We start from the raw sequence: 109,949 nt of genomic DNA, 5'->3' as shown, positions 1-109,949 counted from the left end.
GAAGGGGGTTGCGTAAAAGTACCAAACCTGCATTAAGACATCCTTCTGTCTGAAACTTCAAAACAACCAAAATGACTCATAGCCAATTTCTAACTGGATTTTGATTTGGGGCCATTGAGACGTGAGAGCTGCGAGTTTGGCGTCTACAGGTGTCAGGCGCTCCACATGCACATGCACATCTCTGTATGCATGGGAAACATCTCTCTCATAATTGTCATTGGGAAGCGTTTCAACGAGAGAGAGAGAAAGGTTCCCAATACATGAGAGAGAGAGAGTTAAGTCGGTAGGTAATAACCATAGAACTTGGAATGATCCCAAAGAGATCACATCACCCCACAGTACATCCCCGCCGTTTGGGAACATCTCCCGATCCCAATACACAGGCGGGGATGTGCTGTGGGGCGGCCCCTTGTGGGTGGAGATGTGAACTCCCAATTAAATGCCGATCCATAATCACAAGGGTGATGTCAGGATGGCCCCAGGTTGGGATCTGCTCCCAACAGCCATTGTAATTGTACATTGGGAAGATTTTGCCATGAAGGCTATAATGGCTTCACGATGTTCCCATGTATGGCTGCAATGGCTGTTGGGACCAGATTCGGACTCCATGTCATAGTACATGCAAATCTATGTTCGGTAGTTCTCCCTTAGCTCCTTTAGGCTGCGGTTGGAATCAATATAAAACCTCATTGGTGTAAAAGTATATCGATGATGTTTTACATATAACTGTAAAAAAAGTGATCATTAACTTCGAAAAGCATGGAGTTTTCATAGATTTTATCGATGTAGTATTTAAATTGGTAATCAATTCAAAACTTTACTTTTGATGGGTTTTACATTGATTTCTGATGTTAAACTTCACTCCATCCAAACGCAACCTTGGTGCGTATTTGGTGAGAGGAATTGTTTTATAGAAATCACTTTCTCACGAATCAGTGTTTTTAGGTTTTTGAATAAACATTAATTGCTTCCAAAAATATGACTGGTAGAAATAGGTGATGGGATTTCTTGCACCCAAATCCAATAGCACGTTGGGAGTATCTTCCCATATGTTTTACATTCATGTACAAAAGATATTCTTATTATATGTTTGGCATCGACAGATACAGCACCGTTTCTCATGTGTGGGTTGGAAGTACCGTTTTCTGAGAAAACGGTGTCTTTTTTTTTGTTTGGAATTGTTGCTCTCAGGTAGGACGTTTCCTGGTGTAATAGCAACGTTTTCTATTTGGTACCAATGCTCTAGGAAACGTTTTCAGCACTGGTACCCATTATCCAGTGCCACATCACTGCCACCTTATATTCTTGTTGGCAGCAACGAGTTGCAGCTCCAGAAAATACTAAATTCGACGTTGCTCCAAACCATGCTTTCCTGATTTCTAAGGTGTAGCTTGGAGTACTGTTTTTTATGAAAAAAACGTTTCAAACAAATGCCCATTTCCTGAAGCTACAGAAACAATGCCAAATCAGACGCTTAATGTGCGCTGGATGCAGTACCTAAAGTTTTTTTTTTTTTTTTCAAGAGGTCCAGTCTCAATAATATTATTGGTTTGCGCATGGACATGTTGCTGCCATATATCTCTTTTTTGTTTTTTTAATAGCTTGTTACTACCATTATCACAACTCCCTAGATTAAGCTTTGGGCACCACGCTATCACCCCAAATCATGGAAAGGAGAATTGACTAATTCTTCTCTGCTGATTTTTTTTATTGGTCTTACTAATGGGAATGTGATTTAGGGAATCAAATGAAGTAGAAAATTTAAAAACTACAATTAACAAATGGGTTCCTCCAATCAAGCATCCCCTTGCCGGCAGGATGTAGCTGTCTATGGATGATATTGGGCCCCCAACTCATTCACAAGAAATATGGGACCCATAAGTACAGAACTAACGTGATATATGGTTTGTCGTTTCTGTCCCAGATGGTGCAGACGCGAATGTTCCAAACATGGGCATCTTGTATGGGCCCAATCCAAATATTGCAATGGATGTCACCAAAAAGGGTTTAATTTGACAGTATAGACTCTACACAGCAACTTTTATTGGTGGTGGTTTGTTTTCAAGTTGTTGAGTTTTCACCTTCAGCTTTCTTTTCGCTTTGCAATGAAGAGATTCTGCCTTCATGGTCTGAAGAAAAACATCTTGATTTAGTTCTCAGATGACGGTTCCGTTTATTTTGGTCAAATTCGGTGTTTTTAGTCAAGCTGCAATCATGAGAGAGATAGAGAGAGAGATGATTATATATTTGCATCCAGTGGAGAAATCCACTAACAATTACAATGATAAAGAAAGGCTGAAAGAAATTTAAAGGTCATATTTTGACTTGGAACGATTTTGGGACTCCTGCTAAATGAAGCAAGATAATTAATAAGTAAAAGAGGAATGTTGTCTCACGTTGAATTTCTTATTGAAAGAATCATACACGGTCTACCTTTTGGTTGGTTCCACTCCCACCAATAGATTTATTGTGGAGCACGAATTTTCATTAGAAGGGAAGCCATATTTTGGATATAGTTGGGTTTCTGTTTGTGACATCAACTTATGACTCTCACCGCAAATTCTTTCTTTCTTGTTATTCCACTACGGCCGCAGCTTCAACAAATAGCAGTCCAAGAGGGAGAAAGTGAGTTGGTTGGAGGTAGGACCCGGTTGAGATTTGAGATTTGATTCACATCTCCACTTGCTCATCCATAAAACTGTCAGTCGTGTGGAGGGTCAACTAGGTTTTTTATTTTTATCAAAATGGTAGATTATTAGATGTTGTGGTTGGTCTTGCAGGGTTACATTGGTAGATCCAAACTTGACCATGATTGAAAAAAGAAAGACAAACTGCTTCAAATGGGTGATGGCTCAGGAGAGAGAGATTACACGAATAATCCTGTAGATGACAATAATTGAAGGCTAAGAAAGATGAGTAATAAACCAGGGAATCTTTACCTCTTAACAGATCAGGTCCAGTTTACATATGGTGGGATTCACTGCTCTGAGCCATCAGTTGATTTTCCAAATTCGTCAATGGAGACCCAATCTGCAAATTACAATAGAGGCTTGTTTAGATGGGTTTTGGTAAAATCGTAGATACAAGTTATCCATCTAAATCTAACAGGTGATAATAGGGTGTCCAACCTAGTGGACAAAAAGTTCAGTACTTAGTAATGGAATTGTGGTTCTTAAATCATCTTTAATGGGCATCCAATGCAAAAGTCAATTAAGGTGTGGACCTCAACATCATCCTGTCATTGTCTCCATCAGGCTGCATCAATTTCACATAGATTGTAAGGAGATCAGTTTTAGATTTGATCCTCAAATTTGATTATGAAACCTCTACATCTAATTATCATTGTCAGGTTTTGGATGGGATTCGGATTTAACCCACAACTATCTTATTACGTTTAAAATGACTTACATTATATATATATATATATAATATTAAATTTATATAATTATACAGAATATTTATATATAATTACATTACATATATATGATAAATAACAAAATATAATCGGACTTGAATTTTAATAAGATTGGATGAGGTTAAATCTTCATCCAATCCAATATAATTTATTAATCGAATGCAAGTTAATCTCATCCCTGTCATCCCTATCAATCAATCTAGTTATAGGCATTTGGACTCCTGCATTATTCACCATTACAAAGCTAATTTGGGGTGTGTTTATTTATTTATTTGGTCATATAAGTGGCAGACAAATGGTTAGAATTTTATTTTTTAAAACATAATTTTTTATGTTTGAGTCTTTTATAGTCAGATTTTGTGGATACAATTGATTTAATTATTCCCCTTTTTTATTGCATTTCGATTGCAGTACTTTAATTTAATCTAACCATTAAAATATTAAAAATTAAATTAATAATTAAAGAATTTTGAAAAAATTATTGACCCACTAACTGTATTTTAATATTATTTAACTTATTTTATTTTATTTTAATTCTCCTTAGGATACGAGTTCGTTTGAACTATGCTTAGCCTATCTTTCAATTTTCGAGGTGATCCGAAGACCCATGATATGGTCCCCAAACGGATAGACTGATCACTGGTGGGGCACGTGATTGGTTGCTTCATCCTGCGGTCCTGCCACCACTAACTTGTTTAATGAATTAATTAATTAACATAGCATCTCCATTTTTCTATTTATTTTTAATTCATTATTTTAATTATTTATTCACGTTGTATATTATTACTGTAATTTGTGAAGCCATATTATAATTATTAAATAATAATCACATTACGATGTTATTTTTTCCTTTTCATATTGCTTTTTTCTTAATTGCTTTGTACGCCGGATTTATTGCTTGTCAGTTGTCACAGAGACAGTTCTTATGATGTAAAAACCTATCAGAAATAATAGTTTAATAATATTAATAAGTAATAACTAACTTATGATCCGATACAGGAGACACGTGGCAAGAAAATGCACAGGCTGGATCACCTATGCGTTGACGTACTGTACCAGAAAAAGCGACAACATCGTCGTTTCTTTGCATTACTACTACTGCTGCTTCGTCGTCGGTTTCTCTATTCTCTCTCTTCCTCTCTTCTGGTCTCTTTTGCTAGGGCTTTGAGGGAAGAGAAAGAGAATAGCAGTAGAAGGGGGAGAGAGAGTGAAACAGGATGAGAAAAAGGTAGGAAAAGAAAAGGAGAGAGGGCATTGGAACTCTGGTCCATCTGGTTTGATCTGGGGAAAGATGTTTTGAATTAGGGTTCAGGAGAGGGGAAATGGGGTTATGCCATTCGACACCTTCCCCAAGACCCAATCCTTACTCCATCAGAGAAGAAGAACCAGTGCAGGAAAATCCTAGGCCTTCTGAAAATGCTGTTAATGGTGAAAATGAGGATCACAATCAACAGCAACAGCAGCAGAACGCGGAAGCGGAAGTAGGAAAAAAATCTCCTTTTTTCCCCTTTTACAGCCCAAGCCCTGCTCATTATTTTTTCTCAAAGAAATCTCCGGCGCCGAGTTCTAATTCTACGCCTAAGAGGTTCTTTAAGAAGCCTTTCCCACCACCGTCTCCCGCCAAGCACATTCGGGCTGTGTTGGCGCGACGGCACGGATCGGTGAAGCCGAATGAAGCCGCTATACCGGAGGGAAATGAATCGGAGGGTATTGCTGGGCTCGATAAGAGCTTTGGATTCTCGAAACATTTCGCCAGTAAGTATGAGCTTGGAGATGAGGTTGGGCGAGGGCATTTTGGCTACACATGCGCTGCCAGATTTAAGAAAGGAGAACTTAAAGGCCAACAGGTTGCTGTCAAAGTTATCCCGAAAGCCAAGGTCCGGCATCTCTACCTCTCTGCATGTTGTCAAAGTTTCCCCATTTTGTTATGAATTAAGGATTGGTAAATTAAAGTTGAGTAGCATATTTGAATTTGGTTTATTGGAGTCGCGTCATGGGTGAATTTGATTTTTTTTTTTTTTTGACATCTTAGATATAGATTTATAGGCACAAACTGTTGTCGTTTAATTTTATTGACTGGTCTATTATCTGTTGTTTTCTGTCTAGGATGCATGTTCGTATGGTGAAACTAAAAATTTTTATGCGTTCTTGTTATTTGGTGTTAAAAAAATTATTTTTGTTTGGTATGAAGATGCGGTTTTTATGCAATATGATTTTCTTTTTCTTTTATTTTTTGGGGGGTTTGCCGTGAACTTCTACTGATATTTACAGCACCTTGAAATGGAAAAATGATTACAGCCAAATAGTTCGAATGCAATGGTAAAATAGCTCTCTCTAGCTTCAATTAGATCAACGTAGGTAGGTGGCTAACCAGCAAGGTGGAGTTTCAGAAAAAAGCAAAAAGCAATTGATGGATGTGGCTGGTCAAACAGGCAGAGCCTATTTATTATTATTTTTTTGATCAATAACTGTATGATTTTATTAATTATAAAGTTTAAAGGAGTGTACATACTACATGGTATAGAACTACAACAGTGCAAAGTAAGTCAGTGTGAGCCTATTTAATTTGGACAGGAGATTTTAGTGATTGGAAGAAAAAAATCTCAGGAGCTGATATAAAATTTCAGAAGACCTTTTATTTGTTAATAAAATTTTATCTATTTGCTGATTAATGTAGAGACAAGATGAAATATACCTATCTCTTGTGATTCGCCCAAGTGGTTCTTGATGCTTGAAGCTCCATGCTTCTCTATAACATCTTTTGAAATATTACGTGGAGAATATGCTGGAAGTTTCAATGATGTTGTATACTTGAGTTTCACACAATATTTGATAAAGAAAAGTTATATGCACATGAATGATATATACATCTTATTCATTTTCTCCACAGCATTTTATGGATGTGGAACCTTTGGAGGTTGGACAAAAGAGCAGTGAGAGCTTTCTTTGGATCCATCTATTTGGAGTTTGTCTAAAATAATAAAATATAAGAAGGTTTGAAGAAGAGACATTGGAGGATGCCAGACAAGAACTGCCTTACAAGGATTGGAACTCAGGTGGGTTGAATTGAGCAGGACCCTTAGAATTGAAGAGGCAACCTGTTTGAATCACCTTGAGGTGCTTTAGTTGACCCAGGAATACATGATATAGCTGTACATCATTTAGCTCAGGATGTGTCTGGCTGCTCAAAGCCTGAATGCAAACTTCTGCCCTTCGAGTATTGTTTTGATTTTCAGTTTTTTGCACATAAGTCAACTTGAATTTAGATTGTCAGCTGAGTTTGCTTTGTTGATCCTAAGCTGAGTTGCATCCCTGTTTCTTTTGATCAGAAGCACAAAATTTATTAGCAGAAAGGAGTGAAGCATACAAAGATAACTCCCTTCTCTGAGGATGAGTGGAACAAAAGGAGGTCAACAAAGATAGAATGATGCAAACATTTTTCGAATGGTTCTCCTATGGTATATTCATAAAAAAACTTTGAATGAGTTTGCTAAGATGTGCTGGGACCTACTAGAAGGCAATGTTCAACAAAAAAGAGAAAATACTAGATTAACCTGGTGTAAGACTATAGACATCGCTATGACATGTTGCGAATCCCAAACCTGTGCATGCAAATTCCATGAGTTTCAAGGGGCTTATGAAGCCCACAAAACCCTGGTGCTTTATGCATGACAAGCGCAATGATTTGGCGAGATTGTGTGAGAGGCAGGGGAAACTGCATAGGCCAGTGCCTGGTCCCCTCACCCACGTTCTTGTCTGTAACTGCCCATGCTGAGCTAGCATAACTAGGGGTGTTCAAATTCAGTTGATAAACCAATAACCGAACCAAAACAAATCGAATAAGCAAGTCCGGTTCGGTTAATTCGGATATCGGTTTGGTTCGGTTTTTGTTTTTTAAAAAAATCAGTTTTCGGTTTCAGTTTGGTTTGGTTGAGATTTTCAACCAAGTCGAACCGAAAACCGAGTTAGTGTTTATTTAATGAAGTATATTAAATATTAAGTGTGATCTATTTAATACTTTATGTTAATTAATTATTATATTTCCCAATGACCAATTTGGCAATTTCCCATTGGGCTTTAATTGTTTGCGAATAACTTTTAATTAATAATTGTTGATTAAAACCTAGACTAATCATTAATTGTTTTTGAAAAATGCCCAATTCGCCAATTCCCCATTGGCATAGGGCTTTGGGCATATCTTTTAATTAATAATAGCTAATTAATTAAAACCATTGGGCTTTGGGGCATTCTAACTTTTAATTAATAATAATAGTAAATTAATTAAAACCATTGGGTTTTGGGGCCATTTTAACTTTTAATTAATAACACTTAGTAATTATAAATTATTTATTAGTTGTTTATCAATGTTTGTCATTTATGTGGAATTAGGGTCCAACCGAACTAAACCGAACCAAATTCGGTTAGGGTTGGTTCGGTTCTAAACTCTAGTTTGGTTGGAAAAAATGGGCAAACCGAATAGTCAGTTAGGTCCTTGGTTCTAATTGAACCAAACCGACCAATTGTACACCCCTAGGCATAACTAGGGAACTTTCCCAGAATGAATATTCTAGAATTTTGTTTGAGGTTGTCCATGTGCTGCACAACCACTTTTCCCTATAAATAGGGAACCCAACTTCCTTTTCAGGGACTTCTGAGATGTAGACTTCTCATATTCTTACCCAGATCTTTTCTCTACGTGGTTTCTCCACCGACTTAATCCTGAAGCACCCAAGGTAGACAACTTTGTCTGACCTTCAGAAATCCACAGTCTGTCATTGCACTATCCTCTTACACTTGGTCAGGCTCAAACCTAGTTGACTGGTCCAACCTAATTTTTAGCCTTTCATTTTTGCATGCATTAAGTTGGTTAGTAGAAAATTTAATGCAACAAAACTAGCTTGGGTTCTAGTTGAGGCTTTGGGCAACAAAGGTAACTTGATCTAAAATATGTGAAACAGCATGGTAAGAGATCAACCTAGCGGCAGGAGTCTTGCTCTGAGTGATGATGGTTGCAAGTGTATAAATTAAAAAAATTCTGAAAAGTAGAAAAATAATTATAACATAATATTGAAATTAATAATAATTTAATATTTTTACATAATATTGTGAATAACTAATTTCACTTATATCAAGTAATAATTCGAGAAAATAACTTTCAAAAAAATTAATATTTATTAATAATAATTTTAAACTCTTAATCGGTGTTTATTATATAATTATATATACTAGAATTAATATTTATTGTATTTCAGTATTTATTTATTGTTTTTGTGATAAATGTATTTTCAATGATTATGTATATATTTATTTTGTTTCGTTATTTAACAGAAAGCTTTCAATAATTATTGGAGATTAAACTACTATTATTGAAAATTTTAAATTTAATTTATTGTACTTATTGTATTTATTGTATTTTTGTTATAACTTATTGATTAATATTTATTAGAGATTAAACTATTATTTGAGATTATAATATTTATTGACTAAGTTAATATATTTTTAGTACTTATTGTATTTTTTCATTACCAATATATTTTCAATAATTGTGTAATTTTGCTATCAATTTTCAATAATTATTGGAGATTAAACTATTGTTATTTATCAGAGATGAGACTATTAATTTAGCTGAAATTACGAGTGTTCATGAGTTGGTTTGGTTCGATCGTAGGCTATTTGGCCAACCAAATTGACCCGGTCAGCTTGGGGAGTTGGTCAGCTGAAATTGACTGACCTTTTGTGAAAACTGACCCACTCAAGTTGTATCGGTTTGGGTTGATTTTTGGTTTGGTTAGTTGTTTCAAAAGATTTAAACTTAAAAATTAAATTTAGTTTTAAAAATTACAGTGCAATTATTAAAAAATAAATTTAAAAATTAGATTTATGATATAAAACATTTTAGACTAAGAAATACGGTAAATTTCCCACTTTTCCATATTAAAAATTATATTTAAAATATAAAATATTAATATATATCAATGGTCAAGTCGTTCGATTTTGGTTGGTTTACAAATGGCCAAAGTGAAACTGATCCAACTTGGTTGAATTGAGAAATTTTTGAACCAAAGCCAACCTAAAATACTAGAAAACCGACCAACTCGGGTCGAGTTGATCGGGTTGGTCAGTTTCACCGGTTTGATGAATAAACCTAACTGAAATTAATTGTTGTTATTTTTGTGTTATAAAAAAATTATTAAAAGTAGTATATAAAATATGAATAGTTATTAATTATTTAAAAAGTTGAAAATATAAAACAATTGAATTGTTCTGCATAAGTGAGATGGGTCTGCCTTGGATATTTACTATGTCAACAATAACTTGATTGGACAATCATAACCATCAATTTTATAAAAGTCACATGTGAGATTGAATTGCAAGTTGCAATAACCAGACTTGGAAGCTGAACTGTTTTTTTCCTTTTGGTTGCGGCCTTGCGGGTCACCGATTTGGCCATCTTGGTCAAACAGGTCAGATCGTGACACATCAGCATATAATATATATTTGTATTATATCATTTAGATAATGTATAATTACGTTCTACATGTAATATATGTATATATCTGTATTATTTTATGTCTAGTTTATTTTATTTTAATTTTTAATATATATATATAGTAAAAATTGAGATTTGAGGCCACAAAAGTTTTTTTTTTTTTGGAAAAAAAGTAGTGGGGCAAGGCACCTATGGCTCCTTGGGAATGTGTAGATCATGAAAAGTTACCCAAAATTGATATAATATAACCCCAATTGGACAAATGAGTGCAAAGTTATGGCCTTCAGAAGTTTAAACACATTTTAGTGCTTAACTTGTGACCTAGTGACCGGGTCAAATGGGTCAACAGTTCAACTGCCCAGGTCGAATGGTTTTTTACCAAGTCGGTGGTTTTTTGCCAAATCGCTGATAAAAAAAGCTTTTTTTTTTTGTTGAATCCTTGGTTTTAGGAAAACCAGACCCAGAATTGTGATTGGGTGACAGTTCAAACGGTTTGACCATCCGGGTCAATTGCTGGGTTGAAAACACTGATCCCCTTTAGCATCACTTGTGAAGGAATGCTGTGTCCAGCCACTTCAATGTGCACCGATACATTTGGTAGAATATTGTGATTGTATACCGAGCATGCACCTTAACACTTTCTTATTACATTTGAACAGAACCCATTGCCCTAATTCCCATCAAACATTACCAATTGATCAGCACAACCCATAAGAAATCTTAATTTAATAAATGAAGTTAAATCTCAAAAACAGAAAAAAAAAAGAAAATTTAATTTATGAATTGATAAATAAATCACCTCTTGAGTAGTGTAAAGCAAGAAGTAGATGCACTGGTAGAAGAAAGTACCTGCGGAAACTGAATTAAAATGGGCTATCTAGGTTCTGGAAACTTCATGGGTGAACTTGAACTTGTGAAGACACTGAAGAGCATTTACCTTGGTGAGAAGAATAGCTCCAATGATGCTAATATGGGATTTGATCTTTGGCCCTCCAAACTCTAATCTCAAACTGCAGATGACGTTCTTTGACCTGTCTCTCATTCTTTTAGTGGCAGTGACACCAACTGAATAACAATAGTTGTTGGAGGAAGAAGACATGACATGCTGGTCCTTGAGGGCTGGAAGAATAAAGAAACTTAATCAGTTCCCTAAGGCTGTGTTTGGTTTGAAAGAAAAGGTAGGGAAACCTATACAAACCTTGTATAGTTTATACTTTATAGGCTTCCCTACCTTGTATACAAACCTTGGAGAATTTGATATTAGAAGGTAATGATAAAAAGAAATAGTTTTGTTAGATGAGGAAATTGAACTGAGAAATAAGAAAAACGAGTTGGGAGGGAGGATTTATAGGAGTATCAGTCAGCTGTAAGGAGTTTGAGAGGAAGAAATTTTAGGAGACAATAGAAAGGAGGAATATGTGTTAGAGTAGGTAAGATTGTTTTAGGAGGGAGGGAGAAAATGTAAGATGTTTTTTTTTATCAGCAGAAAAGTAAGATGGTTGAAACTTGAAAGTGAGAATCACAGCTTTACAGGAGAGAAAAAAAGCAGATGAGGCACACCTCTTTTTTTCAACAAATGCAGAAGTAGGAGAAATTTTAGTGGCAGTTACACTAACTGAATAACTGTCCCAAAATGCACATAGAGAATGAATGTAAAGGTTCATTTTTAGATGCTAACAGGAAAAAATAAAGAGAAAAGAAAAGTATTGGTTGTTAGACCTGAACTGGTGATTCAGGTAAATTCCAAGAGAAGCAGTATGGCTGATGCTTTTTCCACAGAAGGGGTAACAAGGGAAAACATAATGTGGGGTGTACCAGGGCCAGTAAAAATATTGTAAAAACATAAGAATCTTGGAACTAAAGGGCTGTAACTGGTATATACATAAACACATATGTATATGTGTGTGTATTATGTATTATTTATGTATAAGAATGACAGCTGTATTTGTATTTTTTTTACGATAAATTTTCCTTCCCTTACTTGATCCTCTCCCTTGCCATTGCCGAAGGAGGTCAACAATATGTTCCAGGGCAGCCCACCTGTAACCAATCAAATTAAGGAAGTGGTGCCTAAGCCTTCTGGTTTCCAGGCAATGAAGGAGATACTCAGCCATCTAGCTGTAACCAGTATGTGGCTGGGTAATTTCTCTCCTATGTTTCCACTTTCAAGGAATGAGTAGAATTCTCCCACTTAAAGAATACAAATTAATGTTGCTTATCAAAAAAAAAAAAAAAACTGGTGATTGATCTAAAGTTACTTGTGCAAAGTGCAAACTCATACAAGGTATTTTCTATATTTTTTAATCAGTCAATTTTCCTTCAGATTTTTCACCTCCCTTCTTTTTTATTTTGTTTTATGAATGCTGACAAAAATGATGTCTATGCTATGCATTATATATCTTGTGTTCTTTGAATCTTATTTGATGAGGTTGATTTGTTCCTTGTTGGCAGATGACTACGGCTATTGCCATTGAGGATGTTAGAAGGGAGGTGAAAATCTTGAGAGCTTTGACAGGACATAACAATTTAGTGCAGTTCTATGATGCATATGAGGATCATGATAACGTCTATATAGTAATGGAGTAAGCTTGAACACATAATTGCTTTTTGAAATTACAATTCATGAGAAAGAGTGGTATGGTGGCTCTTTTCCAGCGAAAGTTAGGGGGTTGACAATATACTTTATTTTCTTTTTGTTTTTGGATATCTTGTATAAAATGATAAGATCAAACTTCCACTTTTCTCTTTTTCCTGATAACAAATGGCAGCTATTGTACATGCTTTCTCTTTGTTGCTACTTAGTTATTTGTTCCAAGATATTTTTTCTTTTATTTTATTTTTTAAATTAGCAGTCTCTATTCTTGTCTTGTATTTCCACATGTATCTGACTGTATTTTACTTGTTTGAATAACACTACATTGTAATTACCTAACATCAATGTTATCAGGCTCATACTGGACAGAAAAACTGAATGCTCATTTGACCATGATTTTACCGGTTAATCAGCCAGTAAGCTCATTCTGACTGGTAAAATCAATACCCAGGATTCAGGAAGGTTACTAGGTCACTGGTTCAACTGTCTGGTGCATTCTGAGTTTGATGACACTGTCTAACATAGTCATCAAAGGTGTCACCTAGGTACCCATCCAGGCAATAAGGTGACCCCACCTTGATGAGAAAATTTACAATGGAGGTGCCTTGTTATAACATTGTTACCATGACTGTGCCTTATTAGTATGCATTTTGATAGTTGATACTTTTATGATATACCATATATTACTTATGTTTTGTTCTAGGTTTTTCTCTTGAAGCATAAAGGATCCATGGTTTGTGAGGAGAGAGAAGAAAAGAAAGAAAAGAAGAGAAAGATGAAAAAGAAAAGCACATCATTTTTTTCTTTTTTTTTGCAATTAATCTCTTTAAATGGACTAAGCATTTTTTTTTCTTTTACTACTACTCTCTTGGTTAAACCTTTTATTAGTAAAAACTGTAGCCTTTAGTTGCCAATAGTTTTTTTAGATGCAATACTTTATTAAGTACTTATTTTAGAGTAAAAATATTGAAGCAATATTGCTTCAAGGTGTAAGATATGCCAAACAATTGGGGTTACACCAAATTGAGATAGAGGGAGACTCTAAATTGTTGATTGAGTGGCTGTAATCTAGTAAGTTGGGAGCCTGGATTTATAGACAGCCCATAAGGGAAATCCTCAACATAACAAGGGAGATCGGTGCATGCTTCAAATGGACAAGGAGATCAGCTAATGGTTTAGCTGACACGTTGGCTAAACAAGGGATTGTGAGGGAGAGAATGTTCTGGGCAGTTTTGTAAGAAAGATTACTGGGGGCTCAACACCTACTTAGGGGTTGACAGATGTACTTAAATCTGGAAAGTTATTCTTAAGTTATATTAATGAAGTTACCATTTCCAATAAAAAAAAAGTGTAGAGAGACTGGGCCAAATGGGCCCTAGTATCTATTCTTGTAGTGTGTTATTTATTTGTTTGTTAATGGGCCTGTTATTTCTTTTTGTAAGCATACTTTAAGTTTCTGCTTACCTGTCTGCCCACTTAAGGGCATATTTGTAATTAGCCTAATGAATGAAGATTAACAAAAGGATTAGAGAGAGGAGAGAGGAGATAATCGAACTCTTCTTCTTCTTCCTCTTCTTTTCTCCATCTTCCTTTGTACCGCTGTCATCTACTTTTCTTCTTCTTTTCTCTCTAATTTTAACCAAGTTTATATCAGTTTTAGAAGACTGATTCACATCTTGGTATCAGAGCAGGTTTCTTTCTTCCTTATTTCTTTTTTTCTCTATTCCCATACACCCTTCGATTAGGAGAGTGTATGGAGAGATAGGTTCTCTATAGTTCAGAGGATCTTTTGCCTAGCTGGTAAAGGGTTTGGAGAGTTGAAGTCTGGCCGAAAACTGCCAAGAAGAGATACTGTATTTTTTTTTTCTGCCCAAAACCCTAGCCGATTAGAGAGTTTCGAAGTTACAGGTAAAGGAGAAGTTTTGGGTGTGGCGCTCAGTGCTTGGGAGGTGTCTTTTGACTTCTAAAAGAGGGTGGTTCAGTTCTGGAAGAGATTGGGAAGCTTTGGTAGGAGCAGCAGTATCTTCTCTCTTTCTCCCAAACAGCCGGGTGCAGTGAAACCCTAGTTTTCAAGCATCCGGGTACTGTTTTGACTTCAAGTAAGTTTATAAAGACCAAAATTCTAGTTTTTTAATTTCTGTTTGATTAATGGAGCAATACGGAAGAAGAAAAGAAGGGAAGAGAGAAAAGAAAAATTCAAACCACTCTCCCTAGCCCCTTTTCATCACTTTTATTAATAATTCTAAGTCTGAGTACAATTACTTGGATGCCCTTAATGGGGCGGCCAACACTAAATAAATAATTAAAGAGAATAAAAGAAGGCCCATAAGGCCCATAACTAAGAAACATAACTTTTAAACACTACTTAAAGGAAATAAAGAACACTAGGGCCCATTCGGCCCATTCTCACTACACTCCCCCTCAAGCTGAGCATAGATGTCAATTATGCCCAGCTTGCTTACATGATGTTGAAGCTTTGCCTTTGGGACTCCCTTAGTTAGAAAATCTGCTAGTTGCTCTTCTGATGCAATGAAAGGTAGGCACACCTCTCCTAAAGCCACTCTCTCCCATATAAAGTATCTGTCTACCTCAATGTGCTTAGTTCTTCATGCTGAATTGGGTTGTGAGCAATGTTAATAGTAGCTTGGTTATCACAATACAATATCAGTGGCCCGTCACATGAAACACCCATCTCGTTAAGGAGAGGTTTAAGCCATAACAACTCAGAAACACCATGGGCCATAGCTCTACACTCTGCCTCAGCTAAAGATCTAGCAACCACTGACTGCTTTTTTCTTCTCCAAGAAACAATATTTCCGACTACCATAGCACAATATCCTGATGTGGATCTCCTGTCATCCACATTTCCTGCCCAAGCAGCATCTGTATATACTTCTACCTTCATGTGTCCATGTTTAACAAATAATATACCCTTCCCGAGGGTTTTCTTAAGGTAGCATAACACCCATTCTGCAACAACCATATGTGTCTCTAGGAGCATGCATGAATTGGCTGATGACACTCACAACATATGAAATGTTTGGACGAGTAATACATAGATAAAGAAGTTTCCCCAGTAATCTTTGAAACACTCTCCTGTTAGCTAAAAGTTCCCCATCATTAGTTGAGAGTTTATGATTCACATCAATAGGGGTAGAGGCAGGTTTAGCACCAAGTTTTCCAATCTCAGTAAGAAAGTCTAGCACATACTTCTGTTGAGAAAAAAAGATACATTCCTTGGACCTAACAACCTCAATGCCTAGAAAATATAGCAACTCCCCTAAATCTTTAATTTCAAATTCAGAACTAAGAAACTTCTTGAGAGCACTAACTTCTTCTGTATCACTGCCAGTAACCACAATATCATCTACATAAACTATAAGGAATGTCATCAGAGTGCCTTTTCTCTTAACAAAGAGGCTATGATCCGATTGAATCTGAGTGTAGCCGAACTGAACAAGAGCAACCCTAAACCTGTCAAACCAAGCATGTGGAGATTATTTTAGGCCATAAAGTGATTTCTTCAATCTACACACCTTAACCTGCATTTCCATGCCATATATACCAAGAGGAAGGGACATATATACCTCTTTAGTGAGATCACCATTCAGGAACGCATTCTTAATATCAAATTGATACAAAGGACAACCATAGTTCATAGTTAAGGATAAAAGAACTCTCACCAAAGTCATCTTAGCAACTGGAGAAAAAAGTCTTAATGTAATATATCCCATATACCCCACATTCTTAATATCAAATTGATACAAAGGCCAACCATATGCCTCTCGATTGACCCATCTACACGATACTTGATATTGAAAACCCACTTGCACCCAGTAGGTTCCTTCCCAGCTGGCAAGTCAACAATATCCCAGGTATTGTTTTTATGAAGGGCTTCTATTTCAGTACTCATAGCATCTCTCCAATCTGGTGTGGCTAAGGCTTTTTAAACAAACTTTAGGATGGATTGAGAGGAAATGGAGGCTAGAAAGGCATAATAGGATGGGGACAACAAATTGTAGGAAAGGTGTTTGGAAATACAATGAGTTGTACATTTCCTCTTACATTTTCTCAAAGCAATGGGTAGGTCAAGGTCTAGAAACAAGGGTGCTGGTGGAGAAAGTGATGGACATGTCCTCTCTTCAATAATCGAGAGCGCCTGAGTCTCAATTGGAGGTGTGGGATCAACCTATGTTTGCCTTAGCCTTTGCTGCGGGTACCACCTCTGGAGAATGGGATGAATGGAAACAACTGGAGGACTAGCAGGAGGAGGGGGAGGAGTAGGAGTGGAAGACCTCAAAGGAGAGGATCCTTCCACGAGAATGGGGGTAATTGTGGAGGGCTCGACACAAGACTCAACTGGAGTTCGCAAAGGAAGGGATGAAGAAAACAACTCGAGAGATCTCTCCCCCTCAGAAGGATGGCTATAAAAAGGAATTGACTCTAGAAAGGTGACATCCATGGAAACAAACCGGGTGCCACTAATGAGATCAAAACAACAGTACCCTTTCTATGTGGAGGCATAACCAAAATACACTTCTGAGCCTCGGAGTCAAACTTGTGTCTTTTGGAACTAGGAATGTGGACATAACAAGTGCAACCAAAGACCCTCAAAGGAATAGAGAAAATCTCAACATCAAGAAAGAGGACTTCAAAGGGAGATTTTAACCCCAAGACTCTAGAAGGAATGCCGTTAATAAGGTAGGTAGTTGTTAAAAACTGCATCACCCCAAAACTTCATAGGAACATGGGTAGCAAAAAGAATGCTCCTTGCAACTTCCACAATGTGTCTGTTTTTCCTTTCTACTACTCCATTTTGTTGTGAAGTGCGGACACAAGAACTTTGATGATAACCCCAAACTTCTCAAAATAGGAGGTAACGTCTTTCTCAAAATATTCCTTAGCATTGTCTAACTGGAATATTTTGATGTGGGTATTAAACTGAGTGAATATGTGTTCATGGAATTGTTGCACAAGTTTAGACACTTCAGCCCGAGAGCACATAAGGTAAATCTGAGTATATTGTGAAAAATCATCAATAAACAGGATGAAATATTATTACCCACCCATACATGGTAAATGGTAAGGCCCCCACACATTAGAGTGAACAATATTAAAAGGAATAGTTGATCTTTTATTACTTGAAGGATAAGTACTCTTACAATGCTTTGAACTCACAAGACTCACACTGAAGACTCGATAGACTAATTCCTTTAAATAACTTTGGAAACAACTGACTCAATGAAGAAAAGGACAAATTACCCAAACGACTATGACATAACATAATACGACTAGTGGACTCTGAAACAAATGTAGTTATCTTATGTTGTACTTGGTTCTGCTCAGGCATGTCTAACAGATAGATCCCATTCGCTTCATGGCCACTCCCAATCACCTTCTGAGTTCCATGTCTTGAAAGGCACAATATGAAAATAAAAATGTCATACTGCAATTCAGGGATTTAGTCAAGTTACTAACTAAAAGAAAATTGGTATTAAGTTTAGGTACATGAAGAACAAATGATAAGGTCAGGGCATTAGAGGTCTTAATGTCTTCCTTTCCTATGATAGGGGCTAGGGAGCCATCAACAAGGGATATCTTATCCCAGCCAGAAAGAAGTTGGTAAGAGGTGAATAACTATGAGGTCATATGGTCAAAACCACTAGAATCAATTATCCAAAGGGTTTTATGAGTACCTAAGACAGAAGCATGATGTGCAGTGGCACGAATACCTAAGTGAGCATATGTAGAGGAAGGAACAGTCTTTGAAGGAGATATAGCAGTGGACTCCAAGTGATTGATGATTCGGCCATACTTATCATATTTGGCCCTATTGGCTGCAAGTTGTTCTCCCACTAACTTCTCTCCACCTTGTCCTTGTTTGCCTTGTGAAGAGGTGGCTACATTTGCATTTCCACCTTTTCCAATTTCAACCCTTTTCCCATCATTTTCTTTCTTGAATCTGGTGGAAACGAGCTCTGGATGCAGCTTCCAACATGTGTCTTTAGTGTGTTTAGGCTTCTTGTAGTATTCACAGATAACATCTTTCTTCCCAGTGCTAACCTTCGGCTTTATCCCCGCATTAGCATAGTGATTAACCTGCGGCTGAATAGACTGAACCTGTCTTCTGCTCTCCTCACTGCTCACCATAGCATATGCTTGAGACAAAGTCACCTCATCCTTTGCTAAAACATTCTGCCTCACAATATCATACTCCGAGTTGAGTCCGGTGAGAAACTCAAAGACCCGATTTCTCTCTACCAACCTCCTATGTGTTTCTGCATCCTTTGTGCAACCCAAAACAATAGTCTCCATTAGACCAATCTCTTGCCAAAGAGATTTCAGCATAGAGAAGTAGACTGCTAAGGGCTTCTCCCCTTGTCTAAGATTATTCACATCATGCTTCAATTTGTAGTCCTGAGCAACATTAAGCTTTTGGGAATAGGTCTCTGTGACACTATCCCACACTTCTTTTGCAATTTCCATCCATAGGTAATGCTGACTAATGTATAGTTGCATAGAATTCACTAACCAACCCACTACTGTGTAGTTTTCCTGCATCCACCTTTCATAGGTAGGACCATCCTCCTCCGGTTTCTTCTTGCTCCCGGTAATATAACCCCATTTTCCTCAACTACACACTTGTATCTTAATAGATTAAGACCAAGCTAGATAATTGATCCCATCTAGCTTCATAGTAGTCACAACCCCAAAAAGATTCTCCACTGACCCCCCATGTCCAAACCCGAAATATGTGGATTTTTGGTCTCTCCTCCAGTTTGCTCCATTGAGTAAACGGATGTAAACGAAAATCAAATTTTGGCTTTACTAGGCTATATTTATTGTTCTAAACAAAGAACAACCTCTTAACTCCCCAAAATTAGGGTTTCACAGGGTCCTGTGGGATGGTGAGAAAGGGAGAAACTTCAACCACCCCTTCCAGAGGTTCTAGAATTCAATCCAACCAAAACCACCCCTAATAGAAATCAAAAGGCTTACCTCTGATCCCCAAGCGCCTGGTTCAAACTGTCTCTACGACCTGTAACAAGGTTTCTCCAGTTATCTAGGGTTTTTGGGAAAATCTCCAAGAACTAGACTTGGGCTTCAATTAAGGATGAAAAATCTCCACAAAACTCTCCGAAAACCTTCCTAACTGGGTTGCATAAGTAGCTGATTGATCAACCTATCAGTTCTCCATACACACTATGTTTGGGCAAAGAAAGGAGAAAAAAAGTCGAAAGTGAGAACCCGCTCTGATACCAAGTTGAAAATTATATCTACAGTAATTCAGATAATGCAAGAAAAGAAGAAAAGAGAAAAAGAGAGAAGAAAAGAAGTTTCAGCAATAGGTTGTGGAAGAAGAAAAGAAGGGAAGAGAGAAAAGAAGTATTCGAACCACTCTCTCTAGCCCCTTTCATCACTTTTATTAATAATTCTAAGTCTGAGTACAATTACTTGGATGCCCTTAATAGGGCGACCAGCACTAAAGAAATAATTAAAGAAAATAAAAGAAGGCCCATAAGGCCCATAACTAAGAAACATAACTTTTAAACACTACTTAAAGGAAGTTAAGAACACTAGGGCCCATTCGGCCCATTCTCACTACAGAAATTTATTGTTATTAAGGTGCACTTTTATTTTTAAATTTGTGTTTTCTGTTTGGTATATAAAACTGTGGATTAACCTAGAATATATGCTTTTTTTGTTTGTCAAATTCCATATCCCAGGTGCATAGGCAACTAGGCACTCCACTGTCACCTCAAATTGCGTATATGCCTTGACAACTATGTCACTAGGCATGTGATTGTACATGCATAGTTCATTAAAAGTTGCTTCTAAATTTTCTTCTGTTCTGTATAACCTTTTTTTAGCTTTTTAGTGATGCACGGAAAGTTCCCTCCATGGTCTTTGTACTTCATGTTTGGTAATTCACTTTCCTACTTGTTAGAGAAAAAGAATCAGATTAAACGTAGTGGTCATAATATCATATGACTTTATTCACACATATAGGCATGGTTTGTTATTAGGGAGAAAAGGCATGTGAACGGTATTTTCTTTAATTAATATTAATACCTTTCAAAAGTGTGTATAAACATATATACAAAAACAGGCTATTACCTCATATTGATCCCAGCTATCTGGGGTCTTGGGAAGGTTGGACTGGATAAAGACCTAACCTTTGGCATTTTTTCCACTAAGTGGATGCTCTCAGACTTAAACCCACATTTTCACTCTTGCCAGCCTGAAATTTTACCACCACACTAAGCAATGGCCTCTTATTAGCATATAAAGAAGTATTAGATAAATACAAGGTCTGCGGTATATGGAGGGCAATCCCAGCTGAACAGGGAGGGGCTCTCCTGTACATTATATACAATAGATACAAAAACTACAACAACAGATGCCATATTTATCAAAAGACTACAAAAGGTGTCATGTTGGCATGGCAGTTTCTCAATACAAATCCTTGGGTACTTTGTGGACTAATAAATTATTTATTCATATTTCAGGTTATGTGAAGGAGGAGAGCTTTTAGATAGAATACTTTCAAGGTATTTCTATTTGTTGATTGCTAAACTGAAATCATAGTATGTTCCTAGAAGATTTCCTTGTGGATTTAGAGAACAGTTATCCATAAATTGCTGGGAGTTGATAACTTTCACCCTTTTCTTTTAGGGGTGGAAAGTACACAGAAGAGGATGCAAAAGCTGTCATGGTACAGATATTAAATGTTGTTGCTTTTTTCCATCTCCAGGGTGTGGTCCACCGGGACCTTAAACCAGAGGTATTTCATATTCCCATGTTTGCTTTTCCAAGTTAGCATTAGACTCCTCTTGTAATAAATTCTGAGAATTCCCTAAAGGTTACAGAGGATTTGGTTGGTGAAGAGGGGTTTGCAGTTCCAGGGTTACCATCTGGACCAATAACCTTAGTGATCTTCATGATCATACTTTTACCCATTTTTTTCGGTTTCTTCCTTTTCTTTTTTTTTTATGGGTTTTCTATCTGAATTTTCAACTGGCAGGACAATCACCTTGTATATTTGTTGCTTATATGGCTATGATTTTGTTTGACCAAAGATAAGTTAGATTTATTATTTGACAGCCATTGTTGTGTATCGCTGGTTAAATAACTTGTATTATGCAATGAAGAGTTTAGTGTTCTAATGCAATTTTAGTTAATACTCACTAATTTCACATCCTTTTCAGGAAAAATAACTAATAAGTGGTTTGAGATTTTTGGGGGTCCTTGGGGAAAGCATGTAATACTCCTCTTCTTTTCTTGTCTTTTTTTTTTTTTAATTTTTTTGACAATTGAAGGTTGATATCATACTGAAATAAAGGGGCAGATCCCGTATACAAACCACTGTATGGGAGAAAATTTGCAAGCCTTGTGGACAAAAGCATTTAATTTAATCCCTTTACCCCTAAATTTACTCCTTGTGGAGGAATGCCACCATAATATCTGATTAATAATGAAAAAGTAGCTCAGATCTCCTGAAAGCAGAAACCGTGCAAACACTGAGAGCACAACATCCAGCTGCACATTGGGAATATCTCCTGTACATGTATGTTAAATTCATGGGAGATGTTCCCAATGTGCGGCTGGATGCCATCCTCTCAGAGTGTTGCCCAGGTTTTTTTTTTTTTTTTTTTTTTTCTTTCAGGGAATCTCATCTCAATAAATTGGTGGATCTGGAGGTCAGCCAATACTTTGGCCAATAGCTTAGCTAGAAGATGTGTGATGGTCCGAGCTGCATTGAAGCCTCGGGATAACTCTTTGTTTTTGTGTTTTGTCTCCTTATAAGTAAAGTTGTTGGTTCTTGTTTTTCTTTCTTTGGGCAGTTTCAGGTTTATATTTTTCTGTTTTCACTTTTAGTAAGGTTTACACTATTGATAAAAAAGGGTTTACACTTGCTGATCAAAAGGAAAAATGGTAAGTTTTGGAGGTGGTGGGATAAGTCGATAACATAAACACCTAAAGTGCAAGTGAAGCAACCCCAGCATTCTTGATTTTCCATGAAATAGTTGTCAAGGCATCACCTAAGCAACCTTGGCTGGGTGGTTGCTGCCTGGGCAACAAAAACCACAAGGTGTCTGCCTTATTGTAATATTATCTCTATGGTTACACTTTATTACTATTTGTGTTGATACATCCTATAATATATTATGCATATCACTTATATTTTGTTTAAGGGTTTTGCAATTAAAATATGAAAAATCCAAGGTTTTTTAAGAGAAAAATAAAGAAGAGAAGGATAAGGAGCTTTTTTAAATACTCTCTCTCTCTCTCTCTCTCTCTCTCGTATTAAATAGAAAGGGCTTTGTCTCTTGTTCTTTTTTTCCCTTTTTCATTAGTCACTTTCTCTTTAAAATTTTTTATTGATGTACAAAGTATAATTGTAACCTTTTTTAGTTGCCAATAATTTTTAACATGCAACTTCTCTATTAAATACATATTATGATATAGTTTTGTGTTTCAAATATTGATATTAATTGATTTAAAATGCTATCGTCTTTTAGATATGATGATTTGATATGTTTTGAGAAGCAAATTAATATTATTAATAATGAACGTTGATATTTTCTTCAACCTGCATGCATTCTAATTGAAATTTAAATTTAGGGAAATAACTTAGATTTTAGTTTTTTTTTTTCTTTATAAAGTTCTATTGCCTAGGTGACGCTTGGATGCCTACCTAAGCGACTAAGCACTCCTCTGACTTGTAGAATTGCCTAGGTGCCTTGACAGCCATGAAACCGAGTTTGATCATTTAAAGGGACCATTACCCAATGATGGTCCTGGCTATCCAGGGTCTTGGGAGGGGTAGACTGGATATAAACCTAACCTTTGGCATTTTTATACAAAGCGACTCTCAATTGGAATTTATTTACAGTTTTTTTTTTTTGTGGCCCCTATTAGATTACAATTTTTTTCTGTTTATTTTATTGCATCTTACCATGCTTTTTTGTTGGATCAGAATTTCCTCTTCACTTCCAAGGATGAAAATGCGCAATTGAAGGCCATAGACTTCGGCTTATCAGATTTTTCCAAACCAGGTTTTTACTGACTGCAGAGGCCTATCTCCTAATTGGTTTATTAGTTTCTGTGTTCATGAAGGAATTCTAATGTTTCAGGTATTTTGCAGATGAAAGGTTAAATGACATTGTAGGAAGTGCATACTATGTGGCACCTGAAGTTCTGCATAGATCTTACAGTACAGAGGCGGATGTTTGGAGCATTGGTGTGATAGCCTATATTCTTTTGTGTGGCAGTCGTCCATTTTGGGCCAGAACTGAATCTGGGATCTTTCGAGCAGTCCTGAAAGCTGACCCAAGCTTTGATGAATCTCCTTGGCCTACTCTATCTCCTGAGGCAAAGGATTTTGTCAAACGCCTATTGAATAAGGACCCACGCAAAAGAATGACTGCTGCTCAGGCTCTATGTGAGTGTTCCCATCTTCCATAGAATTAAAAGAAGAATACGTTTTCCGGTGCTATTTTCTTAAATCACTGTCCATCACCTTTGATTTTCAGGCCATCCTTGGATTAGAAATTATAATGATGTAAAAGTTCCCCTCGACATTCTGATATTCAGACTCATGAAGGCCTATATGCGCTCATCATCTTTGCGTAAGGCTGCTTTGAGGGTGTGTATCCATTGATATTGAGGAATATTGAAAATTTTATTTCCTATATGCATGTCTCAAATATGACATTGTGGTTTGTATTTTCTTTTTTTTTTTAATGCCTACAGTCCTTTCTATTTAGTGGATTGTCTGGATTTGTATTACCAGGTTAATGTCTTGTAATTTCTATCCATCTCACCTTTTTCTGGTTGATATTCTTTTTTTCCTTAACCTTATTAGACTGCCCCTTTTTGTTGAAATGTTTTATTATTCAATTATTAATTAGAAAATTCAAAACTGGCATTTTGATGATGGCATAGAGTTACAAAATAAGATATTTGAAGAGTACATATCCATATCAATCACAGTAAGTGGAGAATATTTTGGTTGTCCAAAATGTTTCACCTGAATTACATAAGATTGCCAACTGCTAGAACTGATACTGTCCAAAACAGTAAATTGTTCTATGTTGATTGAATCAGCATGGGGAAATATGATTTGTTTGTTGCAACTGAAAATTTTTATCTAAGTCAGTCATCTAAGCTTGGAATTTTATGATTTTTTAGGATCAATGTTAAGTGTAGAGAGACTGGGCCAAATGGGTCCTAGCCCATTATTGTCTTATTATTAGTTCTTCCTAGATGTTTTGTTTGTTAATGGGCCTGTTAATCCTTTTTTATGTTTTTTAAGTAAGTTGATGAGCTGGCCACCCATGTAAGGGCAGACTTGTAATTTGTTCAGTTTTAGGAAGATTAATAAAAAGATAAGAGAGGTAGAAGACATGGCTATCTAATCAGGAAAAATCATGCTCAGATTTATCAATGATCATATTTTAATAATCATTTCTATATTCATTTCTAGAGGGAAATCATATCTACTGTCTTCTCTCATGTATGTTTTGTTGGTTTCTTGTACCCCTGAGGGCGCCTCTTCCTCTATTTTAATCTAACTACTACTTGTCAAAAGAAAAGGTTCTAATAAACTTATTCTTTTATCCTATTTGATCTCTATGACAGGCACTATCAAAAACACTGACTGTGGATGAGCTCTTTTATCTTAAGGAGCAGTTTGCACTATTGCAACCAAACAAGAATAACAGCATAAACTTAGAGAACATTAAGACAGTAAGTCTTTCATTTTTTTTAAAGATTCCTACTTAATAGTTATGAATGATGTTTCAACCATTTCTTTTGGCAGGCCTTGATGAAAAATGCAACAGATGCAATGAAGGAGTCTCGTATCCATGATTTTCTTGGATCGGTAATACTTAACTATTTATACAATTTTGTAGGATAATTTTATTTGGCATCATAGCTTTGATGGTTTCCCTTTCTCAAGTTCTAGCACTACTTGTTCTCTTTTACAGCTACTTGCACTTCAATACAGAAGGATGGATTTTGAAGAATTTTGTGCAGCAGCATTAAGTGTGTATCAGCTTGAGGCACTCGATCAGTGGGAGCAACATGCTCGTTGTGCCTATGAACTTTTTGAGAAGGATGGTAACAGGGCAATTGTCATTGAGGAACTTGCTTCGGTATGTGGTTTAATTTTCTCAAGTGGTTAAGCAAACTAAATATGTTATGAAATTATGACTAGTAATGCTAACCTAACTCAGTGTTGCTAAATGATGCATATAAGACAAAGCTGACTTGGTAGGCACACTAGAAGACAAGGTTGAGTTATTTATTCATGTTTTCCATCTTGTCATTTCTGTCTTCTAGTTTACCTTTTAATAGCAATTAGCAAAGTTGGCTATTGCAATCTAGGCCATATGTTTTTTATGCCACAAATGGGATGTTGCAGTATTTTACCTATAATGCAAATTAAATTATCACTTGATAAAAAAGAATGAACATTATTAGAACTTGTATCAACAGATTGATTAAGGGCTGAGAAATTCAGTTACCCATATTCCCAGGTCAGCTTGGGAATATGCAGAAGACAATCAACCAAATAGTATGGCTTAGGCTTCGTGTTTTTTTTTTCTTTTCCTAGGCTAAACCTTACACAGGACTTATCAGCATGAGAAGAAGACTTTAGCCATCTGAATTTCGTATTTTTACTAACAGGTTCCAATTTTAGAAGAAATTTATCAGCACACTATAGATAAATAACAATCCTTGCAATGACTTTAGCCATCTGATTTTAATGCATTTCGTTGGATGATGGAGGAAAGTTTCTTTTAAAGTTAAAGAGAAGCTCTTTGGATAATGTCCACATAAGATGGTTAAGATCATCTAGTGGTTCTACTTTTTGGGAGAGTCAATTTCTTAAGCCATATGTGTTAACTGTGAACTTTTATTAATTGAGAAAAACAATATTATGTATAATATCCCTTGCATCCCATGATACAGGATGGAAATCTCCACGTAACCCTTTTAGTTGCATACATTACATTTTGAGGCCCAGAATAGATGATCCCTATTAACCACTTGTTTAGCTAAATTATCAGCTAAACCATTTGCTTTTCTTTTTACCCAATGAAAAGTTATTTCTCATTTCCTTGATAGACAATTTATTTATTTATTTTTGATAGTTCTTGATAGACAACTTATTTCCTTTATAGATTGTCCATGGGTCCATTTTGCTTGACTGTTTTGTTCATCCAGCACATTCACAATTTCTGAATCCCCTTTTATTCCCGTCTTTTTAATGTTAAAAGACTTGGCAATTCCCAAACCTTGTAAGACTGCCGATTACTCCACCCATGGGAACTCTTCACAACCAATTGGCCCAGAATACAATGCTAAATAGCACCTTTGCTATCTCAGTACTCCCCCTATTCCAAAGATCCTAGATTTCCAAAGGAACTTCCATCAAAGTTTTGTTTTATTTCACCATTGTTTGGTAGTGATTCAACCACAACTCCCCATCCTCCAAATATGTCATCCTTCAAAAAATGGGGCAAACACATCCGTGGTCTTAATCCAATGCACAACTTCAGAATTAAACTTTTTATTATCTTCTCCTTGGTTCAACTTTCCTTCCATTGTTCTTGTGCATCTCCACATTATCCTCCTCTTTCTAGGCAATAAAGGAAACCTGAATTGAAGAGACCAGCTACATCTTGAGGAGCTGTCCGCTTGCAACCAAGAAGAGAAGAAAGCCACTCTCAAATACAAATAAACAAATAAATAAGAGATTAGTAAATAGTAAGTGGTCTCTTCATTTGCACAACAAAGAAAACATATGTGTGGAGATAAAACCAATTTGGTCTCCTTTTTTGGAGGGTGTCAAGGTATTGATTTTCTCAAGAGTAACCTCCTAGCAAAAAAGCCCTTATTTTAGGTGGCAAGAGCATTCCACGCTTATTTGGAAAAGAGAAGACAAAGGTAGGGGGATGTAAAAGGTTATGGAAGAAAGAGGCACAAGTGACTTGATGGAGATAAAATGATCAGACAGAATTCCACATCCCTTGGACCTCTACCTCTCCTGAATCCAAGATCCCAACCCCAAAAGACAAGCTCACATTAAACTTGGAAATAGTGTCTTACTTATGGGTGAGCAAATGGGTAGGTCCTACCCGGAACCAAATGGAACCGGTCTTGAACCGGCCCTACCCAATCTGTTACAGGGTAGGGTCTGGTTCCAAATTCTTGGAACCAACCTCCACCCAGGCCGTTTCCAGGGTCTAAGGGTTTACCCTACCCAAACCGATCCAATGAACGAGCCTTGGTTGGCCTTGGTAGAACTGACCTTGTTGGAACCTGCCTTGGAACCAAACTTTCCTTGAAATAAACCCCAGAATACTTTTGGGGATGTGAAGATTTGAACCCAAGCATTCATGGTTACAAAGGCCATGGTCTCACTTGACAATTGAGTTACTTAAATTATTTGATCATTTGTTTTCATTTTAATTTTTGAATGTGTACAATAATTAGTGTAAAAGGTAATATTTACAAAATTTAATTTATAAATTTTTAACCATATAATGATAATCTACACATTATGTTATCCAATTTAATCAATAAAGATAATATAAGTTTTAAACTATATATCATATTTGTTCTTTTTTTTTTTGATAAATGGGAGTAGTTTTATTAATTCAAAAAATAGTAGTACATTCAGCCTAGGAAGAGGCACGAGGTGTTACCTCCCCCTAGGACTGAGTCATAAACACTAAACAAACACAAGCCTGAAACACAGTTACAAAGTGGCCCAAAACAGATCTCCCCTTGACACCCCTTTCTTGGCCAAAGAATCAGCCATTGCATTTGCTGATCTGCTGACCCACTAAAACCTGACTGACATATTCCTTGGCCAAAGAATCAGACATATTCCTAGGGAGGAGGCATGAGGTGTTACCTCCCCCTAGGACTGAGTCATAAACACTAAACAAACACAAGCCTGAAACACAGTTACAAAGTGGCCCAAAACAGATCTCCCCTTGACACCCCTTGCTTGGCCAAAGAATCAGCCATTGCATTTGCTGATCTGCTGACCCACTGAAACCTGACTGACATATTCCTTGTCAGCCATTTAACTTTCTTTAACAGATCCCTGTAGCCCCAAGAAGCTGTCTCTGGACTTGTCAACCAGCCCACTACTACCTTGGAATCCCCTTCTACTATCAAATTATTCACTCCAAGTTGACTGGCCATCTGTATACCTTGTACAGCTGCTAGTATCTCTGCCCTTACAGAATCACCAACACCCACTGGTCCTGAAAATAAAGACAACATGTTGCTACCTTTGTCTCTCAGAATCCCTCCTATTCCAGATGGCCCTGGGTTACCTTGGCAGTTACCATCAAAATTCAGTTTTACCACTCCATCCGGTGAGGATTCCCATTCAGCTTGTGATTTGTTCTTTGTGGAGACTGTAGAAGCTACTGCTGCCTAGTTTCTCCTTAAGTCATCAAAGGAGTAATCTGCCAACAAGTGTGAAGATTTTAGCTACAAGACTTCCTTGTCATTATGCATTCCTTAATTTCAGCAAGACTTCTTTCCTTTTCTTGAAATATTCTAGCATTTCTCTCCTCCCATAAAGTCCACAAGGTAACGGCTCTGATACATTTCCACATTAGCTTCCCTCTTTTTGTCAATCTCCCAAAGGCAGCCAGAATGAACAGCAGCTTTACTTCGGAGGGCAAGTTCCACCTGCACCCAAATAGTGCAACAACCCAGTTCCAAATATTGGTAGCAAAAGAGCACGATATCAGTAAATGATTACAGTCCTCACCCTTCACTTTACACATGAAGCACCAATTTGGGGACAAACACAAGTAAGGTTTCTTCTTTTGCAAGTTTTTCACCGTATTGATCTTACCCAAGTAGGCTACCCAATAGAACACAGCTATTTTAGGAGGAATTGGCCTTGACAAGACCTCTTTAACAGGGAACACCTGAGAGGAGGGATTGGAGTAGAGGGCTTTAAAGAAAGAAGCACTAGTGAAGGAACCAACCGAGGATAGAGACCAAACCCTTTTGTCCAGGTTAGGGGGGTCCAGGCACACTGAATCTAGAAGCAACAAGAGCTCTAAAACACAAAGAAGTTCTTCATCCCCTAACCCTCTTCAAAACCCAAAATTCCAGTTTAAATCCAAAGGGCAAACCGGGGGGGAAAGAAACCATGAAATTGGTTTCCTTTTAAAGAGGGAGATGGAATAGAGAGAAGGAAAGTGGTCTTTTAGGGGGTTGAGTGCTCACCCAAATATCTTCTCAAAAAAGAATGTAGTTTCTAGAACAAGCATCATACTTACAAATCTGAGGAACTTTGGGAGAATGCCATAAAAAACCTTCCAAGGTGTTGTGAGCGAAGCCCTTCGGGGTACCTCCGCGTCCCAACCTGATTCAAAACAACCATGGATACTCTTCACTACTTCATGCCACAACCTCTCCCTCTCCAAGGGCCACCTCCAAAGCCACTTACCTAAAATAGCTTCATTCTTACTCACCACATTCCCTAAGCCTAGGCCCCTTTCATTTTTGCTTCTACTCACCACCTCCCACCTAATCAAGTGATCTTTTTTCTCTTCCCCAGGTTCCCATAAGAAGTCCCTCATCAGTTTTTCCAACCTCTTTGCCTCCCTTTTAGGAATTCTAAAGATTGACAGGAAGTATAAAGGCAAGTTGGCTAGAGTTGCTTTAATCAAAGTAACTCTACCCCCTATGGAAATATAGTTTCTCTTCCAAGTTGTCAATCTTTTTTCGAACTTTTCCACCACCGGGTTCCAGAACCTATTTTCCTTTGGATTTGCACCTAAGGGAAGTCCTAGGTATGATAGAGGCCACTGAGACCAAGTGCAATCTAACAAGGCTGCTATAAACTCCATCTCCTCTCTACTCAAATTTATTCCCACAACACCACTTTTCTCAAAATTTATCTTCAAATTTGAGGCCCTCTCAAAGTGAATTATCAAATCCTTCAGATCACAACCTTCACAAAAGATTATTATGTCGTCTGCAAATTGAAGATGGGTTACTGAAACTCTATCTCTACCTATTCTCCACCCTCTTAAGGATCCGGCCCTATCCGTTTATGAGAGAAGTCTACTAAAAGCATCAACAACTAAAGTGAATAGGAAAGGTGACATGGGGTCACCTTGTCTCAGACCCCTGCTAGTTGGGAAGAAACCGTTAACTACCCCATTGACTAGGATGGAGTAATGGCAAGAGGAAAGGCAACTGTTTATCCATTTGCACCATCTATCCCTAAACCCACACTTCCTTAGCACGAGTAATAAGAATCCCCAATCCTCTAGGTCGTAAGCCTTTTCAAGATCTAGTTTACAAACATAACCTTTACGACCCGATCTCCTCATCTCCTCCACACATTCATTTGCTATTAGGATCTGATCTATGTCTCCCGTGAACAAAAGATCCTTGGGCTTGGTTGATAAGACAAGGAAGCACCTTTTTAATCCTCAAAGATAAGACCTTAGCCACAATCTTGTATACACTAGTCACCAAACTAATAGGTTGAAAGTCCTTTGGATGCTTGGCCTCTTTCTTCTTGGGAATTAAGGCTAAAAAAGTAGCGTTAACTCCACGACTAATCACTGAATTATCCTCGAATTCCTTGAAGACCTCCATCAAGTCTTCCTTGATTATGTCCCAACAATCTTGAAAGAAAGCCATTGTGAAACTGTCTGGCCCTGGTGCTTTAGATCTGTTCATGGAGAAGACAGCTTTTCTTATTTCTTCCTCAAAATTCTTTTCTGGCCAGCTTCTACTCTCTTCTGGAAGCCTTTGCCAAGTCACACCTTCCAATTCCACACTAGGACCTAGGGGCTTTTTTTTTAAGATAATGATAATGAAAATTTTATTAAATAAAGAACTAAGTATTCATCATACAGTTCCCCACAAAGAGGCGCGAGGTGCAGCCTCCAAACTACACCATAAAGCTTACAATTGAGCCCAAAAGAGCTGATTCCTATGTACTCCTTGTCTAGCTAGAAGGTGTGCCAGCCCATTTGCCGATCTTCTTTCCCATTGAACTGTGACTGAAATATTTGAAGTCAGCCACTTAAATCTTCTCAAAGCCACCCTGTACGGCCAGGCTGCCGTCTCTGGTTCTTTTAGCCATCCAATAACCAATTTGGAATCACCTTCAATCATTAAATGCTCCACTGCCAACTCTCTTGCATATTCTGCTCCTTGTAACACAGCTTGGAGTTCTGCATTTACAGAGTCTCCCCACCCTATAGGTATAGGACCAGAAAATAGAGCTACAATCTGACCCTCGTCATTTCTGAAGACTTTCCCTATTCCAGATGGCCCCAGGTTGCCCAAACTACTGCCATCAAAATTTAGTTTAATGACGCCTGCATCAGGAGGCTTCCAATCCACCACCGGCATGCTTCTAATTGCAGAACTTTTAGCTAGTTGTTCCCAATTTCTCCTTATGTCATCGAAAGTGTAGGTGGAAAACAGATCCAAGGATTTTACCCAACTTATGGCCCTACATAAGATACTTTCTAACACACATGTTTGATCCCTCTCCTTGTCATTAAAGATTCTAGCATTTCGTTCCTCCCACACAGTCCACACCAAAGCAGCTCTAACACACCTCCACAAAACTCTTCCTCTTCTCTTTGGCCACCTGAAAGTCGTAGGATCAAAAAGATTGCAAATTTGCACCGGTTCTGTCCACCTACTATAACAAAAGGGCAAGTGATTAGTATATGGTAGCAACTTTCCTCGTTAGCTTTGCATAGGGTGCACTAGTTAGGAGAGATACAAAGACTAGGTCTTCTTTTTTGCAAAACATCCAAAGTGTTGATTTTCTTGAGGGAGACTTCCCAACAAAGGGCTCCAACTTTAGGAGGGACAGGTTTGGACCAAACTTCCTTGTTATGAAAAGGTTGAGGCAATGGAGAGGAGCACAAGGAAGCAAAGAAGGAGGCACAAGAAAAGGAACCTGAAGGTAATGGCTTCCAAATACGGGAGTCTACAGAAGGAGGGCCCAAGCAAACGAAATCAATAGTTTTGAGGAGCAAAGCAGCCTGGTCAAGCCCAGAATCTCTCAAACCTCTTCTAAAACCCAGATTCCAGTTTATGCCAGAAGAAAAGGATGATGATACAAACCTTTGAATTGGCTCGTTTTTAAAACACAAGATGGAATACAAGGAGGGAAAGAGGTCCTTGAGGGCACGGTCACCAATCCAAACATCCTCCCAAAACAAAACCCTATCTCCAATACTAACATCATACCTGATCAGGTTCAGGAAAACGGGAAGAATACTATGAATAGCTTTCCATGGGGATTTCAGTGTAGCACGCCGAGATACACCAGCATCCCATCCATTGTCTGCAACACCATGCACACTCCTTACCACTTTATGCCAAAGTCTCTCCCTTTCTAGAGGCCACCTCCATAGCCATTTACCTAATAATGCTGTATTTTTCTTCCTTAGATTGCCTAATCCCAATCCCCCTGCTCCTTCCTCCTACACACTATTTCCCACCTAACCACATGATCCTTCCTCCCTTCCCCTGACTCTCACAAGAAATCCCTCGTGACTTTCTCTACCTTCAAAATCACCTTTTGTGGCATTCTAAAGACAGATAGAAGGTAAGTTGGCAAGTTCGCAAGAGTAGCTCTAATTAAAGTGATCCGACTTCCAAGGGAAATGTAGTTTCTCTTCCAAACTGCCAGCTTCTTTGTGCATTTTTCTACGATCGAATTCCAAAATCTTCCTTCTCTTTGATTATCTCCTAGAGGCATACCCAAGTACTTCAAGGGCCAGCTAGATGTAAGGCAACCTAAGGACTGCTACCTCACTCAATTCCTCCATCTCCAAATTTACCCCCACTACACAACTCTTTTCAAAATCGACCTTCATCTTCGGCACGCATTCAAACAACTTTATTACTCCTTTCAAGTTTCTAGCCTTTGAGGGATCTCCAGACTCACAAAAAATGATTGTGTCATCCGCAAATTTCAAGTGTGACACCACAATACCCTCTCTTCCTACCCTCCATCCTCTAAACATATCCAACCCATCAGCTCTCGAAATGAGCCTAATAAATACATCGGCTACCAAGGTGAAAAGGAAAGGAGAAAGAGGATCCCCTTGTCTCAACCCTCTAGAGGCTGGAAAGAAGTCTCTAGCCACTCCATTAACTAAAACTGAAAAATGGCAAGTTTTTAAACAAGCCTCAATCCAGCCACTCCATTTCTCTCCAAACCCAAAATTCCTTAGGGCTTCCAATAGAAAAAACCAATCGACCATGTCATACGCTTTCTCCAAGTCCAGTTTACATACAAAACCTCTCTTCCCCCTTCTCTTGAAGTCCTCCACACATTCATTTGCTATCAAGATTTGATCTATGATCTGTCTACCTTGAATAAAGGCCCCTTGTGATTGGCTTATTAAAGTTGGCATGGCTGATTTTAACCTCAACGACAACACTTTGGCCAAAATTTTATAAATGCTAGTCACTAGACTGATGGGTCTAAAGTCTTTCAGTTGAACAGCCTCTCCCTTTTTATGGATTTGAAATGGTCAACAAAACAATTGGCTATCCTCTCTTGGGAATCAAGGACTAGTCCATCCACTTCCAGTTTGGAAACTAGGTTTTTCCTTCTCCTTCCATTGGCTAGTTCATGAAAAAATTTAGTGTTCCCATCTCCTTCCTTGAGCTACCTGCATCTAGACTTCTGTCTCCAAGAAATTTCTTCTCTCAAAATGACTTCATCTAACTCTCTTTTCAGTTTCCATCTCCGATCTCTATCTTGAGAGTTTATGACTCTTTGGGATTCCTTTGCATCTAATTCCTCTACTTGGGTCATCAAAGAGGATTTTAATTCTTATATTCTTCCAAAATGCTCCCTATTCCAATCCTTCACATGTGCTCTCAAACTTTTTAGTTTTTTAAGAAATCTTACTCCTTTTCACTTCACCCCCCTTAGGTCTTCTCTCCACCATTCCTCAACCTTCTTTACGAAATCCGGGTGAGTTAACCACATGTTTTCAAACCTAAAGGGTCGGGGTCCTTGCCTAGACGACTCCTGTCCTAGGCCAATGGGGCAATGGTCAGATGTGACTCTAGGTAGAGCTCTTGTTATCAAGTCCTCTCACTTGTTTTCCCAGCTTTCATTGAAAAGGAACTTGGAGCAGGTTGGTGTCTCTTGAAAGTTGGACCAAGTATAGAGGGCTTGCAACAATGGGAGTTCCTTCAGCTCACAATTATTAATGAAATCATTGAATCTCCATATGTTGGTTGTAATGACCTGTTGGGGGTTATTTGATTCATTCGTAAAACGAATTACATTGAAATCCCCCCCCCCCCAAGCACCACGGGCCATCCCAAAAAGTGGCAATGCCTCCCGAAGCCCCCCAAGAAGGTGCTGAAACCCAACTTATTCCTCTAGATTTCCATATGCTTCTTGCCCATCTTCTATCAATATCAGCTAATTTGGTCTCTTGTAGCATCACTATATCCGGCCTCTCTTCTAAGGAGGTCCTTAATTAGCCTTCTTTTCCTAGCACTCCCCAGGCCCCTCACATTCCAACTAATGATTTTCATGGAGATAAGAGAACTGACTTCCCCTTCTGAGGTCAGGCCCCTACTTGGAGGCTTTCCTTCTCTCCCCTCTTTCGCTAATTCTAAATCTCCTTCTATATCTTAGATCAACCTTTCCACCTCTGATCTTTTCTTCTTCCTTCGGTTGTTTATTGTTCCAGATCTACTTAAGACTGCTTTTGTTATGTTCTGCCCTTCTGCAATTCCTTGATTTTCCTCCAAAGATTCATCTTTTTGCCTATACTCCTCAAGGAAAGCACAAATCTGTCCCCAAATCCTCTCTAATTCCTCCCTCTGCATCTTTCCCAAGATTGATTCATCCCCAACTTTTTTGCTGCTTTGAACCCCTATTTTTACTAAAACTTCTTGAGCCTCATATTTTCCTACCACTTCCTCTTTTTTCTTGTACTCCTCCAAATACATACAGATCTGATCCCAGATCTTCTCTAATTCCTCTACCTGGGATTTCCTCTTCCTCACCTCTTCCGCTTGTTCTTTGCCCCCCCCCTGTCCCCACTTAAAAGCTTTCCATCCATGGCTGCTGCTTCAAGTTGAGCTGCATAGGTACCTGTTCCAGGCACAAAATCCACATCAGTATCAAAAAACGAATTGACAAGATTACCTGAAAGGTTGTGGGAAGGGGGCAATGACTCCGGAGAGACGACACATGGGAGTAAGGTCACGGTTAATCCTTCCAGAATAGGTGATTGTGGGTTCCCATTGTGTTCAATCAATTTTGTTTTAGTCCTTGCATCAGAATCTGTCTTTAGGTGTTGTCCCCTGATTGATGACTCTGTGATCGGTGACCGAGATGCGTTCTGTTCCTCTAGTCCTCTATCAATGCCATACTGCTCTAGTGAACTGGGAGCATATTTAGGAGCCGGTATCCCCTGCCTCTCCTCTATAATAGCTGCGGTAAACTCCATTTCCTTGGGTAGTTGAGAGTGCTTCTTCTGGGCTGAGTCTGTAATTTCAAAGCCATCATTTTCCAAAAATAACAGCTCCGTGTGTAAGCTCTCATCAGCACTGAGTGATTTGGTTTTTTTAAGTTCCACACTTCCGATACTTGAGGAACCTTCCAAATCTGATCCTGAACTGCTTTCTTCCTCTGTCGCACAATCTTCAAAAGGGTCTGTAACATCCTGATTTACCGTCTCTGGAATGAAAGAACACCCTGACTCCACTGTCGTCGGGTGCTTCTTGAACCTCAGGATGCGCCGTTCTAGGGAGCTGACTGTTTTCTTAGAGCTTGGGGCCCATGCCCAGTTCTGATTTGCCGCTCCACTGTGGCTGGGTTTCTTTCCTGCAAGTGGTGGCTGCTTCTTGCTCAATGGGGACGATAATAGACCAACTTTTTTGTCTATTATCAACCCTTTTCCTTTAGTCACGTGCCCACTTAAAGGGGCACATGACTTCTTAAAGCTTGGGTCCACCTGTTTTAAAACAACCGGCCAGTCAAAGTAAAAGGCCCTTTAATTTCAGATGGGCCAGGGCCCAAACCCCCAACTTCTTTACCAGTCACGTGCCCACTTAAAGAGGCACATGACTTCTTAAAACTTGGGTCCACCTGTTTTAAAACAACCGGCCCAGTCAGAAGAAGAGGCTCTTTATTTTCAGATGGGCTAGGGCCCTAATCCCCAATCTCTTTAGCAGTCATGTGTCTACTTGAAATTTCATGTGACTGGTCTTGGTTCACTGGACCAGAATAAACCAGCTCACAAGACCGGTTTGAAACCTGAGCCCTTGCCGACCTATGCTCAGTTTCTTTTGAAATTTGAACTTCTGTCTCATATCTGATTCCGTTTGTCTGAACATAGGATCTGCCATCCCTCTGCCCACCCTGCCATGCTGACTTTCCCCAAGTCTTTATGTTTTCCTCTTTTTCCTTTTCTTCTTGATTTCCTCAGATGACTTAGCCCCTTTTGTAGTTATTGTACTGCCTTGCAACCCACGTAGCCAGGCCTGTTCTGTCCCTTCATCTTCCTCCCTTCGTCCCTCCCTCCGTAGCTGGGCTTCAACGGAGGTAACAAGCCAGACAGGGCTACACCATCTAAAACAACCTCTAACTTCCTTGAGATATCACTGGATTTAACTCCGCCTAGCTTCAATGCGACTGAATGAAGATCCAGATCAAAGACACCATCTAGTCTTGCACCACAGATTATAGCAATGGACTGTAATACCTCCTTCCAGAGATTGAAAGGTAACCCAAGCAGTCTGACTAATACATTTTCCTCAATCTCAAAACTTTTAGTATTTGAGAGAGGACACCATGTCGAGACTGTGGCAGCACCAACTTCTGATTGAATATTTAAAGTTGAAATCTCTACTTCAACTTCACCCAGATCTATCAGAGCTTTACAAGATTCATAAGGTGTAATTACCATCGGTTTTGACAGGTTTAATTCTCTGAGTATCGACTGCGCAATACCCCTCCAATCCTTTGGTGGCCTTGAAGTTTCCACCATAAATTTCTTCTCCCAGTCCTCCTTTCCTGCTGTTGCTACCAGTTTACAATTTCTTTTTCCTTTTTCTACAATCATCCATTTCCTCTCAATAGATTCTTCTTCTCTCTTTTGTTTACCCACTTTCTCTTCCTTTGCCACCACCACTACTTGTTCTGATTTCAGCTGTTGAGTAAAATCACTCAGTACCTCTGCCACTGCCTTCCATCCAATTCCCCTTCTACCTTCTGGGAAGCAAACTAACTGCTTCTTTCTTCCTCCAAAGAATTCTTGCAGAGTTATATAGTGTCCTTTTGCATTCTTTTTACATTCCAGCTCATATCTTTTTCTTCCATCTAAGTTGAACTCCATAAAGCTCACTTGTTTACCTTTAGAACTTGCTTCTGAAAAAAACTTCTTCATCCATTCGATCACTTCCAAACCTTCCAACAGTATTGTAGCTTTCTTTGCCTCCCTAATCTTCAAGCTCTGCAAGCTTCTGATTTTCAACTCTTCAAGGATGAGGTCTTTTGCTTCAATCTTCATTGCTTTCCTCCATCTTGTAAGGAAAGCCCAAAGACGTTTTATGGATTACTTTCTAAGGGAAGCCCAAAGACGTTTTATCTGGCAAACTAGCATCCCAACCATTGTCCATCATCTCATGATTGCTATATATTATTTTGTACCAAACCTGTCTGACTCCAAAGGCATTTCTGCATAGTTATTTGCCAATTAGAGCTGTAATTTTTAAGCACCAGGTTCCCGAAACCCAGGCACTCTTGATTCCTATTTTGTACCAACTATTCTTTGTATGTTTCTCTGTTGATTTATTGGTAAAATCCCTTCAATCATATTACTAATTAAAAAACCAACGTAGTTCAGGTTCCATTATTTGCCGAGTTATGAAAAGTTTCACAATATGTGAGTTCAGTCTTGAGCTTAGAATGGAGGTATCAAGTGTTGGAGTTCTGGTTCAAGTAGACCCTAGGAAATATAAGCATGTCAGATATGTCATTTGGAAATTATTGATTCTCTTTTATTGAGGGGAGGGAGTGATCAATGATCACGATATGTGGGTTAAGCCATGAGCTTGGAATCACGATTTCAAATGGAGTTCCAATTCAAGGAGGTGTAGGAAATCTAAGCATGCCAGAAAAGTCATTTAAAAAGTGTTGGTTCTGTTTTTTGGAGGGGGGTTAAAATGGGAAAGCAGAAATGCATTGCATCATAAAAAACAGCAAAAACCTTGACAATATCCACTTGTACTTTCTTTGCTTCTCAATGACATAATAACATGAATTTAAATATTCCTTTTTAAGGAACTGTAGATTTGCATAGCTTAAGAAAAAAATCTTTTATATTGATCAGAAAAAAAAGGGGGAAATTCTTTGTGTCTCCTTTAGTGGTATAAGTTAGATGATGCACTTTAGCATTACTTGGTAGAATTCCTTAACAAAAATGCACATATTACAGAACTTCTGTACACTACCAAGTGATATATACTAATTGTGTATCTTAATAAATGCAGAAAATATCTATAGCTATTCAGGTCCATTTAGTAAGTTTTCTTCCCCAAATGCTCCAGGAATTTCTTTGTGGCAGCTTAATACTCTTTAAAGGTCCTGTAGTTTTACTTGTGACTTCTGTGGCTCTTTATAACAACAGTCTATGGAAAGAAACCTGGATCCTAGGGTAGTTGATTGCCTGCCAACACTGGGAAATTCCTTATTTGGTTGGCAGGAATTGTATAGACGACAGGTCTCTTCCTTTCAATTGAAACATGGTATTTAGAAACAGTGTATCTAAAACTGAAAAAAGTAAGACCTTGAAACAGTATATTTAAAACTAAATTTGTATTCTTTTCTTTTCTTCTTTTTTTTTTTTTTTTGGGGGGGGGGGGGGTGGGGTTGTTATGCTTTGTTTTTTGGATAGTTGGTTTACCATATGTTTAGTTTACTAGGTTTTACCAAACACATCTTGACTGACCTACTCTGGAAACGTATTTGTTAACAGGAACTTGGGCTTAGCCCTTCTGTCCCTGTCCATGCCGTTCTTCATGATTGGATAAGGCATACTGATGGGAAGCTGAGTTTCCTTGGGTTTGTCAAATTGTTGCATGGTGTGTCCAGCCGGACTCTTGCAAAAGCTCAATAACCGAATAAAGAAAACCTTGAGTATGGATACTCCAGGAGGTACCAAGTCTCCTATGTATTGGCATAGAAACCAGGGAAGTCGTGTTACTAGTTGCTTTTGCAGGCCTTGGTTGAACAGGTTTGTTGTACTGGAGCTGGTTTAACGCTGCAGTCCACTTGACATAGCATCAGGCGTGTGGGCGGAGCTCGTACCCACCTGGATTTATCGGTGGAAAATGAGGGAGATGGAGCTATCCAAAATATGCAGTTGTCAATCTCCTTCCGTTTCAGAGCCACAAAAGCTGTCTGTCATTGTTGCTCTCTGTAAAGTCTTGGTACGGTGATTTGGACGAGAATGTTTTTAACTGTTTATTGTTGCTATATGTTGTGGCCTATCGGAGTACCTTGACATGACTGCGATGGCATTGTATTGTTAATTGTGTTCTCTTTTCACTATTCGACAGACCTGCCTGAAATTGTTCATTGCTTTCAAGTGAAATGAAGAATCCTTCTCTCCCCCCCCCCTCTCTCTCTCTTTCTCTCTCGCTAATTTTTATCATTAGCTGAAGACTATTTGTTTGAGTTAAAAAGATTTCTCCCATTCATTACAAAATCGAATCATTTTTTAACAGTCAAAAAGCAATGATTGTATTCTTTGAAAAGCAATCCATTTATTTAAGTGAGGTCTGCCATATTTGTGGTTTAGTTTGAAAATATTTTCAACCAGTTGTCTCAAATAAACTAGGTATTCATAGTAGTCTAATTACCTGATGCTAAAAAAACTAGCCATCCTGAATCCTGATTTCTGAAGGACAATTTCGGCTTAATATTAAAATGATCATTATGCTCTATCTTTATTTACCCATCAGGCATGGTTTGTTTGCAGTGCAATTTCATTTGCACTGGTGGAAGGAAAAGTATGGGAATGCAAATTTGAGTGCAAATTTTGATTTATTTTAGTTTCGGCGTTTTACCTTATTTTGTTTGTTCTCAGTGTAGATGAAGTCAAGGTCCTTTCCCTACTTTTTTTCCTTCAAACCAAACATAGCCTAAGTGTTTGACTATTTTGAAATCTTTTTTAGTACTTGATGTGACATTTACGTTATTAAGTTATATAATAAAGAGTATGATTGGGGCTTTGATTGTCTAGTCCACCTTAGAATTCATAGTTGGATTGTACGGTTAAGGTAAGCAGGAGATGTTTACAAGGGGAGCTGGGAAAAAATACATTTGGAAAATTATTTTGGGGTTGTTGCCGATAAGGGCAACTTTTGGTCGCTAATATCAATAAAAACAAATTTTGTAATATAATCTCTAGAATAGGTTTCCTTTTTGAAAAAAATATCAAATGAGGGCAAAAATACTGTTCCCCTCCTTCCTCCTTTGAACCACAAACAACTATAGAAAACCTTTCCCACCTACAATCTCCCCCACCTCTCTTCTTCTTCTTCTTTGCAGAGGGATCTCACTGTTCTGCTCTGAGTCTGAAACAACTCAGATGTAAAGAAGAAGAAGAAGGAGAGAGAGAGAGAGAGAGAAAGAGAGAGGGTATTAGCGGTTTCTACTTACCCTCTCGCTCGACATCTCTTTGAAAACTCAACCTTCGAATCCTGAGTTGAAGCTGAAAAGTATTTGCTCGTAGCATGTCTACACTCCCCATCAAAATCTCGAACTTAGTTATCATGCTTTCAAGCACGGAATTGACATTCCCCTCCTCCCCATTCACTGCCCTCCCTCCCCGCCTCAGAAGTTCAGACAGGGGTGGCGCCACCACGCTCTCCTATAGCTTCACTAGTTCCTCCTCTAGTTGCCGCTCGGAATTGACATTCCTGTAGCCTCAACATCCCTCCCCACCTCAAAAGTTCAGACAAGGGTGGTGCCACCATGCTCTCCTGTAGCCTCGACAGTTCCTCCTCCAGTTGCCACTCCTTTGCACTTGTCTCAGCCCTCAACCTTTCCATCCTCTCCTCTCTCTGCACTTGGTCTTGTGACAGGTCCCCAATGGAATTGGCAACAAGCTAGAACACCGGTCCGAGTTTAAATTCGCCAATCCAGAACAAGCCCGCTCTAAGGAACTGAACCAAGGGGGCAACAACACGAGGAACACATCCCCATGATCCGCTCTAGATTTCTCCTCCCAAGTACCGTTGGTATTGTGTCAGGACCTGCACGATGAGATCTGTAAGGTCCTGCTCGCATGAATCGTTTGAAGGAAGAAGAAGGTGAGTAGGATTTTTGCCCTGATTTGATATTTTTTTAAAAAAAGGTAACCTATTTTGGAGATTATATTAAAAATATTATTTTTATTGATATTAGGGGTCAAAAGGTGCCCTTATCAGCAAGAACCCCAATTATTTTCTCATGGAGTAGATGGTAAAAAGGCCATGATTGATTTTAACTATCTATACGCTAATTTACATTTCAAGAGTATCGAAATAAAGAAAAATCTAAAGCAAAAGGGGACCAAATTTTGTATTTTTATTTGCATTCTCTACATCTCTCTCTCTCTCTCTCTAGTAGAATGATGTCATGTCATGGTTGAGCTTTCTCCATTACCCCAATAGAGAACTCTTAACCCCTCTCATTTTAGCCTTCGCTCCCTCGTGAAGCCTCCTCATCACTTCTTTCTCCCTCTCTCGTAATGACACCTTATCATGCCTGGCCCACCCCTCTTTCCTCTATATTTATCCCTTTAGATATCCTTCCTAAAATCTCTCTCTACCAAAATCTTATCTAATCTAGCCAAGTGGCATCACTATCCCCCACTTTCTCCTAAATTATCTATAATTCCTATTTATCCTCTCCCCCACTTTTCATCTATACCTATTAAAAGAAAGTTTGAATTAAAAAGTTTAAGAATTATTTAAATATTATAGTAAAATTATGTAATAACTTTAAAATATTTATTAAAAACACAAAAAAATTATCATAGATTTAATAATATACATATCATTAATAATTTTATACTTTTATGAAACCCTTAATGAAATTATGTACTAACAATAATTTTAAAAATTATTCAAATAATAAAAATTTAAAATTAAAAAAAAATGTTACTTAAAATTTTCAATAACTAATTACTATAAACAACAAAATATTAAAAATAGCTAAATATTATATAACAAAATATTTAATATTATGTAATAACTATAAAATAAATAATTTAAATAATATATTTTTTAAATATTTTACATTTTATTTAAATAATTAAATAACTAAATATTGTAAATAAAAAAATATTTAACATAACTAAATTTTAAATAATTAAAATAACGAAATTATGTAATAAACTTAAAATTTTATTAAAAGTAGAAAATCGTTAAAATAGATTTCATAATATTTGAATTAATAATAATTTTATATTTTACAAAATTAATAACGAAATTATGTAATAATAGTACAACTTATAATTTTATGGATTATGAAATTCAATAAATAAGTAATATTGAAATAACTAAATAATGATACTATTTAAATAGATAAATAATATTGTAAGTAACTAATTCTCAATATTTTAAATATTAAAAAATAATAACTAAATCATATTTTAAATATTATTTAAAAACAAATAAAATATATTAAATAAAGAAATTATGTAGTAACCTTAAAATTTTTATCAAAAGCACAAAAATAATTATAATGGATTTAATAATAAGAATATAAAATATAAATAATTTAAAACTTTTTAAATATTATTGAAATAATGAAAAATAGATTAAATAATTTAGAAGTATTGAAGCTTTCAAATAATAAAAATAGGTAATAACTTTCAAAAATGTTTTAATAGATATTAAAAAATATAATAATTGTAATTATTAATGTACTAATAATACAAACATTATTTCACTTATATCAATTAATTATTGTAGAAAATAACTTTTAAAAATTTGATATTTATTAGGGGTTTTTGTCGTTTAGTCCACCCTTAGAAATCTTAGCTCAATCGTACAAGTGGAATGAATACAAACAGTATTTCACTTATATCAATTAATTATTATAGAAAATAACTTTCAAAAAATTGATATTTTCTCACTTATATGAGAATTTTCTCACTTTTCCATATTAAAATTTACATATATATGGTCGGGTCAGTTTGGTTTTTGTCGATTTACAAATGGCCAAACCGAAATTGACCCGACCTGGTTAGGTTGGGAAATTGCTGAACTAGAACAGAAATACTAGAAAACCAACCAACTTAAAAGTGTATATATAATATAACTAATTATTAATTATTTAAAAGGTTGAAATATAAAACAATTGTCTATTCTTATGTGCTTTTATTGTTTAGCTTTCGCTTAACAATGTCTAAGCATCATATGGGTCCCTGCTAGGTGCAACTTGAGTGGGTTGGGTCGGGTTAAGGATTAATCCAATCATAAGTCTCAAACATCAAGCTCAAGCTTGGTCCAACTTAGGCCCAACTCAACCTTAATTAAGCATTTTAGGCTTAGGAACGACAATTTCTACCCTACCCAATGGGTTATATTGGACCAAGTTTGAGCTTGATGTTTGAGACTTAGGATTGGATTAATCCTTAAGTATCCCACTAGGGATGCAAGTTGGGCAAGTTGAGCCGAGTTTATGGTCAACCTAGGCCTGGGCCTAAAATTTGGGCTTAAGGCCCGAGCCTGAGGTCAAACCCGATTTTTCCAATCTGAGCCTAGCCCGCCCTGTAATTTGATGCACTCGGGTTGGTCAATGAACCCACTCTAAAATTATACATATATAAATGCATTTATGCAAATATATATACATATATTTATGTATGTATGTAAATATATATGCAAAATATTTATACAAATATGTATGTATATATATGTAAATATGTACGCAATATTTACATATATACACATATATGTATAAATGTATATAATTGGGCTGGGTTCGGGCTACCTAAGGACTAGGCCCGAGCCCGACCCAAAACATAAAAAAAACCCGGCTTCTTGGGCCCGAGCCCAACACGAGGACCAAAAATCCAAGCCCAACCCGTGTAAAATTCCAGGTTGGGCCAGTTCGGGCTCGGGTTGGGCCCACCCAAGTTGCACCCCTAGTATCCACCCCTACCCACCTCAACGACATGGGGTTTTTTTGTTTGAAGAATGGGTTTTGGGATTCTACAACTCATACATTACAGGTAGGGTACAGTATTAGGCTAAACATAACCCCCATTAACCTGCATATTATTGGAAAGCATATAAACTTTATGTATTAGGTATTGAATTTAATAATATTTTGAAATAGATGTAAAGGATAATTGATAGTTTATATGTTCTTTTTACACCTTAATCAAATAATTGGAAATTTTGTTGTTTATTTATATTATTTTACTTATTTATTGCTTTTATGTAACAAGAAATAATAGGAAATTAGATGCGAGTTTTAAACCTAACCCACCTTACTCTAATTCCTATTTATCTCCTAAATTATCTCTAATTCCTATTTTCCTCCCATTTTTCATCTATGTCTACTTAAAGAAAGTTTGAATTAAAATTTGTAATAATTATTTAAAAATTATAACAAAGTTACGTAATAACTTTAAAATATTTATTCAAAACAAAAAATAATTATAATAGATTCAATAATGTTTAGATTATCAACAATATAAATTATAATTTTATGAATTAAAAATTATGTAATAACAATATAAATTATAATTTTATGGATTAAAAATTTTAGTAACAAAACCATTTAAATTTAATTTAAATAATAAAAATAAAATATTATTTAAATATTTCAATAACAAAATATTTAATATTATGTAATAACTAAATAGTATTTTAAAAAATTCAATAACAAAATTATTTAAGTTTCTTTTTAAATAATAAAACTTAAAAAATTAAAATAATTTTAAAATATTTCAATAACTAAATATTTTAAATAAAAACATTAAAATAGCTAAATAATTATATAACAAAATATTTAATATTATGTAATAGCATTCAAATAAATAAAATTTAAATAATGAAAATTTTAAATATTTTATTGTATTCATTTTGTAATTATTTTTTTTGTACTTTTATTATTTATTTATTATATTTTTGTTATAATTTTATTTTTAATAATTGTGTATTTTAGCTATAAATTATCAATAATTATTGGAGATTAAAGTATTGTTATTTATTAGAGATTTAACTATTAATTTAGTTGAAAATATGAATGTTCACGGGTCAATTTGGTTGTAGATTGTTTGGTGAACCAAATTGATTTGGTTGGGTTAGGGAGTTAGTCACTCGAAACCAACCAACCATTAGTGAAAACTGGCCAATTTGGGCCAGCTTTTGGCTTGGTTGGTTGGTTTAAAAGATTTAAACTTAAAAATATAAATATAAAAAATTACAACGGTACTATTGAAAATATAAATTTACAATATAAAATATTTTAGACTAAAAAATATGGGAATTTTCCACTTTCTTGTATTAGAAAAAAATTATATTTAAAATATAAAATATTAATATATATATATATATATCTATGGTCAGGTTAATTCGATTTTGGTTAGTTTACAAATGGCCAAACCAAAATTGATAAACAACCCTAACTAAAATTAATTATTATTGTTATTTTTATATTACAAAAATATTAAAATTACTATATAAGTATAAATAATTATTAGTGCTTAATCACCTAGGCATTGACTTGACAGCTATGGGGGCTAGAAGGGCTTAGGTTAGACCAAAAAGGATATGGGTCCAAGTAGTAAGAAATGATTTAAGTTCTCATAATTTCATAGATATGGCATTAAACAGAATGGAATGGCGGAACAAGATTCATATAGTGTGTAGCGGACCCCATATGGTTGGTTGTTTCTATTATTCACACGGGTTTCCATTAGTAGTATATACATATAATATAAGGTAAATTTTTTAAAATACCCTTATGGATTAGCTAATTAATTAAGTATACGCTTACCAAAAATTGACTGTTGCTATCACCAGCGTCCACTAAAAAACACAAAAATATTATTTTATCCTTTATTTTTCTTCAAATTTTCAAAATAAAATAGGTAAAAAAGTAAAGAAACTCTGGTTAATCAAAACCCTAACCTTTCAAACCCAACGATTTCTGTCTCGTCTCCGCCTCCGCCTCCATCTCCCTTTCCCTTCCCTACAAATCTCATTCATTCCTCCCATTCTATCTATCACTCTTTCTCAAACCATAAAGTGGGATATAAGTTCTCTCTGCACTTGCCGGAGCAACCGTTCAAAAGAAATCGATGGACAAGTCCGTCAGCTCTACACAGTCTGCTAAACCCGCTTGCTCTCTTTGGTCATTTAGCTGAGAGTTGATACGGGCCACGGATTTTGTCAAGAGCAACTGCAGGACATCTTTCCAACATTTCATGACTTCCCTATGGGCGGCATTTAATGGCTTCCCTGTACCAGCGGCAACACCGCTTTCCACCATTTCATTCCCACCTCTTGTTCTTCTTCTTCCACTGAAGTCGAAGATAACCCAGAAAGGTGAACCCACTAGAGTATCGATGAAATTGAAGACAGCCTAGTAAGGTAAACCCGCGAGAGCACCAACAGGCCACCGCCTGATCAACAATGGAGGACGAGTACCGGTACTACCATCTCCTTCTTCGTTGCTGTCCAGGTCCGATTACCCACCACTGTCATTAATTCTAACTTCCGAAGCTTATTATCCCTCTCCCATGTCTGCCAGAGCACCGACTGACCACCGCCTAAGCAACAATGGAGGATGCCGAGACTTTCTATCTGAAACGAAGCACTCTTTGGTTTTACAACAATGGAGGTAGAAACGGACGAGACGAGAGGAAGAGGGGAGTTAATCGCACAAAAAAAAATGAAAGCTTCTCTGTACAGACGAGACGAGAGGGAGAGAGGGAGTGGGGGAGCAGTTGAAGGAAAGTGATAGCAAGGCAGCCAGGCAGGGGAAACAATCGCCATGTGGGAGTTTTCAAACTCAAACAGCAGCGTCGGTGCCGTGCTGGCTTGAGAAATGGTAATGCTTCGCAGCCAGGCAGGGGAAACAGTCGCCATGCGGGAGTTTTCAAACTCAAACAGCAATGTCGGTGCCGTGCTGGTTTGAGAAATGGTAGGGTGCTTCGTTTTTCAGGTGACTGTGCACAGTCGAATAAGCACTCTCGTCTCGTCCATGGAGCAGTCGACTGACCCTTATTCACCTGATTTGAGCAGCCGTACGAATTCAGATGTGCACAGTCGCAGTCTTCGAACTCAAACAGCGGTGCCGGTGGCGGAGACTCCCCTTCTCCCCCTCGAGTTGATACTAGTGAGTGGCTCAACCTATGAGGGTACTTTAAGGCAGACTTGAAGGCTTACATGATGGGAATTTTGATTTGGCATTTTTTAACATAAAGGGTATTTTAGGATTTTTCAAAGTTACAGCAGTCACGTAATGGCACATTTGAAGATATTAGGATGGAAAATTAACGGCGAAGGAAGATTTAGACAATTATAAAAACGGTAGGGATAACGACAGTTAATTTTTAACTAAACCATAAGGGCAATTTAAGAAATTTATGTTATAATATATGTGTATCATGCCGTGCCAATACGGCCCCTTTCTTTGTGCCATGTCGTGCTGGTCCGTGGGGGTTAAAACCCCAACTCGGTAGGCACAGGGTTCGGACCGGACCGGTGGATTGACAAAATAAAAACGAGGTAAATAATTCTAGAAAATTAGGAGAGAGAGGTGTGCGTGCTCGATCAGTTTTTGCTATCAGAAATGACTTGGGGGAAGAGGAATCGCAGCTTCACCTCATTATCCTCGTCATCATCTTCGTCGTCTGAAGTGGAGGAAGAAGAAGAAGATGAAGAAGAAGATAATGATGATGATGGTGATGGTGATGATCATTATCATGACGACGACGACGACGACGATTATGAAGAAGATACGGGGGGGACGTCTTCCAGGTATTAGTTTTTAATTTTCTCTAATTTAGTTGTTTTAAATGGAACGATGAATTTTGTGCATGATCACCCTTTACTGTGTTAATATGAGTATCTTCATGTGGAGGTCAGTGACGATGTCAGCGATTGGAATGAAGATGAGGAAGCGGATCGCGGCTCCGACGATGATGTTTCGGAGACGGTAAAACCTCTCGACGACGAAGCACGTTGCAACAGAGTCATCAATATTCTCAAAGGTTAGGTTCTTTTAGCTTTTTTGTTCTCTTGAATTCGAAATGCTACCAAGTTTTTCCAATAATCCGCCGAACTTCGCTCTTCTAGTCTTCTTAGAATGTTTGATTCTATAATTCGAATTTTGGATTATTTATATTCTTTTAACCCTCTTTCCCCTTTCGGAAAATTAAAGCAATAGTATATTCTTTCTTCGCGAATCTAATTCACTTGTTAAGTATCTGTTAAATGATATTACTGTTCTTAGAATTTGAAAGAAGGAATCGGCATACTGTAGTGGGAAGTTGGAGATGGTTTTTGGAACTTGGAAGACCGAAGAAGAAATGTCGTAATGTTCAGTGCTTTATTCTGTTGTGATTCTCACCAGAAGCACATGGTTGTTAGGTTTTTTCTGAGTCTTGCATTCAAAGGCATTATCATTGATTATACAATTTGCTTTGATTATATCTCATTTAAGGTATATTTTGACAAGTGGAAAGAGTTGGGTGGCAGATAAGGTAGCACAGATAGCAGACATTGCATAGAATCTTTTTTCCCCCTCTTTTCTAGTTCCCAGTGGGAAAGTAGGAACTGGTTGTTCAGTAGGTTAATGGGTAAATATCAGGTTTGGACCCAGAGCTTCAATATCAGCCCTCACAATTGTCACCAAACTAAAACAGTTAAGCAAATATAACAGCTAATATGTATGTATGTGTGTGCGTGTGTGTGTGTGTGTGTGTATATATGTATACATAATTGGCATTATAGTACCAAGAACTATGCAAAACATCCCTTGCCCTAGTGAGTGCCCTTTCCAAACTTGCATATGCTCTGAATGAGTGTGGTCAGACTTGGACCAGACTGGATGGTTGAACAGGTAACCCAGTGACCTTTCTCTGTCCTGGTTATTTGATGGTTTTTCCATTGTCAGAACAAGCCAACCAGCCAATTAACCAGTAAAACCATGACTCAGTGATCTTTCCAGTTTTCTGCTTGGTCCAAGTCTGACAACATTGCTCAGACCCTGTCAAAACTCATTTTGGATGCAGCTTTTCCGGCTAGTACCAAGAGAAGCATGACTAGAGTGTAAGCAGTACCTAAAACTTGAGGCCCAAGGTGCACCGTAAACAAAGTGAGGTCCCTGTCAAAACTCATTTTGGATGCAGCTTTTCCGGCTAGTACCAAGAGAAGCATGACTAGAGTGTAAGCAGTACCTAAAACTTGAGGCCCAAGGTGCACCGTAAACAAAGTGAGGTGTCACTTTTGAAAAATAAAAAAAAAGGAAAGAAAGAAACATAATGCACTAGGATTGCAAATCTAAATTCTGAAAGAACAAAATATTTCAGAATCCTATTAGCTCAATTGGTTAGAGTATCATGTTATTAATGTGAAATTTATAATTTTGTATGTTCAAGTCCTACATAGACTATTTAAACTCTGAGCGTCATAGCTACACTCTACAATATAGTATTTTATGTATTCAACATCAAATACAAGGTCAATTCATCAAATTATAGCAACAAAATAGGCAAGGCATACCCAGAAAAATGAGCATCACCTGTGAGTGTGAGGATACAAAGGCAGCCCAGTGCACGAGGCTCCCACCGATGTTGGATCTGGGGAGGGATAGATGTACACAACCTTACCCCTGCACATCCAGAGAGGCTGTTTCCAAGATTTGGTCCCTGGCCACCAGGTTGCAAGGTGTATCCTTGCCTGTGAGGATACACCTTTTTAAAAACACTGGCTGAACTTATCTTTTTAAAATAATTAATTAATGATGTTACCTAAAAAAATATTAATCATTATCATTTAGAATGAAAATTGATTTTTTTTTTAATTTCCATGAACTTTTATTCATCTCTTCTTTATGATTTGTTGACTTGGCCACATTTTCTTTGTTGGCTACCATACTAAGATTCTGTCTTCTTTACTCTCTAAGATTTGATCCCCAGAATTTGACTTTTTTCTATTCTTTATTTCAAATATTGTAATGCAACAGTGAGATTTGATAATATGCCTAATGTTCTGTAGGAGGGGATGATCTACATGCACTAAAATTAGAAGAATGCAAAGCATATTTGCGGAAGCATGGCCTTAGGTTAACAGGGACCAAAGCAGTTTGTGTACAAAGAATTCGTGAACATTGGAGGTAGTTGTTTTATGCAGAAAAATATGCTTTCAACATGTATATTCATATTTTCTAGGACTGTGATCAGAAACTGTGCATCATTGCTGCTTTAGGATGAATGACCTCTTTTTCATTTTTTATTTTCCCTCTTTGATTTCTCTTTGTTTCTATAATTCTTCCATTGAAAGTTGATAGTTTCTCATAACAACATTTTCATAAGAGGATTACTTGGGTCAGGATGGGGGAATATCTTGGGCAGAAATTTTGCTTAATTGTATAACTGTACTTTTGTGATTTTTCATATTTTTTTTGGATATTTAGAAAAGCTTTTAGAGAGCTCTTGGTTGGTAATGTTCATCAGCTCAGGCCTGTATTTGACGTAAAAGAGAATGCAAGAAGGCTACAGAGTCTAGTCTACCTGACTGAACAGGAAGGAGATGAGAGCAGAAAACACTACTTAAATGTCTAGCTGACAAGATAGTAGGAACTGGTACAAAGAGGAACAAGGTCTCTATTTACAACAGCATAAAGAGGAACACGGTCTCTATTCACAAAGTTTAGGAAGAAAGATTAAAGATCCATGGTGCAGTAGTCTGCCTGCCAATGGTGTATACACCATATGGTTCAAAAACTGAAACTCATTGCCAACTATCAACTCATAGAAGAAAGAAGTATTTTGCTTGGTGGATCCACCACATATCTCATACCCATGCACATGTTGTATTTTTTTTATCAATAACAAAACTTAAATTTATCAAAAAGAATAACTAATTACAAAGAAGGGGAGATAATCTATCTTAACTCCCCCAACAGAGGCTACATTCCCCAAAAAGAAAAGAACCAGAATTACAACTGAGCCCAGAATATAGATTCCCTAATCACCCCTTGCTTGGCTAACCCATCAGCAAATGAGTTAGCAGATCTCTTCACTCAGCTGTACTTTATTTCCATATCCTTAGCCAGCCACTTGAAGTTTTTCTTTTCATTGCTGTAGCTCCATAACCCAGCCTTGTCTTCTTTCAACCACCCTACTACCACCACCGAATCTCCTTCAATTACAAGCCTCCTAATGTTCATTTCCTTTACCCTTTGGACACCTTCCAAGACTGCAAAGATCTCAGCCCTGAGCGAGTCACCTACCCCAATTGGGCCTGAGAACATGGCTGAGACAGTCCCATTCTCATCCCTGAACACTCCCCCAATGCCAGATTGTCCAGGGTTCCCTCTTACTACTGCCATCAAAGTTCCACTTTATAAAACCAGTGGGGAGAGGGATCCAAGACAAACTTAGACCCTTTTTGACCTGGGAAAAGCTAGCAATCTCTTTCCACTTTCTCAGCAGATCATCCACAATAAAGTCTGAATAAACCCAAAGATTTTAACCACTATACCACCCTTATGTGGATCAGTTCTTTTACATTTTCAATGCTCCTCTCTTTTTCTGAGAAGATTCTTGAGTTCCTTTCTTCCCACATTGACTAGCACACAACAGCCCTTAGGCATCTCCACATAATCCTACCCTTTGTGTGTGTGGGGGGGGGGAGGGTCCACCTACACCCAAAAGGGAAAATGCCCATTCCCAAATAGTTTTAGCAAGATGGCAAGAAACTAATAGGTGATAACTAGTCTCCCCATTAGCTTTGCAAAGAGTATATCTATGAGAGGATAAATAGGTCTTGGGTCTCTGTCTTTGAAGCAGATCACTACTGTTGATTCTTTCTAGGAAAGTTTCCCAACAAAAATCCCAACCCTAGGAGGAATTGGCTTACATCAAATCTCTTTAACAAGGAAAGATAAACCTATGAGGCCGGTTGGTCGAGTTAAGATTTTAAAGAAAGAGACACAAGAGAATGAGCTCGAGGGGGAGGGGTCCAAATTCTAGTGTCTTTCTTTATGGGGTCCAAGAACACATTTTCAAGAATACCTAGGAGAGTCAAGGTGCTGTCCAAATCTGAATCTCTAACAGCCCTTCTCAAACCCAACCCCAAAGCTTGAAGATGAAGGGACAATAAAAGAGATGAGCTCATTTTTCAGGTCAAAGAGAGCATACAAGGATGGAAATTGGTCCTTCAACGGGGAATCCTCCGCCCAAGTTTGTTCGCAGAATTTTACGAGGTAACCTGAGTTTAAGTCATACCTGATCAAAGGGGAGAAAGCTAGTAACAAGTCATGGATGGCTTTCCAAGGTGAAGCACTTGTAGTTCTTGTTAGAATTCCAAGATCCCATCCGTTGTCCTCAAGCCCGTGAATGCTAGCCACTATTTTAGCCCACAACTTCTCCTTCACTAAAGAGAACCTCCAACCCTCCTAACTTCTTACTTCTAATCACCACCTCCCAACCCACTCGATGGTCTCTCTTCTCCTCTCTTGGCTCCCACAACAAGTCTTTCATCAGTTTTTCCAATCTATTAGACACCTTTGTTGGAATCTTGAACACTGACAAGAAATAGATGGGTAAATTGGATAAGGTAGCCCTAATTAGTGTGACCCTCCCCCCAAGAGAAAAATAGTTCTTCTTCTAAGAGGCAAATCTCCTCACAAATCTTTCCACCATCTGATTCCAAAAACTTCCTTTTTTCGGGGTTATCTCCCAGGGGTAATCCTAGATAATTCAGGGGCCAACTTGAATCTACACATCCTAATAACTCTAGACATTCCTTAACCTCCCTTTCCTCCATATTCACTCCCACTATACAACTTTTTTCAAAATTCACCTTAAGGTTGGACATCTGTTCAAAGAGTTGTATCACCATTTTCAAGTTTCTGATCCATCTCAAGTTACCTCCTTCACAGAAAAGTATTGTCACCTGCAAATTGTAATTGGATAAGTGGAATCTCCTCCTTTCCTAATCCCCACCCTTTTAATAAATCCCTCGAATATGCTCTGTGAATCAACCTTCCTAGTACATCTGCAATCAAGGTAAACAAGAAAGGAGAGATTGGATCTCCTTGTCTTATTCCCCTTGTTGGGAAAAAATCTACCACTGTCCCATTTACCAACACAGAGTAATGACAACTCCTGACACATCCCATGATCCATTTACACCATCTTTCCCAAAACCCAAAGTTAACCTTCACTTCCTTTAGAAAGAACCAATTAACCAAGTCATAAGCCTTTTCTAAATCCAGTTTGCACACTACTCCCTTCTTCTTGACCTTTTTGAAATTCTCTATACTCTCATTTGCAATTAATATTTGATCAGCTATCTATCTCCCTTTCACAAAAGCTCCTTGGTTTGGTGCAGTAATAGTGGGTGGGACTTCCTTTATCCTTAGAGACAACACCTTTGCAATTATCTTGTACAAACTGTTTACCAAGCTGATTGGTCTGAAGTCTTTTGGATGAGAGGCATCTTTCTTCCTTGGGACCAAAGTAATAAAGGTGGAGTTCAACCTAGGATTAATTACTCCCCTCTTATGAAATTCATCAAACACCAGTATTAGATCCCTCTCCAAGATTTCTCGGCAACCTTAGTAAAAAACCATTGTGAATCCATCCAGGCCTGGAGCTTTTGTTATGTCCATGGAAAACACAACCTCCTTTATTTCCTCCAATTCGAACTTCCTTTCCATCCTTTGTCTGTTTTCTGCCCCTAGATTTGGCTAGTTCAACCCTTCTAACCACACCCTCCCACTTAAAGGCCTTCTAAATATGGACTTAAAGTGATCTATAATGGCCCTTGCTATCTCATCCGGGTGGGGTAAAATTGACCCCTCAACTTCCAATCTTGAAATAGAATTCTTTCTTCTCCTTCCATTTTCCATAGTATGAAAGAAGCTAGTGTTTCTATCTCTCTCATGCAACCATTTGCATCAAGATTTTTGCCTCCAACTGACTTCCTCCTTGTGCAAGCAATCCTCCAATTGCCTTCTCAATCTCCCTCTTTGATCCTTGGCTCCCTCTTCAAAATCTCCCCTTTCCTCTTTCAAGTCCAATTCCTCAATATGATCCATCAATATTCGCTCTCTTTCTTCTAGTCTACCAAACTCCAATAGGTTCCACTCCCTAATCTTTACTTCCAAAAATTGGAGCTTTTTGTGAAATCTCATGCCTTCCCATTCCATTGAAGGATTACACTAGTTCCACCATTCTTTGACTTTCTTAGTAAACCTCGGGTGGAGTAGCCACATTTTTCAAATCTAAATGGAGAAGGTCCAATGCTCCTCCGTTCTTCCCTACAAATCACTATGGGCTAATGATCTGAAGTGAGCCTAGGAAGCGCCCTGGAAGTTAAACTCCCCTAGTGTTCTTTCCAATCTGTTGAGAATAGGAAGCTATCCAATTTGGAACAGAATGGATTTGATCAGAGATTGGACCAATTGAAGGTCTTGTGAGCTAATGGGATCTCTTTAAGCTCAAAAGCATCCACAAAGAAGTTGAATTTCCTCATATTTGTTGTCACTCTCTGATTAGGGTTGTTAGTTTCCCGTGAACCTAACCACATTAAAATCCCCACCCACACACCAAGGCCTTCCCATAATCCCCTAACATCACCCAGTTTCTCCCACATTTCCTTTCATTCCCTATAGTCATTTGGTCCATATACATTCATTAACACCCATTCAAATCCACTCTCTGCTTGCTTGAATTTCATAGATACAGAGTACTTGCCAATTAATTCCTTCATCCCCACAAGCACATCCCTCTTCCACAGTGTCACAATCTCTCTTGAGGATCCCCAAGATGGAGCAGCCACCCAATTGATCCCTCAAGCTCTCCATACACTTTTTGCCCATCTGCTATCAAAATCCATTCTTTTGGACTCCTGAATTCACACTACATCTGGGTTATACCTCTTAATCACCTCTTTTTTCGTTGCTCTTGAAAACCTGCGCAAGAATATTGCAATATACCTAGCCATCAATCTCCCCTTTCCTCTTTCAAGGCACCGATTTTCAAGGGCAAGAATATTGCAATATACCCGGCCCTTTTGTTTCAGGTACCTAGGAAAGAGGATTCATGTAGCTGACCTATAGTTGGGATAAGGTTTGGATGATGGTGATGATGATGACCCAACCATTTTGTTCTAGCAGTCTCCGTTTCAAGTACCTGAGATGAAGTAATTGCCCTACAGAACCAATTAAATTCAGGCTTAGTCACTTGAAGCCAGTAGATTCTGATTAACATATCTCAGTGACTTATAAAGCCTATGCAGCTAGCCTGAATCTAATGAGGCCATATTGGTATAGAGTATGATTTGAGGCATGGTAAAGTTGGGAATCCTAACTTGGCTTTTCTACTTCTTATCTTTATAGAATACAAGTTAGATCATATAAAAAAGTGCTAAGCCACAAGTAAAAGTGAAAAATAAGCTTTTCCTGTCGTGCATTCATATTTTACTAAGCAGAAAAAAATAAATAAATATGAATTTTTATGAACAAACTAAAATAAGAATTTTTTGGCAAACTTATCTCATATCAATGTCATTAAGAACAGAATTATTGTTAGGAGAAACAGGTGGAGGCTACATGCTAGATGGAGAAAAGGTTCGTGGAGGCAGGAAGATGGAGAAGAAATCTGAAGGTTGAAGCTAAGGTTTTCCTGTTTGAGGAAGAGAAGGGTAGAGGAAAGCTGAGTCTGAAGATAAGGGAAGCAAGGAGGGCTATGGTTCTGTTGTCTGGAACAAAAGTAGTGGAATGGTTGCAGAAGTTTGTGGAAGGGGCTAGTTTGAAAGGTAAGCAAAATAACAGTCAAGAGCTTGCAGTTGATGAAGGTAAGAAATATACTATTGAGAGCAGAAAGAAAGTGGAAGGGTGATACATAGCTCTGGCTGAGTTCTTCGGTGGAGGAAAGAAACAGCTGGTTTGTTTCCCAGCAGGAAAACAAAACCAGGGGTGGAGGGATGTGAGTAAGGTGCTTCAGGAATTTTTGCTCCATGGAGTAACAAGAACAAAGGAGAGTTCAGGAAAAGAAGATGGGGTGGTTGAGAGAGATACCTTAACTGGAAGCATGGAGCAGGGATCTGTAATCTTATCAAAAGCCAATGGTCAATGCAGGGTTTTGGATTACTTGAAGGAAGAGTGGGAGAACAAATTTATAGTAGAGGCAGGGACGAAGAATGTTGAATGGAGGAGAGTTGCAGATTATTTAATATTGAACCTGAAACTGAAGCATGAGTTTATTGTGACTCCCTTTGAAGCTGAAACCTGAAACTGAACCTGAAACAGGAAGCTTGAATACAGAGGTTCTGTTCTTAGAAGAAGAGGGGACTGTTGCAGACTATTCCAAGGAAGAAAGAAGTACAGGAGGCGCTGCAAATGCTGGACAGCTCCGTCTATCTCAAACTGAGGAAGTCAACGTAATCTCTCAGGGCTCTCGGGATTTAAATGGAAAAACTCAACCCTCTCTATTGAACTTGGATAAGGATGAACCAGAAAGGGGAGTACTGGAGTTGGGTCTTCAAGGGAGTAAGTTAGATGTTGCTGTTAACTTTACCATGAACACTTTACAAAAGTTCCCTTGTAAGGAAATGACACCAGACTCGGTCGTCTTTGGCAAACAGTCCAGTCCTAGCTTCTCGAATGCTCTCCCTAACCAATCAGGTATGGTTGTCAGTTTATTTGTGGATACGAACCAGTGTGATATGCCTGAAACAGATGTACCAGCATCCCATCCAGAATGTACGAAAAAAGTATGCTTAGAGGTGGAAGAAGGGAGAGTTGGGGAAGGCAATCTTGAAGAAAAGAGTAAAGAATTAGATGAAGCTTGAAGACTGATTTGCACAGAGTTTGAGTTACTCAAACAAAATGAAGAATATATGGATGGGTTCAATGAAGTGATCATGGGTAGGGGAAAGGAAGGGGATGACCCTGTTAGAGGAGAACTTCAGACCTCATTAGTGGAGGTTTTTGGTGAGGGGGATCAGGCTGATGCAAGGGCTGAAAGGAGTGAACAGGTGGAAACATTCAATAAGAGGAGGGAGGAAAAAAAGAAAAAAGAAAAGAAAAAAAGGTCAGAGGTGGAAAGATTAATTTGTGACATAGAAGGGAACTTAGAGTTTAGTGGTAGAGGAGATAGGAGAAAGGGATTGAAGTAAGGAGTTGTGGTTTAAGGTTGAGGGTGTTCTATTGGTTTGTGCCTATGAGGATAGTTAGCTGGAATGTTAGGGGTTTAGGGAGTGCAAAGAAAAAGAGGGTGATTAAGGACTTACTTAAAAGGGAAAGGCCTGACATTGTTATGTTGCAAGAAACAAAGTTGTCAGAGCTGGATAGAAGATGGGTGAGGAGTGTGTGGAGGTCTAGAGGAGTAGGATGGATTTCAGCCCCATCTTGGGGAGCCTCAGGGGGTATTGTCACATTTTGGAAAGATGATGTAGTAGAGGTAGTGGAGGAGTTAATAGGAAGATTCTCAGTTTCCATCAAATTTTTAAGAATGTAGAGGATGACTTCACTTGGGTGTTAACTAATGTCTACGGTCCCAATAATTATAGAGAAAGGAATGACATGTGGGAGGAACTGTATGCAATTCAAGGTTTATGGGAAGGTCCATGGTGTTTGGGAGGGGGTTTTAATGTGATAAGATTTTTTGAAGAAACTAATAACTCCCAACAAACCATCACAACTAGCATGAGAAAGTTTAATAGCTTTATTGCTGATTGTGAGTTAAAGGAGATCCCACTAGTGCAAGCTCGATTTACTTGGTCTAACTTACAGGAAGTGCCCTTGTGGTTGAAGTTGGATAGATTTATCTTTAACGTTGACTGGGAGAACTATTGGGGAAACTCGGTGTCTAGAGCTTTGCCTAGGGTGACCTTGGATCATTGTCCTATAAGAATAGGTGTGGAAGATTTTATCAGTGGACCTAGACCCTTTAGGTTTGAAAACATGTGGCTAACCCACCCGGATTTTGTGAATAAAGTAAAATTTTGGTGGAATGAGGAATTGAGGGGGACAAAATGGAAAGGGGTAAGATTTCACAAGAAACTACAAAGGATAAGAGCCAAAATAAAAGTTTGGAATAAGGAGCATTTTGGAAGACTTGAGGAGCAAAAAGTGAATCTAATCTTTAGGATAAGAATGGAGGAGGGGGAGAGAGTTCTGAGGGGACAATTGAAGAAGGACCTAGAAGAGGTCCTACTGAGGGAAGAAATAAGCTGGAGGCAGAAATCGAGGCATAGATGGATTAAGGTGATGGGAATACTAAGTTTTTTCATGATGTAGCAAATGGGAGGAGGAGAAAAAATTTTGTGGAATTCACTAACCAGGATGATATTGCTAGGAAGTTTGTGGAACATTTCAAATTGATTTACAAAAGACCCTTGGAAGAGAGGAAGGAAATCGAAGGGATTTATTGGTTAAGGTTGGAGGAAGATCAAGTTAGGTGGTTGGAAAGAAACTTTGAGGAAGAAGAGATTAGGAAGGCAGTGTTTTTGATGGATAGGTCCAAAGCTCCAGGACCAGATGGTTTTACAATGGCTTTTTACCAGGATTGTTGGGAGGTGATAAAAGATGATCTTTGTGAGGTTTTTAATGAGTTCGCAGAGAAGCATATAGTCAGTCGAGGCATTAATTCCACATTCTTGGCCCTAGTTCCAGAGAAAGCTTATGCTCTCCATCCTAAAGATTTTAAGCCAATTAGTTTGGTGAGTCGTATTTATAAGATCCTGGCCAAGGTCTTGTCTTTAAGGATTAAAGAAATCCTCCCCTCCATTATTAGTCAGGCTCAAGGGGCTTTCATCCAAGGGCATCAGATAATTGATCAGATTTTGATTGCTAGTGTGGAAGAGATGAAGAGGTCCAAGCAGAGAGGCTTTGTTTGTAAGCTTGATATGGAGAAAGCCTATGATTTGGTGGACTGGCAGTTCCTACTAGAGGTTTTGAGGAAGTGTGGGTTTGGGGAAAGATGGTGTAGTTGGATGACTGGTTGTGTTAGCTCTTGTTACTATTCCATCCTAGTAAATGGGGTGGTGAGGGATTTTTTTCCAGCTAGTAGGGGAATCAGACAAGGGGACCCACTTTCACCCTTCCTCTTTACCTTGGTAGCTGATGTGTTTAGTTGAATTATCACTAGGGCTGATAGGGAAAATGTGATAAGGGGTTGGAGAGTAGGCATAAATCGAATTCCAGTCACTCACCTTCAGTTTGCAGATGACTTGATGATCTTCTGTGAGGGAGGTTTCGGTGAGAAGGTTGAAAATTTGAAAGAATTGATTACAGATTTTGAAGGAGTCTCTAATTTGAAAATCAATCTAGGGAAAAGCTGCATAGCCGGAGTAAATTTAGTTTTTGAGGAGGTTGAGGCGATTACAGGCTATCTTGAGTGCTCCATTTCCTCCTGGCCTTTGTCTTACTTAGGGCTTCCGTTGGGAGCAAACCCTAGGGAGAGTAGGTTATGGACCCCAATCTTGGAGAAGTTAGAAAAGAGACTAGTTGTTTGGAAGAAAAGTTATATCTCTTTGGGTGGGAGGATCACTTTGATAAAAGCTACCCTCATGAATCTACCTACCTATTATCTCTCTGTCTTTAGGATACCGTCTAGGGAAGCAAAGAAGTTGGAAAAATTGATGAGAGATTTTCTGTGGGAATTGGGAGAAGGTAAAAAAGACCATTTAATTAAGTGGGGGATTGTGAGTAGAAGCAAAGAGGAGGGAGGATTAGGGCTCGGGAATGTGAGTAGAAGCAAAGAGGAGGGAGGATTAGGGCTCGGGAATGTGCTTAAAAAGAACTCAGCTCTGTTAGGGAAGTGGTTGTGGAGATGGCCTTCGGAGTGGGATAGACTCTGGCACAAAGTAGTGAAGAGTACTCATGGATGTTCAGAGAGTGGTTGGGATGCTGGTGCATCAAGGAGGGCTAACCTAGCTGAAAGCTAAATTACTGTAGCCGAAGTAGCAGAAAAGAGAAGAAGAAGAAGAAGAAGAGATGCTGGAATGTCGAACTGAACTGCTCAGTTGACAGTACTATTATTTATATTATGATGTAGTACAATGATACAGGAAGTTACTAGAATGCCCCTGATTAGTGATGGGACACCCAGACAACTTAAAACATTAAACAGGATTAGGCCCATTAACATAGGCCAGTACAAGACAACTTAAACTTAAGTATAGGCTAATAAGAACTCTTATCAGCCGAATACTCATACATACAAAGACTTCAATCCAACACTCCCCCTCAAGCTAAGCATGGATATCAATCATGTTTAGCTTGCCAAGCATGTCCCTAAACTTTGCTGTTGCCAGCCCTTTAGTCAGTACATTTGCAATTTGCATCTCAGATGGAGTATAAGGCACACAGAGTTCACCCGAGACAATTCTTTCTCTAACAAAGTGTTGATCAATCTCAATATGTTTTGTCCTGTCATGCTGCACGGGATTGTTGGCAATGTTGATGGCAGCTTTATTGTCACAATACAGCCTGAGAGGACCTTCAGCCTTAATGCCAAGTTCATTAAGAAGAGTTCTGAGCCATAAGAGTTCAGCAACCCCGTGGGCCATAGCTCGATACTCTGCTTCTGCACTTGATCTAGCCACTACATTCTGCTTCTTACTGCGCCATGTGACCAGGTTTCCTCCCACAAATGTACAGTAACCCGAGGTTGACTTCCTGTCTCCAACAGACCCAACCCAATCTGCATCAGTGTAGGCTTCAATTTCAATTCTATTGTTTTTCCTGAAGAGAATTCCCTTCCCTGGGCAAGTCTTCAAGTACCTGAGAATCCTTTCAACTACTTTCATTTGAGGGATCTTTGGAGAGTGCATAAATTGACTAACATGCACAACATAAGCAACATCTGGCCGAGTGAGGGATAAGTATATCAGCTTCCCTACCAATTTTTGGTATCTCTCTCTATCACAGTAGACCTCCCCTATTGATTCCTGCAGGCCATGATTCTGTTCCATTGGAGTATCTGCTGGCCTGCACCCCATCATGCCTGTTTCCTCTAGGAGGTCAAGAACATACTTCCGCTGACATATGTAGATTCCCTCTCTTGACCTGGCAACTTCAATCCCAAGAAAATATCTCAAATGACCCAAGTCTTTGATCTCAAATTCAGAAGCTAGAAACTCCTTCAGTCCTTTTATCTCTTCCAAGTCATTCCCGGTAATTACCATATCATCCACATAAACAATGAGTGCAGTAAGTTTGTGTTATGGTCACACCATCCGGCAAGGCACCGCGGCGCAGTCATAGGCAGCAGCCCGCACAACAGTGGGCACCGCCTGGCAGCACTGTAGCATGCACTGCCGATAGCGCGCAGCACGCATCGCCAGGCAGCAGCGCACACCGCACGGTAGCACGCACCATGCACACGCCCGGCACCGCACGGCAGCAGCACCATGGCGCGCAGCACGCACCGCCAGGCAGCAGTGCGCACCGCACGCACTGCACGCCAGCACGCACCGCGCACACACACGGCACCGCACGGCAGCGGCACCATGGCGCAGCACGCACCGCCAGGCAGCAGCACGGTAGCAGCACCATGAGGCGCGTGCACGGCAGCGGCACCCTGAGGTGTGCGCACGCACTGTGCGGCAGCAGCACTACGCGCACGCACCCGGCAGCAGTAGTAGAGCGGGGCCCACACGACAGCTCATGGGGGTGGGCCCACCCTTATCTGAATATGCCAACTCGCCACCAGCTTACCTTATCCCTTATCCCTTATCTTTATCTAATCTTATCCTTATCTTATCTTAAGTAAGAGTGAGTTACCATTAGGAGTAGGTAATTAGGAGTTTGAGTTCAAGTTGGAGTTTGAGTTTAATTAGGAATTTCCTTCTGTAATCTCCTATTTAAGGAGCTACGAATTGAAATAAAACATTATTCAGTTTTCCAGCCAAGAAAAGAATGAGGAGAGTTTGGGTGGTCTCTTGGACAAATCACCCACTAGATAGGCAAAATAGGGTCTGTGCGTAAGACCAAAGGCAAGGGAAGATCAGGGGTTCCTGCCGTGGAACGACCCGTGACGCGATCCTACGCTCGGGCCCATAACATCTTGGTATCAGAGCCAAACGTCATGGGCGATATGGAGAAGTTGTCTTCCAAGGTCCACAAACTGGAACACCAACTTGCAAAAACCAGCATGGAGGTTCGTGAAGTCAGGGAAGACGTCCGGGAGATGCGACGCCTGCTGGAAGCATTCCTCTCCAATAAAGAAATGAGTCCGGAGGGAATCGCCAACACAAACAGACGCCGTCCGGACTGGGCAGAGGCATGCAGCGAACAATAGATCGCTGCCCCTACAGCCGTAGTTAATTCCAAGGATCAGCGCACGGAGGATGAAACTGTAAAGTCTCCTCTTTTGGCCAGGGACGATGACACAAACATTATAGTAGAACCTGCTGAATGCGCTCCTTTGACGAAGGCAGGTGGGCTTGGCAATGTTGCTGGGGCTTTACCGAAGGCCTTGGCTCAGCGTGGACATAAAGTTATGGTTGCGGCACCACCGTATGGTAACTATATAGAAATCCAAGAAACAGGAGTGCGCAAGAGATGCAAGGTGGAGGGGCAGGATATAGAGGTAATTTTTTTCCAAGCTTACATTGATGACATAGATTTTGTGTTCATGGACAGCCCTATGTTTTGTAATATTGAGGAAAAAATATATGGGGAAGGCCGAGAGGATATTTTAAAACGCATGGTCCTCTTCGGTAAGGCCACTCTTGAGGTCCTCTACTGTAAGCATACCCGGTACAGCATTCTTATGATCCACAACAGAGCACAACGGGGTCATGGTCCAGTACGTGATTTCTGTTATGTGGACCTTCCACAAAACTACTTCAAACTATATGACCCAGGAGGTAGGGAACACTTCAATGTCCTTGCGGCTGGCCTGAGTGCAGCAGAGCGTGTAGTCACTGTAAGCCATGGCTATGCCTGGGAGCGGGAAACAAAAGAAGGTGGCTGGGATCGGCACCAAATAATCCAGCGTGACGCACGGAGAGACGGGACAGTCCCTGTTGTTCAAACTGTTGCTGGACTGAGAAATTGTGTGCAGTCGTTGGATCCATTCGCAGAATCCCAAACCATGTATCCAGAACACGAGCTTGAGGACAAGCTCGTAGTCCGGGAGGGGTGTAATGTTATGGTCACACCATCCGGCAAGGCACCGCGGCGCAGTCATAGGCAGCAGCCCGCACAACAGGTCGCACAACAATGGGCACCGCCTGGCAGCACTGCAGCATGCACCGCCGATAGCGCGCAGCACGCATCGCCAGGCAGCAGCGCACACCGCACGGTAGCACGCACCATGCACACGCCCGGCACCGCACGGCAGCAGCACCATGGCGCGCAGCACGCACCGCCAGGCAGCAGTGCGCACCGCACGCACTGCACGCCAACACGCACCGCGCACACACACGGCACCGCACGGCAGCGGCACCATGGCGCAGCACGCACCGCCAGGCAGCAGCACGGTAGCAGCACCATGAGGCGCGTGCACGGCAGCGGCACCCTGAGGCGTGCGCACGCACTGCGCGGCAGCAACACTGCACGCACGCATTGCGCGGCAGCAGCACTGCGCGCACGCACCGCGCGGCAGTGGCACCATGAGCCGCGCGCACGCACCCGACAGCAGTAGTAGAGCGGGGCCCACACGACAGCTCATGGGGGTGGGCCCACCCTTATCTGAATATGCCAACTCGCCACCAGCTTACCTTATCCCTTATCCCTTATCCCTTATCTTATCTTAAGTAAGAGTGAGTTACCATTAGGAGTAGGTAATTAGGAGTTTGAGTTCAAGTTGGAGTTTGAGTTTAATTAGGAATTTCCTTCTGTAATCTCCTATTTAAGGAGCTACGAATTGAAATAAAACATTATTCAGTTTTCCAGCCAAGAAAAGAGTGAGGAGAGTTTGGGTGGTCTCTTGGACAAATCACCCCAAGGGAGAGTTCGGGTGGTCTCTTGGACAAATCACCCACTAAATAGGCAAAATAGGGTCTGTGCGTAAGACCAAAGGCAAGGGAAGATCAGGGGTTCCTGCCGTGGAACGACCCGTGACGCGATCCTACGCTCGGGCCCATAACAGTTTGCTATCCTGTCTCCTTATGAACAAGGTATGGTCTGCACCACTCTGAGTGTACCCCACTTTCTTCATGGCCCCACAGAGCCTCTCAAACCATGCACGGGGAGATTGCTTCAACCCATATAATGCTTTCCTCAGTTTGCACACCTTTCTACTAAAGTCATAGCCTGGTGGAGGATCCATAAATACCTCTTCATGAAGGTCACCATTTAAGAAGGCATTCTTCACATCTAGTTGATGAAGTTCCCATGAAAAATTTGCTGCTAGTGACAATAGAACCCGAATTGTGTTGAGCTTTGCTACTGGGGCAAAGGTTTCTTTGTAGTCAATCCCTTCTTTCTGAGTAAACCCCTTTGCCACAAGTCTGGCCTTGTACCTTTCAATGGACCCGTCCTCCCTGTGCTTTACAGTAAACACCCACTTGCACCCAACAGTGGTCTCCCCCTCTGGCAGATCCATTAATTCCCAAGTTATTGCTTTCATTAGGGCTTTCATCTCTTCATTCATAGCTTCTTTCCACCTTGGATCAGACACAGCCTCTGAGTACCTAGAAGGAACACGCACAGAGGAAAGAGCAAACACAAAGGAGTGATAGGCAGGAGATAAATGTGAGTAAGAAACAAAATCAGCAATGGGGTGCCGGGTGGTGCAAGAGCAGATAGGCTTACGGAGAGCAATAGGAAGATCCAAATCAGAAGTATGAGAGTTGGAATTACCTTGGATTGTAGAGACATATTGATCCGAGTCCAACTGGTTGCTGTCATGAGGTTGAGGGCCCATTTTTCTTCTGTTGTATGTAAGTATCTCTTTTTGTTGCCTACTGGAGCCTTCAGGAACATCTGCAGCATCAGGAGAGGTAACCGGCACAGTGGGAGCCTCACTGGGTTGACCCGGAATGTCACAACAAGGAGTAGGAGGAGAGGATGGAAGACCTGAGGCAGATAGGGGAACAAAAAAGGAGGGAGAATGAGAATCCTCTTCCATCCCACTAGTCTCCCCCTGAAGAGGATTCTAAGAAGACTGAAAATAGGGTTGAGACTCAAAGAAGACCACATCTCTAGTGACATACTTTCTATTGGAGACAGGGTCATAACACTTGTAACCCTTTTGTGTAGGAGAGTACCCCAAGAATATTCCCTTTGTAGCCTTAGGATCCAGCTTGGTCTTCTTTGGATCCTTCACATGTATGAAACATATATAGCCAAAGACCCGAGGAGGAAGGGGAAAGTCTGGAAGAGTGGGGCACAAAACAGAGAAAGGGGTTTTCATACCCAACACCTTAGATGGCATCCGGTTTATCAGATATGATGCAGAAAGTACAGCTTGAGACCAGTATTGCTTGGGAACTTTGTGCTAGAATAGTAAGGCTCAAGCTGTCTCCAATAGATATGTCTATTCTTGCGCTCAGCAACCCCATTCTGCTGAGGAGTATAAGCACAGGATGATTGATGTAGTATGCCAGCATCTTCCATGAATAAGTTCAAGGATTTTTCAAAGTATTCAGCAGCATTGTCTGACCTGAATTGCTTAATCTTCTTATTAAACTGTGTTTCAATCATCTTGCAAAATGCCATGGTTATCCGTGGTACTTCATCCCGTCCTTTTAACAGGTAGATCCATGTACAACGAGAGTAGTGGTCAATAAAACTGATAAAGTACCGGAAGCCATCAAAGGAAACAATGGGTGAAGGGCCCCAGACATCAGAATGAACCAAATCAAAAGGAGCACAAATTTCATTGCTGGAAATTGGATACATAGTTCTACATTGTTTTAACATTTGACATACTTCACAGGTTAGACTCTGACTTGGAATGCCCTTAAACAATTCGGGAAACAACATTTCTAATGAAAAGAAAGACACATGACCTAGCCTAGCATGCCAGATGCAGCTTAGCTATTGACTCCACACTTTCCGGATTACTAGCAGCAGATGCTTGTAAGGCTGAGCCGATGTTTGCATCAAGGTAGTAGAGGCCTCCATACTCATGACCGCACCCAATCGTTCTCCTTGTCAATCTGTCCTGGAAGACACAATGAGTAAGAAAAAAGATACTACAGTTCAAATTTTTGGTAAGTTTTGAAACAGACAAAAGATTTGAGGTAAGACTGGGAACATGTAAAACTGATTTAAGAGAGAGGTCCTTGCTTAGGTCAACAATTCCCTTTCTAGAGATAGTGGAGAAAGACCCGTCAGCAACTCTCATCTTATCCTGACCAGACAACAACTGATATGAAGAGAATAGGGAAGACATATGTGTCATATGGTCAGTAGCACCGGAATCAATAACCCAAGAAGTAGAGTCAATAGAGCCAGTGGCACTGAAGGCAGAGGCTGTACCTGATCTGGCAAGAGATGTAGAAGCAAAAGAATTATTTCTTAGACGGGCTAATGCCCTGCTAAGGACCTCAACCTCACTAGCAGTGAAGCCCAAAGTACCAGTTCCAGAGGAATCAGCAACCTGTCCCATAGGAGAAGAAGACATTGTTGGTGTATTTTGTGAGTTGTCATCATTGTTGCTAGTGACAAAATTCCCACTTGCCGCAGGCCTGTTATCTCTAGAAGAAACATCTCTGGGTATTGAAGACATCTTGACTGCAGCCACTGTGTAGGTGACACTGATTAAGACTAGCCAAAGCAGTTCTGAAGGTTCTGAACCAGTTCTGGAGCAGATCTGATTGACCGAAATGATCACAGCAGGTTCTGACAGCACTCGACACAGTTTCAGACTTGCCGAGACTGTCACAGTTCAGTTACAACAGTAAGCAAGGAGTTCTGGGCTGGTAACCGACCTGAAGCTAAGGGTTCTCAACTATTGTGCTATGCAGACTCCACTTGAACTTCGAGTACTGCAACTGTAAAGAGAGTGCCCTTCCTTGCGGCCAATACTAGGACTGCTGACATCAGTCCTCAACTAGGGTTCACAGTGCTGAACAATCTGGAGCTGGCAGCTCCCTAGGTAATCTCACAGCAGTGGTGAGGGGTTTCAGACTGATAACCACCCTGAACTTTGAGCTGTTTGCCACATTGCTATGCTGGTAGAGGTGTTCACAGTGCTGGTAGAACACTAGATAGACTTCACTTGGGCTGAACCAAAAACTGCAACAGTTCGGGTACAGTAGCGAGTGAACAGTTCGAGGCTGCAACAGTAGCAAGTGAACAGTGGCTCTGTAGAAGAAGCTAAGTCTGTGCGAGTCTTGCTGGAGCACCGAAGCTGCAACTGTAGAAATAGCTAAGCCCCTTTCGGCTAGTGCTAGGACTGCTGAAATCAGTCCTCAACTAGGTCTATCCTACACAGACCTCTCTTAGTAGCCAAATAGCTACTATTTGCTGGAAATAACCTAGTAGGACATCTATTTCTGGGTCTTACTTCCCTTGAGTCCTACAACCAAGAGAAACCCTAGGTTTGAACTTGCTTTACTCCCTTACACCCCTAGGTCTTCACTGCAGCAACCCAGAAAAGGAAGAGAGAAGATGAAAAGACAGCAAGAGAAGAGAGTGTGTGCCGGCTGAAACCAGGAAGAAGCTAATGCTCTGATACCATGAAAGCTAAATTACTGTAGCCGAAGTAGCAGAAAAGAGAAGAAGAAGAAGAGATGCTGGAATGTCGAACTGAACTGCTCAGTCGACAGTACTATTATTTATATTATGATGTAGTACAATGATACAGGAAGTTACTAGAATGCCCCTGATTAGTGATGGGACACCCAGACAACTTAAAACATTAAACAGGATTAGGCCCAGTACAGGACAACTTAAACTTAAGTATAGGCTAATAAGAACTCTTATCAGCCGAATACTCATACATACAAAGACTTCAATCCAACACTAGCCACACCTTGGAAAGCAATTCACAAAGTTCTTCCACAGTTCCTTAGCTGTGTCAGGTATGATGCTTGTTTAGGTAATTCTATTCGGTTTTGGGAGGACATTTGGGTTGGAGATCTCCCTTTGAAAGACCTTTTTCCTTCATTGTACTCTGTTTCCTTGTATAAAAATGAGGTGATCTCAAAATTCCTTCCGTCGAATTTATCCTTACCAACTTTTTCTTGGGATTTTAATTTCCGTAGAGGATCAAGGGATGAGGAAATTGAGTGTTTGTCTACTCTTCTATGTCTCCTTGATAAGGTTTGGTTGGATCCCTCGAAACTTGATAAAAGGATTTGGGCCACTCACCCCAAAGGATCTTTTTCTTGTGGTTCCTTTTTCAAGTTCCTCTGCCAATCTCCCTCTCATCAGAGTTTCCCTTTCAAAGAAGTCTGGTGTAGGCCGGTCCCCCCAAGGTTATGGCTTTGTGTTGGGAAGTGTGGCATGGTAAAGTAAACACAATGGACAACCTACAAAAGAGAAGACCCGTCCTTTGTATTTCCCCAAACTGGTGAACTCTTTGCAAATCTCATGGTGAGGATTGTAATCATCTATTTTTATCTTGTAGTGTCACTGCAGAGCTCTGGGCTTGGCTTCTATCTTTGTTTGGGTCTAGTGGGGATATGCCAGCAGAAGTAAGCACAATCTTTAACCCTTCTTTCTTCTCTTGGCCCCATAAAAGAGGAAGGAAAATGTGGAGATGCTCACGAGCAGCATTGTTATGGACAGTATGGGAAGAAAGGAATGCCAGAATCTTCCAAGAAAAAGGAAGAAGCAGTCAAACCTTAAAGGACTGCATTTTGTCCAGGTCTTTACATTGGTTAAAGACTCTAGAATTATTTAACCATTTTACTTTTACTGATTGTTGGAAGGATTGGAAGTTGGTAGCAAGCTGTTCCTCCTACAGGGGAAGGGCAGTGACTAGCTGGGTCCCCCCTCTTGGTTCTTTGAAGCTGAATTTTGATGGGAGTAGCCAGGGTAACCCGGGTCCCTCTGGGATGGGAGGTGTATTGAGGAATGAGGCTGGAGAGGTCTTAACCTACTCTGGCCCTTTAGGAGTTGGGATCTCTATCCGGGCAGAACTGCTAGCTGCAATACAAGGAATACTTCTTGCAAAAGAAGTGGGCATGGAGAAGCTTCTGATTGAAGGAGACTCTAAGACAGTGGGTGGACTGGTTAAATAATCCGGAGGATGTCACTTGGGGCTACAAAAATGAGTTAAAGAAATTCAAATGGCTGACAAGAAATATGTCTATAACAGTACAATGGGTTGGGAGATCAGCTAATGCTTTTGCTGATGTCTTGGCAAAACAAGGGATAAATAGGGAAACATTGTTCTGGGTACAATTGTAACTATTGTTTTAATTTCAGCATTCATGTTTTCTCTGTTATAGTTTGTGTATTTGCTGTTTGGAGAGGCTGCTCCTCACGCCTCTAAGGGGATCTTCTTGTATCTATTCATTATTTTAATGGAATTGATGTTATTTATCAAAAAAAAAAAGAACAGAATTATTGTGTTACCCTCTATGCATTCCAGGATAAAAGATGGAAATGGTGAGAGATTGTATCCAAGGTCATCCTTTGCTATTGACTGCACAGGTTGAGTGATTTGTATGTGCACTTTCACATCTCTTTAGATGCAGTAGCATTTATTAGGTACAAACTGAGAAGTCCATTTATGTTTCAGGTGATGTCTGTAAAGGTGATATTGTTCTGTTCAAACAGAGGGTTTATGAGAGGTACATAGAGTTTCCTGTTGCATGCAGGGGCGGAGCTAGGAGTTTTTATTGAGGGGGGCCAAAACCTAAAAAACATGGATAGGGGGGGCAAAAGCTAGGAAACATGGGTAAGGGGGCTAAAATAAATATAAGTGGAACTTAAATAGATTTTATGGGAATCTTGAAGGTATAGGGGGGGCATGGCTCTCCTCTGCCACCCCCTGGCTCTGCCCCTGGTTGCATGTTTTTTCCTTTACTCTTTTCTTTGCAGTCTGTGGACTTATTTCACTTTCCACTATGATGTGTAACTCTATTTACTTGTACTATGATTCAAATAGATTTGACAAGGTGACAAGGAGCAGCAATGTTATCGGGAGGCGAACCATTGCTGGCAGGATTTTGAAGGAAAGTTATGGTGAAGCCAAACAACAGCATACATTCACTGTAAGACTGATTTGGGGGGATTGGCCGATTTTGGGAACCAATAAATCTCCTTTGTTTGGCCCATTGAATGATGTTTTCTGACCTGCATGTATGCCACTAATACTGCAATTCTAAATATCTAAGTTCTTTTCCTTATACCCCTTACAAATGCATCATACACCACTCATGGGCCAAAATGTCACTTCAAGTTTGTCAGTACAGTGGGTCCCACACCCAATATTTGGGATATGTGTTACATTTATAAGGGGTACAACCGTACAAGAAAAAGAAAGATGTCCTTGTTTTTCTCCTGCTAACATTTCTGTGGGCTGCTTATTTCGTTTCTTAGATATTCCATGTTTTTAGTCAGTTGGTGATTATTTCTTCTGTGGTTTATAAGGTTGAAGTACTTTGGAGCAAGGGTCCAAAGAAATTGCCACCTTTATTTCCTTTGCTTGTCAAGGGCCGGAACCTCTATAGACTGAAGACATTCCGACAGGTTAAAACATTAATATATATGGATACTGAAGCAGCTTTTCTTGGCATTGGCTTATTATGTCTATTGATTTGCTTAGCATGTTACATATTTTGTTCTAGCCCTGGAGTAATGAAGCAGAAAGAGCTAAAGTTCTAGCTGAGAAGCACCAGAGAGGAACAGAAGCAAGGCATGTCAGAGCAATGAAGAAGTCTCGATCTGCAAATGGAGGTTTGTTGAAACAAATTCTTCATGTCTATTCTATGTGTATGTATGGCTTTCTTTTTTTAACTGCAATAATAGAAATCTCTTGGTTCTAACTTTATCTTTGTTCATTTAGGTCCTAAGCACCGGAGAAATTCCCATTATACAAGGACTCCAAAAGAGCCTCAAAGGCAGGAATCTTTTCCAACAACCACATTGCAAAAACAAAAGCATATTGATTGCCGCAGAAAGGCCCCATTTCTCGGACCAGAAAAAATGAAAAGAGTCTCAAAGCCAAGATATTCCAAATCATCAAGCAATCTTGGATCTTACAACCCTGCCAAAGATGGAGTTCCTATGCTTCACCAATATACCCATTATCCCCTGAGATGGGCTCCACCTCCCCATGAGGATGCATTCTCTAGGGTGCATGCTAATAGGGAGGTGCACCATTGTCCTTCTGGTTATGAGGTAGGCTCGGCTTCAACTGCAATGAGAGTGCAGCCTTCCAGACCTTATACTAATCCAACAGTAGCTCCCACATTACATAAACAGGGATACAACCAGAACTATTGTTACTATAATCAATATGCCCAAAGAAATCCCTTCTACCGGGCGTAAGTCTTGGCAGCATTGTTGATGGAAGGTGGTGTTAATAGGCAGTTGCATCCTTGTGGGAGCAAAGGCCTATGGGATACAAAAAGTGGTTTTTTGTCTTGTTGTACTTATACACCAGGGTGTCAGGACTTAGGGCTCAGGGATTTGTTGGAGATGGTGCAGGACTGGTTGATGCCCTCTGACACGTCAATACATTTTCCATACTAGACAAAATTAGCATAGAACTACTTTCAGTTCAAAATCCAGTGCTAGTTAAAACGAAGAAAACCAGAAAAAAGCCAATGCATTCCCCATTTAAGATTCAATTTTTCTTTTTCTGTTTTTGGTAAACAAAGTTAAGTGTCAACCTCCCCCCTCCCCCAAAATGTTTGTCTCAGTTCTGCGCAACGGAATCACCTCTTCCCAAGTCATAGCTTATCAAAGGGCTTTGAAGACCTGCTGATGACAACTTTTGAAAAGCTGTTTTTTTTTTTCTTTTTAATTTTATTTTTGTATAGCTCTGTTGAGGGATTCACACTATACATGTTGATGTCTCTTGTTCTTCCAAATTTCCAAAATCTAGAGGCTTTGGACTAGAAACTTGGGGAACAGTCTTTTTCATTAAATTCTGAAAGCCATTGGTTCTTAATTCTTCTGGTTTGGTAGAAAGAAATGACTGATAGTCCTGTCGTTCAAGTCAAGAATCAAGTAATGGTATATTGGTATTGTGGAAGAGCATCCACCAGTTATCAATATTGGTCCATGTAATTGCGTATGGTTTTGATAATCCAATGCTCATGGAAACGGCGGAATTCTTTTTAAATATCGGGGTTCTACCTCTTATATGCCACAGCCACTCAGCTGAAAAACTTGATATGCATTGATATTTTTACCATTCACCAACTTGATGAAACCCAATAGTCCATGTCAAATTACAGATGATGAAGTGATCTTATGGTTGTTTGTAGCATTAGCAAGGGCTGATGAATCCAACTGCTTTGAGTCTAAGACAAAATCCCATTTTAAAACCTACCAAGACTGCAGAAACTCAAATCTACGACTATAGAATTCATGTATTGGACACATTAATTAGTTCAATGACGTTCCTCGGGATCGGGGCAGGTTTTATAGAAGACATCTGGCTGTAATTGGATTGGATTTAAGCGCACTTACCTTAAGCCATACGAAGTTCAATTTTGTTGCATCAGATAATATACTCTATAAAACCTAGTTAAATGGATGTTGATTCGCTAGACGTGCATTAAATTGCCAATTTGCCATAAAAATGCAAGTGCAAGTCGGTTGTATGGTGATGGTGGCCTTCTGTTCTGTATTCTCCAGGAAAATCAAATTTCGGGGGATAAACGTGTTGTCGTGTTCTATAGAACAATGAGTAAACAGAAAAGTTATTCTTTTTCTTTGGGTATGGATGATAATTCATTTTTTGAACCTAAGAAAAAAAAAAGAGAACGGTCCATTTAGGCCATGTTTGGCAATGTTCTTATAGAAATTCATGTTCCAAAAACAAGAATTTTATTTCTTGCTTTTTAGGAGTAACAGATATGTTTGGAAAATTGTTTTTTGAGAACGAATTTTTGTTTTACAAGAACAGAAATAGCGTTTGGATAATGAAATTTAATCCATTGAACAAAAAATAAAATAAAAAACATCAACAAATACCAGACTTGTTTTTTCTATGAAACTTAATCCATCAAACTAAAAATTTTAACCTTTGACTTCTTTATTTGGTACTATACTTGTTGATGCGTTTCTAGCCGGAAATGCCGTCAGTGCTTTCTACCGTTCACTCGCCGTCCAGTTAGAGCTAAGGGAGTCCCTCCTGAGATTTGCAGTGGCAAGTTAGAGTTCATTGTTGAACGAAAATGTTTGGTAAGACTTCTTACTATCATTTAGTGTAAAATATCCAAAATACCCTTACTCTCACGTGGGAATCGTTAACATGTGTTCGTTAATAGGGGTTAATGTCGTGGGAACCTTGCGTTCCTTGGGAACGCGTTCTTTGGGAGCATCAATTTTTTATTCCCAAAGAACGCATTCTTTGGGCGCTATTTTCATGCAAGAACATCTTTTTTTTTTTTTCTTTTTTTCTTGTACCAAACGCATTTCTGCTCTATGAAAACACCAAGAACACATGAAACGTTCTCGCGAAATGTTGCCAAGCAGGACCTTAATGTTCGAAGAAAACATCCTTGGTGCAGATGAAGAAATAAGAAAAATGAGGGTGATTTTGTTAGGGAAAATCTATGATGTTGGTTAGTTAAGAAATAAAAAGGAGAGAATACAGTTTCAACGTGCTCGTAACAGCCAAGCTTCAACACAATCAACTTTTTGTACAATAATAGGCTGTTATCCGGCTAATCTGAAAATGTGAATAAGGAAACCATAGTTTACCTTTACAGGCACAAATGAATATGAAATCCATGGTTTTTAAAACCAACCCGGAGATCAAATCAATCAGGGGTCCGATTACCAGGTCAAACAGTTGACCCATTCTGACAAAAATAAAAAACGGTCAAAACCGTTCAAACATTTCAAACGGTTAACCGCCCAGTTCAGCAGTTTATTGACCAAAATCAATTTTTTTTGAAAAAATCCGGTTTTGGGGGGAAATGGAACCGGTCACCTGACCAGTTCCCGGTTTTCCGGTCCAACCATCCAGTCTGGTTTTGAAAACAATGATGAAACCCATGGCATTTAACTTTCACATCCATTACCAGAAAACAATCCGTGGCAACAATTGCTACTGCTACCGTGGTAAAATGATAACAATAGAGCTATGTTGAGATACAAATGAAACCCATGGCATATTAACCTTACTTTCTCCTACTTGCTACATGCTTCAATACTGAATTCTGGTGGCATTGACAATTTGACACGAGTCAACCAATACAGTTGTTGCAGCCACGGTTTTCAAAACCGACCAAGAATCGAAACCACCTTAGCTACCGACTTTCAAGTCAACAGTTCAACTGCCCAGTCTGAATGGTCCAATGGACGATTCATTGTAATTTAAAAAAATAATAATAATAAATAATTAAAACAAAAAAAGTCAAAAAACCGTTGTTCAGGTCTATGGTTCAATCACCTGAGTCAACATGTCACTGACCAAATAATGGATTTTGGCAAAGAACCGGGTCAGGGTGAAACAGAACCAGTTGCCTGGTTCAAAGCTTGAAACCTGAAACGATTTTAATGTTCTACCAAAAATAAACGAAACGATTTTAATGCGTGAGTTCGAACCCTTTGAAATCGCGCAATACGCAACTTTTGCGGATCGCAAGTCTCAAATACTCGATGCTCAATATTTTGAACGATGCTCATGATGAGCTTACAGTCTGAACTCTGAAGTAGCGTAGTTTATAAAACCAAGCTACATACTTACTCATGGAGAACCTGGAATAGCAGTCCCAGGGCAAAATTCTTTTGAATTTCCCTTATGTTAGAATAGTCCATATCTCCTCTACAGCCAAGAAGAAAACCAGCAAAGGAGATTAGTTTGCTTCGATTGGTAAAACTGTGGACAGAGCGGTCAGCCACAAGAATGCTTCATGCACTCTAAGTCAGAAACGCTGTAACTATTGAAACATTTAAAGGAGCTCTTCGGTGACAATTTGCCTCCCAGGAGCGGCCGCATGTCACGTTTCAAAGACAGGTGAAGCTATTAAGCAAAGGAAATGGTGGCGGATGAAAGCCAGAGCCTTGGCATTGTTCAGCATTACTCAGAGTAAAGTTCTAGGAGGATGTGCAACACAACCAACAAGATTAAACTTGAATAAAATCATTAGAATTCCATGATTACGAACTATGCCAGACGGACTTAGGATGTTCTCAGAGATTTGGTTTCAGGAGCATATTCTATCATAACAAATTAGCAATTACGATATACAAACCATGATATCCAAGTATGCTTACATGCCTAGCACTAGCATACTAGTCAGACAATATATACGGGTACAACACCGGATACTACATGGACACTTACAGTGTATACTTTATAGCATTAACACTTACATGTAAAAACAAGTTATACTACAAAAGATCTGCATGTGTTAGAAGCTTAATTAGATTTGGCAAGACAGGCGTTGAGAAATGATGCTAAGATTCAAAAATTAGATATAGATATATGGCATATTAAAGCGGACAAGTGATTAGAATCTTAGAAAATTTAGTATCACCATCTCCCACACGCACATCCTAGTTGGTTATTGGTATGTGTACCTGGGCATCATCGGTTGTGATTTGTGAAATGGAATACTGTATCCAAGACATCAGATGAGCTGTATAAGTAGTTGGTAATGCCAAGCCCTACAGCTTCTTCACAAGGAAAGGCTATATGTAATCTTGAATAAGTGCTTTTCTCCTATCTGGTGAAGTTCTGTTTTCATCCCCAATGAGAGTGAAGCAGCCAAGGAAAGGGCAAGAAAGGGCTATTGCCCAATGCCAATCCTGACTATCCAAGATCTTGAGAGGAGTGGACTGGACACATACCTAACCTTTGGCATATTTTTGTACAATGTGGCCACTGTAAGATTTGAACCCGGATTTGTCATCACAAGATTTTTCCATCACACCAAGCAATGGCCAATGGCCCCTAACAAAGCAGTAAAGGAACTCCTTGAAATTTGATGAAGGATTATACAAATCTGAGACCCCAAATCCCATAACCAGTTAATATAGAACCACCACACCTACTTCCTGTGAATACAACCAATCTGAATGAGATTCTCATTCCTCAATAACTGAATCTCTCAGATTAAGTATCATTCCACACTGCACACTCATATGCTGCACTTATTTTCCAATTGAACTTGCCTTATGACCTTGTTATGATTTAAATCCCGGTATGGATTCTAACCTACCTTTTGGAATCTCCAAATCTGATACAATTTTCAAAGTTTGGGCATGTCATGCTATGATTTCTACATGCAGAGAAGAAACCCTTTTATAAAGCAGCATGACAGTCAACACATCTAGGGATGTGCCTATGCATCTTGGCCAATCAAGGTAGGTCATCAAGAAGGGCAATATATAGATTCTACCTACATGATTGCAATTTATATATGCTTATTAAATCTCAAAAGTAAAGAATTGAGCTACAAAGTGCACAAACAATAATGAAGAATATAACTTCTATGTTTTTCCTTCGCACAAATATCCCCCACCCCATCTGGTACCACCATAAAAACCTTGCTGCTCATGTAGATAGTTATTTATATTTATTTTTTAAATCGGCATGTATAATTAAATAGGACAATAGAAAAGTCAATCAAAATTGATATTAAAAGAAGAGCTCAGATGTAATATATTTATGTTAAGAAAGCCTGATGGACCAGTGGCATAAGACCTAGTTCACCACCTAATTAGCAAACAACTATCTAGATCCCAACATAGTCAATAGGGTTCTGACTTCTAACTAGGCAAGTCAATTGCCAAGGTAACACTTTAACCACACTGCTTGAGAGCTAGGCACAGCTTAAGTGAAGACTTATCAGTCAAATACATTCCTGAGGAGTCTTAAGTCTTACCAAGTTGCTATATTCCCTTTTAGGCAGTCTTCGTTACAACAGCAGTCTATATCATTGAATAAGAGTCTAACTTGGTAACCCATAATGTAGCAACTCTATTCTAGGCTCTCTTGAATCTACATGGTCCTCCGAAGGGCCTATACCAGATTAAGAATACAGGCTATCTCATATAAAGATCAAATTCATCTAGAGAGGAAGTTCAAAAATCAAAATTGCTTGAATATAGCTTCCAAATTGAGCAATGGATTGGTAAGTCCAGTCTCCAAACCAATTCCTGTCACCCAGTTAACATTGGCTAGTAAGCCCTCCTACCCCCACCATTAAGTGATAATCTCCCACTCACTAACAAAGTCCCCTTTTTCACAAACATGGTCCTCCATTTAGAACTAGAAAAGAAAATGCCCTTTGAGGTGATATCAAAAAATAAGTTCTTCATGACCATTGCATCTAAGATGGAGTCTCAAGCAACAACATGATATCATACAATGTAACATGTGCAAGCAGCTTAGAAAAGGACCCATGATGGGTTCAGGTCTCTACATTGGAAGTGAGATTCCCATCCAAACTTCCAAAGACATATAGCAATGGCAGCTAACCAACTACCCAGTTGACCCACCAAAACAATAGAAGACCATGTTGATCACTGAACCTACACCTTAACAACCTCCAGAAAGAAAAGGCAACCTATACCATATGCCAAGTCCAACAGTAACAGGATGGGTAAGGCAGCAAGACCTTGTTATGAAGAATGCTGACAAAAATATAGCACATTGCAAAACAAAAGAACGAGTGGGAAATTGAAAAAGGAAAGAAATTAGAAAAGAGGTGTGTGGTTACACAAATGAGGAATTATTGTATGAATCCTTCTCACACAGGATTACTTCCAACTGGTTTCAACGTGACCTACAACCCAAGTTGAGAACCAGAGGCATGTTGGAAATCAGTTTTAAACTCCAAGTTGAGAGTCATCATTGAACTACATATCTCCACCTAGTGGTTTCGTGAAACTAAACTTTGATGGGTGTAGTAGGGGAAATCCGGGACAATCAGGAATTGGGGGTGTTTTTAGGGATGAAAATGGGGTCATTTCTGCCATGTTCTCAGGCCCAATTGGAGTGGGTGACTCCCTTAGAGCTGAGATCTTTGCAGTTATGGAAGGAGTCCAAAAAGCTAAGGAGTTGGACATCAGGAAACTCTTAATTGAAGGGGATTCAGAGGTGGTGATAGGGTGGCTGCTTAAAGATCACAATGGTTTATGGAAGTACAATAATGAAAGGAGGAAATTCAAGTGGCTGGTGCGGGAGATGGAAGTTAAGATACGTTGGGTTAAAAGATCGGCTAATTCCCTAGCTGACGGTTTAGCTAAACAAGGGGCAGAAAGGGACTCACTTTTTTTGTTCAAGCTGTAACTGTAGTGTGTTTTCTTTCTTTCTTTCTTTCTTTTCTTTTTCTTTTTTTTCCTTTTCTTGAGGTTCTTTGTTGCTCTTGGAAGATAAGCGTGTTTGTCTTCCTTTTGTAAATCTTATATTGATGATTTAATGAAAGTGTTACTGATCAAAAAAAAAAATTCATTGAACTACATATAACTACCACATAACAACTCCAGTAAAATAATTTTTCACTTTGTCACATGATCAAACCTACAAGAGATCAAGTTTGTATTTTGTAGATTTGCCTTAAAGGATGCAATTATATGACGGGGAATAAATCTCATAACCAAGTTGTTACGTTGTTAGAGTTGAACATTAAGTAAAATATATGAGAACATATCAATACAAGATCGAAAGAACTCCACTATTGTATGAGTAATGAAGTCTCTCTAGCTAAGGTTGTATGGGTAATGATGGTCAATTCAATCAACAGAGTTTGATTTTTCTCACCTTTCCATTTTCTCCTTCCTACCTTAGTTTGCCCCAATAGGACAAGTACAGAAAAGATCCATTACAATAGGACTGGCCCAAAAAGCTACGTTTCTAGTGTAGATACAAGTTGGAAATAAAAGAAAAAATAATAAAAAAAGAACACAGTTATCATCTAACAATGGCCTAAAACTAGAAGGAAAATACATTGTTAAGGAGAAGGGTCGCAGCAGTATAATCCTTCCATTCAAAGATGGAAACATCTGGAACGCCTTACCTCGATGGAAGCCGTTGGTGTAGATCATCTGCCATTGCCTGCCTCAAGCTTTCTCCAAAATAATAAAATGACTTCTCATTCTCCAACGCCCTTGCAGGAGGCCCGGTCTCCTCCGGTTCCTTCCAAATTGGGGGCTCAGGCTCCCTTGCAATCTGACATAGATTGTGCAAAACGCAGCAAGCAACAATAGTTTGAGGTGCATGGTTAAGCCCGACATTCAAATCCTGCAGAATTCGCCACCTCCCCTTGAGCAACCCAATGGCATCCACGACAACGGACCGTCCCCTCATTAGGGCAGCGTCGAAGGAAATCTGAGCCGGCGTTCCAGTGCCATTCCAAGAGAAAGGCGTGAGTAGGAATGACAGCAATGGATAGCACCAGTCGCCGACAATGTACGGGCGGACGTGGTGGCCGCGAACATTGATCACCTTATCCCAGATGATATCAGCCGAGGTAAGACGATTGTACAATAGGCTGTCTCTAAAGTGAGTGGCATCATCGGTGCCGCCGGGGGCCTTGACACAAACGTCCCAGAAGATCTTCTTATGGTCGGCCACAACCTGAAGGAGGACGGCGGGGAACCCATAGCGGCATCTATAGGCGGACGGGTGATTGAGGAGCTCCTGATCGGGAGGGAGACGATGGAGCTTGACAGGACTACCGTCGATGGCGCCACACATGTTGGGTAGGGAGGTAAGTTCCTCGAAGGCCTGGGTGGTCTCGTGGAGGCGACGGCGGCTGACGGGGATCTTGATGAATTCCGGGTAGAGTTTGGTGGCCAGGAGACGGGTGACCGTATTGGTGATCTTGGAGACCAGGTACGGGTCGAGGGAGTATCGGGAGGCTATGGTTTTGGCAGAGTAACCGTGGGCGAGACGGGAGAGGACCATGGCGACAGCGTAATCTGTGGGGAGGGAAAGGTTGGATTGAGCGATGTAGGGTTTTAGCTTATCGACGACGGTGGTGAAGACAGGGTATGAAAGTCCGTAAGAGGATCGCCACTGGGCATCTCGCACAGGAGCTTCCATGGTCCAAATGTGCTCGGTGGAAAGGGCTCGGAAGGCAGAGACGCTGTAATCGGTGGGGTCATTGCTATTAGAGTTCTTGTTCTGGTCGTTGGCAGCAGAAGAGGAGGATCGGAGAGAGGCAGCATAAGAGAGGACGGAGGCGATGGTGAAGAAGAGGAGAGGAGCAGCAGAAGTGGAGGAGAGGGTAGCAGTCGGAGAGATGCCGGCGGTGGTGGATGGACCATGGGAATCCGATAGGAGAGAGGAAGTTGGGTCTAGGTGGTTGTGGAGGTGGAGGAGGTTCGATAGCATCAGCAAGAACGATGGATCCATCGTCATCTCCCTCTCGCCGTTGCTTATTTCGTCGGGAGAAATAATGGTTTCATCGGGGTCGAGCTGCGAAGCTACACAGGAGAGAGGAGACTAGGAGAGGAGAGAAGGAAGAAAGAGAAAGTAGATATTGCCTGAAAATTAGCCGAAGTTAGGTCGAGTTGAGTTGTAGTTACTGTGTGCCTATAGAACCGGCCGGCTTGGATTTTGGACTCGGTACTTTAAACTCAATGGGTTAGATTGAACCGGTGACTCAATAGGTTAAGTTGAGGGGTATCATTGAGTTTGACCTGGTTCATGTTCAACCCCACCGTCGCTCTAAGCCCGTGGAGTGTCGTAGCTATGGTTGACTTATGTTTTATATTTGAAAGCAATTTTATTTTTATTTTTATTTTTATTTATTCAAATATTAAAACTCGGTTCGGAAGGAATACAAATATGTGTAGTGTAAATACATACAAATTACAAGATTTTGCACTCTCCTTCCAAACTGAGCCTAGGATGAATGCAGATACGATGGTAAAAAAACAAAGGTGAATTTAGGCAGAGAAAAGTAGGGGAAACCTGTTATACTTTTTCCTACATTTTCATTCAAATCAAATACAGCCAAAAGGAAAATGAGATAATGTATAAAGTGGTATGAAGATTCATTTTTTCTTAATAACAGATACACCAAAATTAAAAAAATAAAAAATAAATAGATGAATAAAATGCCATTCAATGACCTCTAAAATTAATAAAATTAAGCATATGCTAATGCTAGTAAATATATTAAAAAACCAATATCACATACAGAGTATATTTTAAATAAAAATCACCCTAACATTTTAAATAAAAAATGGTCAAAACCATTGAATGGGTCAACAGTTTGACCGCACAGGTCAACGGTTTGTTGATTTTTTCAACGATTTTTTATCAGATTATGGGTTTGAGGTAAAACTGAACCAATTGCCTGGACAGTTCTCGGGCCAAACGGTCCGACCGTCCGAATCAACACCGGTTAAAAAGCATTACTTATCACAGAGAGCTTTTAGTAATGCTGGGTTCATCCCACACCTCCACATTTGGAGGGATGCCCAACTGAACTATATTATTAACTTGAGGCTCAGTTTAAAAAGAGTATAAATATAAATATGTACAGATATATAAAATAATACAAAATGTAAGGTTTTGCACTCTATATATTTGTATCTGTACTCCTTCCAAACTTAAGGCTCCATTTGGAAGAGGTACAAATACAAATATGTAGAGCACAAAACCTTATATGTTGTATTATTTTGTATGTATTTGTACTCTATATATTTGTATTTGTACTCCTTCCGAACTGAGCCAGCTCAGTTTGAAAAGAGTACAAATACAAATATATACAGTATAAATACATACAAAATAATATAAAATACAAGATTTTACACTTTACATTTGTATTTGTATTCCTTCTAAACATACTTAAGGCTTAGTTTGAAAAAACATAAATACAAATTTGTAGAGTGCAAGTACTTTAAAAATAATTTGTCCATGAACTCAAGTACATTAGGGAAATCCATGAGTTCAATTACTTTAAAAAACATTTTCTAGTCCATTCTATCAAAGGCCTATGTCAATTTTAATGGCCACTCAGCCATTCTTTGCTTTAGATCTTTTCATGTAGTGAAGAATCTCCCTGGCCAGAATGATGTTATCAGTAATTTGTCTTCCTTGGGTAAAGCCTGATTGATTAAGGGCAATGATTTTGTATGAAACATTATAGAGAGACTGATGAGTATAAAGTGTGATGGGTGCTCCGGACCAGAGAGTTTAGGAATAAAAATGATATTGGTATGATTTAATTCCTTCAACATCCTCTAGTTGTCAAAGAATCCATTAATCATCTGCATACCTATGGGGTCCACAATATGCTAGTATTTTTTTATAAAAGTAGGTTGTAAAGCCATCAGGGCCCGATGCCATGTGAGGTCCCAGTTGGAAGGCCACTTCTTTATTTAATCTCCACTTCTATGGCCTCCGAACAATTTCTTCCTTATGTTCCAAAGTCAAGTGCTATAAACACAAATGACTCAAAACTTCCAAATTTAGAAGCGATGATTCACCTGCATGTTTAAAATATTCTCTTTCCAGTCCTTAGGTGAGATCTTCTCTAGTAAGAAGTTCATTGCCGAAATCATATTTCATTCATTCAATATTATTGCTTCGTCTTCTTTGTTGAACTGCGAGGTGAAAGAATTTGGTGCTTTTGTCTTTGAGCTCAATTCAAAATTGTTGGGATTTTGAGTTGCAGAGCCTTTCTTCATGCTTGAGCCAATGCAGATATTCCAATTGTAATTTGTGAAGCTCACACCCCTCATCATCAGATATAGCCAACCTATCCATCTAGCTTGCTAATTTTGAAAGTTTATTTTAAATCCATCCAAAATGCTCTTTGTTCCAACTCCATAAATGATCTTTTAGGAAACAAAGTTTAGAAACAAGACAATAATAAGCTGCATGACCATGAGAAATGTTATTCCAAACATTTTGGAATATTAGGTAAGTGTACATGTGCTTTACACAAGGTAATTCTAGATAATGATTATGATAGTAATAATCTATCCAAATTTTTCTATAAACTTTATATATTTTTTGTTTTTTGTTTTTTATTATTGATCGGATGCAGATTACAAATTCAAGTCTGATTATAAAAGCATTTCATCCAAATATATGATAATCAGATCGAGTTGTGAAGTTTCAAGTATCATTGATAGGCCTACTTGCTTGGTTAGATTCTTATTTTTTGTAATATTTTGGTGTATCTTTTTTTGTGCATTTATCAAAAAATGTAAGATTTAAATAGAGGGAATTGAATGGGGTGAAAAGTAGTAATTCAATTTATAATTTAAACTTCATAATTAAATAGGGACTAAATTCAAAAATGAGTATTTTAGTCAAAAGAAAGTTCTACAATCTTATTCATATTTTTAATAGTAGTGTAAATATAGAATTATAGATGTGTTCAATTTTTTTATAATTTTTTATATTTTTGTTTATAAAAATAATTCTAATATTTTACACTTATTTTTTGTTTAATGTGATAAATATATGATTTTATACACGTGCCTAAATGTTTTTTTTTTGCAAAATTTATGTATTTTTATATTTTATTAACTTTTGTTATTTATTTATGACATTAAAGGTTAACATGTTTTTCCTAAAAATTGAACTATTGATCCTTGTCAAACAATAAAATAATTTCATTTTTGGTCAATTATAAATTATGTATTTCATTTTCATTACCAATAAAATAATTCTTGTTTATTGCACATATTTTTTTTAATTTGATTAATAAAAATATCATAAATGTGTCTGATTTTTTCTACATTTTTTGTAAGTATCTATATTTATTTCTATTTTAAAAAAGTTATTACATAACTATGACTTTGTAGGTTGATCAATTTGATTCGGATGGTTGAATTGCTTAGCCACCACTTGGAGTAAAAATGGTTTTGTTTTTGAGTCAATTTTAAAATATGGGTTTATATTATTAAATATATTGACATATATTTAATTTAATAAGAGAAATGGGAGTTAATAATTTAAGTATTAGACTTAATGAGGGGATTAAATGAGGTGGGAAGTAATAATTAAAATTACATTTTCAACCTTACCATTAGATATGGACTAAATACACAACTATGGGCATTTTACTAACTATTAAAAGTTATAATAAAGTGTCTTTTATACTTTTTCTCAAACATAATAAGTAGAGGTTAAATTTTAGTCCAAAAAAATTTACATTGCATTTACACTTTTATATATAGTATAGATTTCCTCGCATTCATGACTCTCACTCCACATGGGTTGGAAGTGAAAAGGTTTCTTGGTATTAAAAATGTTGGGGATGGTATTAACTAGTACGGGGGAATGATCCGAGGAGATGGGGTTGAGGTGAAAGATTTTGGTAAGACTAAAAAATTGCAACCATTGGGGATTTTCCCAAGATTTGTCTAACCGGTTGGTTATTTGGCCAAGTAAAATGAGGTCCGATGAAGCCCAAATCCACCAGCTCCCGTGAGTCTTTAAAGATGTTTAGGCTTTTAGAGATGAGGCACTTGGTTTTCAATTATATATCCTGAATACTCTGAACTGTTACTAATAGCATTAAAATCACCTAGCTAGGATTAACCAAGGCAGATTTGAGGGATCAGAGTGGTTTGCCAAGTGGTTCCAAAAAGGTTTGTGGTGGACCATAGACGAAGGTGACAATCCATTTACAGAATTGAGGGTGTGAGTTAACTAAAAGTTCAATATGATGTTTCGCGTTTGCTAACACATCAACCATAATATTGGATTTCCAAGCACAAATAAGACCACCATTGTTTCCTCTTGCCTCTTGGATATTAGAGTGTTTGAATTTTAAGTTTTTGAGTAGTCTAGCTATTAGTTTTTTCTTCACTGAATTTTGTTTCCAAGAGAAATAAGAAATCTAGGTTGTGTTTGCTGATTAAGAGGTGTAACTGCCTTCTAGTCTCCTTTCCCGTACATCCCCAGGTGTTTCAATATAAGAGAGTCATGGTAATAGATAAAAATAGAAAAAATTAGGGATAAGTGGACTGCATTGAGCCACTGACGTCATAATTTTCCCCATTAGGTAGAGGTGGAACCTCTTTCACTCTTTGAACTTAGATAGTTTGAGTGGGTGCTTAGATAGATATTCTGCACTGCACGTAGCCAGTCATCAGGATAGTCGATTGAGCATGTTCATCAATAAGTGACTTGAACTCTTCATCTGAAATTTCTGATGGACGTCGTTTACAGGAATGCCACCCAAGACCAACCAAGCCGCAATAATTACAGTACATGGTTAATCCTTCATATGCATAACGGAGCCATATATTGTTAGAACTAGTGTCCAAGAATAGTCCTGTGAAGAGATATCGACAGAAGTCAAGCATGATTAGATCTGATTCTGACGCATCTTCCTTTGTTTAGTCTGCCTGGTTGGATTTTTTCTTTCTAGGGAATGACCTTACAAATGAAAGCAAACATCTCACGAGTAAATGTTAAGCCAAACAAGTTGGTGCCACAATGGTTCTCCATAAATATTTATGTTGGATTTTAATTTCATTAGAGATTAAATCTAATAGAGTTTGATTGATCAATTACATGAAAAATACACTTGCACACATGTCTTGAAAAATAGTTTTTTCTCTTATTAAAACTAGTTTTTAAGTTGTCTTACATTGGAAAATTATTAAACTTGTTTTAAGTTTTTAAGTATGAATTTATTTACACTCCTTAGAAATGTTGGCAGTGAATTTGATGGCTATGTTGTGAGCTATGGACCAATAATTACACCCCATGTCAATCATAAAGTGCATATACCACTGAATCTCACTTTGCATTTATGTTCAGCGTGGGATATTATCATTGGTTCCATAGCTTCTAATAAATTCTATTCATCCATTCTGTACCAACACAGCTTCCAGCATGATCTATAGTTGCACATATCAATTACGACTCATCAATGACAACAAACAAGTATATAAAAAATAATTGAAATGGTTGGCCATAAATCATTTTGGAAGATATGTTAATGATAGATTCATTTTTTGAATAAAGGATTAAATATTAATTGGTTTATTTTTAAAATCTAATATTAATCATATATAATATATAATATTTGGATTTAATTTTTATAATTTTAATAAAACTGAAAGAATAAATAACCCTTTTATATTATATTATCCAAGGGAAAGTGATGGGAGGTTCAAGCATTTGATGATAATGTGTAAAGATGTTTTAAGTATTTATACATAGACAAATAAGCCTGTTAAGTAATAAACCTAGGTAGAGGAATTGAATATATATTACAAAATGGGTATCATTAAAGGCTGATTATAGCTAGTTAATAGGTCTTTAGCTTGATAATAACCAAACATGTCAATACATTGCATTCTCCAATTGAATGTTCATTTGATATAATTTAAGTAAAATATGTTATATAGAAGAACAAATTTAGGCATCGCAAATGAAGTTGTTATAAATATAATCAATAGAGTTCAAATCAACCCCCTACAAGACTGTCCCCTACAATGTTTCACAGCACTTCCTTGCCGTGTATATTGAGAATATATCTTTATGATAATATCCAGAATGATGATATCATCATCGAGAGATGTTCTCAATACACGACAGGAATGTACTGTAGGACATTGTAGGGGCTGATTTAGTCTCAAATCAGTAATTAAAAAAAATACCAAGAACAAACAGACCCCACATTGTGTGACAGGGCTGGACGAAGCCTGTCGGTTGACTCGGACGATTGACCCCATACACTGAACACTCAAATCCATGCCCGAGGGTTACGACTCGGCAGGCAACAAGTAGGCTCCGACTGGGTGACGGCTATCGAGCCTGTCCATTTCAGGTAAAGCTGAAACCAGCTTTCCCACTCTCCTCTCTCTTTCATGTGAAGACTGAGAGTACTGAAACACTCAAAGAGCATACCAACCAAGTACGTACGCTACCCACAGTTGTGTGTGTCCTCTGTGATGACACGAACTCCCCCTCACGGCCATGCATTACACTTTTCCTAATTCCCGTTCCCCGTAAACCCGCGCCTTTTGCTAGGTGGCCCATCCTCTACTACTACATCCAAAACAGCAGCCCAGAAATGGATAAAGACAGACGCAGACAGACAGAGATGGAAAGTAGTAAAATACCAAACTAATTAGTTAGCTGTAAATTTGTATATGAAACAAGCCCAACCCAACACTGATCACATAGAATTGTGGAATTATGAAACTAATCAAAACAAAAGTGAAGCGTTTGTGGTTTGCTTATATACCCAGAATGAAAACACACACAAAAAGCTGACGGGGAAGCACTAACATGCAATTTATATAATTAAGCATATAAGAGAAACAAGAATCAGAAATATCTGTTGTTGGAAGAGCGAAGGTCGATCTCTTGGGTCCAAGCCGTCCGGTCCTGGACGTGCAAGTGCCAGTACGTCTGAGCCAAAGCGTCTGGGTCCATGGACCCATCTCCTCCCCCTTGTTGCTCCCCAACCAACGATCTATGACTATGAGAAGCCGATGGTGATCTGGAAGCCAAACCATGTAGCGTTATTATTTGCGCTGTCATCATTCAATATCCATGGCTTTATGTCTGTGTTTCTCTCTCCCTCTCTCTCTCTCTCTCTCTCGATCAAAAATTCAAGAAGACATGGAGATATGAATTTGACAAATAAAATAAAAAGAAAGAAGGAGAATGATAGAACCTAGGTGGGCCGACAACGCCATCGATGATAACGTGAGCCACATGGATGCCTAACGGTTGGAACTCTCTTGCCAGGCATTGCGAAAGACCTCTCAGGGCGAATTTTCCACAGCCTGTGAATTTTAATGAAATTCAATTGCCTTTCTTTCGTTTTTGGTTTCTGTAAGAAGTAGAATTTGCAGGAGGGAAAAGAAGTTTTTTTTTTCTCTTTTGTTTTTTAACTGTTGGCGATTTCTTCTAGGAAAAAAAGAACAAACGAATTGAGTTGATTAAAATTACTTAATTCAGAGTGACCAGCAATGCCATTTAGAGAAGCGGAGCAGCCGGTGAAGAGAATAGTTCCTTTCCCCCTATCAACCATGCCCGGGAGAACCTTTGGAGATCCAGATCCCCCAACAGCAAAAAAGAAAAAATGAAGAAATCAAAATTCACGGCAAAAAATTAAAGACAAGAAACATCAATGAAACTTATCTGGAACTATCTCAATCTGTAATGGATGATATTGAGTAGTAGGGGTAGTGTAGGAAAAGAAAACCTGTTGGGCGCAGTGGCAAGCACCGACTGTACAGACGGCAAGAGATTTCTCGAAGGATTCGATGCGGACATCGGCGAAGCTGGTTGGATGCCATGAGACTGGCTGGAATGCGTTGTAGACCAAAACTTCGACGAAACCAAGAGATAGAACCCCCTCGAACGCCTCCCTAATGCTCCGAGAGTCGGAGCAGTCGATGCGGATCGCGAATACTTGGGCTTTCTCTTCTCTCGCTATCTCGTCCGCGAATCTTGACAATCTCCCTGTATACATACATCGATATAGTGAGGACTCGGGAGGAATTAGTGATATCCTCTGTGGCTCTATGTATGTTCGTGTGTGCGTGAGAGAGAGAGAGAGAAACAAATGCCTAGGTCTCGGGCGAGTATGGCGACAGTGTATCCTTCGTGAGCAAATTTGCGGGCAATAGAGCGGCCAAGCTTGGGGCCGACGCCGACGATAGCAGCGACGCCTCTAGGTGAGGCGCTAGTAGCCATGTTACGCATCTTGGCTGGGTCGATGGAGCATGGAGGGAGGGGGATTTCCTCGTCTTCCTGTGGTCTCTTTAATAAGGTGCTTTTACATTTCCAAACTACTTCTTGCTACGGCAAAATTGTAGCTCCGCGCTATAACAACTAAATCAAAGCCTTTAATGCGTTGGTATGACCCCACCTTAAATGAAAAGGTGATGTGTTGATGATCACGGCTATACATGATCTAAGGCTATGATTCTCGGTTTTAATCTTACGCTACCACATTACCGCAGCAAAAGCGAATCCCCTGCTTCCTTGGTGACTTCGACGATCCCTTCTTTGACTGTTTTTTAAATTGCGCGAAAGGTCACACACGACACACCTTCTTCAATCTACTTTTGCTGCTGGGAAGTGATTTTTACGTTTTAGGCAATCACAGCCTTAAAAGTGACGTCAAAGTGAGGCCCACGTCAATACATCGAAGGCCGGTGATTCATGATTTTAGGGTAAGATTAAAACCGCATCCTACCAAAAAATGAACTCTTATATCATCACCGTCGATTCATGGTGTATGATGAAAGGCTATTACATTTACATTGAGTCAAGATGTTAACCGTACTGTTAAGTAGGTACCGCGTCAGAGACACGCGTGATAGCCACATTGCGAAATCGACATGGGTAAATCCAACCCTAATATTCTAAGCTAGGGACGAGGTGTACCATAAAACCTCGGCTGTGAACGTTACCACAGTCTCTGCTGTTCATAAGATTAGTTCTCTTCTTCACGTGATACGTGAATTGGGATCTCCTGATTCAGAAGAGAAAAACTATCCCAACAATGCATGCTCCAACATGATATTTGCTGACAGAGATAATGTTGTGACGGTCTTTTGTTGGGAGGATACCTGTACTCGTGTGATTGATACGTGTCATACAGGGGTGAGCCCTCCTTGCTTTCGTGAAGTATCTTTTGACTTTTAGCCTTCATGACAAGTGAAGGTTGGTAGTAATTTGGATTACTACACCCTCAATTATATTATAGATACACTGATTACATTCTCTTCTACTCCAAAATTACAAAAGGCAGAAATTAATACCTCCCACATCCATCACTTTTTCGATTTTGATTTTTAACTTACCAGCACTGATTTTTTTTTTTAATTTTTTGTCTTATGCATAAAAATAAAGTGATCTGGTTAAGAGTACCGAATGGTATTACGGATTGACCGTCCGGTTTGAATGAATGACTTATTCCAATTTAAAATATCAAGAAAGGGCTGTGGATACTGTTGTTCGTTCTTTCTCTATCTTTCTATTCATGCGAATGGAATATGGTTTCTTCTTCATAGCGTCCGTCTAAACTACCGTGGTAGGTTAAGGTCGCCGGCAGTAATTATGACCGGATTCTCAGGAGAAACTATGTTAGGTAAAATCATAAGTGGCATTGTGAAATGTCTTATTGCTTCTTTAGTCAAAGTGGAGTCAACAATTTTAAGATCCCAGTCAACTTCAAACCCGAACTCTTTCTCTCTCTGTGAAACTTATTTCTATACTATAATGGCTCCAGCTGCTCCGGTGGAGACTGCAACGAAGCAAAAGGAAATCATTTACCGGTCAAGTGATCATGCTTTTACTGCCCAACTTGTCAGAGTTCGTCTTCACCTTCCTAAACGCATCTTACCGTGGCCACCAACACAACAGCGAATCCCTTCTACACCTCAGTGAAGATCGCCAAACAAGCCAAAACCTCAAATGTGGCCGGTGGTTTTCTTTCTGGGACGTGAAGAGCATTTCCGGTTATTACCTAGCTGGAATCTTATGATCCATTCCCATGAGGCCATGAATATAGAGGCAGAGGGGGAAGACGAGCAATAGTATCCACTGCCCTTTTTTTATAGTTTTCCAATAAAACTATCCTATTTTAGTTAGAGATAAGTGGATTTGGCATCAATCCAGGATTCAGTCCACCCCTAGAAATCTTAGCTCCACCCTAGGGGTGGACTGAACTATAAAAATCCCTTTTAGTTATTATATAAAAATATTAACTTTTATTGATATTAAGGACAAAAAGTTGCCCATATATAGTAGAAACCCAAAAATAAATAAACAGTTAAAAATCATTGAATAGGTCTAACCATGGTTTTCAAAACCGGACCAGAAAAATTGGGAATTGGTCCGTTTTCCCCCAAAACCATTGATTTTGGTCAGCAAATTGCTGAACTGGCCTGTTAATCATTCGAACTGTTTGAACGGTTTTTACCGTTTTTTAATTTTTTTATTTTTTTTGTCAAAACGGGACAGCCATTCATGTCGAACAATTAGACCTTTCGAATCGGTAACTGGACCCCTGACCGGTTCGATCACCGGTTCAGTTTTAAAAACAATGGGTCTAACGGATTAATGGTTTGACCGCCCAAATAATCAGCGAGTCATCAATTCAACGATTTTTTGGTTAAATTATTAAGATCGTGAACGGTTTCCCCACTGAATGGTCCAACTATTAAGATCAACAACCGTTCAAAAACACTGCCATACACCATGGTAGGTACCGCATAGTGCAACTGGGCAAGAAATTTTCATATTCTTTTCTCTTTTCCGTCACGAGGAGAAGGTACGAGTACGATCCCAACCCCAGCTTGAGGAGATAGGATTCGCTCCTTATAGAGCGCGACTCACACCAATTTTACAGCGCTCTCATAAATATGGAGAATGCAAGACAGTAAAAATTGCTCCAAAGCCCTGATCGAAGCCCAACTCGAAAAGATATTAGCAATACACAGCTGCGATGCTCAGGGTGAGGGTGTGCGTCGAAATAAATCCAAGTTCCAGCTTGGGTTAGCTGATTTTTGATCGCTATGAAACATGTCGCAGATCATCATTTCATGCCCGGAACAGGTTGATCAACTGACTGCACTTATTCTCTGGTCGTTCAAAATTTATATCTGATTTTATGATTCGGACTCCCTCTGATGCATTGCCTAAGAGGCTAAGATCCAACCCAACTATCCCAAGGATTCTCCCTCTCTCACGAATCATATAACGGACACAACAAATAAGAAGACAACGTTTATCTCCCGCTACACTCCGTCCCGCTTAACCCCGTTTTGTAGGCCAAAGGGGTGAGCATAATTCGGTTAGAACTGAATAACCGAACTGAAAATTCGGGTGTTTTCAAGTCGATTAGTTCAGGGACTCGGTTCGGTTTTGGTTTTAAATATCGATTTATTAGAATTCAGTTTTTGGTTTCGGTTATGGTATTTAATAGTTTGGTTAATCGAAAAAATCGAACTTTGATGGATAAATAGGTAAAATAGCTTCCCTTAAGTCTTAGCCTTAACTCCTAATTTCCCAAATCCTATTCCTAATAGCAATAGCAATTTCGAAAAAAACGCAAAACCCCTGCCTACTTCCCTTCAGGACTTTGTCTTCCCACCCAGGCGTCGGCAACCTTTTGGCTGGGCTTCATCTTCTGTCATTTACCACCGGCGAGCGGCGACCGGTAACACTAGTTAATCCAACAGCAGGTGGCAGTAGCGAGTTCCAGTTCAACTTCTCCGGTGAAAACTGAAGAGTGAACTCTGTTGTCTCTGCAACTGTACGCACCCTGTGAGCATCTGCAACAGTGAGCATCTAAGAATCTTTTCTTTTTTTTTTTTTTTCTGTTATTCTACAATGGTGAGCATCTGCGAATTTAAAAAACTGCAACGTAGAACAAGACCGAATTGTTATTCTTTTTTGTTTTCCTGTTATTCTCCAAGACTACAACGATGAGCAAGACTGCAACGATGAGCAAGATTGAACTGTTATTATTTTTTTTATTATTTTTTTTAGCTTTTCAGGAGTTATCAAGTCAAACTTTTTAAAGTTATAATGTTTTGCATTTTGGTGGGATCAGTGAATGACCCACCTATTTGAAGTTTAGTTTAACCGAAGCAACTTAATTAATTAGAAAAAAAATTCAATTCGATTTATTCAATTTAATCAAACGTTGGTTTTAAAAAATTCATTTATTCGATTTAGTTTTAGACCGAATAAACTATTTGCTCACCCTGTCCACGCCCCATGCCGACATCGAGTACTTCAACCAAGAGCCAATATGGATTGAAATTGACCAAAGCCCCTTGCTTTGATATTTCTTGATCCAAAAAGAAAAAAAAAAAAAAAAAGATATTTCATGATCCATATTCCACTTGGATGCCTCCAATATCTCCGGATGACTTAGCAAGGGACTGAGGGTGGGAGTGGGGCATGCGGCAATAGTCGGTTTAATTCCGTGCTCTCATTTCTATAGGCTATAACCCATAGTGCATACGAGGGGGACCCCTATCTGCCGATCTATATAGATCCTGGTCTCTCCTTTAATATTACTGTTTATTAGGGGTGAGTACAAAAAACAGAAAACCCAAATCGAAAACTTGGTTAATTGAACCAGTTGATTCGGTGTTTTTAGAAAATCGAAGATATTATTTCGGTTTCAGTTAATTAATATAAAAAAGTTGGCGGTTAACTGAATTGATTGATATATATATTTATAATATATGATATATTATTTATTATTTAAAATATAATATTATATATATTTATAATTTTTTATTATATATTTATATATTTTTATAATATATATTATAAATATTAAAAAACCGACAAACTGAATTGATGGTTAATCGAACCGGTCAATCGACTAATCGATTGTTTTCGATTCAATTTCAGTTATCAGTTTTCCAAAAACTGATAATATCAATTCGGTTACAAAAAAAAAAAAAGCTCATGACCGAACCGTGATACTCCTGTTTACAAAAATTACTATCTCCATGGTAAGGTATCGATTACATCTCTGTGTATTAGTAGAGGTGTATTGATATTTATAAGGACACTCTCTTCAATTTCTTCATTTTTCTTATTTTTAATTTGAATTTCAAATATAACTATATAATTTTAAAAAATAAACTTCCAAAAATACATATAAACAGATGTATTGAAATTTGAAACCTAAAAGATACGATAAGATCTACTCAGTAGAGAATGTATCTTATCGAAATTTTAATCCTTAACTATATTTTGATGAATTCGATTAGGATGATATCATTATAAAAAATATCATAAAAGACACCAGCCGAGCACACTCACCTACTAACTTCAGTCTTACGGATTGAATATTAATGATGAGCCTTACTTAGACGGATCAGATTAGTCTGGTTTTAGGCGTTTGCATCGATCCTTGCTTTATTTTCTTACTTTTTTGGTATTAAACTGTATCCTTATTATATATTCATCTTGGCTTCACATCCTGGCCATAAAAATTAAATTAAATTATTTAAATAACATTATATAAATATCAATACCTAGAAATGATGGGAATACATATTTCCTACTCACTATCCGCACCATGCCCACAGTATATTGCGATCACACATCTCATGACTCATAATACAAGATCACGATGTGTGGTTATAATAAAAAAAGGGTGGACTAGGGTGCAGAGTAGTGGGCAAGAAATCCGATTTGAAATGCTGATTGTTTAATTATTATTATAAATTTTTTAAATCAAATCAAGGAATTAATATAACATGAGGTAAAAATATATAATATTGTCTTTAAAACTTTTCATCTTTTCAGCCTTGCATGGCATGTGCCATGAGCCGTTTCACTAATATGCATCTCATGACATGTGGCGCCATGGCATTTTTACCATGTGCGTATACTTGATAATAAAGGGGATTAGCCGAACTAAAGAGCTCTTTGTCAGGCCATGGGACCACTAATTTTATCACACACCAGCCATGAGTTGGGATTTCCTGCGAACAAAATGCATTCTAATATCTTTTTAACATGACACAAGGTTGGACCTACCACAAAATTGAGATTAAACATGTATGGGGGATGTTTGGAATCGTGGTCGTTTTTTAAAAAAATGGCATCACGTTGGATCCATATAAGTGTTTCAACAAATACCTATGTATCTTATTGTTTGGTTCAGTCAATTGTTAAAAAATTAAACATGTCTCAAAAATCGGGATCTCACCGATTTGGCGTTTCATGCATCAATGAACCGTTTTTCCCAACGGTTGACTGATGTGTATCTTATGTGGTGCTTATCTGTCAGTACATACATAAAAAACGGTGATGAAAATCACCTTATCAAACAGCATAGTATTACTCGCTACCTACGTGGCTGAACCATTTTTGATAAAAAACAGGTTTTAAGAGCATGAACGTTTTTTTGAAAATTGGTCCCAAAAAGTGCCTACATTTCCAAACACCATGGAAATGTATGTATAAGATGTACTTCTGTGTTCACACCATTCACAGTCTTTTACAGTCGTACATTGAGAATATTTCCAAACACCATGGAAATATTCCCAATGTAAGGCGGTAAGGGACCCTGTGTGAACAGTGTAGCAGGGTCTAGAAAGCAATGAAGCCCATTTCGTGAAGGTGTTAGCCATTCATGTTTGGAATATATTGTATTACAGGTGATACCAATTCATCAGCCATAAAGTGTAATATGACCCACAATTGATTAATCTGTCACTTGCATTTATTGTTAATATGGAGCAAAATGATTAGTTCACAGCCCCGTCACAACAGCTTATGAAGTACGCCCTGCAACGCATCCAATCGTATATTAAAAACATCTCCCAATGATATAACTACAAAGAGCTAGATGTTCCCAATCAGATGTGCTGTGCTGTGGGGCGCAGATGTGAACATTGATTATTTCCTTCTCAATATGATAGAACCCACTTTCTCCAATTCCAAATATGAGAGAGAATGCAGGACTAGCAATGGTCCATTGTTTTTTAAACCTTTATATATGATTGTATTGAAGTATTATATTTTGTAAAAATGGGAAAAAAAGAAATTCCTGCCATTTTTCTTGACAAACAAGCAATGCTAAATTGCTAATTCTCTTGTCGACGTTTGTAATTTTTTCTTGTTTTTCTCTCGTTTCCTTTTTTTTCTTTCAAAGAACCTTACAAAATAAGCATAGAAGCCGTTATTACATGTCTAAACATATACTTTTAGAGATTTTATTTTCTTCTTTGCAAGGATAAATCCTCTTCAAGGCTCTTTCATTGACTTGGAGTCTAAAAAGTCACATCTGAACCTTTTTGAACTGTGAGAATAGCCGAATCCGACGTGATGTCAAGTGGCATATTTGTCCAATCCACTCTCTATATGATTAAATTGTTTCTTTTATGCTTTTGGGCCGTGTCTTCCTCAAGCTTCCATGATCATTTGTGGCGGAAAATAAAATCTTAACCTACTAGAATGAAGCCCATGGTATGGATTCATGAACAGAACCCAAATAAAACCTAAAAGAGAAAAATAAAGAGAATCCAAATAAACTGCTTTAAAATCAAGACCAATGGAGAGTCATCCTCCTTTGCACCAAATGCGATAAGCCGTGGCAAATGCCATTCCTTTACCCCCACCACATAATAAAGAAAAAGAGAAGGATGCCTTTTGCTTGATACAACTACTTTACTTTGATTGGATGGAGCACTTCAATTTAACCCATTCACGGCATCTCAATAACGACTAATAAACCAACCTTGGATCCTCCATTGGGAGATCTAGAAAGTAGAACAGGGCAAGAGGGGAGAAGCTTTGTAAGCGTGCGTAGTGTAGATGAGTCATTTTCGTGAAATTCTGCTGACCTAATCCACCGTCTAAGGTGTCAACATCCGTTGCGTGTCCAAGGACAAAAATCATTAGTGATAGGAAAATAGACAAAAACAGGTACAGTGTAGAGCCAAATTTGAAGGGGGGGCTACCATTGAAGCTTTTGTGGCTGAGTTTGGATGGGAGGCAGAGGAAGAGGGTCCGTGTGTTAAATGACTTCACATGTGTGGTCTCCTACAACTTGTGCATTCTATGACCTAGAAATAGTGCGATGACGCTGACACTGGTGATAGGCCGCTCAAGATAAATCCTCTCATCAACACCCAATATGATATCGGAGATGGGTCTCCATCTCCTGACTTTTTTCTTCCTTCTACCCCCAAAAAAAGAATTTTTTTCTTACTCAACCTTTTAATACTTTTCATTTGACGTATGTAACAGATGTAGTTCTCTTACACGTCTGTAAATACTCATTCCTACGGGAATGAAATTATAAAGTTCAGCTTATTCCGGTAGTTTTTACTGCCTTGCATTGAGAATATCTCTGTACTTGTGTGTTTTATTTCATGGGAAGATATTCCCAATGCAAGATTGCAAAAGGCTGTCAGAATAGTGTGGGTACAGATTTGTCTCATAAAAGCCAATCCAGAGATTATGCTAGAAGAGTTTAAAAAGAATAAAAAAAAAAAAAAAGCATTGGAGATATGGAATTATCATGGGGACTAAGGAGAGAGACAGGTGTAGTGATCGTGTTTGATCAGGGAACTTGGGGGGTGGACATGAATCAAGATCTTTATGAGTTTATTCATAGGTAAACTCGTAAAAGCTTAATCTGATTTGGTCTATATGGAGATTTGAGTCCAATGAAGTTCAGCCTAGGAAGCTATGGAGTTTAATAAAGCTTATATTATATAATATTTTTAATTTTATATAGGAAAATTTCTGATCAGTATCTGAGTGACAATTTGGTCCTTGAACTTTAAAATGCGACAATTCAGTATCCGAACTTTCAAAATGTGATAATCCAATACTTGAACTTTCAAAATGTAACAATCCAGTATCTCTCGCTAATCAGTCGTTAAGTGACATTTGAAAAATAAAAAAAATGTCTTAAGAATGCTATCTAATTCTCTTTATCAACCATCCAAACATTGACAATAAAATAAACAATCTCAAATTATAGGCTCTTCTAAACAGTCATCAACTTTTTTGAATAGAAGAGGCTAGGATTTGGGACTGCTCAGTTTTTGTCAACATTTGGATGGTTGATAAAGAGAATTAGATGGCATTCAAAGGGCGTTTTTTACTTTTCAAATGTCACATAACGTCTGATTAATGACAGATACTGGATTGTCACATTTTGAAAGTTTGGAGGACCAAGTTGTTACTTTGGGAATTTTCCCTTTTATATATATAATAATAAATAAATTTATATATATATATATATGATTTTTTTGTTTTTTATATGAAATTTAGCCTAATGTTGAGCTTGAGCCAAGTCAAGCTCAGACACATGAGCTTCCTCATATTTTTCTACTAAACCACCTTGAATAGATTGATATTCAACTTGACTTGGTTTGAATGTATGTATACATGTGTGTGTGGAGGGGGAGAGGATGATTCCTTCCTAAACGAACTCTTAAATACCAATTTTTTGAACAAGTACCTATTAGATAAGTACTATTTGAGCGTTTGGTGTGAAACTTCCTAAAGAAGATTTTTCTTTATAAAAGGATTTCTTTGAAATAGAAGAAGCTAGAAGCCACTTTTTTGGATTTTTTCTAAATATGATTTTATGGCTTTTAGAGGGGTGAAAAAGCACTTTTTGTGGCTTTTCAAGGCTGCCTCTGGCTTCTAAAACATGACAAACTACCAAAATACTTATTAGAAGCCCTCATTGCCCAATATCCAAACAAATGATTGGAACATAACACATGCAATTTCATCTTTTATCTCATAATAAGGTTTTCTTTCTTGAGACCTAGAAGGGTAGGGAAAGTATTATGAAGGTGGCGGATGTCTTGGATAGCAAGGTAGATCGGTTGAAGGGAGTCAGTTAGGTTATATTTTCCTTTTGATGGTGGCCCTCTTTGTTTTATATTATTCAATGGTTTATATCTTGTTTATCTAATATTGCTATTATACATATTAAGTTACTTTATCTTCATTTTTCTTATTAATCTTATGTTAATTCTAGCTACTATTGGGGGAACTGTGGATGGTTGCTTTGGGGGAAGTTCTTATTATGTTGAGGAGAAATACCAGGTGAGTTTCTTCTATTACTTAACAGGGGCGGTGGTGCCTGGAACTGCCGAGGGTGTGGCCGACCCTTGGCAGTTAAAGGGCTTAGAACTTTCATTTCACAAGTTCATCCCGATTTTATATTTTTGAGTGAAATGAAAGTTTCGCCTGATAAGGCTACTCATCTGGCTTCTCTACTTCATTTCCCCAATAATGTTATTATTCCCTCACTTGGTCTAGCCGGTGGTTTAGCGGTTTTCTGGAAAAGTGGCTTTAATGTTAATGTTCTCTGTGTTGATCAAAATCTTATAATTTTCTAAATTGTTAATTATCCTTTGTTCTTGTCTTGGATTATAACTTTTATTTATGGTGAACCTAATAGAAGTAAAAGGAATGATTTTTGGATAAATTTGTATGATTTTTTAGTGAATAATAATGACCCAGTTTTAATTTTAGGGGATTTCAATGGAAGCACTCACAATGGTCTAGTTTCTTTTCCTTTAGTTAAACATCGTAGTAAATGTTATGTTTGGAAGAATTTTGTTAAATTAGTTAGAGATTTTGACTTGCAGGAAGTATTTCCTCAAAAGTGGTGGAGTTTCTTGGTTTAAATATGTTTGAGGTCTAGGTAATCTTTCCAGATCTTTAGATAGGGTTTTTGTGTCCCCGACTTGGCTTTCTATTTTTAATCTAATTTATGTTTCTCTGGGACCAAATTGGGACTCTGATCATCACATGATTATAACTAAAATTAATGAAGATCAAAAAAGTAGACCTAGACCTTTTTGGTTTTATATAATATGTGGTTAAGAGCTGATGGGTGTGAGCAGGTTATTAAAAATGGCCAGAATTTCTCCATTAATGGTTATGTTGCTTATAAAATAGGTATTAAGTTTGACCGTTTAAAAAGGGATTTACAAATTTGGAACAAGGAATGCTTTGGAAATATCAACGATCAATTAAGAATCGTTGAAGATCAAATTCTTCTAATGGAGGAATCTGCTAAGGTTGTGGATACAAGATCTCATTTGGAACTGTTGGAAAAGAGGAGAGATACTCTCTTGAATTACCAGGAGTCTTATTGGCCACAAAACACTAGGAAGCTTTGGTAAGAAAAGGGTGATAGGAACACAAGTTTCTTCCATCATGTTGCTATCAACATAAGAATAGAATAGGTTGGCCGAGATTGGATGATGGTAATTGGACTAATGATTTTGATAAAATTGCTAAAGCCTTTATTGACTACTTTGAGGACCGTTTCTCTCCTTCAGAATTTCATAATATGGATGAGATCTCGAATCCTATTCCTCCTGTAATATCTGATATTGAAAATGCTAATATGATCAGGTGCCTTGATAAATTGGAGATCAAAGAGGCTCTATTTAGTATTGTTAATCTCAAAGCCCCATGGTATTTCAGCTGTTGTTTATAAAACTTTTTGGCAGGACATGAAGGACAAGGATATTGTAAATTTTGTTAGGGATTTTTTTGTTAATAAAAATTTTGTTAGGAGATTTAATCATACTTTTATTACTTTAATCACTAAGAAAGAAAATGCTTCGACAATTAAAGATTTTAGACCAATAAGTCTTTGTAATGTTGTTTATAAAATCTTAGCAAAAATATTATCAAACATATTGAGAATTCTTCTTGATAAGTGCATTTCCCTTTACCAGAATGCTTTTGTTCCAGCCAGGAATATTATGAACAATATTATTATTGCCCATGAGATTTTACATTTTATGAAGAAATGTAAGAAAGGTCCTGGGCATGTTGTAATTAAAATTGATATGATGAAAGCTTATAATAAAATGAGCTGGGAGTTTATTATTTGTGTTTTAAAGGCTTTTGGATTTTTCGAAAACTTCTGTGAAATGGTTTATTTTTGTATATCCATAGTGTCTTATTCTATTTTGGTTAATGGCTTAGCAGAAGATCATATTATTCTGGATAGAGGGTTGTGACAAGGAGATCCTTTATCTCCCTATCTTTTTTATCCTAGGAATGAAGGTTTTATCTTGAATGTTTCCTAAGGTTGAGGAATTTGGGAGGATTCATGGTGTTAAAATAGATAGAGAGGCCCCTTCTATTTCACACCTTTTGTTTGTGGATGATGTTTTCGTTTTATAAGGGATTCTAGGGAAGAGGTTTATAACTTGCTTGAGATAATGAGGAAGTTTCAAGATTTGTTTGGGGAGGTGATTAATTATCAAAAATCCCGTCTTTTTTAGCAAAATCTTCATCATGGATGTAGGAGACTTCTTTCCAGGCAATTGAAAATGGGTAATTTGGACTTTCACCAAATACTTAGGTATTCATATGTTCTAGAATAGGAACTTGAATTCTGCTTTTGCTTATTTACTGGATAAATTTAACTCCAAACTAAATGCATGGAAAGCTACTAATTTGTCTCAAGCTGGTAAATTAGTTCTTCTAAAATCTGCTCTTCAATCTATTCCTAATCATGTCATGCCTGTTGTTTCACTTCCTTTAGGGCTTAATGACAAAATTGATAAAGTTCAGAGAACATTTTTGTGGTCTTCAGGGAAGAATTCTAGAGGATTAACTTGGAAAAATTGGAACCAGATCTGCTCTCCTATCTCATATGGGGGTCTAGGAATTCAAAAGGCAAATGAAATGAATATTGCTTTTTAATTAAAATTGGCTTTGATATTTTTAAATCAAGATCACAGAATTTGAGTAAAGATTTTGAGAAGTAAATATTTGTATTCTCAGTGTATCTTTCCTTGTAGATTACAATCCAATTGCTCTAGGATTTGGAGAACTATTTATAACTCTCTTCTTTTTCTCAAATCTGACCTGGTCTACAAGGTGTCTTTGGACTCTCATGAGAACATATGTAATGTGTCTTGGATTCAGATTGATGGATTTGTTACTGCTCCTATTGGTCTGCCTACTCAGCAATTTGTAAATACGACTTTTAACGACCTTTTTAATTCTGTTGGAAATTGGAATTCCCTAGTAGTTCTTCAATCTCTTGGGGATAGTTGGACGCCTTATGTGTTAAATATGCACATTTTTAGAAATTCTCAAGCTGAAAGGTTTTATTGGATGTTAGCAAGGAATGGTTCTTTGACTTTAAAGAATGCTTATTTAGCCATTTGGCGCAGAAGGGAATTCCGATTACCATTGAGAACATGAACTTCTAATTAAAAAGATTTGGAAGCTTAAAATTGCCCCTAGATATAAATTGTTTCTTTAGGGAGTGGTTCGTAATTTTGTTCCAAGTTATTTCTTTTCAAAATTCACGTGTCTTTTGTAAAGGAGAGAATGAAGACATTATACATCTATTCTTTAATTGCCTGGTTGCAAGAGCCTTGTGGTTCAACTCAAGGATTGAATGTTTTCTCAGTTCTAATTCGGCTAACATTATAATTAATATTTTGAATGTGTTTGATGCAGGTGTAGATAGAAATAAGGTTCTATCTTGGATAGTGATTTTCTGTTATTTTATTTGGATTGCTATAAATAATTTTATCTTCCAGAACCAAGCTTTCTCGGTTGATAGATTATTATTATTATCTACTATTCAAGTAGTGTTTGCAAAGTCTTTCTGTATCCTAGGTACAACCTGTCATCAGGGACAGGGACAGACTCGGTAATCTTCTTCTCATATTATGTCCCTATCTCATTTCCCTTCATTACATTTTATATTCTATGGTGGTGATACTATTGACTTGAGGAGTGGCTCTTATGGATTTGTTTGTTTTAATTCTGATGGGATTTTTTTTTGCTGCTGCAAGGGGGAGGTGCTTGATTAGAGAAGGATCAATTGAAGCAGAATTGTGGGCTCTTTGGAAGGCCTTATCTTTTGCGAGGGAAAAGAATATTTTGGCTATCAATGTGGTCTCAGATTGTTCTATCCTTGTTAAGGCCTTAAGTTTTGCTTCTTTTGAGGATATTCCCTTTTTTTGTTTGCCTTTAATGGACAAAGTTATCAGTCTTTTTAGATTTTTTCTTTTTTCAAAAGTTAAACATGTTACTAGATCAAGTAATATGCTGGCTCATTCTATGCCAAGCATGGCTAAGCATAGTGAGAATGATCTATTATGGGTAGGTGACCCACATCCTTGGATGAACTGTTGGTGGATGTAAATAGTTTTTTATAATAGTATTTTTATTTTATCGATCAAAAAAATATAGAACTCAATAAGAGAATGAGTGTTAATACCCTAAATATAAAACTTGATGAGAGAAAATTGAACAAGGAGAAATGTAATAGTTCAAATTACATTCTGTTCCATCACAATCAAAGAGTGACCAAATTCAGAAATAGGGGTATTTTAGTCAAGAATGAGATTCAATAAATGTTAATGGGAGCTTAATACCTTGAATATGACTAAATGAAAGGGATTTGAATGAGGCAAAAAGTGGTTGTTCAAATTGACATAAATGATTTCTACAAAATTTATTCATTTTTGTCACTTTTAATTTTTATTAATTAATTATGGCACCAAGGGCTAATATATTTGACGTAAAAGGTTGGACTATTGACCTACCACCAAACATGAGAACAATTTCACTTTTGGATTAGTTTTGAATTTTGTGTTTTATTACCATCATCAATAAATCAATTATTTTTATCACACTTTTATCTTTATTATGATTAATAAAATATTATCATCAATTAAATATTAGAGATGTGCCCGAATGTTTTCTATAAAAGTTCTACATTTTTAGTATTTTTTGTGTTTTTTATCTTTTTATTATTTAATTACGATATCAAGGGTATGAATATTTGACCCAAAAGGTTAAATTGTTGATCCTTTACCAAATAAGAAAATGATTTAATTTTGGGTCATCTTTATATTTTATATTTCACTTCCATCATCAGTAAAAACACTTTTTTTTATCACACTTGTTTTTATTTAATATAATTAATATAAAACACTAGTGAATTTCTTTATATTTAGTTTTTTGTTTTTATATATGTTTTTAAATTTTTATTATTTAATTCTAAAATCTAAGGCTGACACATTTGACCTAAAAGGTTGAACTGTTGACCTACCACCAAAAATGAGAAAACAATTTCATTGTTGGGTCGGTTTTAAGTTTTGTATTTCATTTACAACATCTATAAGAGCAATTATTGTTTATCACACATATTTTTCTTTAATATGATTAATATAAAATATTAGAGTTGTACTTGGCTCTTTTTAACATTTTTTTTTGTAATCTTTTGTATTTATTTCCCTTTTAAAAGTTCTATTCTTTAACTATAGCATCATGAATTGACCCATTTTGACTTGGATGGTTGAATTACATAAGGATGGAAGAATGTTGTCATTTTTTGGTTGGTTTTAGGCATCAGGTTTGTATTGCTAAAAATATTGGATATAAATCTAATTGACAAAATTTATTAAAGCAAAAAAATGATAAAATTCAGCTAAAAATAGCTTAAATATAGATTTAATGAAAGGGAATTAATAGGGATTAATACTTGAATATAAAACTTAATAAGAGGGAATTGAATGAGATAAAAAAAGTAGTTCAAGTTACATTTTATGCCCTTGTAATTATAAAGAGACCAAATTATAAAATAAGGATATTTTAGTTAAATAAATGTTCTACATTCTCATTTGTACTTTTAGTAGTAATATAGATATAGATATAAATTACACATACCCACTTTGTATTTAAGGAGTTGTAACACTTTCCTCCAAACACTTCACAAAGATCCTTGAACATCTTGATTCTCATATGCTAACCAAGGTTCAACACTGAGGACAAAATTATTAAATTGTCCATTTTAGATTTTGTTTTTGGGATATTATCTACAACTTACCATGACTTTTTTATATTTATCTTAAATTCACTATAACTTTTCAAAACATTCATGGGCTACAGTCATTGAGTTTTATTGTCTAAAACTCACATTCTGTTAAGATTTCCTTTACATGACCATCAGTGACCATTAATAAAAGCTGTCCATATAAGCATTTAACTATTTTACATGACCAAATTACCCTTGAATTGCCAATCAAGCTTGTTAAATATTTTTATGACAAAAATACCCTAGACTTAGGCCCGGGCCAACACTAGGCCCACAAATTTTAGAGTTGGACTTGGGCCTAATACTTTAAGCCAGGCCCAAGCCTAACGTATTTAATAAGGCCTGCCATTTTAGGGGTAATTTTTATCATAAAAATATTTAATAAGGTTGAATGACTATTTTAAGGGTAGTTTATTCATATAAAATAGTTAAATGCTAGTTAAATGCTTTCATGGGCAACCTTTTATTAAGGGTCATCTAATGAAAATCTCAAGTTATGTTTTGTTTGAAAGAAAATGTAGGGAAAGGAAGGGAAAAAAAGGTAAATCTTTACAAACCTTAATAAGTTTTTCTGTCCTTCCTTTTCTTATCTCCTTCAAACCAAACATAACCTAAGAGAATGTGAATTTTAGAGAATAAAACTTGATGATTGGGGGCTTTTATGGATGTTTTGAAAAGTCATAATAAGCTTAAGAGAAATGTTATATATATTGATTATATGAGCGTCCGACAACAAATATGAATACCAGATTATAACCATTTTAAGGCACAAATTGTTATTAAGACATTAATGACGTCATTTTCAAGGTATTCTCATTTCTGATAAATTTTGTTAAAAGAAAGTTAAGAAAAACAAGTTAAGACGAAATTAACCAAAGTTAACTGACGAAATTAAAAAAAAAAAAGAATGATGGAATCCATAAATTCGGAGGGATCTTCCAAACTGATGTTGGCTTGGATCTCTGACTCGTTGTAACTTGTAAGAGAGACTGGGATAAAATCCCCACCATGGTGGTTTGGAGGTGGGGGTTAGGGGCTTTCATCTGTTACCCACGAGCTATCCTCACATGTTTACCCACAAAACATTACAGGTTTATTGGGAATATCTCCCTTATCATTCACGGGAGATAATAGTGATAAATATGTAACCCCATGAAGCAGGAGGGTTCTTCATGGCAAAAACATTGTTTACTTTTGGGGGCTAAGTGTCATTACTCCTAAATACAATAGGAGTTGTCTGTGAATTAAGCTTTAATTTTCGCTAAGCAGAACTGCAAGGCATTTTGTCGCAAGCGACGGAGCGGCGGAAGGTGAAACTCGGACGAGCTCTCGTCTCCATCGTAGCCGTAGCCATTAGGATTTGGACCTGTAGTAGATCTGTTTGCTTCCATAACTTGAATTTGCAGACGAAGTTCCTCCTATCTATTAGGGTTCATAGTTATAATATCAGGAAAAAGCTTTGATTCGCAGCCATGACTGAGGTACCCCCTCTCTTGCTTGTTTGCTTGGAGATGTTTTTGATGTATTCATGCAATTTCTTTCTGCTTTTGCAAATTTATCTTGATTTCATGTAACTAATATAATTACAATAACAAAATTATTTATTAGTACTGGGTACATATTATTTCTAGCTCGGTTCAGGTTATGAGTATGAATAGCACATTAGTCCCTTCTATTAAGGTTATTAAAGTTCAGAACATCAATTATTCTTCACTTGGTTCGCACGCGGACATTTGTATAACTTATATTTAGAAAATTATTACTGGTTTGCCACATTTTTATTTCTCACAGAACTAAATGAGTAATAGCCTATACTTATTCATAGTTCATGCGTTTTGGTGTTGAGAGCTTATGAAGATATAACACTTCTTTCTAAAGATGACATTTGGATAACTCCATTTGGAGTGATTTTCTGGTGCTCCTGCAAATGAAGATCAATTTGATATCAACAGAATTATTTCCTTTTTCTTTTTGCCCCAAACTAATACTTTTGAGTGCTTCAGCAGATATCAGAAGCAAACTTTACAAAAGAACTTCTTTGGGCGCAAAACTCATCCTTCAAATTCTTGTACTTAGAAAACTAAAAGAAAATTCTTGTTTTAGAAGCAGAAGTTTATCCCAATTCTACCCAATATGACAGAAAGGAAAAGTTTAAGATTCTGATTGCTGTCATGATGGTGTAGTATTAGTCAGACACAACCATTAGTTTCAAAGGCTGACTTACTTTCATTTTATTAAGGACCTTATTTTATCTGTTGTCATATCTAGTTAAAGGTTTTGATATATTTCCACAAAAGTTTGCACAATGGAGAACTTCAGGTGCTAATTTTTAGCCCATTAACATGTGTACTGTAACTGTATAGCTTTGCTTCTTTGAAGTTTTTATTGCTTTTTTGGTTATCTTTCTCTTCCATGTGTATTATAATTGTTGTTGTTGTTGTTGTTTGACTGAAGATAATCTTCTTTTATTTCTGTTTTTTTATACCCAGTACTGGGTTAGTCAGGGTAATAAATGGTGCGACTTTTGCAAGATTTACATAGCCAACAATCCTATGAGCATTAGAACTCATGAGCTTGGTCAGCGTCACAAGGATAATGTTGCCAAGAGACTTGCTTCTATGAGAAAGGAGAATGCTGCTAAGGAGAAGGAGCAGAAGGAAGCAGCCCGTGCCCTTGAACAAATTGAAGCAGTAAGTCTTTTGACAGTTAAAAATATTCTTTTTTTTTTTTTGTTAAGGATTCATACGTTATCAACAATGTGATCAATTGTTAGGAATTTCTCATTGGCATGAATAAACCATCTGAGTTTGAACCATAGTTTCTTACAATGGATAGATAGTAAACCTGAATCTACTCCTTTAATGGTCAAAGAAGTTTTTTATTTGTTTCATTTCTAAATTTGACAAAATGTATAATTATAATTAAATAAAGAAAAAGAGACATTTTCATATATCGGTTCTATGGTAGTTGCTTTGCTTTCACATTTTGTTGACATTGTAAGTTTTGTTTTGCAAATTTTAATTTCAAAATCCTACATTAAGTTCATGATATGTTCAATGATATCAATCCAAAAATTTATATTCTTAACAAAACCTGAGCAGAAATAGCAGCTTCTGTGCAGGGTTTGAAGACAGACTGCCATGGTTATTGGCAGGGTTCAGGCTGAATTGCTTGTTCAGCCGATACCAAGATCAACTGATACCTTGTAAATTAACCTAGGAAGAGGAGTGAATACTCAAAACCAGTGTTTTAAAAGGCATGGGAGGCAAATGCCTGGAGGTGCTCCCAAAACGCCCTGAGGCATATGCCAGAGGCACTGACACCTCTGAGGCGTACGCCTCTTGCGCTTTTTTCATGAGGCGTGCTAGAGGCGTACACCTCATGCACATATGATATAAAAAGACAGGAAAAAAAAAGAAAAAAAAAGGAAAGGAAAAGAAAGGGAAGGGAAAGAAAAAGAAAGAGAAGAAAAAAGAAAAGAAAATGAAAGGGAAGGGAAGAAAAGATAAAGGGAAAGAAAGTGGTCTGCCCCCTGCCCCTTTGGCTGGGGGGCTTTGCTCCCCAGACCCCCCCCCTGCCCCCTTTTCGATGCAGCCCAATTTTTTTTTTTATTTAGGGGGGTCTTGCTCCTCTTCAACAAGACCCCCCTTTCAACTAGTGTTATGCATCTTTATTCTTCTTAATATAAAAGATTTTCATTAAAAATAAAGAAAAAATGAGATCCCCCCTTCCTCTTCATCCTCATCCTAACCCCCTCCTCTTGAGAAGGCTTACGCCTCTTGCGCTATGAACTACACCTCACGCGTCTAGATAGTGGAACGCCTCGTGTCATGCCTCCGCGTTTTAAAACATTGCTCAAAACTTTGTATTTGGTCTTAGTTTAGGGCAACATTGTGTTGTAATTTCTTTTCTTGTTTGTTTGACTTACATTTATGTTGCAGTCCATACTTGGACTGTGTCCCTTTCCTCCTCCTACTTAGAGTCTTGGACCTTGTAGGGTAGTATTACTGTTTCAGTGCAACAGGGGTGGCTCAACTTTCAAAATTGAAGCAAAAATAAAATAAAATAAAATAACATCCAATGCTCATAGGGGGCAATGGAAGAAGTGTCATTTGATGTTTCTTGAATCTGGAGGAGTTCCTGCTTTTGTCCCATGTGGCACTATTACATGTGTTTGAAAGAATAGTAAAATAATGTATTCCATGTTTAGTGCCAAAATGTCACTCTTTCTCTGTCCCGAGATGAGCTTGAAGCACTATTATTCAAGTTGAAGTGTTTCAGTTTGAAACATCGTGGTGCCAAAAACCATCTTTAAGCTGTGTGTATGTATGAATTAATAATTCAATCATTCATGTTAATGTTCTCAAAAGGACAAGAACAGAAAAGGTTATGCTTAGATACTGGTTTACTATGCGAAGATTTTTAAAATTAACATTCATCAATGATCATATCCTCCTAATCATCGTAATGGGTTCTCAACAATCATTTCTGTCAAATAAGCAGTTAGTACCAGAGAGAAGACAGAATTATGGGGTGAAAACTCAATAGTTCGACCCTACTCGAAGAGCCTTAATATATCTATTAATGAAATAAGGATATTTACAAAAAAGCCCTTGCAGGGCTAAAGAGAAATAACAATAAATAAAATAAGAGATACAATACAACATGGACTACATTAATATAGTACATCTTGACAGTGTGGCCGGCCAAAGATAAGAGGAAGAGAAGAGAAGAGAAGAGAAGAGAAGAAGAAGAGAAGAGAAGAGAGGAGAGAAGAGAGAAGGTTTTGCAATGTAATAGTACTGGCGGCGCCAGTCTTTATTTTACTATATATAGGGCGACAAAAATAACAAGGGAAA

The 109,949-nt window shown here is 38.1% G+C and overlaps 5 protein-coding genes across 9 annotated transcripts in view; 3 read left to right on the top strand and 2 right to left on the bottom strand.

The window, feature by feature from the left end:
- The first annotated feature begins 4,484 nt into the window (after window positions 1-4,484).
- On the top strand, window positions 4,485-40,190 carry LOC104605536 (CDPK-related kinase 5-like). 3 transcript variants are annotated; one of them, XM_010270346.3, is made up of 12 exons: window positions 4,485-5,292; window positions 12,357-12,487; window positions 21,009-21,050; window positions 21,175-21,283; window positions 23,480-23,558; window positions 23,648-23,944; window positions 24,036-24,148; window positions 25,144-25,251; window positions 25,325-25,387; window positions 25,494-25,661; window positions 39,070-39,099; window positions 39,555-40,190. In XM_010270346.3, exons 1-12 carry the CDS (start codon window positions 4,738-4,740, stop codon window positions 39,693-39,695), a joined length of 1,836 nt encoding a protein of 611 aa, XP_010268648.1. In that variant the 5' UTR covers window positions 4,485-4,737; the 3' UTR covers window positions 39,696-40,190. The 3 variants fall into 3 exon arrangements, with proteins under 3 accessions (XP_010268648.1, XP_088744755.1, XP_010268657.1); XM_088888629.1 differs by having other exon boundaries at window positions 39,070-39,160; XM_010270355.3 differs by lacking the exon at window positions 39,070-39,099.
- Window positions 40,191-46,615: 6,425 nt separating this feature from the next.
- Window positions 46,616-72,800, top strand: LOC104605551 (uncharacterized). 2 transcript variants are annotated; one of them, XM_010270365.3, is made up of 9 exons: window positions 46,616-48,570; window positions 48,679-48,803; window positions 50,812-50,929; window positions 70,272-70,333; window positions 70,422-70,473; window positions 70,791-70,896; window positions 71,276-71,374; window positions 71,473-71,581; window positions 71,691-72,800. In XM_010270365.3, the coding sequence occupies exons 1-9, from the start codon at window positions 48,383-48,385 to the stop codon at window positions 72,173-72,175; spliced, it is 1,344 nt and encodes a 447-aa protein (XP_010268667.1). In that variant the 5' UTR covers window positions 46,616-48,382; the 3' UTR covers window positions 72,176-72,800. The 2 variants fall into 2 exon arrangements, with proteins under 2 accessions (XP_010268667.1, XP_010268684.1); XM_010270382.3 differs by lacking the exons at window positions 70,272-70,333; window positions 70,422-70,473.
- Window positions 72,801-79,567: 6,767 nt separating this feature from the next.
- On the bottom strand, window positions 79,568-81,323 carry LOC104605569 (PIF / Ping-Pong family of plant transposase). The gene has a single exon (XM_010270392.3). The coding sequence runs from the start codon at window positions 81,177-81,179 to the stop codon at window positions 79,830-79,832; it is 1,350 nt and encodes a 449-aa protein (XP_010268694.1). The 5' UTR covers window positions 81,180-81,323; the 3' UTR covers window positions 79,568-79,829.
- A 6,534-nt stretch (window positions 81,324-87,857) lies between these two features.
- On the bottom strand, window positions 87,858-89,569 carry LOC104605579 (uncharacterized). 2 transcript variants are annotated; one of them, XM_010270404.3, is made up of 5 exons: window positions 89,327-89,567; window positions 88,960-89,219; window positions 88,704-88,797; window positions 88,426-88,537; window positions 87,858-88,248 (listed from the first exon to the last, which is right to left on the bottom strand). In XM_010270404.3, exons 1-5 carry the CDS (start codon window positions 89,460-89,462, stop codon window positions 88,074-88,076), a joined length of 777 nt encoding a protein of 258 aa, XP_010268706.1. In that variant the 5' UTR covers window positions 89,463-89,567; the 3' UTR covers window positions 87,858-88,073. The 2 variants fall into 2 exon arrangements, with proteins under 2 accessions (XP_010268706.1, XP_088743642.1); XM_088887516.1 differs by having other exon boundaries at window positions 88,017-88,282; window positions 89,327-89,569.
- A 16,641-nt stretch (window positions 89,570-106,210) lies between these two features.
- Window positions 106,211-109,949, top strand: part of LOC104605587 (C2H2 and C2HC zinc fingers superfamily protein) — a 15,594-nt gene continuing 11,855 nt past the window's right edge. Inside the window, exons 1-2 of the mRNA XM_010270415.3 lie at window positions 106,211-106,571; window positions 107,580-107,780. Of these exons, the coding sequence (XP_010268717.1) occupies window positions 106,563-106,571; window positions 107,580-107,780 (210 nt within the window). The 5' untranslated portion in view covers window positions 106,211-106,562. The remainder of the gene's footprint in view (window positions 106,572-107,579; window positions 107,781-109,949) is intronic.

The sequence above is a fragment of the Nelumbo nucifera genome, chromosome 5, assembly GCF_055504915.1.
Source record: "Nelumbo nucifera cultivar China Antique chromosome 5, China Antique-T2T, whole genome shotgun sequence".
In the NCBI taxonomy this organism is placed as follows: Eukaryota; Viridiplantae; Streptophyta; class Magnoliopsida; order Proteales; family Nelumbonaceae; genus Nelumbo; species Nelumbo nucifera.
This window is presented reverse-complemented; position numbering and strand designations above follow the sequence as displayed.

Coding starts and splice junctions, on each gene's coding strand:
- LOC104605536 (XM_010270346.3), top strand. CDS start 4,738: ATGGGGTTATGCCATTCGACACCTTCCCCAAGACCCAATCCTTACTCC. Junction 23,559..23,647: donor ATCAGATTTTTCCAAACCAG/GTTTTTACTGAC, acceptor GGTATTTTGCAG/ATGAAAGGTTAAATGACATT. Junction 25,662..39,069: donor TCATTGAGGAACTTGCTTCG/GTATGTGGTTTA, acceptor TAATAAATGCAG/AAAATATCTATAGCTATTCA.
- LOC104605579 (XM_010270404.3), bottom strand. CDS start 89,462: ATGCGTAACATGGCTACTAGCGCCTCACCTAGAGGCGTCGCTGCTATC. Junction 88,798..88,959: donor CTTGCCACTGCGCCCAACAG/GTTTTCTTTTCC, acceptor GGATCTCCAAAG/GTTCTCCCGGGCATGGTTGA. Junction 88,538..88,703: donor TGCTGGTCACTCTGAATTAA/GTAATTTTAATC, acceptor TAAAATTCACAG/GCTGTGGAAAATTCGCCCTG.
- LOC104605569 (XM_010270392.3), bottom strand. CDS start 81,179: ATGACGATGGATCCATCGTTCTTGCTGATGCTATCGAACCTCCTCCAC.
- LOC104605551 (XM_010270365.3), top strand. CDS start 48,383: ATGACTTGGGGGAAGAGGAATCGCAGCTTCACCTCATTATCCTCGTCA. Junction 48,571..48,678: donor ACGGGGGGGACGTCTTCCAG/GTATTAGTTTTT, acceptor TGTGGAGGTCAG/TGACGATGTCAGCGATTGGA. Junction 48,804..50,811: donor AGTCATCAATATTCTCAAAG/GTTAGGTTCTTT, acceptor AATGTTCTGTAG/GAGGGGATGATCTACATGCA.